The sequence below is a fragment of the Diceros bicornis genome, chromosome 35 (genome assembly GCF_020826845.1).
Source record: "Diceros bicornis minor isolate mBicDic1 chromosome 35, mDicBic1.mat.cur, whole genome shotgun sequence".
Taxonomy (NCBI): domain Eukaryota; kingdom Metazoa; phylum Chordata; class Mammalia; order Perissodactyla; family Rhinocerotidae; genus Diceros; species Diceros bicornis.
Window position 1 is genome coordinate 18607528 of NC_080774.1, and position 141520 is coordinate 18749047.

At 47.7% G+C, this 141520-nt stretch overlaps 4 protein-coding genes across 8 annotated transcripts in view; 3 read left to right on the forward strand and 1 right to left on the reverse strand.

Moving 5' to 3' along the window:
• Positions 1-26497: 26497 nt before the first annotated feature.
• On the reverse strand, positions 26498-28100 carry LOC131398044 (basic proline-rich protein-like). Its single transcript, XM_058531092.1, has 3 exons — positions 28096-28100; positions 27287-27574; positions 26498-27155 (listed from the first exon to the last, which is right to left on the reverse strand). Exons 1-3 carry the CDS (start codon positions 28098-28100, stop codon positions 26498-26500), a joined length of 951 nt encoding a protein of 316 aa, XP_058387075.1.
• On the forward strand, positions 26848-100432 carry CORO1C (coronin 1C). 3 transcript variants are annotated; one of them, XM_058531648.1, is made up of 11 exons: positions 26848-26948; positions 52383-52582; positions 72208-72330; positions 84633-84762; positions 87877-88058; positions 89628-89747; positions 90606-90710; positions 92610-92755; positions 94896-94953; positions 95055-95300; positions 96484-100432. In XM_058531648.1, the coding sequence occupies exons 2-11, from the start codon at positions 52388-52390 to the stop codon at positions 96601-96603; spliced, it is 1425 nt and encodes a 474-aa protein (XP_058387631.1). In that variant the 5' UTR covers positions 26848-26948; positions 52383-52387; the 3' UTR covers positions 96604-100432. The 3 variants fall into 3 exon arrangements, with proteins under 3 accessions (XP_058387631.1, XP_058387630.1, XP_058387632.1); XM_058531647.1 differs by lacking the exon at positions 26848-26948 and adding an exon at positions 27029-27069; XM_058531649.1 differs by lacking the exon at positions 26848-26948 and adding an exon at positions 31748-31770.
• Positions 100433-111589: 11157 nt separating this feature from the next.
• SELPLG (selectin P ligand) lies at positions 111590-120907 on the forward strand. Of its 3 annotated transcripts, none has more exons than XM_058531652.1 (2): positions 111590-111753; positions 119098-120907. In XM_058531652.1, the coding sequence occupies exon 2, from the start codon at positions 119103-119105 to the stop codon at positions 120216-120218; it is 1116 nt and encodes a 371-aa protein (XP_058387635.1). In that variant the 5' UTR covers positions 111590-111753; positions 119098-119102; the 3' UTR covers positions 120219-120907. The 3 variants fall into 3 exon arrangements, with proteins under 3 accessions (XP_058387635.1, XP_058387636.1, XP_058387634.1); XM_058531653.1 differs by lacking the exon at positions 111590-111753 and adding an exon at positions 112758-112968; XM_058531651.1 differs by lacking the exon at positions 111590-111753 and adding an exon at positions 114095-114406.
• Positions 120908-140247: 19340 nt separating this feature from the next.
• The window catches only part of TMEM119 (transmembrane protein 119), a 2633-nt gene continuing 1360 nt past the window's right edge, over positions 140248-141520 (forward strand). The window contains exons 1-2 of the mRNA XM_058532283.1: positions 140248-140501; positions 140817-141520. The exon at positions 140817-141520 is cut by the window's right edge and continues 1360 nt beyond it. Coding sequence (XP_058388266.1) covers positions 140484-140501; positions 140817-141520 — 722 coding nt within the window. The 5' untranslated portion in view covers positions 140248-140483. The remainder of the gene's footprint in view (positions 140502-140816) is intronic.

Below are 141520 nucleotides of genomic sequence, written 5' to 3' on the forward strand. Positions count from 1 at the left end.
CCCCTGGGAAATCTGACCCACCTCACGCTCCGAAGCCCATCTGGGCGACACAAGGTGTGTTTCCCCCGCCCAAGTCGTATGCACCATGTCTTGCCTTTAAAGAGAAACTGCTCGTGTAATCAGAATTATACCTGCAAAGGGTTCTGTTTCAGCCTGAAATGTTTTAGTAAACTGTGTCAGCAAAGAAAGTGTCCGTGTTTGCATGACCAGCCTCCCGGCACAGAAAAGGACACACAGCGATCTGACACTTAAAGACAAATGCTCCCACAAGTGGTACGTTGGAGGTGGCAGGCCCCCTCTGGTTTTGGAATTGGATATCAGAACGGGTTAAGGACAATGTTACTATCTCATGGGGCCAATAGTTTGAGAATTAGCTGATAACGTATGCAAAACCCGTTCTGCCTGGCACACTGTACATGCTGAGTCAATGGTGGCTATTACTGTTGGTACTGGCAGGAGGGATGGAGAGGAGGGAGGCGAGAAGGAAGCACTGAGCATCTACTAATTACAAGTGCGTCACACATGGTGTGGAGTTGATCCTCACAGCAGATGTGACCTTATTTTACAAAGAAAGAGGTGAAAGCTCAGGTTAGATGACATGGGTCAGGGCCACACAGCCAGGAAGGGACAGAGGCCAGGGGTGCCTGACTCCAAATTCATACACTTGCCACCCTACCTTCTTCTGCCCAAAGAAAATAGCCCTTAATGTACTTAGTGCAATGCTTAGTGTGTCCTAGGTGCTCAATAAATATTTGATGAGAGAGGGAGTGAGTGAGTGAGTGAATGAATGAAATATGCCATGAAAATGAGTCCCAGTTTCATTCACCAAGGCTTTGAAAGTTTGGGGACACCCGTGACTGCCCAAACCCAGTTCCTCTGTGGCAGGGCCATGTCTCAGTCACCTCTGGAACCCCAGCAAGGGCTTGGCATGTTGGACTTGAACCCTAGGTCAACACCAGGCATTTGCTGCGAATCAAAGAATTCTGAGTTTTTCAGAGTCCAGAGGAATCTGGCAGGTCATCCAAGCCAAGTCCCTTTATAACATCCATCCATTCTGGCTTTCTTCCCCCTTCCTGGCAGCCCTGCCATGTGCCAGGCGCTAGGGACAAAGAGGAGGCCGTCTGTGTCATCCCTGGGAGTCCTGATGGAAAGAGACAGGAAGAAATACAGCACGTGCCAGCAGCAATGGGGTTAGACGGATGGGATTCAAGGTTTATGTTTTTTCCTCCTTTTATCTATTTTCCAAAATCTCTGCGACAGTATTATGTTACTTTTATAATAAAAAAGAAAAATATAAAGATTTACTAAAAGGATGCCTCCGTATTGAGCTAAAATTTGCACCCTCAGCTCCCAGGCTCACGGTTCTAGGGAATTCAGCACAGCATTTTGGGGAGGAGGGTCTCTTCTCCCTTCTGTTGGGGTAGTGTGGGTTCCCTCCAGCAGACAGAGTGCTCTCATATCCCTGGGGCTCAGGCGCCAGGCAGGAGCTCACTCTTCTGGGCTGAAAGCTTCTCCAGGCTGCTGGTGCCCACCCTCTGAGCATCTGGGAGGTGGCGGTGGAGCCGCGTGCCATGATGGTGGAAGTGCGGCACCCAGGGCTGGCGTCTCGGGCAGTTGCACAGGACTCGGCCTGTACGAGGGCCCTGCAATTGGCCTGATGCTCTGCTGTTGCCATCTTGAGATTCCTAATAATTCTTTAACAGGGACCAGGCCTTCCCATTTTGCACTGGTAGCCGGTCTTGGCAGTGTCGCCATTCTGATCACGGGCTACGGAGCAAGATGGCCCTGGGTTTTGCTCCTTAACTTGCCCGCTCTGTGACCTGGGGCAAGTGCCTCAGTTTCCTCATTTGAGAAACAAGAATAACCATAGTGGTCTTATAAAGATTAGCGGTGTCATTAGCACAAAGTAAATAGCCTTGAATTTAGGTATTATTTGCTATATCAAGTACTTAGCACAGGTCCTGGAAAAAGTGATGCCTCAGCGAGTAGTTGCTGTAACAGTGGGCAGGGCACTGGTTGGCCACCCAGAGACCGACCCTGCTGACCGGCAGCTCCCCTTCCCACCCTGCTTCCCTAGCGTCGCTCTGTGGGGCAGAGCAGAGCAGAGGCACGCAGACACAAGCTCACTGGAGAAGGAGGGACTCCGCTGGGATGCGCACACGCGTCCTCCCCCTCCCCTGCCACTGACCCCGCAGAGGACGCTGGCTCTGCCTCTCTCGGATACAAACACCATGTTTCCCCATCCTGGACCTGAGCGGTTCTTCGCAACCAGCCTTCGGGGAGGGGAACGGTGTGGGCGGCTGTGAGCGTGGGCTCGTCCCTGCTGCAATCCAGAGGTACATCCCGTTCCGGCGTTGCCATGGCACAGACAAACATCAGCCACAACAGACGGCTCAGGCTGGCGGCTGGCAGCGTGGCCGTGGACGGGCGAGGGCCTGGACGGGCACAGGAGGCTGGGGTGGAGGGGGCGCAAGACTTTAGCTGGACAGTGATCTGGGAGACCTCCCCGGACCCCTCGCCACGCACGCACACACACAAACACACAAAATGCAGGCACACGCACATGCATGCACTCTGGGAGACAGGCTGGCCTTCCAGGACAGGCAGATTTCCCCCAGGGAGGAGTTCCTAGTTCTCGATTTTCTTCCTGGAGGTCCTGGGAGAAGCTCCCAAGCACAGACTCCCGGCCGGACTGGGCCCTCCTGAATTCTCGGCCTGGTCCAGTTCCCAGCTAGCCCCCCGGGCTGCCCTGCGCCCCATCCTGCTCCCAAAATGGAACTTGCTTTCCTAGTTGTTATTGAGGTTTTTCCTGATTAGAAAGTAAAACACAGTCATTGTAACATAATCACATGACTATGTCATGTGGAGGAGTGACAGCTGCCCTCGTGGTGTAGGAGCCAGCCGCTGTGCTGCGAGGCTCTCATCACAACATGCACGCAGAGTGCTGAGAGCCGCACCTGGCCCACAGTCCGTGCTACACGCGCGTTTGTCAAATAAAATAATCGTTCAAGTGATCTGATTCCATACAACAAGCTTGCCATACAGCTATCAGTAACACATTTTCTAGAGGAGGACACTGAGGCTCAGAGAGGTGACATCGTCTGCCTAAGGTCACATAATGAGTGTCCCACCTGGATTTGAATCCTGCTTACACCAACACTAGAACCCTAAGCCCAGATTATTCCGGCACCACCTCCCCCCACACCTGTTGCTGCTTCTCTTAGTTCTTGAACACCTGCCGGGTCCCTTCCTCTCCCAGCTGCTCGCCCCCAGCCCTGACCTCATTCCTGCTGGAGGCCCCAGGGGTCTAGTGAGGTCACAGACCCCACTCTAGACTCATGGAGGCCACACCCCGTCGGAGGCCTTTGGGGATTCCATCCACTGGTTTGCCCTGTGTCCCTGGGCTCCGAGGGTCTCGGCACTCTCTGCCTGTCCCCTCCCAGGCCTATACCTTGGTGCCATCACACTCTTCCCTCCCAGCCCCTTTTCTCTGCCTTGCAGTGGGGGCCTGGTTCCAACCGTAATGTTAGTAATAACAGGTGACATTTTTTGAGCCACACGGGACAAGTTGGACTTTGTCATGACCATTTTTCAGATGAAGAGACTCAGAAGTAAAATGACTTTGGGGCCAGGTGGCCCAGCCAGAAGGTAGACAGAACTCCAGAGCCGCCAATTCCAGGAAGCCATCCCCGATAGCACCCCTGAGTTCTGGAAGAGATGGCTGTTTAGTCCGAGTGCCCCGTGGGCATGCTCAAGCCTGTGAGCCCCCGAGGGCAGGGGCTGCGTCAGGTTTCTTGTGGTCCACCCTGTGCCTGGCAGCAGGTGCTCAATAAATATTTCCTGGGCCGGCCCCGTGGCTTAGCGGTTAAGTGCGCGCGCTCCGCTGCTGGCGACCCGGGTTCGGATCCCGGGCGCGCACCGATGCACCGCTTCTCCGGCCATGCTGAGGCCGCGGCCCACATACAGCAACTAGAAGGATGTGCAGCTATGACATACAACTGTCTACTGGGGCTTTGGGGGAAAAAGATAAATAAATAAATAAAATTATAAAAAATAAAAAATAAATAAATATTTCTTGAATGAATAAACATATAAATGAATGAATGGTAGAGCAGATCTCTCTTCCCCTGTGAGCCAGGAAAAGTTTGAGAGTCAGGCAGGTCTGAGTTTGAATCTTTCCTCCACCACTTCCTGGCTGTGTGACCTTGGACCAGTTACCTAACCTCTCTGAACCTCTGTCTTCCTCTCCGTGGGGAGGGTTGGAGATGACCGACAGTGACTGCACATCGTAGATGCTCAATGAACAGTACTGTAGAGAGACAATTCAGGCCCGAAGTCAGGCTGTGAGGGTTCAAATCTCACCTCCAAAACAGACCTGCTGTGTGACCTCAGACAAATCACTTTCATTCTCTGGACTTCATTTTCTAGATGTGTCACTGAGGATAATAATAGCACTCAGAGCTTGGTTGTGGTGAGAATTGAGACAGTCCACATAACAAGACCCCCCCTACACATGGGCTTCTGTGATCTAGGGTGAGTTCTTTGAGGGCAGGGAGGTCTCCCACTTCTTTCACCCCACGCCCAGGGCCTTGCTCCGTGCCAGGCACACGGTAGGTGCTCAGACTGCTGAAGGAACTGACTCTCATTTCTATAGGCCCAGAGAGCCAGCACAGCTCCCAGAATGCCCTCGCCACCAGGCCGACTGGCATGTGTTTTTCCATCTCATTTCCTGACTAGGTGGGGACAGAGCAGCAGGCCTGTCACAGCCTTCTGTGCTGAGCTCGGCGGAGGGGGGGTGGCAGCTGCTCCTCCAGGGGAGCGCCTCCCCGTGCAGGCTGGAAGGGAGGGAGAGGGTTGGAGGGGGAGTGGAAGCCCCTCAAAAGTTAGCCCAGTGCCCCAAGGGGACCAAGCTACTCAGACAGGAGAGCGAGTTTCAAGCCGAGCACCGCAACTCCTAGCTGTGTGACTGTGGACATGTCACCCCACCTCTCTGAGCCTCGCTCCCTATACAGTGGGGCGGTTGATGTCACTGGCAGACCCCGAGGGTTGCTGGGAAGCAGCTGAAGTGTGAGCATACAGTCAGTCCTCCATAAACGTACCAGGCACTGCTGTCTCTCAGTTTTTACAGTGTAGCCCCTGTCTTCCACAGATGGAAACTGAGGCCCAGAGAGGGCGAGTGACTTGCCCAAGGTCACAGAGCCTGTGTCTTGCTGGTTCTAGCTGTGGCCTTAGCCATTCTCCCTGCTCAACCCCAAAACAACCAGCCCTGGTGGGCTTCTGGGTAGACCAGGCAGGGGTCTTCCAGGGCTGAGGGGATGCGGTGGGGGGTGGAGGAAAGCATCAACAGTAACAGCCCCCTTGCTGAGGGCCTTACTTGTTTTTTCATTAAATCCTGCAAAACCTAAGAAAGCGGTATTATCATCCCCATTTTACAGATGAGGAAACTGAGGCTCACAGAGGTGAAGTCACTGGCTTCAGAGCACACAGGGATGGGAAGAAGCGTCTTGAGCCAGCCTCAGATCTGTTCGTTGAGTGAAGGAAGAGACAGTGGCCAGTCCAGGGACACACAGTGAGTTGTGTGGTTTGCGAGTTCAGTCTGCCTCCCCCACCCCGGGGGAGGGACTGGAGGGGGCAGCACCACACCACAGCGTCTAGGCTTGGGGTTATTAGAAGGTCCCAAACTGCGGGGAGGAGGAGCTTTGTCACCCTTACCCCACCCCCCGGGTCCAGAAGCCTCCCAGGGGTGTCAAATGGGCATCGAGGTGGCTTCCGCAGCCCCAGGAGGCCAGGCGGGACCCTGCGGAGCCAGATGTGGGAGGGGACGGCCCCTGCCACCCGCGGCCCCGTCCACGGGTGCTCCTGCCCGCCCGACCCCCGCGCAGCGCCACCGGCCCGGCAGACGCCCACCCGGCCCTTCGAGCAGAGCCTGGAGGAGAGCGCGCTGCCTGCCCGCCCGGCGCCCTCCGCCTCCCGTGCCGGCTCCCGGCTGCGGCCCCCAGGGGCACCGTCTCCAGCGCGCCCCGCAGGGGACACCGCGGGGCCTCACAGCCCCCGACTGCCCCGGGAGGACGGCCGGCCAGTCCCAGTGACCGACGGGAAGAAGGCACGCCTCGCCCACCCGGAAAGGGGAGCACCTTTGGGCGTCCCCCTCCCCTGCAGTGGACCTACAGATTGTGGGGACAATTCCCTGGGGGCCTCTGCACACCTGCCTTCTCAGACTGCTGCCCGCTGGGCCGTGATTTAGGGCAGACTCCTGGCCTCTCCGCCATGAGTGAGTGGTTGGACTTCCGTCTGCCTCCCCTAAAACTCGAAGACCCCATTTCTGTCGGAGGAGGGCTCCACCTGTGGGATTAAAGTTACAGTATCTGGTTCAGACTCTCTCCCATGCCTCAAGGAAGCTAGAGGTGACGGAGCTCCTAGTGTCTGCTCCTGTCTTACAGTGTCTAATTCTCACAGTAACCTTTGGGGGGGGTGCTGTGACCCCATTGCACTGACGTGAATACTGAGGGTCATAAGCGAGTGGATGCGTGTTGCAGAAATGGAGCTTGAATTTCTCCATCTGATTTCAGAGCCCCATGCTCTTTCCACTAAAAGTGCTGCCTCCTCAGATAATTTCCTCAAACCCCACAGGGTGGGATTCTCAGAGAATGGCCAGAGGTCCTTGCTCTTGTTGCTGGTCGCCATCACTCAGCTCTCTGCATTATCCTGGGGAATCCCTGGGGAGCATCCTAGAGGGCGGGGCAGCCCATGTGGACACGGCATCCTCTGCCCACCTAATGCCCACCTACCATGACGACCCAAAGCTTCCACATAAAACACAGGAGGGCCCCCCTCATGGAAGTCTAACAGAGACCCCGATATGGGAGTCAAAGAGCCAGGTGAAGAAGTGGGGGCTGTGTTGGGGGCTGGAGGTGGAAAGAGTGTTCTGGGCAGAGGGATGCGCTGGTGCAAAGGTGCAGAGGTGGAGGTGAGCACTCTGGCTTCCACAAACTCTAAACAGTCAGTACAGCAGGTAGAGGCTGGGGCGGTGAGCAGGGCGCAGACCTGAGGGCCTGGCAGGCCACTGTCGGGAGTTTGGACTTGACCCTGAGGGTGCAGGGGGGCCATGGAGAGGTTGCAAACCGTGGTCAGCTTTTCCCTCTAGAGCCACACTGTCCAGTATGGTAGCCACCAGCCACATTGTTCTGGACTGGAAGTTTCTGCCTCCCCCACCCCCAAATTTGTGTATTGAAGCCCTAACCCCCAGTGTGACTATATTTGGAGATAGGGCCTGTGAGGAGGTGACAAGGGTTAAATGAGGTCATAAGGATGGGGCCCTAACCCTATAGAGCTGGTGCCCCTATAAGAAGAGCAAGAGACACCAGAGCTCTCTCTGGCGGGGGAGGACGCTGTCTGCAAGCCAGGAAGAGCACTCATCAGGAGCCAGATTGGCCAGCACCTTGATCGTGGACTTCCAGCCTCCAGAGCTGTGAGAAAATAACTTTCTGTGTTCAAGCCACCCAGCGTGGTATTTTATCATGGCAGCCTGAGCTGACTGATATGCACTAAAATTCCACTCCTCAGTCGCACTTGCCACTTTTCAAGTGCCCACTAGCCACATGTGGCTACCATATTGGCCAGTGCAGATATAGAACATCTTCTTTCTTTTGTGCTGAGGAAGATTTGCCCTGAGCCAACATCTGTGCCAACCTTTCTCTATTTTGTATGTGGGTCGCTGCCACAGTATGGCCGCCAACGAGTGGTGTAGGTCTGCACCCGGAAACCGAACCCAGGCTGCCAAAGTGGAGCGTGTTGAACTTAACCACTAGGCCACGAGGCCAGCCCCTGGAACATTTTCATCCTCACAGAAAGTTCTTTGGATAGCACTGTCTTAGAAAAATTACTCAGCATTCTGGGTGGAAAATGTTTGCAGAGGAGGAGACCAGGGAAGATGGGGTGCCAGGAATCCAGTGAGAGATGCTAGTGGCCTAGCCCCGGGCCAGGAACACTGTAGGCGCTCAATAAATGACCCCTGGCTGGATGACTGGCCTGGATTAGAGTGAGGTGGTGGGGATGAAGATGAGAAGGTGATCTCTAGAGCAGGTCAGGAGGCTGACTTGACAGGCTGTGGTGACTGGTTGAAAAGTCAGGGACGGCATCTGGGCAGCTGGACAGATGGTGGGGCCGTTGCCTGAGATGGGAACCCGGGAGGGAGGCAGTGGGTGTGGGGGCGAGGACGAGCTCGTGTCTGGGGTGCCTGTGCGATGATCACATGGAGACGTCCAGGAGGCCTTTGGATATTCAGCCTCGAGGCTGGCAGCGAGGCATGGGCCAGGCAGAGATGTGGAAATGGATGGGCACACCGGGAGAGGATGCAGTGGACCCTGGGGACGCTGACATCGGAGAGGAGGCCAGAGGAACAGAGCAAAGCCAGGAGTGAGCAGTGCTGAAGGTGCAGGGCAGGCCTGTCAACTGGGACCAGAGGCCCTGGATGCAGCCCCAGGAGGTTCTTGGTGACCTCGGGAAGAGAGGATCCAAGGTAGGGAAGGAAAAGAAGCCGACGACAGCTGGCCAGGCAGGCTGGAAGTGAAGAAGAGGCAGCTAGTGGCTACAACTCTTGAGAAGCTTGTTAGTGAAAGGGTGAAGGCTGTTACTGAAGGGAGCTGCAGGGGAGGGCAGGGAATTTCTTCCTTGAGATGGGAAAGAGCTGAGCCTGCTCACGGGTTAGTGGGAAATAGGGGGGTGGCAGTGGCTGAAGGCTAAGGGAAAGAGCAGATGCAGGGAGGTCCAATAAGTGGGGTTTCAAACCTTCTTGACTGTCTACACCAGATCCCACAGCTGACTATTTGAGCATCCCAGCGAGGTGGCTATGTCTTATTTATCCGCATTTCAGAGATGAAGAAACTGAGGTCAGAGTGGGTCAACGATTTCCCCACGGTCACCCTGGACACCTTCTCCTAATTTCACCAAGGCTCCTTCTAGGCCAGCGGGGCCTGGTCTCGAATCCAGTTCCTCCGGCTCTGGCTCCCGGGTGCTTCCCCCACACTTTTCTGCCTTTGGGATAAACAAACCACGAAGTGATAAAAACACCACAATTCCCAAGTGGGAATAGTTTAGGCAGAGAGAAAGAGCAAGGGGTGCCACTCCCGTCACCGCTGGTATTTCCAAATTTTCAACAAGTCTGTCCTGTCGTCATCCCGTTCCCGAATATGGTGTCGTGAATCTGCAGTGGTATAATCCTGACAGCCGTCTACTATGTTCTCACGTGTGCCATACACTTTGCTAAGCGTTTAACTGTGACCTCATTAAACCTCAGAGCAACCATGAGAGATAGGTCCTGTTACTCTTCCCCTTTTAAGGTGAGGAAATGGAGGACAGAGAGGGGAAGTGACTTGCCCAAGGCCACACAGCACATCTCTGGGAGAGATGGAAATCAAAACGAGGTCTGTTCATCGCCAAGCCCCGTGCTCATCTGCCAAACTGCTTCATCAGTGTTAAAATTATAGCAGAAAGTCTTTTCTTTTTCTTTGTCACGTCTGGCTTGCTGACTGAGGCGGGGGACATGTTAGCATCCAATCCTTTCCCTGGACCAGCCTCTTCTCTCTTCGGGATGTAATTGTCCCAGGCCCTGGGAAAGGACTCAGTTTGATCTGCAGGGAGACGGCAGCAATCTGCCTGGAAGAAACCATACATTTATTTGCATTCACTAAAAGCTTTTTGAGACCTGGGAGCCTAGGGAAATAGGGACAGATGGGCCATAGATTTCTTCCAGAAATGGTCTCCTTTCCTCAGCAATCCCTGGATAATTAATGTGTTGGGGTCAAGAAAATGGCTGGTCATTGCCCACTGAACTGGTGGAGGGGAAGGGGGCGGGGGACGAATGTCTGTTTCTGATTGACAGGAGAAGGAGGCTCCCGTGGCCCTTCCTTGCCCTGGGTCCTGGAGGGGACCCTCAGTGTCCTAATCGGTGTAGATGACACAGAGGATTAGAGAGGTGGACGAGAGCTGATGCCTGACATCAAGCTGGGCCGTCTACTACTTGGGATCAGCCTGATAGGTGGCTGCTCAGCCTCTGGTTTGCAAAGATACAGCCTGATTAGAGGGATGTTTCAGCCCCGTGGGCACTCAGAAACCAGGGCTGTTCAGCTTCAGTTGTCTAGGGGCTTGAAGAGAAAGCAGCCCGGCAGGAGAGACTTATAAATGAAGAGCTGACTTCCCTCCTTCCTTCCTTGGTCTCACACTGGGGCTCCCTGAGCCTCAGTTTCCTGCCCGTACTACTCAATCACATGCCAGTCCACAGAAAAAAACCGTTGCTCCAAGTGTGGTGATGTCTTCCCGGTTCTTTCTCTGGGTGTCTGCAGATATGTATCGTGATTCCATTGCGTGGCTGTGCTGGAGTTGAGTCAGCCAGTCTCATCTAGAAGGACACAGGTTGTTTCCAATTTCTGACTATTGTAAACAATGCTGTGATGGACATCTTTGTGCCGAAAGCATTTTTAGCACCTGCCGTCATTCCTTTAGGCCAGATTCTCAGAAATGGCAGCCTGCCTCCAAGGTAGCCCCCAGTGATCCACACCTTCTAATATTCACGCCTTTATGTAGTCACCTTCCACACTGAATCAGGGCTGGCGGGAGTGGACAATAAAATATAACAGAAGTGACAGTGTGTGACTTTCAAGGCTGGGTCATAAAAGGCATTGCAGCTTCTGCCTTGGTCTCTCGAATCTTTCAATCTGGGGAAGCTGGCTGCCATATCATGAGGACTCGACAGCCTGGGGAAACACTCACCCGACGAGAAGCTGAGGCCTCCCACCAATAGCCACACCAGCTTGTCAGCCACGTGAGTGGACCAACTTGGAAGGGGAGTGGGGTCTCAGTCAAACCTTCCGCTGACTGCGGCCCCGGCTTTCACCTGCCTGCAAGTCATGAGAAGCCCTGAGCAGAACCACATACCAGCTGGAATGCTCCCAGGTTCCTGACCCACAAGAGAAGATAAAGGATTTTGCTCCTTTAAGCCAATCCGTTTTGGGTGATTTGATTCACAGCCATAGATAACTAATATACTGCACCAAAGACCAGCGCATTCTTAAGACTCACGATGGAGAATGCCATTTTCTCTTTCCTTTTCATATCACCAGATCGTCAGCTCTTCCTTTGCCATGTAACCAGCCTGAGGATCCAAAGTAAGCTCCTGCTAGGCGTTCCTATCAGCTCTAGGGATGTCAAGTATATTTGGAAAGCCCCTGTGTGACCAAGTGCCTTTTCTACACTGTTCCCACATGAAGATAGGTTTTTCATTTGTGGCTGTGAGCACTTCCAGGGAGAGATGTTCACAGCTTGTTTCTGTGCCCAGCTAAACCATCTCATAGCCCCAGCCGGGCAGTGGAGAAAGCCCAGCCTGTTGTAAGTTAATTGCTCCTTTCTTTCTCTGGATTCTCGAAAGCTTTTTAAGGAGTGTAAGCAAAAACATCTGGCTCATGAAGGAATATTTCATCCGAGGCCATACCACCAGAATAAGGGTTATGGTGAGGAAGTCGACTCCCATTTCTCTCGCTCATGTGCTCAAAAGATTCCACATGTGATATACAGACCCAGGGAACCCGCATGAGCACTTGGAGAAAGATTGAGGGTTCCATTCATTTAATCATTAATATGTTCAGTAAATAATTCTTCAGCATCGCAGATAACTGTTGAGAAAATTCAAAGGAGTGCGAGTCATGGTCTTTGTGCTTAACGTTGTTCACAGAGGGAGCAAATGGAGTAAAAAGTCCATCGACGTTGTAGTTTCTACTAGGGTCAAATCCCAGCTGTACCATCTACAAGCTGTGTGACCCTGGACAGGTTTCTGTACCTCTCTGAGCCTCAGTTTCCTCTTCTAAAAGGAGAGGATAATAACAGTACCTATTTGCAATGTTTTGAGGATTAAATGAGATAGGCATATGAATTTAGAGAAGGGCATGTATTTAACGACTGCTTTATTAGTAGTAAAAGGTCCCACAGTGCCTCAGATGAGCCCACATCACAAAATAAGACCCATATTTGAATCCTAACTGTGTGCCGTGGATCATATGCCTTCACCACTCTGAGCCTCGGTTTGTTGATCTGTAGAATGGGTCTAATCAATGTACCTTGCTGGATTGTCGTGCAGATTAGATAAGGCAAGGTATGCATATGGGTACTCAGCACACGTGAGACCTACAATCTAACGTAGCTATTTCTGTTAGTAGGGAAGATGATCAGAAAAGCAATAATTGCAATACAGTGGGATAAATGCCAGAGCAAAGGTCTTTACACGGGTTTTGAGGCCTGAGTGTAGATTTTTGAGGAACAGTCTGCAATCCGTCTGTGTAGCTTGGACCTTAAAGAGCAATCCTTGTTTGGCTTTGGGGCAGGAACTCCGGCTGCAGAGGCAGGACCCTGTGTGGTGGGCAAGTAGCCTTGGGGCTTCCAGGAGTGATGGGAGGGTGTTATTAAGAGTCTGTCAGACCAGGGTCCAAAATTTGGCTTCACCACTGCTTAGCCAAGTGAAATTAGTCAAAGCAGTCACCTCTTTGAGTTCCAGTATCTGCATCTGTAAAACAGTGTTAATGTGCCCGACCTTGTTTTAAGTTCTTTGCATTCATAACTCACTTAGTCTCCATAACAGCCCCATGAAGTAGGTGCTATTGTTATACCCCATTTTACAGATGGGCAAGCCGTGGCCCAGGGAAGTTAGATCGCTCACTAGTAAATGGCCCAGCCAGGATTTGAACCCAGGCAGTCTGAGTCCTCAGCCAGCGCTCTGAACTTTTAACTCTGTGACTTTATATCCATGTAACGTGGTCTGGGGGAGGATAAAATCAGACAAATCAACCTTTAAATCATGTGAAGTGCGGAACCCAGAGTCTGCAACGTAGGGCGTGCTCTGTAAAGGAGCGGCTGGGTATTTTTTGCTATTCTTACTCCATCTTGTCCGAGGACAGTGTTTTTCGTTCATATGTACTTTAGGAAGGTCGTCCATCCCTCTCTTGCTGGCAGTCAGATACACAGAGCAGGTGGCCGGAACTCAGAGGGGACTGATGACCATCTGAGGGTCCCCCAGTGTATGGTGAGTTCTCAAAGAGCCTACATCCTCTAGCTTGCTGTGTGGGTCCCCACCTCATGCTCCAGGCTGGGTGTATCTCTACGGAGCTTCTGAGCAGCCAATTACAGGTCCACCAGGCTAGTGAGGCCAAGGGCATGGCCAGGGTCTCCCAGTGGGCCCCTGAGCTGGGGCAGGAGCATAGCCCTCACCCTCTCAGTTGTGTTATCAATAATTGGCCCTGCTTCGGGGAGCTGGGGACATAAGAAGGGGCCTCACTGCATAATGTAGGGATGTAGGGGAAAGAGATTAAGTGTTGGCTGCATGGCCATGGGCAAGCCTCTCTGAGCCTCAATTTCTCTGTCTATAAAGTGGGAGGATAGGGCTATGTATCAGCTACCTACTGCTGTGTAACAAATCACTCCAAAGTGTTAGTGGCTTAAAACAACGTATATTATCCTGCTGAACCCTTTGGGGCTGGCTCAGCTGTGGGTTTCCTCTTGCATCTGTGGCCAGCTGGAAGATTGGCTCGTGGCTGGATGGTCTAGGATGTCTCACTCATGTCTGGTGGTTGGAGGCTGCTGGCTGGGGTGACAGGGTGTGTCTGGGCCATGGGACTCTCATCATCCAACAGGCTAGCTTCCTCTTCCCGGGCTTTCTCACATGGTGGCTGGAATCCAAGTACAGCAAGAGAGCATAAGCTCCGCACACAGACAGTGTTCAAGTCTTTGCGTGTGTCATGTTTGCTGATGTCCCATTGGCCAAGGCCAGTCACATGGTCAAGGCCAGAGTCAGAGTGGAGAGCAGCTCCACCCAGTGTGCTAGATGGAGGTGAATAATTAGTGGCCATGTTTACAATCTACCTCAGTGTCCCTGGCAGACATATTGGGAAGAACAAAGGAAAAATGACCGAGTTCTAAGTAGTCATTAAGATAACAGAAATCATTTATTGGCACATAACAGGGGCTCAAAACATGTTGAATGAACAATCCTCACTTTCCTGATGAGGGAACTGTTGTTCAGAGAGGTTGACAACTTACCTCGGGTCACACAGCTCATTAGTGAAACAGCTGGACTCTGAACCCAGGGCTGTCTGATTCCAGAGTTCACGTTCGTAGCTATCCCTTCTGCTGCTTTCCCAGCATCTATAATTCAATTCAAACATTCATAGGGATTAACAGAAGCCTCTATCTGGGTTACAAACTCAGTTTCTCCTGTCCAACCATGAAGGCCTGGCCTCAATTGAAAGAAGCCAGCTCCCTTTGGCTTGTCATCTGCAGTCTCGGATTGAGCACAGTCGAGCCTGGCACAAAGTAGAAAGCAGAGAGCATTTGTTTGAGTAAAAGGTATCGCTACCTAGTCCCATAAGAATTTATGTACGCACGCGAACAAGGAGGGAGAGCCGCTTCCTCCCACATCGCACGTAGTTCCTTCCTGCTACTAACAACTTTGGTGGCAAGAGTGTGTGTTCCAGAGGGTATGTTCTCCCAGCTCTGCTTTCCTTTGGGAAAAGCCATTTTCTCACCTCTCAGAAAAGGAGGTGACACTTCCTTGGGGGAAAGAACAGATGATCTTACACTTAGCTCTTCTGCTGGGAAAGATAACAGCTGATGGGAGCTGTGATCAAATCTATAAAGGAAAACGGAACAAATTCTAAACCGTGGAGAGAGAGGCTCCTGTGCCCTGAGGGCCCAGGCCTGGTGTGGTTCATCTTGGCGTGTTCGGGGATTCTTGATTCTGCAGGCGAGCAGGATGTCCTTGAGGTCCCAAGGGCAGCCCTGATGCTGCTGGGGGCTCGTTCCATTGGTTTCTTTACTCGTTTATATCTGAAAGTTTCCATAATTAAAAAAACAAACAGCGGTAACTCAGCAATTTGGACGCAGTAGGTGGGGAGGTGAGAGTGCAGGCTCTGACGTCAGAAGCACCATGTGATTCTTGGTTCTGCAAGACAGAGCTGTAAAATCTCAATTCCCTCCCCTCCCAAAGCTCTTTGCTCTTCTGTAGAATAGTCGTGGTAATAGGCCCTATCTCCTAGGATTGCTGTGATGATTAAATGCGAGCTTTCCTGTAAAGCTCCTAGCCCAATAAGACTTAATAAGGCTCCATATGTCTGAGCCAGGGTTCCTCAATCTAGCTACTATTGACATCTGGGGCTTAATCCTTCTTTGTTGAGTGGCGAGATGGAGGCTGCTGTACATTGTAGGATATTGAACAGCATCCCTGGCCTCTACCCACTGGATGCTAGTAGTACCCTCCTAGTTGTGACAACCAAAAATGTCTCCAGACGTTGCCAAATGTCCCCTGGGGGAGAAAGCTGGGGAGCAAATTGCCCCCAGTTGAGAACCACTGGCCTAAGCCTTTATTGCTGTTATTAATTAACAGTAATTCCCTTTTCGTGTGAGGCTGAGACATCTGATTTACGAGGGGAGCGCTGGCGAGGTTGAGCTTCGGAGGCTGCAGCTTGCATTACTGCATATGGCACAGGCAGTTGCAAGGTTTATTACCCCAATAATGAGATTTACGTGGATGAGCGAGCACTTGTTGTGCCAAGATTCATGTTTAAATTTTGAAAAATCTTCCCAGGAGCATTGTCTGGAAATTCTTCCTGCTGGGTTCTCCTGAGGTTGTCAAAGGGTGACACTGGGCTTGGGGTCTTGCTAAAACACTTTGAATTTATCGAATTCCTTCTCCCCCTTCAAGAAGATAACTTTTTTTAAATTTCAAACTATTGAATACACTTTGCAGAAAAGTTGGAAAATACAGAACAGGACATGTAAAAAGGAAAATCACCCGTAACTCGAATCCTGTCACTCCGAGATAATTTCTATTACAATATCTATGTGTGTGTGTATGTTTTATAAAAGTGGGACATACCACTTTCTGACCCGCCTTTTTCATCTAACAGCACATCTGGAACATTTCTACATCTCATTGAGCAACAAGTATTCTTCTACAAAATTCTTTTATTTTTCCTGCTTGAAAACCTGTGGGGGCCAGCCTGGTGGCACAGTGGTTAAGTTCGTGCGCTCTGCTTTGGCAGGCTGGGGCTCATGGGTTCAGATCCCGGATGCAGACCTATACACCGCTCATCAAGCCATGCTGTGGTGGTGTCCCACATACAACATAGAGGAGGATTGGCACACATGTTAGCTCAGGGCCAATCTTCCTCCCCCAAAACAAAACAATATAAAAAAATAAAATTTTTTTTTGAAATAAGGGAGGGGGTGCTGGCCTGGTGGCATAGTGGTTAAGTTTGCACGCTCCTCTTCGGTAGCCTAGTGTTCACAGGTTCAGATCCCAGGCACGGACCTACACACCACTCATCAAGCCATGCTGTGGTGGCATCCCACATACAAAATAGAGGAAGATTGGCACAGATGTTAGCTCAGGGCCAATCTCCCTCAACCAAAAAAAAAAAAAATGAAAGAAAACCTTCTGTGGCTCCCAGGGGCCTGGGAATAGTCAGGCTTCACAAGGGGAAGAGGCTGAGGCCATATTCCGTGGTTCCTGTTGAACCACAGTCCTTTACAGGTGTTACCTGGATGTGTGGAGGCTGGACACCACAGACCTCATGAGAGCAGAGGGCAGAAGTTGGATTCTGGGAAGTCATTTTTGCCTCTAGGATGAGGTACAGATGTTTTTGGCTGCTGTTCATTCTCTCCAGCGCCTCTCCTCAGTCTCTCTTTCTGATCGTATCCCTTGTTTATAGCCTTCTTCCCAATCACTGCACTGGAATGTATTTACCCATCTCCACTTGTTGATTCCATCAAGGGCTGTTTCCATAGCAAACAGTGGTGTGATAAACGCCCTTACACATCCACAGTTGATCCTCATTATTCGTGGACCTGTATTCACGAATTCACCTACTTGTAAAAATTTATTTGTAACCCCAAAAGCAATACTCACAGTGCTTTTGTAGTCATTCATGGGCAATTTCAGAGTGGCAAAAATTTGAGTTATCCAATGCGCATGTTGCCAGTTGAGGTTGAACAAGGCAGTGCTCTGCCTTCTTGTTTCCGCTCTCATACTGTAAACAAGTGTCCTTTCATGGTATACATAGTATACAGTCGTCCCTCGGTATCTGCAGGGGATTAGTTCCAGGACTCTCCCAGGATACCAAAATCCACAGATGCTCAAGTCTCTTACATAGAATGGCATAGTTTTGCAAATAACCTATGCACATCCTCCTGTATACTTTAAATCATCTCTAGATTACTTATAATACCTAATACAACGTAAACACAATGTAAATAGTTGTTATACTGTATTGTTTAGGGAATAATTACAAGAAAAATAAGTCTGTACATGTTCAGTACAGACGCAACCATCGTAGGCCTTTCAATCCACAGTTGGTTGAATCCGTGGATGTGGAACCTGCGTATACAGAGGGCCGACTGTATTTAGAGCCACATTTGTAGCATTTGTGTGCATTTTGGGCATGATTTTGCTATTTAAAATGGCCCCCAAGAGTAGTGCTAACGTGCCGTCTAGCGTTCCTAAGCACAAGTAGGCTGCGATGTGCCTTATGGAGAAAATACATGTATTTGATAAGCTTCGTTCAGACATGAGTTATAGTGCTGTTGGCCATGAGTTCAATGTTAATGAATTAACTATGTATATATTGATCAACAATGTATATATTAAATAAGGTGTCTTTAAACAGAAACACACATAAAACAAGGCTATACATTGATTGGTTGATGAAAATGTTGTGACCAGAGGCTGGCAGAAACCTAACACTATATTGCCCTTAGCAGCAATGATTCAGTATTCACTAATTCAGTGTTCATGGTGCCTTTATAGAATATAATTACCGTGAACAATAAGAATTGACTGTATCTTTGCATGTAACCATGACTATTGCCTTAGGATAAATTTCTGAGAATGGCATTACTGAGCCCAAGTAGAATACTTCTGAGGTCTTTTGAGTTTGTATCAGTTAGCTCTTGCTGTGTAACAAACCTCAGTTTCCTCCTGTGTAAAATGGGGATTAAAAAAGCCATATTATTTTTCATCAGTTTAGTGTGAGGATTCATTGAGTCAGTGCCTGGAAAAGTGGCAACACTGGGCCTGGTGAGCAGTAAGTGCTTAATAAGTACCAGCTCCATCAGAGTATTTATTAAGGATCTGTGGCAGGTACTCTCACAAACATAGTCTCAGATTAGCATCATTTCTCCCCACTGAAGAGATGAGGAAACTGAGGCCCAGAGAGGTGATGTGACTCACCCAAGATCTCAGAACCAGGAAGTGGCAGGGCTAGTTATACCCGGGCCTCCACCATCAACTCAATCCATCACGGCTATCATGTATGCACTCAGCCCTCAGCACGTTCTGGGCCCTGAGCCAAATATGCAGCCTGTGTTTTCTCATAGATGCTCCCACAACACCATGAGGTGGTGTCAGAGCACGTCGAGTAGGGAGCAGGCACTTTCATCCCCACCACATGGTCATGGGGCTCTCCCTCCATTGGTGTCAGTGGAGACTATAGGAAGAGTCTGGATTTCTACTCCCAACCGACAAAAGTGACGTGCTCCTCTCTCTCTCCTCTAGGGTCACATGAGAGGAGGCATAATGGAGAGTGAGGACTTTCACTACTGCGTGAGAATACCTTCCTGTGCTGTCAGAGAAGGACACACGGGGACACTAAAGACTGATGCCTGAAGCAAAAATGATAACTCTGATATGGTTCTAAATGTATGTAGAGGGGTCAGCCTGGTGGCGCAAGCGGTTAAGTGCACACGTTCCGCTGCGGCGGCCCGGGGTTCGCCGGTTCAGATCCCGGGTGCGCGCACTGACGCACCGCTTGTTAAGCCATGCTGTGGCGGCGTCCCATATAAAGTAGAGGAAGATGGGCATGGATGATAGCCCAGGGCCAGTCTTCCTCAGCAAAAAAGGGGAGGATTGGCATTGGATGTTAGCTCAGGGCTGGTCCTCCTCACAGAAAAAAAAAATAATAAAAAATAAATGTAGGTAGAGAAAATCTTTAAGACAATTACATTACAAACAAAAGAGACATAAAGGGAGATAAAGTTGCTCTACTTCACTTGAACTGGTAAAATGATGACACCAGTAGACTGTGAATAGAGACACAGATATATGGATATGGATAGATATAGATATATGCAGCTAGGCTTATGTGTAGCTATATCTATAATGTAATACTTAGAGCAACCACTTAAAAAGCTATACAAACAGATACACTCAAAAATACTAGAGATAGATCAAAATGGAATTCTAAAAAATGTTCAAGTAATCCACAGGAAAGCAGGAAAAAGAAAACAGAGAAGTGAAAAATAGAGAGAACAAGCACAAAACAAAATGGTAGACTTAAGCTCTAACATATCAATAATTATCTTAAATGTAAAGGGTCTAAATACACTAATTAAAAGACAGAGATTGGCAGAGTGGATTAAAAAACATGAACCCACTATATGCATTCTACAGGAAACTCACTTCAAATATGCCAACATAGGCAGGTTGAAAGTAAAAGGATGAGAAAAAGATATATCATGGAAACACTAATCAAAAGAATGCAGGAATGGCTATGTTAATATTAGATAAAGTATACTTTAGAGCAAAGAATATTACCAGACAGAGAGGGACATTCTATAATGATAAAAGGACAATCCATCAAGAAAACTTAACAATCCTAAATGTGTACACATGAAACAACAGAGCCGCAGAATATGTGAAGCAAAAACTGATAGAACTGAAAGGAGAAATAGACAAATCCATCATTGTAGTTTAAGATTTCAACACTCCTCTCTCAACAACTGAAAGAACAATTTGACAGAAAATCAGCAAGGACACCATCCACCAACAGAATCTGATTGACATGTATAGAATGCTCTGCTGAACAACAACAGAATACACATTCTTTTCAAGTATCCAAAGAACATATACCAAGATAGACTATATCTTGGACTATAAAACAAACTTTAACAAATTCAAAAGAATTTAAGTCATACAGAGTGTTCTCCAACCACAGTGGAATCAAATTAGACATCAATGACAGAAAGATAACAGAATAATCTCCAAACATTTGGAAAGTAAACAACATACTTATAAATAATTCACGGGTCAAAGAGGAAGTTTCAAGGGAAAGTAAAAAATACATAAATTAAATGAAAATGACAATACAACATATCAAAATGTGTGGCATACAGCTAAAGCAGTGCTGAGAGGAAAATTTATAGCACTAAATGCATATATTAGAAAATAAGAAAATTTTCACATCAATAATCTAAGCTTCTACTTCAAGAACCTAGAACAAGAAGAGCAAAATAAACCCAAAATGAACAGAAGGAAAGAAATAATAAACATAAGAACACAAATCAGGGAAACTTAAAACAGGAAAACAATAGAGAAAATTAATGAAATAAAGAGCAGTTCTTTGAAAAGATCAGTAAAATTGACAAATCTCTAAGACTGACCAAGAAAAAAAAAAAGAGGACACAAATTACCTGTGTTAGGAATGAAACAGGAGCTATCACTACAGACCCTGAAGACATCAAAAGATAATAAGAAAATTTTACAAACAACTCTATACACATAAATTTGACAACTTAAGTGAAATGGACCAGTTCCTTAAAAAACACAAACTATCATAACTCACCCAATATGGAATAGATAATTTGAACAGCAATATAACTATTAAAGAAATTGAATTTGTAATTTAACAGCTCCCAAAAAAGAAATCTCTAGGTCCAGATGGTTTCACTGGAGAAGCCTACCAAACATTTAAAGAATCAACAGCAATCTGCACAATCTCCTCCAGAAAATAGAAAAGGAAACATGTGCCACTCATTTTATTAAGCCAGTGTTACTTTGATATCCCAAACAGACAAAGACAGTACAAAAAAGGGAAACTACAGACCAATATTCTTCATTAGTTTAGAAACAAAAATGCTTAACAATACATTAGCAAATAGAATTCAATATATGAAAAGAATTATACACCATGACCAAGTGGGGTTTATTCTAGGGATGCAAAGCTGGCTTGGTATTCAAAAATCAATCAATGTAACCCGCCATATTAACAGGCTAAAGAAGAAAAATCAGATGATCATATCATTTGATGTAGAAAAAGTATTTGACAATATTCAACACCCATTCATGATAACAACTTTTAGAAAAATAAGAATACAGGGGAACTTCTATAACTTGATAAAGAGCTCTACAAAAAAATCTAGAGCTAACATTACAGTTACTGATGAAAGACTGAATGCTACCCCCCTAAGGTTAGGAACAAGGCAAAGATGTTGGCTCTCACTACTTATTCAACACCATGCTGGAGGTTCTAGCCAGTGCAATAAGGCAAGAAAAGGACATAAAAGGCATACAGATCAGAAAGAAAGAAATAAAACTATCTCTATTAACAGATGATGTGATTGTCCACATAGTAAATCCAAAGGAATCTACAAAACACCTCCTAGAACTAAGTTCAGCAAGGTTGCAGGATACAAGGTAAACATACAAAAAAATCTATTGTATTTCAGTATACTAGCAATGAACTCATGGACACCAAAATTTAAAAATACGCTATTTACAATTGATTTAAAAAAATTACTTAGGTATAAATCTTAACAAAACACGTATAGGACTTATATACTGAAACTACACAATACAATAAAAGAAATCAAAGAAGATCTACATAGATGTGTAATGTTCATGGATTGGAGGACAGCATAATAAAGCTGTCAATTCTACTCGGATTGATATACATGCTTCACAAAATTCCTGCAAAAATCCCAGAAAGACTTTTTGCAGATATAGACAAGATTATTCTAAAATTTATATGTAAAGGCAAAGAAGCTAGAATAGCTAAAACAATATTTAAAAAGAAGAATAAAGTGGGAGAAAACAGTCCAGTCAATTTCAAGACTTATTATATAGCTATAGTAATCCTGACTGTGTGGTAATGGCAGAAGACAGATATATAGATCAATGCAACAGAATAGAGAACCCAGAAATGGACCCACATAAATATACCCAACTGATTTTTGACAAAGGTGCAAAATTAATTCAATTGAGGAAAGATAGCCTTTTCAACAAATGATACTGGAGCAATTGTACATCTGCAGGCCAACAAATGAACCTCAACCTAAGTCCTAAGTCTCAAACTTTATACAAAAATTAATTCAACATGGATCACAGACTTAGATGTGAAATGTAAAACTATAAAACTTTTAGTAAAAGCATAGGAGAAAATCTTTGCAATATAGGTGAAGCATTCTTAGATCTAATACCAAAAGCATGATCCATAAAATGAAAAATTGATAAATTGGACTTCATCAAAATTAAAAACATTTTCTCTGTGAAAGACTCCATCAAGAGGATGAAAAAACAAACTATAGACTGGGAAAAAATATTTGCGAGCCAGAGCCAACAAAGGACTAGTATGTAGATTATATATATAAAGAACTCTTGAAACTCAACAGTAAAAAAACAGTCCAATTAAAAAAATGGGCAAAAGACACAAAGAGATATACAGATGGCAAATAAGCACATGAAAAGATTTTCAGCATCATTAGCTGTCAGGAAAATGCAAATTAAAACCACAATGATGTATCACTTTTCCCATCAGAATGGCTGAAATAAAAAATAGTGACAACACCAAATGCTGGCAAAGATGGGAAGAAACTGGATCACTCACAGATTGCCAGTGGGTGGGGATATAAAATTATATAGTCACTCTGGAGAATAGTTGGACAGTTTCTTAAAATACTAAACATAGAAGTATCTACCATATGACCCAACAATTGTATTCCTGGGCATTTTTCACAGAGAAATGAAGATTTATGTTCATGCAAAAATCTGTACATGAATGTTTTTAGTGCTTATAGCATCTTTATTCATAATAAACTGCCCCAAACTGGAAACAACCCAGGTGTCCTTCAATGGGTGAATGGTTAAACAAACTGTGGTACATCCATTTTATGGAATACTACTCAGCAATAATAAGGAATGAACTATTCATACATGCAACAACCTGGATACATTGCCAGAGATTTATTATGAGTGAAAAACGCCAATCCCAAAAGGTTGCATGCTATATGTATTTCATTTGTCATTCTTGAAATGACAAAATTATAGAAATGGAGAACAGATGAGTGGTTGCCAGGGGTAAAGGAAGGGATGGGGGCAGGAGGGAGGTGATTGTGGCTACAAAGGGCAATGTGAGGGGTCCTTGTGGGGATGGAAATGTTGTGTATCTTGACTGTATCTATGTCAATATCCAGGTTGTTATATTGTACTATAATTTTGCAAGATGTTACCATCGGGGGAAACTGGGTAAGGGGTACATGGGATCTCTTTATATTACTTTTTACAGCTACATGTGAATCTACAATTATCTCAAAATAGAAAATTTAATTAAACTAAAGGCAATCCATCTGTAGCCAGTCAATCATTACCAGCTCCTATTTTGCAGAAAGAAGCACTCAAAGCTTGAGAATCAAGATTTATCAATGTAGGGTGAATTTTCATATTCTCCGAGCTTTGTCCTCTCCTGTCACTCAATTAGAGGTCTTACTTACTGAGATTATTCTAGGAGTTTCCAGTCTCTCATTTATTTAATATTATTAATATTTGTTAATGCTGCCACAGGGCTAATTCACTCAGCTTCCTGATTGCCCTGGCAACCCAAGACTAATGTCCCCATTTGGTACTAATGTCCCCATTGGTACTCTAGTTTCTAGAGAAACTAGAAAAATGATTTGCTGAGGAGCCTCTGAATGCAGGTCCCACAATTCTCTCTTCTTCATACGTGAGCTGGCACTCGTATTATGCGGGATTTGGAATCACTCTTATTTTTCCTAGTCATTAAATTCCTCTTCATCTAGCATCTATCTTAGACCACTTCAGAAATCACCAGCTTTTGAGAGCAAGAAAAGATTCTCAAATCCAGCATCTTACCTGGACTGAATCCCTCCATTTAGGGCCAGCTTGGACAGAGCCAAGGTTTCCTTCGGGACCATAAAGGGATTGCTGTGGACCCAAGAACAGCGAGATGATGGGGATTTTCTCCCAGCAAAGGGTTATACAATTTTCCTGCTGCTTCTCAGCTGGCTGCATTTGGGGCAGGTGTGGGGTAGGGTGGTGGTGAGGTGGCATTGCTTCTGGCTTTAGATGCTTCCTGTGCAAGAATCACTTCCTCCAATCCAGGGATAAAGCTAGGAACTGAAACAGGCAGCGGGAAGGCAGAGGCCTCGGGATCTTTCTTTCTCAGCGGATCCCATGCTTGCTCTCTGGTGGTGTCATCTGGGGGGAGTTGGTGTCGTGGGAAATTTTACTTCTAATTTCATCATTTAAAGAACAGGGAGAATGGAATCAACGTGTTTTAAACACCTACTGTGTGCCGGGCTCTGTCCTGGATGCTTTGCCATGCCTTAATTAATTGAATCTAAACTGAATCTTCAAAACCACTCCTTGAAGTAACCGTTTGAATGAACCCCACTCTATAGAAGAGGCGAGTAGGGCTCAGAGAGGGGAAGTCACTTGTCCGAGGTCACACAGCTGGTAACTAGGGAGTGTGAATTTAAAGCCAAGTCTGTCAGAATCCAAAGTCCATGTTTTTTCTATTCTGTCACGCTGCCAAAGAGGCAGTGTAATATACTGACTAACAAGCTGATGTGGGTTCATCATTAGCTCCGCCAGGTTCAAACTGTGTGACCTTGGGCAAGTAATTTAACTTCTCATATTCTTCACCTTTATAGATGAGGATTAAGAATTGTTTTCATGGCCACAGGATTGTCAAGGGGATTTCAGGAGATTTTGCACTTAAAGCACTCAGATAGCGCCTGGCATATATAGACAATGGAAAATGTTAGCAATAATCTGTTTCCAAAGAGTAAGGCAGTTTGGTTTCTGGCTCCATCTCAAAGCACTTTATCAACCTTCGTTTTTCCAAAACCACTCAGAATTCACTGCCGTGGATGCCCGTGTTTAATTAAAGATAGGAATCATAATAATCACGATAATAGCCAATCGTTTTCTGTGCATCGCCAAATGCCTGGCACTGCCCTCGGTGCTTCATCTCCATCTCATTTATTTATTTATTTATTTTTTATGGTGAGGAAGATCAGCCCTGAGCTAACATGCGATGCCAATCCTCCTCTTTTTGCCAAGGAAGATTGGCCCTGGGCTAACCTCTGTGCCCGTCTTCCTCTACTTTATGTGGGACGCCGCCACAGTATGGCTTAGACAAGCAGTGTGTTGGTGCCTGCCGGGGATCCGAACCTGCGAACCCCAGGCCACTGAAGCGGAGCGCGTGTACCTAACGGCTGCACCACCCGGCTGGCCCCTCCTTCACCTCATTTAAATTCAGTGAGAGGCACAGTCAGGCTGTCCTGATGGCAGCGGCTGCTTGAAGGCAAGCAGGGGTGAAGGCATCCCTCCGTATTGCCCAGGCACCGCAGTGGCAGTAACAGGTACCATTTGTTGAGGGCGTATCACAAGTCAGGCACCCTGCTAGGTTCATTATTAAAGCTGAGTTCATGGAATCCTTCCAGGGAGGGGCTGCTACTATCCCTATGTTACTGGTAAAGAAACTGAGGCTTAGAGAGGATAAATAATTCGCTGTGATAGCTGTTTGGTTCAGGTGGACCTTCATTTACATAACACACATTTCTGAGGCTGATGCTTAAAATGAAAAATTCCCCCCTGTGAATTGCAAAGAAGCCTTGCTTTGGGAAGTAAATAGCCCTACACCTCAGCAGGTCTGCTTTGTTAATTAGCTTCCTAAGGCCCAGTTTCCCCAAATCTTGGCATTTCAGAGCTTGGTATTTGAGAAAGAGACTCTGGCTGTTAGGAGGATAACTTCACGGTAAAGATCAGGAAATTCAGTCCTAGAGAGGTGAAGGGAACTCCCCCAGGACACGCAGTCTGACAGCAGCAGAGCTGGGACTCGAATCCCGGTAGGTGGACTTTTAAAAGGTTGGGGCCGCCCAGTTAGTAAGCAAACGGGTGAGGGACTTTGACCAGGAAAAGGAAGGGAGGGACCTTGTATCCTTCATTTCCTCACCTGCAAAATGGGGTCAAGACGGCCCCGCCTGTGTACTGGTGGGGGATAGGTGGGTGTGGCCCAACCCAGGGGCATCCAGCCTGTGACAAACGGAAAGTGGAGGGATGGCCCGAGGGTCGGGAATCCCCAGAGGTGGGGGTGGACGGGAGCAGAGGCGGAGCTTCAGGAGTCAGAGGCGGGGACTCGAGAATTCGGGGTGGGGCTTGGAGTATTACGTATTTAGATAAAGTGGGCGGGGCTTCTAGAAGTTGGGGCGGGGTTTTGTGGCCCGTTCTGAAGCAATGGGATGGGAGCTGGGCTTAGGGATCCAGGAGGCTGGTGAGGGGTTTTGATGGGGCAGTGGGCGGGGCTCAGAGGAGCTGATGTTGCGGTTTTAAGGGCTCTGGGGGAATCTTTGAGGAGCCGGGGAATGTGGCCCTGCACAGCCAAGCGGGTCAGTGGGCGGAGCTCTGAGAACGCCCCGCCAGGTTCTGAGGAGCAGTGGGCGTGGCTCGGGGGGGCGCTATGGGCGTGGCCCGCCGGCCGCTCAGATGACTCAATGGGCGGTGCGTGCACTTGGGCACCGCCTTCCTCCGCGGCCCGCCTGCATCCCTCGGCGCGACCAGAGGGGGCGCTAGGGAGAGGGAGGCGTGGAACGTAGGGTGAGAAGCGGGCTTCCCCTCCCGGAAGTGGGTGTGGCGCGCTGCAGCCCGGCGGCCCTGATTGGGCGCGGCGCGGCGCGGGGGCGGGGCCTGCGTGCGGCGGCGGGGGCGGTGGCGGCTGCCCGCGCCCCTCCCCCGCGCGGCGCTCAGTGCCAGGCGGGAGGCGACAGCGGTTGGAGGCTTCGCCGGGCTTTGCAGCGGGGACTTCGGAGGCGGCGGCGGCGCCTCAGGCACCTCGGCCCTGGTGAGCGGCGCGCGCCCGGCGGGGCCGCTCGGGAGCGAGCCGGGCGGGCGGACCTGTCCTCTCGGCATGTGCCGGCGCCGGCTGACAGGAGCCGGCGGGCGTGGGGCAGGGCCCGGTGGAGGTGTGTGGGTTGGGTGGGCGCGCGGGGCGCGGATCCTCTGGCCGGGGGCCCCCTGGGCCGGTGTGCAGGAGATGGAGGCCGGCTTGCTGCCGGGGGCGCGGGATCCGGGAGGAGGGGGCTGGGGACAGAACCGCCTGGCCTGGGGAGAGTGACCTGGGGTTCCTGTGCGGAGGTGGCTGCCCGGGGGAGGCTTCTAGGGGTCCGGAACCCTCCCGACCGAGTGAGGAGCGGCAACGGGGCTGTCCGAGGTTGGTTTTCAGGGGTCAGGATCCCGCCTGGTTGGGTGGGGTCTTGGGTGGGGAGGGGCTGCTCCAGGCTAGGGCGCAGAGCCCGGGGGCGCCAGGCCTGGGGCGGGGTTTGAGCCGCCGTACGGAGCGAGTGGGTGTTGGAGTGGGCGGGGGTCGGGCTGAGCCGGGCCCTGCGTGGGAGGGGCGAGGGCGTCGGTCTGGCCTGGGGGTTGCCTGGCTTTGGGTGCGAGGCCAGCTCTGGGCCCCGAAGATCGCGGCTGGGGGTCGGGCAGGGCGGGGCAGGGCTAGAGCTGGAGGTAATGTGGTTGGGGGCGACTTGGGGAGAAGGGGATGAGCCCGGCTGTGGGAGCGGAGGGCTGGAACTGGCGGGGGATTGGGAGAGGAAGAACCAAGCAGGAAGGCTGCGGGGTCGGGGGCCTGGAGCGTCCGAGTGAACTGGGTGATTCAGAGATGTGCTCCCCTAATAGCGGAGCAGCTGGCAAGGGACGCAGTAGAAAGGAGCCAGGTGCAGGTGGGGCTCCGCTGCGCCTAAATGACTGAGGATGAGGTCAGATGTTGAGAGTGGGAATGCAGGAACCGAGCTCTCCCGCCTGTCCACACAGGCGCACACACACCAGCTCTCCGTCTCTCAAACGCTTTGAATGTGTTGGGGGAAGTGGCAGGCTGTAGGGAGAGGCGAGAAGAAAGGGGCTTCCTCTTGGAGGGAGCTGGCCCTGCCGGCCTTTTTTGGGCGTGTTCAAAGGGTTTTGATCGCTGGAAAAGGAAACGTAGGCTTTACTGCATCGTGGTTTAGACTCACATCCTATATTTGGCCTTAATGTAGGCTGTCCTTGTTTTGTGGTGTCTGAAGTCCTTGCTCTACATGTTGCAAACGTGGGAATCAGTGTGAGAAGCAAATTGCAAGTTGTTCATCTCCTCCAGGATAGCAAGATACAAAGCTCTTTCTCTCCTGTAAGACATTTAAACAGAACTGAATATAGTGCGTGTTTTTAAACTGGTACTGGGTAGCAAATGTGTTTACTTTTGGAAATAGTTGTCAGAAAATATTAGGCCCTCTTACCACAACCTTCCTGCCTGGGATTGCATTCTAAAACTGTACTTGTAGGGCTCTTAGTCACTCTATATAATAATGCATTGCATTGTCCTTATCTGGCACAACTCTCTCCTGACACCAGGGCCTGCTAGAATAGACAGAAACATGATTAAGTGTAAGCAGTTGCTTTGTACCGTCTGTTCAGTTGTGAAGGCACATAGATATCTGTTCATATTACTTCACTTTCTGCCTTCCCTGTAAAACTGAAGAAATGGGAAAAATCTATTTTGGATTTGATTCTGTATATTTCAGAAAACTAATTTAAGGAAACTAATTTTTTTTTTTGGCTTGGAGATACATTTCCGAGTCGCTGTGTTTGGGTATGAAGCCTAATGGTAACCGCTGGGTCTGAGAGATTGCATAAATAAATAGGGGGAAAAAAGTCAAATAAAACTGGGAATTGTGTTGTGCGTTAGGCCCTAAGTGCAATGTTTTGTGGTAGGTGACAGTCACGTGTACTGAGGGTTGAACAAAGATTGGTATAAAGGTCAGGTACACACCTTTTTGACAAATCCAGAATGTGCCTTGTCTGTATTTGTTTTTGATTATTTGTGGAAGGTACATTAAAGCCTGATGAATTTTAATAGACACGTGTCAATGAGATATCAATGCACACAGTATTGAATTTTTCATGATCAGGTGTTGCTTAGCCTGCAGATTGTGCTAATCAGCATTTATGTCTATTTATATATAGTTTGGGATTAGATTCAGGGTTGACAAATAGCACTTTTTAAACATATTTTGATTACTTATCGCATCTGTCACTTTTGGGATCCACTCTAACCATGAGGACGAGAGTCCCTCGAAGGCCGAAGAAATGGAATGTTCGAAAGGATAAATGATCAGTTCTTAGTTATATAACTGGGAACGTGGAGATTCAGTTCTTTATGATGGCAAATTATTTCTTAATACTTTGATTTGTCATGAACTGGTATTTTAGAAACATGTTATTAACTGGGTTTTTACCTTTGACTTCTTTTTCAGAGGTAGAATAATAATAAATTTGGGTACCACTTTCATATTCAGGGTACAAATCCATGTTTGTTTTCCATTTGATGACTTCCCTGTGTTGTACTATTCCTGAGTTATGAAAACTCTTTTCTGACACTTGTGAGTATGTCTTTTTAAACTTAAGATGCCTTTTCTGTATTAAAACATGGAAATCCTCATGAATATTTCAGTATGACCTAGTACCTAGAATGTTAAGTAATAGAATCTCTCTGGGTTTTCATTGCCCTAGTTCCGATCCTTTAAAATGAGTGAACAAGACTCTATACTCCTTTTTGAGAGCTTATTTTGTATTTCAGTAGTGAAAAAAGATAATGGAATCTTTTTTTAATAACCACTTTATTGAGATATAATTCACATACCATACAATTCACTCAAAGTATACAATTTAGTGGTTTTACTATATTCACAGAGTTGTGTAGGCATCACCACAATTTTAGAACATTTTCATCAGCCGCAAAAGAAACCCCGTACCCATTAGCAGTCCCCTTTCCCCCTCATTCTCTCTCCCCTGCCCTAGGCAACCACTAATCTACTTCTTGTCTCCATGGATTTGCCTCTTCTGGATGTTTCGTATAGATGGAATCAGTCAATAGGTGGTCTTTTGTGTCTGCCTTGTATTAAACATAATGTTTTCAAGGTTTATCAATGTTGTAGCATGTATTAGTGATTCATTCTTTTTTTAATGGTTGAATAATATTCCATTGTAGGGGTATACCATGGTGGTTTTTAAAAATTATTTTATTGAGGTCATATTGGCTTACAGCATTTTGTAAATTTCAGGTATACATCACTATATTTCCATTTCTGTATAGCCTGCATCCTTGGATATATACTGTGTTTTGTTTATCCATTCATCAGTTGATGGACATTTGGGTGTTTCCCCTTTCTGGCTATTATGAATAATGCTGCTATGAACATTGGTTTACAAATTTCTGCGTGGACATATGTTTTCATTTCTCTTGGGAATCACTGGGTCATATTGGTTACTCTATGTTTAACTGTTAGAGGAGCTGCCAGACTGTTTTCCAAAGCAGCTGCACCATTTTACACTCCCTCCAGCAGTGTATAAAGGTTTCAGTTTCTCCATATCCTCGTCAACACTTGTTATTCTCAGACTTTTTGATCCTAGCCATCCTACTGGGTGCGAAGTATCTCATTGTGGTTTTAATTTGCATTTCCCTGATGGCTAATGATGTCCAGCAAGTGATTAGTGGACAGTTGTATATTTTCTTTGGAGAAGTGTCTGTTGTTCAGATGCTTTGCCCATTTATAAATTGGGTTATCTTTTTATTGTTATGACTTATTTGTATATTTTAGATACAAGTGCCTTATCAGATATATGATGTGCAGAAATTTTCTCCAATTCTGTGAGTTGTCTTTTTTTTTGGTGAGGAAGATCGGCCCTGAGCTAACATCTGCCAATCCTCCTCTTTTTGCTGAGGAAGACTGGCCGTGGGCTAACATCCATGCCCATCTTCCTCTACTTTATATGGGACGCCACCACAGCATGGCTTGCCAAGTGGTACGTCGGTGCGTGCCCGGGATCCAAACCGGCGAACCCCGGGCTGCTGCAGCGGAGTGCGCGCACTTAACCGCTGTGCCACTGGGCCAGCCCCTGAGTTGTCTTTTCTTGATGATATCCTTTGAAGCACAAAAGTTTTTAATTTTGATGAAGTCCAATTTACGCGTAATGGAGTCAGAATTGATAATAATGGAGTTAGAAAGTATTTAGACCTTAAATCACACCCTCATCAATATTTTGGTTATATAAATTAAAAGCCCAATGTGAAAGGGTTAGGGAAAGATTTGAATTAGTTCTAGATCAAAAAGGGCTTGTCAGGCAACATTCCCGTTTAAATCCTCTGGCGGTCTCCCTCCCTGTTGTCTGTGGTTCAAGTTCGGACTTCTTAATGTGGCTGTGGATCAGGGTGTCTGATTACAGCCTGCCGCATCTCTCACTGCCTCCCTTCCTGTGTTTTCATCCCCATTGCTACTCCCTGAAACTGCCCAGCTTCAGGTCGACTTGTGATGCGCTTCCTACTCCAGCGCCTTTCCACTTGTTGAATCCCACTTGTCCTCTGGGATCCTCCAGGAAATCTTCCTCGTCCTCCCAGCTCTCATGGTCCCTGCCCTCATGCGTCGTACGTTCCTCACTTCTGTCTGCTACAAGGAACTGCACCTGAACTTGAGCCTTCCGTCTGAAAGGCGCCTTCCCGTAGAAGGCAGCATGTGAGAGAGAAATGCACGTGGAAGGCAGATGGAGATTCTCTTGCTCACAGCTTGGTCTCCAGTGCCTACTGAATATTTGCTGAATGAAGGATTATTGAAGTTAATTGGAAAGATCCTGAGGTCAGTGGGTTTCTCTGATTATTATTTACATCTTTGTTGCCTATGTTAAAATAACATGAAGTACAGGGGTGGTTCCCCTCTGTCTTTCGGGCATCCGAGTCCAGCCCTTACCAAAAAATTGGATGTAAAACCGAGTGTTTGAAACATTTTCCCAAGGGCAGAACATTCTCGTCCAGGTTCTTTCCCCCTAATGAACAGTGATGACTGGCACACAGCCCTCGCAGTGGGGCAGATGGCCAGGGAATGCATTTCGTTTGGTCTGGTTTAGCCACACCAAATGCAGGGGGCCAGCCCTGATGGTATTGAGTCTGTCGGGACTGGGACTACCCCCAGGCATGCCTGAGTATGGGTGTAAGCTGGGTTTTCAGGGCACACACTTCCTTCCTTTTCATTCTTTGTTCATGCTCTCTTGCTTTTCTCAGAGTATCTGACTCAAGTAGTAGTCTTTAGTTATGTCTTGTGTTCTTATGTTCACTTTTAACACTTTAAAAATACTCTACTTAGGATCTTCCTGAAAATTGGGAGAAACCAGCTGGCCATTTGGGATGCATTTTCTTTTTTTGTGTTCACTGAAGCGGTTGGATTGTGGCAAGGTAGTAAAGAAGAGAAGAAAAATAAATTTCAGATTTCTTTTTTATCTCATTATGCTCAATGAGGTGTCCATACCTTATATAGTTTCTTGCTCTAAGAGTTTTGTCTTTAGGGAAATTGTGGCAATGAAGAGTTTAGGCCTTTAGAGCCATACTGAGCTGGGTGTCACTCTGGGCTCCACTTCTTAATGGCTGTGGCTTTGCCCGTTACCTCACCTCCCTGAGCCTCAGTTTCCTCTTCGGCAGTATGGAGACGCGAATGGTTCCTTGCTGCGTTATTGAGTAGACACTGAATAAATTGGTGTTCCCTCTGTCTTTACTCTAAAATGTCTGTTGATGAATGAAACTGGGAGGAGAATCAAGTAAGTTTAATACATTTTATTTCTTTTTTTTTTTATAATTTTATTTATTTTTTCCCCCAAAGCCCCAGTAGATAGTTGTATGTCACAGCTGCACTTCCTTCTAGTTGCTGTATGTGGGACGCGGCCTCAGCGTGGCCGGACAAGCGGTGTGTGGGTACATGCCCGGGATCCGAACCCGGGCCGTCAGCAGCGGAGCGCGCGCACTTAACCGCTAAGCCACGGGGCCGGCCCAATACATTTTATTTCTAATGTTAAGCTATTAATGTATGGATTCCCACTGCCACTTGAGCGTTTTAGACTTGATTCAAAGTGGGATTACTGAAAAGGTAAAAAATGTCTAATTTTTAGGATGTGAAGGTAGTGTTAAAAATGAGGCGGTTTTTGCCATGTCTCTGCATTGGAAGTATCTATTCAGACAAGCTTCTCTTATTCAGGCCTTGGGCTTGTATTCAATCTGTCTGTCTGTCTGTCTGTTTTAAGGAAAAAGGTTTAGTTCCTGGCAAAAGATTGATCTTAAGGTTTGGAAGGAGACTGCACTGCAGGTACTCATCTGGTTATAACGTGAATGGCAGCATTGTGATCAAGGGCAACATTCTGTGTGAGAAAAGAGCCTCAGTAGTTTCATGGGATGTTAAATTAGGCCTGTCATTTGAATCTTAGATTAATAACAAAACGGTTCTGCTTGTTTGCCACAATAAAGGGAAATTAAATCAAATTAATGCAAAAGTCAGAGTGAGAGAGAGAAACTGGAATATAAAGGGGATTAGGAAGCCTTATGTTTTGTATGACTGAACGCAGTGATTTCCCAGTACACATTTTCCCCATCTTTGATCATGCAATTATCTACATTTCTTTTTTAAAAATTATGAATAATGGATAATACTTTGCACCAGTATCTCACCACCTTTTTAAGAATATGTCATTTTAGGGAAGTTGGGAGATTATTTCTCAGGTCCAGAGGTCCTCGTTCCGTGAGGTTAGGCTGTAGACCTTTATAGACCTTTATAAATACATTTGCCTGGGCTTGGGCTCCCTGGTGACTCTGAATCACAGGCAGAGCGGAAAGTACCTCGCTGGTCTGGCATTCCTCATCTTACAGATGAGGGACGTGGTCACAGGATCTTGAGAGACTTGCCCAAGATCAGGAACTTAACTGTCCCTCCCATCCTCCCCCAACCCCCTTCCACCTCTTTCCATGTGTAGTGTGAATTCATTCTTGTAGTTGGTAGTGTGGATTTATAGTATAGTGTGCCTTTTCTTTTTATGCCGTGAACCTGATGTGCTTTCCCTTTTTAGTCCTTGATCTGATGCAACAGTTCCCTCTTCACCTTCCCCCATAGCCTTCTGCAGATCTGCAGACTGAGCCCACTCACAGAATTTCTTCCTTTGGTTCATCACCACAGTTGATAGTACCAGCGTTTGTGTGTTTTTTCCTCACGTCTTCAGATTGTACATATTAAACTGAAGTTTGGTCTGGATTTTCAGAAGATTTTTTAGATGCATTTTTGGGAAACTTGAAAATACATGGAATCTCTTGGATAAGTCTTTGGGAGGCTTGATTTCCTAGTTTTAATGTAAAGTTCCTTGACAGTTTTATTGATCTCTCTTTATTTCAATCTCATAATCTGACTGTTAGTAGGCAATGGTTGTAAGGATTTCTCTCGAATGTTTCAAAGACCAGTTAATATTGCAAAGGTGCTCTTGCGTTGTCTTGCCAGAATAATCGGCATCGTTTGCCCATCTGTACATGAAAACACCATTTGACAGGAATGACACACGTCCAGTACTGGAACTACGCAGATTGTAACAGGCAGCTACCCCTTAGGATTAGCAGAAGTTGATCATTGCTTCAGTGTGCTCGTTTACCTCTGGGGAACCAAGACAGACCGGGAATCTGGGCACATGGCAGTTTGCTGTAAGAGCCTCTTTTGCCCCATTGTGGAATCAGATGTCTGTCCCCATGTTCTAGCAACTGCTGAGGTCTTCTTCCTGGATGAACAAAGCCGCAGTTTCTCAGCTTCGTGAAAGACCATCAACACACATGGGAAAGGAAGTGTCGGGAGAGTGAAGCCTTTGGGAGGTGTATTTTCTGCTCTTGACATTGTAGGGGTTCTTGACAAGGTTCACAGGCACCCCCTCCTTAGGACAAATGTTTAATCTCCATTATTTGCTTACTTCACATGAAAGACACTTAAATTCCTTTTCGTAATGGTCAAGCATTCTTTTCTAGTTAAAGATTCTAATTCCTTTCATTCTTAGGAACTTAAAGAATTGAGGCTGATTTATTAATATAAAAACTCAAATGCTGCCTGAGAGGTGACTGAGAAACACACGTAAACTCAAGCTATCATCTCCATTAAGCAGAAGGATTTATTAGGAGACTAGTCCCTTTCCAGGCTAGATGGTGAATTAATTTTGGCGGTTGGGAGTGTCTTTAGCTTAACGTTGTCATCCTAGTTTTTCTTGGCAAGCAAGAGAGAGGCTGGAGCCAACAAGTGCTGGCCACAGCTCTTTGAGGTGATGCTTAATAAGATGCATGTTGTCTGTTTTAGAAGTAGAGTGACCATCCCTTAGGCTCTCTCTCTTGTGTGGGCCCTGATGCGGCTATAGGAAAAGTAAGTTGAAAGTCATCTTTTTTACCCTAAGACTTCCAGTTTGATCTCCTTAGGCAGTATAGAGATATCTGGCATGCCCTGGGCTGAATTACAGTGTCAAGTAGAACAAATGATGCATCTTGTCTGCAAAGGATAGTTGTGAATCGGTGGTTCTCTGAAGGTGAATGGTTGAGACCAGATGCAGTGTCTGTTTTGGAGGCAGTGTGTACATTCACTGCCCAACCCAGGATTGGGTTGTTCCAAAGTCTAACTCAGTTATTTGGAACTCTGGCATTTTGTGGTATAGATTCAGTATTATAAGTGGTGGGTAAGTTCCCAGCCTAGACTGAAGAAATCTGTTTAATTCACAACACAGTTTTTGAAACTGTTAACGGTGATGGCAGAATTCTGGATTTTGGAAGCTGGGAGTCATGTGAAACAGAAGTCAGGAACCATGCTTCATCCCCAGGTGCCTGTCTGTGCAGGCTGGGTGGTATCCAGCAGCCCCATGCCACAGCACCCACCCTCCTTCTCTCTTAATTTGAAGCTTCTGCTCCTCTGGTTAAGCTGATCTCCTTTATTTATTTTTTTATTTTTATTTTTTGCTGAGGAAGACTGGCTCTGAGCTAACATCTATTGCCAATCATCCTCCTTTTTTTCCCAAAGCCCCAGTAAATAGTTGTATGTCATAGTTGCACATCCTTCTAGTTGCTGTATGTGGGACGCGGCCTCAGCATGGCCGAAGAAGCAGTGCCTCGGTGCGTGCCCGGGATCCGAACCTGGGCCGCCAGTAGCGGAGCGCGCGCACTTAACTGCTAAGCCACGGGACCGGCCCCTTGATCTCCTTTAAATAGTAGCAGAGCAAGTGGTTCAAATTCACTTCCACTAATATGTTCCTGGGTGGCCACAGTTACTACTAGACTACCACTGTTAATCAGGGGCTGGACGACCATTGGCTTTGTTTATATTATCTTATTTCAGTCATGTCCCTTCACCCATGTAGAGGCACAGTATTGATGTTTTTAAAAAGGAGCTTCCTTCTTTATAAACAGATTGTCTCTCTGAAATTCTGGCCTTCAGTCAGTGTAACAAGGTTTTCAGGGGAAGGCTGAGCGAAGGCACGAGGATCAGGCGGATCCCATAGAGAGAGGCCAGCCCTGATACCTGGAATCAGGAGGAAACCGTGCCTGCTATTCAAAGGGTCTTACTGTTACCTCTAAAACAGTGACTTTGCTACGTGTTTTTCAAAATACTCATGATTCCTTTTTTCTCTTTCCATTTGGAACCACGGCTTGAAAGGGTCTTAGGCTTTAGCAGTGACTTGGTTTCTGTGCCTTTGAGAAGTGGATCAGGGCAGGGCAGTGGCTGTAAGTTGGGGCCGCTTGTAATGACCAGAGCTAGGTGTTGGTCTCCTGCTGTATTTGTGTCCCTTACAAGTTCTTACCAAGAAGCCCCTTCTTTCCCCAAACAGTGGGGGATAATTGACCTCTCCTTTTTGTTATTGCCTGTTTGAAGGGTTTGGACTACCCAGTTTCCAAGAACTCTTCTCATTCAGACATTTTATGATGCTAAGTGGAATAAGGATCAGGGCCCTGATTTTTCTGGTGCCAGTAAAGTCTTCACAGAGTGTTAATGGCAGGCTTAATGTTTTGATTTACTTTTAAAATGTGTAATAATTTAAAAAATAGGTTACAGGCTTCCTCTAGCCCTCAAGTATGTCATTTTTTTTTTTTTTGTGAGGACGATCGGCCCTGAGCTAACATCTGCCAATCCTCCTCTTTTTTGCTGAGGAAGACTGGCCCTGGGCTAACATCCGTGCCCATCTTCCTCTACTTTATATGGGACGCCGCCACAGCATGGCCTGCGCAGCCATGCGTCGTGCGTGCCTGGGACCCGAACCGGCGAACCCTGGGCCGCTGCAGCGGAGCGTGCGGACTTAACCACTTGCACCACCGGGCTGGCCCAAATATGTCATTTTTGATGCTGAATTCCGTGTGGGAACTGAGCTCTGTGGGAGTTGAGAGGACAGAGCATTGGAGAGGCAGTGTCTGTGGGAAACTGAGGATGAGGCCCTGCCTGTGGGTGTGTGAAATAGCACTGGGCTGACTCGGAGCAGGTGTAATAGGGAAGAGTAGTGTAAGATGGATGGGTGGGATGGCCCAGATTGTGGGAAGTCATCGTAATAGAATATACATTTATGTAATATATTTGAGAAAAATGTAAATATAGTTTAGATATAGAGTTAGAAAGGTAGATGAAAATGTAATTTGTGGGTGTCACTGGTGTTAATGATTTCTGTGCTAATACTAATTACATTTTGGGTTAAAAGAGTAGAAATTTAGAAATAAATATAAGTATGGAATTACTGTTTTCTGGTTTGTGAAAGTGAACACTCAGACCACTATATTCCATGTTCCTTGAAGGCAGAGAATTTCATACATTTTTTGTGCCTCCGTTTCCCAGCACAGTCCCTGACACACAGTAGGTGCTCAATAAATGTTAGTTGACTAACTGAATTTCAGTTTTACATGATACACTTGTGATACAGATTGTCAGTCTTCCTATTTTCCTAGAAGACAAAAAGAATAAAGAGGAAGTTTTCTATGGTGTAGGACTGCTAATTGTAAACATTTGCTTATTAAATTATCTCATAATTTTCATTATAAATAAATATATTAGTGAAGTGTATATATACACATTTATTTATTGAGATGTTTTATTTGTAAAGCAGATTTTGGAGTTCTGGTTGTTTAAAAGCATGAATTCTGATGAAAAACGGTGATATTACATTTTGGTACTTCATTGCAAATTTACTTCACTGACTTGAATAAATTGAAAATATTGGTAGCGTAGGATTCTCACGGCTTTGTTTTGTAATCCAGTTAGCAGCTTCGGCTTTAGAAAGAATTGACACAGCAACATCCTAGTGGAAGCATGCTTTCATCTTAAAAATCTGTGTCAAAATAGATATGGGAGGAACCATAATTTGTGTCAAGACGAGGATTTAAAGTTAAGGTAGCCATTGGGCCGGCCCCGTGGCTTAGCGGTTGAGTACGCGCGCTCCGCTGCTGGCGGCCCGGGTTCGGATCCCGGGCGCGCACCGACGCACCGCTTCTCCGGCCATGCTGAGGCCACGTCCCACGTACAGCAACTAGAATGATGTGAAACTATGATGTACAACTACCTACTGGGGCTTTGGGGGAAAATAAATAAATAAAAATTAAAAAAAAAAAAAAAAGTTAAGGTAGCCATCGAAACGGCCGAGTTTCCTTTCACTGCCTTGTCTTCTCAAGTTTCTCCTCCTCCTTGAATGCACTGACCGACTGGAAAGGGTCACTACCCACATCCTCCTTGCTGGAGGACTGGGAGGGAGGTTTGCCCTGAGGGGTTCCAGGCCCCGCTCCAGGGGAGCCATAGGGAAGGTCTCATGGCCTGTGAGTCTGAGAGTCGCTCCTGGGGCTCCACAGATGTCATGTGTTTGCGGTCATTTGACTTGAGAGTGTGACAAGAACTGAATAAGTGAAATTAGGGCAAATTGTGCACCCTTTCAACTGTCAAATGATCTCATCATTTAGGAGTTTATTTGTGCAATATAAAAATGTGAAAAACTGTAAGCTTTGGTTTATGTCATAATAGTGATGTTGTGATGTGATTGCAAAAAAAGAATTGTTTTTGTAATTCCATTTGTGTGTGTGTGTTATTTCTGGCAGTTTTTAGAGATTACTACAAACCATAAATGTAGTTGTTTAAAAGAGTATCAGGGATGAGAGGCCTCCCACTCTCTCTGCTAGCCTTCTACTCAAAATGCTTTAAAAAGAATTCTTCCTGCTTTGATTTGAGGCATTTAGAATTTCTCTTTTAGTTACTATTTTGTAGTCCAATTAATTTAACATAAAGAATTAAGGACTATGATATTCTTTTCAAAGCTTCATAGAGTTTAGAAGGAAAATGGGTTTGGGCTGGTTGGGGTTACAGTTTGACCACCTCAGGCTGGTAACGCTGGCGAGAGCTTCTTGTGATATAGTATTCACTCCCAGAGTACTTAGCCCAGATGTTTCCTCCTGAAAGTGGACTTGGTTTGTCTCTGCTTCCCTGGAGGTAGTTTCACTTCATTAGTGAAATGGGGTGTGTGGTGCTTTTCCTAAAGAACTGAGACCTTCAGGAGGAAGGTGTTGGGTGGTGGTAAAGTATTTATTTGGTAGTAACTGCATTTTGCCCAGTGAGTTACATTCTTTAGTTTCTTGTACTCTGTTGTGGATACTGATCTTCTGTTTGCTTTTTCCCCCCTTTAGAAGAGAAGTATACTGATAAGGAAATAGTTTGTAATTTTACCAAAAAAGATCAGACAAAATGATTTGTCCTAAGGTGCAGTAAGATTTTAAGACATGCTTTCCTATTTCTACAGGATGTCTGAAAATTCTGGAAGCATAGGGAGATTTTTATTTTAAACATTGTTAGTTTCGTTTTCAGATAGCATGCTCAGTATGTTTACCTTCAAGCTCCAGGCACCTGTCCAGGCAAACTACCTTAATTTTAAAGCCACAGATCCAGTTATTAATCTGAAAAAGTACAATAAGTAATTTAAGTATTTTCCCTATGTTTTACTCTTTTCAAACACCCTCCTTGTAAAGAGAAGGCTCTTTGGATCTAATACAGAGGGGTGGTTCTTTGCCCCGGTTATTGCCTCCCTGCTTCCGTATACTTGTGCATCCCAGCGTTTGTCCCAGCAGCACGGTAACGTGTGTGTGACTCTTTGATTGTGGTGTGTCTCCTCCAGTAAACTGGAAGCTCTCCGAGAGCAGGGCCAGGGCTGCTTGCTCGCCATCACGACTGCAGTGTCTAGCATGATGCCAGGTGCGTGGTCAAAGCTCAGTAGATAGTTGTTGAATAAATGAGTGATGAACGCCTGGGGTTAAAGACCTGTTCCGCCTTCCCAGTTGAGTGCCTGTGTTATATGTAACCCTGTGGGTGCTAGTCACTAGTTCGGTTCTCAGTGAATTATGTGTTTTGTTGGGGGAATATGGACTGGATCCCCGTGAAAGAAGCATTCCCTTTAGACTTGTAGGCTTTAGATTATAATAGGACCCTAGAAATCATTTATTTCAGTTCTCCCATTTAATAGATGAAGAAACCAACGACCACAGACCAGAATGACGTAATGGGTAGGTGACGGTGTCATGGTCAACTCGCTTCGTGTCTGACATCAAGCCCCAGTTTTTCCTACTGTACCTTACCATTCCCTTGAGACATTGTCAGGGGTTTGTGTTTATTTAATCACTGCTTGTCCAAGGTAGGGGTATTAAAAAGGGAAGACTGAAATTCTTCAGTCGAAGGTGATTACTTTGTCATTTGACGTTGCTAGTTTTGCCTATCGCTAGTCTTACGAGGGTCTTCATAAATATGCCCTAAAAAAACCCCAAAAGATCTGGGAATCCAGTAATTTCATTTCCTGGTATAAGAATATTGCCATAGAATTATTAAAATTTTATTCCAAGAGAAACTCCATCTGACTAAGTAGTGGAAATAGACTTAGCAAGTTTGAATAGTCACACAGTGTGCTTTTTACCAGCTGTTAAGGTAAGTAGGTCATCAGTGTGGAGAAAGTATTTCAGAACACACTCATCATTAATTTTTTAGTGAGATTGCTGGGTCAGTCCTGTCTGTAAAGTTCTGTGGTTGGGATGGGAACTCTTGGGATTAATTTGGCTCTTTGAAGAGAGAGTACGGCTCAGCTTCTGAGTCTGGTCTCCTGTGATGCGCTTCAGGGAGATGAGTGCTGCCGTGGGCGGTTTTATACGGTTCCACAGTGTTGTCTGGGCAGGTGATGCCTGCTGTATGTCCGCAGTGGAGGTCTCTGCAGCGATCCTTTTTCAAAGCTCCAGGGATGGATGAGGTAGTTGTGTTTATAAAGATGCTGGTGATGAGCAGAAAATTGGGAGATATGAGGGCTTGTAAACATGTCATCCTTGCACATTATCTCAGGAAAAATGTCTTATTTTGATAGTGTGATAAAAAATATATTTTTGTCATTGAAGAGCTAGAGATGACCCCTAAAACCTTATAATCTCATGTTTTCTTACCTGCAAAATTTCTGTAATGTTATTCTTATTATATTTTAAGTGAGTTTCAGGCCCTATTAGGGCATCTTTTAGTTGATAATGGGTCTCTCTTTAATACAAGTGTGAGAGAGTTGATTTGAGGGTTTTAATTTTTTGTAGTTTTTTTTTTTTAGAGAAAGATTGACCCTGAGCTAACATTTGTTGCCAATCTTCCTCTTTTTCTCTTTTCTCCCCAAAGCCCCAGTACATAGTTGTATATCCTAGTTGTAGGATATACAGTTGTAGGTCCTTCTAGTTCCTCTATGTGGGACACCGCCTCAGCATGGCTTGATGAGCGGTGAGTAGGTCCGCGTCCAGGACCCGAACCTGCAAACCCCAGGCCGCCAAAGCAGAACTCAGGAGCTTAACTGATACGCCTCTGGGCCTGTCCTCAAATTTTTTGTGTTTTGGATCTTTATATGTTGCTATTTTGCTTTTCATATCATGCTCATGTTATTTTTTTTATTTCGGCTTTATTGAGGTATAATTTACATTTTGTAAGATATTTAAAGTGGACATCGTGGTGATCTGATTTGTATATCTAGCTTGTTACATTTCTTGTCAGACTTGATTTTTAGCAGTCATTTTCATAGCTTCACATTCCGCTCTAAATCATCAGTGAGTGCTTAAGTTGATGTGGGGTCGTCCTCAACCTCCCTTGATAACAAGTTCCTAAAATGTTTAAAATGTAAAAGTAGGAGTTCTCTTCTTAGAAACCTTTAAAAAGTATAAACCTGTTCATCATACTTCAGCTTTTAGAAATTGTCCTTAATCTATAGATTTCTAGCTTTTTATGCATGTCGTTTCATGCTGTTCTTTTGGACAATTGAGCACATAGTCCTCTGGGTTAAGCCTCAGGATTTTCAATCAGAAGTAAGGATTTGCTTTCTTTGGCATACCTAATGCTCTCTGTTGTTTGTCTCAGTATATTTGAATGCTTGCAGCCAGTTTCTGTATTTTATAAAGCGTGAGCAAAATGTGATTTCCTATGTAAAAATTGCACCAGCGCGCCAGATGGAACTGTGAGCTGTCAAGGCAGCACCCACCCCCATGAAAGAGCCCTGAGTGGCATTATTGGCTGATGTGGGAAAGCCAGATTGTGTGTAGGATGGGGAATTTATCGTTGGAAAAGTATGCAGGTTCAGGGGGTGGCAAGTTGAGTTGCCCTGTACTTTGTGGTTCGAGGTCATTGTGTCTCTCTCAGAAGTCCTCTGTCTTTGGGCGAGTCCCGTAATGTCTCTGGGCTGAAAATGAAGGGCCTGGAATATCATGAGCTGTGGAACCCTTTCCATTCCGGCTTCTGTGAGGTCCAAGACTGGATGCTTCTTGGTAGATCTTACTTGCATTTTCTTGTCTTTTCGTTCCTAGAAACATTTAAAAACTAAAATGATAGTTGGTTGTTGAATTGAAACCAAGTCCACTTATAAGTGGTATGGCTCATTCTTGGCGTTTTACCCGTTACCTGGATGAATAATGGGATGAAACTATTTGGAAGGCTGTAATGAGCGTGAATTTTCCTACTTTTTTCTTACCATTCTTGGTGTCATGATAAATTGCACCAGCATCAAGGCTTTTCCCTACTTTCAGTCAGTTGTCTTAAGTGGTGAGCAGTGTTTCTAGAAAAGAACATTTTTCCCTAACACCTCGGTGTCATCAGTAGAGTGCAAATCTCTTTCAGCCATACCTGCTGTGAATGAGGTCTGTTGTGTGTCTTTCTGCTGTGCTTCATAGCAAATGTTGTCTGTGGTGTTTTGTTCTTCTTTGAAAACAACTTCTATTAAAGTAGGTGAATTAAGCGTGTTTTTTCTTGGATTATCTCATATATGAATCTGTTAGTTAAGGAATTGGATGCAGTGAAAATGATTGGTTAGGTGAACTCTTTGAGTGTCACTGGTCGTTTTTGTTCAAGAAAATTCAAAAGAGCTCAGCCATCTCCTTTCCAGAAATGATGAGTGTTGAATTTTTGTATTTAATCAGAGTACCTCCCATATTTGCTTTTGGATGTCTGCTGTCTTGTGAATGTGTATTCTATGTAGGCTTACATGTTACATTTCCAGCTTCTTAAAAGGAATTTTTAACTGTTGGCATTGCCGTTTAAATAGGTAATTTCAGGACATTTGTTTCCTTATCTGCTATCCTACTTGCCATTTTCTGTTAAATAATGCATCAGATCTCTCCCACATTAAAAAGTGCCTGCCTTAAAGCGGCAACTTAGACGGGACATGTTTTTTCCCTGTTGGGATATTCTGGAGTCTTCCTGCAGTTGCTGCTGGCTAGGGAACATTCTCAGCCTACTGACCACTGGAGTAATTCATGCTCTGGAATGGTCTCAGCAAATGTGCAGAGCAGGATTTTGCCACTGGTAGGGGTTTTCCTGTATGTGTTCCTAGCAGGATGTGTTTCCTTTTGTATGAACCATAGAGGTACATCTGCTGGAATCTTTAAACAGATAACTTCTCAATAAACAGGAAAATGTCAAAATTGTCATCATTTTTTCTGAGATTGGTGGAAGCATACAGAAGAGAGAAAACGTAGTAACATTTACTCAGGTGTTTTGAGTGTATTTTATTTGGTGCCATTATGATGTAAACACCCTGTTTTGTCTACATTTTTTTCCTCCTAACACCCAACACATTTCTTGTATGGCCTATGAAATAAATTGTCTGTGTATAACGTGCCTTGGCGGTACCAAAAGAAGCATGCCTTACACTCTCCTACAGGTTGAGGGTTATCAACTGACTGTAGGATGGAAATTTTATTCTGAGAATGATTTTTAGCAGACTTTCCTCTGACACTTATAAAATAAGTCCTTAAACCATAGAGGTAGGCCTTATTTTTACAGCTTGTTCTTGGTTAAGATGTTCACCCAATATGTAAAGAAAATTTTTGTTTTGGTGAGGAAGATTGTCTGTGAGCTAACATCTGTTGCCAATCTTCCTCTTTTTGCTTGAGGAAGATTGTCGCTGAGCTAACAGCTGTGCCCATCTTCCTCTATTTTGTATGTGGGATGCCGCTATAGCATGGCTTGATGAGTGGTGTGTAGGTCCGTGTCTAAGATCCAAACCCGCGAAACCCGGGCCACCGAAGTGGAGTGTGTGAACTTAACCACTACGCCACTGGGCCGGCCCAGTAAAAAAAATTTTAATGATTTTTCGTTTCCTTGGAAGAGCTATTAAGTATTGTGAATTTCAGTAGTCAGCTTGTAGATTTTCTTTATTTGAAGCTAAGAATGGGAGTATATTATCTACTGATTAGAAATTTGTGTGGGAATGTAAATTAGTATAGCCACTATGGAAAACAGTATGGAGGTTCCTCATAAAATTAAAAATTGAAATACTATATGATCCAGCAATTCCACTTCTGGGTATTTATCCAAAGGAAACAAAATCACTATCTTGAAAAGCTATCTGCATCCCCATGTCATTGCAGCATAATTTACAGTAGCCAAGATATGGAAACAACAGATGAAGGGGTAAAAACAATGTGGTGTGTATACATACGATGGAATATTATTCAGCCATAAAAAAGAAGGAAATTCTGCCATTTGTAACAACATGGATGGACCTTGAGGACATTATGCTAAGTGAAATAAGTCAGATAGAGTAAGACAAATACTTTATGCTGTCACTTACATGTTGAATCTAAAAAAAAAACCCAAAAAAAACAAACTCATAGAAATAGAATAGATTGGTGATTGCCAGAGGTGGTGGGGGAGGGGGACGGTGTGAAAGGGTTGATGGTAGTCAAAAGAATAAACTTCCAGTTATAAGATAAATAAGTCCTGGAGATGTAATGTACAGCATGGTGACTATAAAAAAGATTAAAAAATTAAAAAAAATTATTATGATAGTTGCTAAACAGTCAAGACCTAACCTGTAATCCTTTTTCTTGGCCTTCAGTATCACCTGGAAACTTTGGCAGGGGAGACGAGTGTCTGTGTTTCTAAAATAGAGGTTTCAACCAAATCCCAGAGAGAGCATTTCATAGTTAAGCCTCTGCTTTCAACCTGTTCTCGCATTGTCTTGCAAAGACGGATCTTTTTTTATTACAATGAAAACCATTCTCGAATAGTCTGTCTTACTTGAAATATGAGTAGAATGATAAATTGCATCTTATAAGGCCTTAGGTAAGGTTTGTAATTCCCACATTTTGTGGGAATTAAAAACCACGTTGCATTTTCTCCTATCTAAAGTCAATTTATTTCGACATTTGTAAACATATCTTTGATTTGCTTAATGAATGACTTATTGCTACATTGTCTCCCTCTTTATTACAGTCATGCATCACTTAATAATGAGGACATGTTCTAAGAAATGTGTCATTAGGCAGTTTCATCATTGTGCAAACATCATAGAGTACTTACACAAACCTAGATGGTGTAGCTTACTGTGTACCTAGACTACATGGTACTAAACTTCTGGGAGCACCATTGTGTATGTGGTGCATAGTTGACCGAAACGTTGTTATGTGGTGCATGACTGTACTATGATGATCCTCCAATTGCAAAGAAAAGGCCCTATGCAGTTTTAAGAATTTGTGCTTGAAATACCTAATGAGTAGCCTCCCCACCCCCAAAGCAACCACTGATCTACTCTCTGTGTCTATAGATTTGCCTGTTCTGGACTTTCATATGAGTGGAATCCTCATATGTAGACTTTTGTGATTGGCTTCTTTCCCTTAGCGTTATATTTTTCAAGCTTCGTCGAAGTTGTAGCATATATTAGTACTTCATTCCTTTTTATTGCCGAATAATATTCCATTGTATGGTTATATCACTTTTTGTTTCTCCATTCTTCTAATGGATATCCAGCATATGGGTTGTTTCTACCCTTTGGCTATTGTGAATATGCTGCTGTGAACATTCACGTATAAGTATTTGGTGAAATACCTGTTTTCAGTTCTTTTGGGTAGATTCCTAGGAGTGGAATTTCTGGGTCATATGGTAACTATATGTTTAATGATTTCGGGAACTGCCAGGCTGCTTTCCAGAGCAACTGCACCATTTTACATTCCCACTAGCAGTATATGAGTGTTCTGATTTCTCTGCATCCTCTTCAACACTTGTTATTCTTTAACTTTTTGATTCTAGCCTTTCTAGTGGGTGTGAAGTGGTATTTCATTGTGGTTTTGATTTACATTTCCACAATGACTAATGATGTCCAGCATCTTTTTATGTGCTTATTGGACGTTTGTATATCTTCTTTGGAAAAATATCTATTCTTTTGCCCATTTTTATAATTTTTATTTATTTATTTTTTCCCCCAAAGCCCCAGTAGATAGTTGTATGTCATAGCTGCACATCCTTCTAGTTGCTGTATGTGGGATGCCACCTCAGCATGGCCGGAGAAGCAGTGCGTTGCTGCGCACCCGGGATCTGAACCCGGGCTTCCAGCAGCGGAGTGCGCGCACTTAACCGCTAAGCCATGGGACCGGCCCTTTTGCCCATTTTTAAATTGGATTATTTGTCTTTTTATTATTTAGTTGTAGGAATTCTTTATATATTGTAGATATAAGTGCCTTACCAAATATATGATTTGCAAAAATTTTCTTCCATTCTGTGGGTTGTCTTTTCACTTTCTTGATGCACTTTGAAGCACAAAAATTTTTAATTTTGATGAAGTCCAGTTTATCTACTTTTTATTTTGTTGCATGTGCTTTTGGTGTCATATCTAAGAATCTTTTGCCAGACCCAAGGTCATGAAGGTTTACTCCTGTGTTTTCTTCTAAGAGTTTTATAGTTTCAGCTCTTATAGTTATGTTTTTGATCCATTTTGACGTAATTATTTTATATGGTATGAGATCAAGGTCTACCTTCTTTTGCACGTGGCAATTCAGCACCATTTTTTGAAAACATTAGTTTTTCTCCTTGAATGGTTTTGGTGCCCTTGTTGAAAATCACTTGACCGAAGATGTATGAATTTATTTCCTGACTGTGAATTCTGTTCTATTGATCTGCATGTCAGTCCTTGTTCTAATACCTCACTGTCTTGATTTCCATTGCTTTGAACTAAGTTTTGCAGTCAGGAAGTATGCATCTTCCTAATTTATTCTTCTTTTTCAAGGTTGTTTTGGCTATTTTGAGTCTCTTGCGATTCCACATGAGTTTTAGAATCAGTTTGTCCATTTCTAAGAAGTCAGGTGGGACTCTGATCGGGATTACATTGCCATCTTAATGTTAAGTCTTATGATCCATGAACATTGGATGTCTTTCCATTTAATTGTGTCTTCTTTAATTTCTTTCAGCAATGTTTTGTAGTTTTCATTATACAAGTCTTTCACCTTCTTGGTTAGGTTTATTCCTAAGTATTTTATTCTTTTTGATAATACTGTGAATGGAATTGTTTTCTTAATTTCATTTTCACATTTTTATGAGTGTACAGAAGTACAGTTGATTCTTGCATATTGATCTCTTATCCTGCAACCTTGCTGAACTTGTTCATTAGTTCTAAGTTGTTTAGTGGATTCCTTAGGACTTGCTATACTAGTAAGATCATGTCATCTGTGTTCAGAGATAGTTTTACTTCTTCCTTTCCAATTTGAATGCCTTTTATTTCTTTTTCTTACCTAATTGTCCTGGCTTGAACCTGTGGTACATTGCTGCATAGAAGTGGCAAGAGTGGACGTTCTTGTCTAGTTCCTGATCTTAAGGAGAAAGCATCTTTCACTGTTGAATGATCTGTGCGTTTTTTTTTTAAAACAGTTTGAGGAAGTTCTCTTCTACTCTTAGTTTTTTGATTGTTTTTATCGTGAGAGTTGGATTTTGTCAAATGTTTTTTCTGTGTGAGATGATCATGTGATTTTTGTTCTTTATTCGATTGATATATGTTACATTAATTGACTTTCAGATGTTGAACCAACCTTGTATTCCTGGGATAAGTCCCACTTGGTCATGGTGTATAATCCTTTTTATATATTGCTTGATTTGGTCTACTAGTATTTTGTTGAGGATTTTTGTGTCTATATTCATAAGAGATATTGGTCTACTTTTCTTGTGATGTCTTTGTCTGATTTTTGTATCAGAGTAATACTGGCCTCACAAAATTAGTTTGGAAGTGTTCTCTCCTCTTCTGTTCTTTGGAAGAATTTGTAAAGAATCGATATTAATTTGTTAAATGTTTGATAGACTTCAGCGGTGAAATCTTCTGGAGCTGGGCTTTCTCAGATGTTTTTAATTCTTATTATAGGTATCATTCTCTTCATTTTAAAAATGAGGAAACTAAGGCTCAGAAAGATTAAGTAATTTGCTAATAAGTGACAGAGCTGGGAATTGAATCCAGATTACTTTATGTCAAGTACTAGGATGATAACAGTAGCTGACATTTATTACGTAATTAATTATGTCTCTAACCATACAAGGTGCTTTAACGTATTTATCTCCTGCCACAATCCCATCACCGAGTGCTCATTTAATGATCACTTCAACTTTATGTGTATTGTATCCATTTTCAGGTAGAGAATCTGACACTTCTGGAGATTCAGTGACTTGCCTTATTGAACCATGGCAGGAAGTGAATGGTCCAGCTGTGTTTTTCACTCACGAGGCTGTCTGACTCTGGAGCCTGCCCTCTTTTTTTTTTTTTTTTTGTGAGGAAGATTAGCCCTGAGCTAACATCCATGCCAGTCCTCCTCCTTTTGCTGAGGAAGACTGGCCCTGGGCTAACATCTGTGCGTATCTTCCTCCACTTTATATGGGAGGCCGCCACAGCATGACCTGACAAGCAGTGCCTCGGTGCCCGCCCAGGATCTGAACCCCGGCTGCCAGCAGCGGAGCGTGTGCACATAACTACTACACCACGGGGTCGGCCCCTTTAGCCTGCCCTCTTAATTGCTTTTCTGTGTTGTGTGCAGCAAAAGCAGCCATGCCACGTGTGGACAGCTGAGCCCAGATCAGGTTCGACCTTGGATGTGAGTGGGCTCACGCTGCCCTTCAGGCTCTGCTGGGACATGCCTGGCTCAGTCCGCACAGCGCTGTGGAAGCCCCGGCTTTTCTCACTCTCTCTGCTCTGTAGCTAACGCTCTACTCCACGGTTGTGGCAAAACAGCCTGTAGATCATTCTGACTCCATGAAGTTAGAATGAACATAAGCTGTCACTATGTATAATATAGAAATGACTTTTAAAGGTAGTTTAGTATGTAACTTAGCCAGCTGTTTTGTGTAATATCTTTCAATGAAGACATTCAAAACACTTTACATATTTATATTAATATTCATTTTGTTGGTGAGATTAGATGGTATCTAGCCTATTTGATTGAAGAGGAAGAATTCTCTGTTTTTCAAGTTAGAGGCCTTCAGATGTCCATTCACATGTAAAAGTGAGGCACAGAAAGCTGACCTGACCTGATACCTGTGTGGGTGGAGGTGCTGGTCCTCACAGAGGGCCGTGAGGTCTGATCTGCAGGGTAGGACAGGTGGTATCTAGGCTTGGCAGCCAGTGTTCTGGGAGTTCCAGGTCCAAGGGGCTGGAGGCTCCACTGTACAGAACCAGATTGTCGGTGTGGCACCTGCTCATACTTGTGTTTCTCTGTGCTGGGTGTCGTCCTGTCCGGTCTGGCTTCTGCTGGGGCGGGTGTGGGGCAGTCCCCGATTGTGCAGCACCGGTAGAGGGGCTCTGGGTGTCCAGCTGCCCCTCATTTAGGCTTTCAGTCAGTGTTCTCCGCAGCCCCTCTCCCACATCCCTGTCTGTGGAGACATGCAGTTTGTCTTCTGAAGGCTCTAGGGCGTCACACTGGGCCTGGGCGTCCTTTTGTGAGCCTGTCCTGAGACAGTTAGCTGAGTGGAGAACACTCACGCTTTACGTGCGTCATAGCTTTCTGTCTTCTAAGATTTTGTGTCATATTTGCTTTCTTGTAGGCTCCTTTCCCGTGTCCTTTCTTGTGTCCTTTGGTGTTTATACCTGTTTTTATTCCTCTACTGTCATTTTATTAGGATTTCAGGAAGGAGTGGAGATAAATGCCATTTGTATTTCTTTGGTAAATTACCTCTTCATGTCCTTTATGTAATTTTCTATTGGGATTTTCATATTTTGAATTTGTAAAAATTTTACATATAAAGGATGTTAACTCTTTGACATACGGTGCAAATGTTTCTTCTTGTATGTTAACTCACTTTTGAAACACTTGCTGGGAGGTACTGGTGGGGAGTCCAGCTTTTGCTGACTCGTGCAGATGGTTGTGTAAGGAAATGGATCCTGAGACCAGCCGGCTGTACGTTGGCTTTTGTATGGATGTGCTTTTCTTATGGTTTTCACTACCTCATGGAAGCTGTCTTATCTAGTCATGCTTCAGAAGTCTTCATACTGTTTCACAAATGAAGAACCTTGGCCAAGTGGAAGCGAATCATTTGCCATCTTCTCTACCAAGTATTCTAAATGTATGGTCCTGGTAGTCAGTTGGAAAGGTCTGGCAACAGCTGTTCTGAGGAACATGGGTGCTCATCTGCCTGCCAAGGATTTGTTGCCTCCATCCAGCCACATGCCCCAGGCTTGGAGAGAGGCCACTTTTGCACATGCCTTGCAAGGGTAGAAGGAGGCTCTGGCAAAAATAAATTCTCTCCCTCTGCATTTAGCAGTGGGCCCAGAGCCATGAGGAAGGGAATTAGAAGGAAGGAATTAGCAACAGCCCACCATGTGTTGCATTTGGCACGAGTGGACAGGTGTTAGCCCTCCTCTGTACAATGGCGATCAGGAGTACCGCTTTCAGCTGAGTTGTCAAGGTTTGACCATGTTCCATTTCTGCGTATGTTTGCTCTGGGCTCCTATCCCAGCCAGTATGAGCAGAATGTCCTGCGTTAGCAGATAGGGTAATTACATTGGGTGCAGTCTAGGAAACTTCGGTCAGGTGGGGCCTGGTGATTCTGAAGCATGAAGCTTTCGGTGCATATGTCTGTCGGACGACCTAGTGGAATTTGGAGGCAGAAATGACCCCTGAGGAGGCCCAGCAACACCAGCTCAGTGTCACTTCCCCTCTCCCAGGCCCCCTGGTTTATTGGGAAGTGGCTATGGTGAATGATCAGCTCTGACATGAGAACTCATCGTCGTTTTGTTTCCCCTCCCTGAGTTTTTCCTTTCCTCTGTCCAACTGCTACTGCCATAATCGTTCCAGACCTTTCTCAGGCCTGGTTTACTGTCACAGCTTCTTAGCCCAGCACCTTGCTTTTAGCTTCACCTTTCTAATATGTCCGGTATGCCTCTGCCTGACCTCTTGTCATCCTAAACATCACTTTTATCACATTACTTTGCATTTAAATCCTTGCTGCTCTTTTCCACGACCTGGCTTTTGACCTGGCTTTTGACGCTTCGGCTGCCTTAGACTGTGGTAGCACTCAGCTCAGCCCCAGGAGTTGCGTTCTGAGTTGCTCTGGTTGTTAGGCCTGTGTTGGAAGGCTGTTGAAGGCAAGACTGGTGGCTCACGTCTCTTGACTTCTCCACTACATGTAGTTGGTCTTGTGGAAACACTTGTGAGCAGGCACAGTTCTCAGACAGCAGAGTGCCGATGTCTAGGGAAAATGCTTAAAAACTGAAAATTTACCTTGGCAGACTGGGGAAAAGGCACAGCATCATGGCTTTTTTGGGGTGTTCTTCAGCTTCAGATCTGCCGCTTCACTTGGTTTTTCTTGTCTTTGAAAGGGGAGGGTTGGAGTGAATTATCTTTCAGTTCCCTCTCAAGCCTGAAAGGCTAATTTTCCTTCATTTTTTGCTTGATCTTTCTCCCGAAATTAAAACTCTTGAGCTGTTTCTGGATCTTGAATTAGGAATTTTTCATTTCTTTGTAATTCTTTCCCTGACGCATTTTGCAGTTTTCTCTGGGTATGTGCTGCAAGAGGAAATTTGGATTTGCCATTTGGCTACCTTTTAGGAGAACACAAAATGCCATACCATTCTGTTTTTTTTCTAGTTGGAGCTTTTCATTTGTACAAGTAAAGTTTTCAGTCTGGTGCATAATTTTAACATAATTTTTGCCCTTCTACAGACACAATGAGGCGAGTGGTACGTCAGAGCAAGTTTCGGCATGTATTTGGACAAGCAGTGAAAAATGACCAGTGTTATGATGACATCCGGGTTTCTCGTGTGACCTGGGATAGTTCCTTTTGCGCTGTCAATCCCAGATTCGTTGCCATAATCATAGAAGCAAGTGGGGGAGGAGCCTTCCTTGTGCTCCCTTTGCACAAGGTAAGTAATCTGGCTTTCCATTCTGTTAGACACCCTCTGGTGATCTCTATTTATTCCGTAGTAGATTGATTTTGGAGATTGATAGTTCACTAAGAATTGTGTGATTGCTGAGACCATTCAGCTCGGATGTAATTGAGGTTAAGTTCCACACAGCCTTAGAAACCACATCAGTTTTTCTTTAACAGAGAATCATTAAACAGAATGGTGAACTCTGCTCTGGGCGTGCCCTCTATGGATGAAAAGATTATTATAATGATGCCGTGAGAATGGGCAGGCACAGGAATTTTATGATTTGGTTAGTAATCATCCAATTTTCACAAAAGTTTTTCCGAAAAGTACAGTTTTAAAAACATGTTTTTAAATGGGCATAAATTTGTAAGATAATGTTTTTTTGTGAAGTCATGAGGACTGAGACTTTTTGGTTTTTTGAGTGGTAAATGGGAAAGCTCAAGAAAATGTTCCAAAAACAATGCAGATTTCAAGTCTGGATAATAGTAAGTTTTGGCGTAGGTTCTAAACAGTATTAACAAGTGGTAGAAGTGAAAGATCTTTACTGAGGGTGGTTCTGTGTGACGTTCACCTTCAGTGGGCTTCCCATTCCTCCCTTCTCCTGACTTGATCCTTCCAGGAGCCCTTTCCAGTATGGGGGAGAAGATAGGAGATTTGCGATTTTCTGACTGTTCTTGAATATTATGGATGAAACTCTGTACTTGTTTTAACAGGAGATTTCAGAATTGCAGATAATGGGTGGGGGGATGCTGTGAAGAGAGCCTGGAAAGAGTCGTTCTCTAGTTAGCTTTTAGGAGGAAAATAAGTGTCGTGAGTCCTGAGCTCGCATGATAAGGGCTCGGTGCTGGTGAGGATGCAGATGTTGGGTCATGGTACAGCTCTTTCCGCTCTGCTGAGAACAGTGGGTCTCCCTGAGTCTAAGCCATGCATATGAGGGGTACATCTCATCATAGGGGACCATGTGATTCTGAAGTAGTTATAATAAAGTGAATTTCTGTCGAAGTATCATTTCCCATTATATTTTGGTGTTTTTTCCTTAGGAAAACTCTCACTGGGAAAACTTCCAGTTCTCTTGTACTTTTCTTTTTCTCAGATGCACATGACTGACTTGCTTTATTTTAACATCTGACTTTTGCTTTAGTGGCTGGATCGATGTGATATTATACAGTAGGACCATCTCACTACCGAAATAGGAGATGGATGCCTTTAGGGAGCAAATTTGATATGTGTTTTCAAATGTACTTTCTTATTGGCAAAGTTGTTGATCATATTATAAAGGAGAATCTTTTCCTTAAATTGAAACTTGATTTTACTTGTATACTTTTATTTCTGTGGAGAAAATTGCTGTTTAGTGGCAAATAATGCAGTACACTGTTATCACTGTACTTACCTGATTTTGGAGTGGGAGTTTGAATTCAATGCCAGTTGCATTTGGTCTCCACAACTTTTAGTTTGTTATCAGGAACATGGAGCATTTGGAAACTGACTTGTTAGTGGTAGGTTTTATGGCGGCCAGCTGAGAAGACGCTTCAGCCTGTCCCCCGAGATCAGGCACTGGAGCACCATGACCTGTTTTGGAGTTAAGAGTTTTTATTCCCCCTTTTATAGACTGAGGGATAAATTTAAGACATTTTTTGCTTCAAAGAAATGGAATAAGCCAATTAAGAAGCCCCAAATAAACTTTTGAATGGCTAATCTTCCTCTGAGTTCAGACAGTTCTCTTTGAATTCCATATCCACAAAAGGCTCTGAGTCCATCTTTGCTTTTAAAAACCATGGGGAACTTTGAGTTCCATTTATGCCTTTTAAGGGAGACCTATATGCAGTTCCTAAGCTAAGTGGATCTTATGGTTTGGTTTTCACTTGCATTAAGTGGCCTACACTTAGTAAATAGATTTTAATATTTTGTTCTCTAACCAGCCATATAGGAATTAGGATAGAATAAGTTGTTTTAAAAATTACTGTAGCTGGATGAAGTGTTGGTTTTTGAGGAGCCTCGAGGGTCTTTCTTTCTCAAGCTATAATACTGTTTGTGTGGCTTTGCTCCTTAAATATTAATTTGTTTTGGAGGAGGTGACATTGGTGTAAACCAAGCCCAGTGACATCCATTAGAAATAAGGTCAATACTTGGGGTTATCGACTGTTGTAATTGATGGGTTCACATATACTCTAAGGGATTTTCGTGTATTAAAGTGTGTGTATTTAGCCCTCAGGGTCTGTGTGGCGTAGTGGAAAGAACACAAGTCTGGGCGTCGGGGAGCTGGGAGTTCAGTCCTGGCTCCGTCACTGACTTGTAGGTGGATATGGGTATGTCACTCTGTCCTGCTCTGGAGAAGAGATTCCTACAACTTCAGTGTCTTGGCAACTTTGAAATAGTTTTATAGTGAGGTACTGCTTTTGTCTAAAAGCAAAGAAAAACAAGAGTCCCACATAGAATATGAAGATGCTTGAAATCAGGATTGCAGGAAATGATGCTCTAGGTGTGATTGGAGTCCAGCACGGGTTGATGGCAGTCTGGGATTATGCTAAATATGAACTTTAGGGAATGGATTTCGTGTTTAACAACAATCTCAGAGACTTCTAGTAATGTTTCCTTCTTTTTTTCTGGTTATAGACAGGCATGGTGGTGCTTTTGGGGCTCTCTGTACATATTAATATTGAATATGCATGTATTGATCTTAACATGTATTGTGACTTTTCAGAAAGGCTCCCATTTAAAAACATGGCCTTCCATGAATTTCTCTTCAAAGCTAATTAGTGTCAGCAGTAAATAGGGCTTATTATTGCAACCTCCTGAGGCTTGTGGTTAGAGTCTGGAAGAATCACTGTCTCTGTCTTCCAGGACTTAAAATCAAAAATGGAAAGAGTAGTAGGGACAAATACATTAAGACACATATACACCAAGAGGTCAGCTTAGGAATGAATGTATGTTTATTTCAAGTGTGTGGTTTATGAGGTTTTAGGCAGGTTTTATTAGAGAAAGTGGGATTTTAAGAGGTCGCTGCTGGAGGAATACAGGAAGTGCTCAGCCCTGCGGTGGGGTGATTGAGATTAGCACACGTGATTCAGGATCTGTTTTGTAATGCTTCCGTCAAGCTGGGGCATGCCATTCTGTCATGACTTTTCAAGGTGTGGCTTAGTACATTTTTTTATTCTTTGGTCTTTCACAGGATGAATAATAGCAGTCTTGCTGAACAGAAGTTGGCTTTGTGGTTTTGGCTTTAGGGATTCCCCCCTGCCCCCACCTCAAAAGCTGCGTTGTCTCAAGAGCACCAAGTTTCAGCCCCCGGGTGTACTCTCCCACGTGGACATAAACAAGCCTTTCCTGTTTGCAGCAGCCATGCTCCTGATGTGGGACTGAGGCATTCCCATCCCCTTTGTGAACCATGGTGGCTCATAGGAACACACCAGTGTTTGTGGGTAGGTGTGTGTGTGTGTGTGTACACACACTAAAACTTCAGATCACAGTGAACCTGTAAATTGTAATTTAAACAAATAAGGGTGGAAGGAGTTGCTTAGAACTATATGCTCTTGATCTCTTAACATTTTCTTGGAAGGAGGATGCAAATTGGAGGGCTGCTATCTTCCCTAATCGCTTTCTCCCTTCCTCCCTTGACTAGTCGTGCTTCGTGTTATTGGAGTGATGGCTAATTTCATCCTCCTAGTAATTGCCTGGGATAGCAGCTCTGCTCTGGGCCATGATGGGTTGGGTGTGGCCAGGTCTCTGTTAACCTTTTGGGTCAATATCTTCTCTCTCCTAGCTTCTCTGGTATAGCTGTGCAGTACCTTCTTAGACACAGTTACGTTTCTCCCATTTATTTTAGGAATTGTGTGTGGGAATATTTGGGGTCTTGCTTTATTTATGTCTGTGAACTGTCTTTTCAGCTCATTTTTTAGTCTTTCTCAACTAGAGGTTTGTGAAAGAATTCAGCCCTATAGAAAAAATTTCAATGAATCCTTGCTTCTCTCAAGGGTGGGCCTAGCCATGCCTTCTAGATGCATAGGAGAGAAATTAATTTGTTACATACATTAGCTGCCTTAGCGCATTGAGTCAATTCTCTCACAGAGCACAGGTTGACAAGGGCTGCTCTAGAGTGTTTTTCTGTCATGTTTATTGAGAAAGAAATCTTGATTCAGTTCAGCAGTATTCTAAGTGTCTCTTCTTACTGTTCAGTATCCAACTCAAATGTTACCTCTGATTTGCTGTGACAGTGGAAATAATCCTTTGGGTTCCCTTAGCTGCTTGTCCTTGCCACTAGTATCACAGACTGCATCATCACATTGTATTATAATTATTTTCTTAGCCACTTATCAGATAAGGGGAGGGTGGTTAGAGTCATGATCGTGATCGCTTGACATCCACTTGGATGGAGGATGCAAACTGTGTGGCTGTTTGTGTGGTGTCCCTTGATACAGGTTCTCCAAGATCTGGTCTTACTCTGTTGTGGTAGCAGCCTGCAAGATGGCCTCTAGTGGTTCTCACCTCCTTGTATTCATGCTGTGGTGTGCTGCCCTCCCACATTAAATAGGGCTGACCTGTGTAACCACTAGGATATGGTGGAATTGATGGAGTGTGACTTCTGAGACTAGGTCATAGAAGCATATTGGCTTCTACTGCTGTCTCTTTTGGAGCAGCCATGTTGTGAGGACACTTAAGCAGCTCTCTGGAGAGGGCCACAGGCCCTCCCGCCAATAGCCAGCACCAGCTTATCAACCATGTGAGTGAGCCATCTTGGAAGTGGATCCTGCAGCCCTGGCTGACACTTTGACTCTTGAGAATCCTGAGCAAGAACCACCCAGATAAGCTGCTTTTGAACTCCTGACTCTCAGAAACTGTGTGAGATAATAAATGTTTTTTGTTCTAAGCAGCTAAGTTTTAGCAGCAATTGATACCTAATACATGTATTTGCAGAATATAGTGGTTGACTCATATGTTAGGTCACACAGTGCATAAATAAGTGAGTAATTCATAATGACCTAAAAGACCTTCAGGTAGTTTTAAGCGCTCTTTCCATCTCTCCTTTAAAAAATCTGAATAGACAGATAAATACATATAGATATGTAACATTCTTAACTAAATCTTAAATGAATAATTGAAGGATTTTATACAGTAGCAAGAGAAAATTATATGGCAAGATTTGGTTATCCTATGTTCCAAGATACTGTCATATAACCTAAAAAATGTCTTAGAGGGTCATAGTCACTATCTTATTTTTAACTTCAAATTATGTTATTGGTTTTTGGGAAAAAGTCTAGAATATTAACATAGATGATGGGGCTAAAGGTGATTTTTATTTTCTTTATAATTGTACTTTTTTCAAAATGTTTTACAATGAACTTACTACATGTAAAGATTATTATTATTTTTTTGGCGAGGAAGATTGTCCCGGAGCTAACATCTGTGCCAGTCTTCCTCTATTTTGTATGTGGGACGCCGCCACAGCATGGCTTGAGGAGCAGTGTGTAGGTCCACACCCGGGATACGAACCTGCAAACCCCGGGCCACTGAAGCGGAGTGTGCGAACTTAACCACTACCCCACCGGGCCAGCCCTTAAAGATTATTTTTAAAAAAGTATTGTCAGTAATATTACCAGAGCATATATAAAGATCTAATTGTTGTTTAAGCTTTAGTGAAATGTAAAACAGTACTTTCAAAAATCACATTCACACGTACTCATTCTTTAGACGTTTGAGCGCCTGCTCTGTGGCAGGACCTTTGTTGAGTTCTTGCTCTTAAAAAGCTTTGACAACAGCTGACCTTGACCTCTCCAGTGGGGAGCTTTGTGTGTGCATAAAGCGCTCTGACACAGGGGTGAGAGATGAGCTCCAGCTGAGGCTCAGAAGTCAAGGAAGACATCACAGAGAAGGTTCTCTTGGAATTCGGGTTTCTCCTGTGTGTAGGAGCTAGGGATGAAACAGAAGAGGAGCCCAGCCAGTTAACTACACTGATGAATTAGACCAGGTGCTCTGTTCCCAGGAGGGCAAAGAATGAGGTGGGAGTTACACTCCTCCTTCGGATCCCTGGATCTCTGGGCATTGGGCTGGGCTTTTCTAGTACTGGAGAGATGTGCTGTTTGATCGAAGGGGGAGTGAGAGGAGCTGAAGGATAGCGTTTTGGTAGAAAAATCACACATTCTTCGCCCTATTTTTTCTTCACTTCAGTGTAAATAGTGCAAAATTGGTGTTTTCCTTGATTGTTATATGTAGAAGAACCAGAATAAGCACTGTTCTACATTGTAGGATTATTGTTATAAATGGATCAACATAGCATCTTTCCTCTGTTTCATCTTTAAGAAAAGGCAGTGACTTCATGTCATATTCCTAAAAACAAGACTCCAAAATGACATCAGAATGTGCTTAAAGGGTCCCTTTCATAAATGATGTCTTAGTTTTTGCACATGGTAGGATTGCTGTCATACTTCTGTTCTATGGTTGCAGAAATTGAAGCTCAGATTGAGTGATTGCCCAGAGCTGTGGGGTCTTTCATGGATTAGAACGTAGATCTCTGAGTCTTTATTTGATTTGTACATGTACATTTTTCATTAACATTTTTTCCCCCACTAAGTGTGAGATTTTTTTTTTGTATAGAAACCGTGGTCTAAATGACACTTAATCCTTTGCATTCTTTCTCTGGAATTAGAAGGCTTAATAACAAAAACACTAGCTTATCAGGGCTTTGATTCTGTCAGCTCAGAGTAGCGTCTTAAGGTTTGGAAAGTACTTGGTCTATACCATGCCTTGTGAGGAAACAGTGACAACGATGAAATCGCAGCAGTTCACATTATCTAGGGCTTCCTTTAAGTGCCAGGCGCCATGCTGATAAGTGCCTTCTTTCATGGACTAGCTCAAAAGGAATGGCAGTCTCCCGATGGCGCTTTTCTCTGTGACCCAGTCACCGCCAGCACCTGCTGGATTTGCAGCGGCTGCGTCTCCCCCTTACTGTACACCCCTGACAGGCAATTTCCATTCCCACAAGTAGCGGGGCTCGGTTTTGGACAAGGGTAGCAGTGCCGGTAGCCCTTTGTACAGATGTGGACGTTTGGCACGTGGTAGCTTTGGTGGTATAGGCAGGGGATTTTATTCTGTGCCAGTGTCCTGGTGTGTCCTGGGATGCCCATTCACTGCCTCCTGAAATAGATGCTGTCTGATGCCCTGAGCACCTTGAACTGTCAATTGTATGGGCCGTGAAAGCCTGGGAGGCAGGGTCAGGGGATGGAGGATGCAGGGGGAGGGCACCAGGTGCAGAACAATGTCTTCCAAATTATGTCACGAGCTGCCAGCCACACGAGCACTGCATGGCCTCATTACCACATGAGGTGCCACAGAAGGGCCTTTTCATTTTCTCCCAGTGACTGTATTTTCCACAGTCTTGCTGGGGTGGGAGGGGTACACCCTACTCACCCCCAGTTAACAATGGAGCACAAAGTCCTGGCAGAAGGAACCTCACAATGTACCCTGGGGCTATTTTTGATTACAGTGAGTGGCCATGACTCAGAGTGTGCCCTGGCAGATGCTGGCTTGCACCGCCCGCCTCCCCGTGCCCCCCCCCCCCCACAGATGAGCAGGCAGCCTGTCCTTTGTGCGTTTCCTCAGCCGGCTTCTCCTGCTGCTGCAGCGCGCTGATATGTCCACAGCAGCCGGCCGCAGGCCTGATGGGGCTCTGACAGTAGTTTTTACCATATATGGCCATCAGAGCTCTGGGGCTGTCAGCTGGCCAGGATAATTTCCTTCCTCTGCTTGATTGGCTCTGTGGCTCAGAGAATGGTGGGATCTGGGAGTGTGTGGTGAAGGGAAGCCACTGAGTCAAGTGCAAAGAACGTTTAACTCTTTCCTGGTTTTCCGGAGTGTGAGTCCGTGCAGAGCACCCAGGCAAGTGCTGCCGGCAGAAGCCCGCAGTGTGTAAACAGTGTGTAAACCTAAACACGATCACCCAAGTCTGGGAAAGCAGGAAGAAAGGACTTCTGAATGCATATTGCTCTGAAATAGACGCACGCACGGTTTAAGGGAGAAATTTCTAAGTCCCAATTTGTGCAGAAGCCTTCCTATAACCATATGTAGCAAATTTTCTGCTCCTGCCAAGTTGAATATCTGTGCTAGTTAGGGGTGGGGCCTGAGTTGAGTCCAGGGCAGGCTGAGCTGGAGCTGGGAGGGCGAGGATGGAGCACGTGTTGGCTTTCTCAGAGGCACGATGACTTGGGTTTCTTTTCTGGCTGAGCTTGAAGTCCTGAGTAAATGATACAGGCTCCTGAAGTGGGTCTGTACTCCTGTCCTCCTGCTTGCTTACAACTGCTGCAAGGTGTGCACTGCCTCGGCCACGGAGCCCAAGGCATTTACTTAAAAAAAAAGTTGTGGTTTTTTCCTGTTTTTCATGCCCACTTCAAGGAGGGTGGATTATTATTCTGAGGCTGTGGGTGAACCAGTGCAGAGCTGGGTTTGGAAGGGGTAGCTCTGGAGCTCTTCATCATTCGCAGAGGGCCCCAGGGAGAAATCTCTAGTATCGTTTGCTCAGTACAAGGGGTTAGGCAACCAGTTATTCTCCTTTCTGATTTGATATTGAGTGCTTGGTGTTAATTTCCTATATTTGCACTTACATCGATAATTTTTCTGCTTTTCAGCTTTTGCTTTCAAGCTGAATTTTATTTTGACTAGGGTATATCTCATCTTGGGTCCCTAGTGTATGTTTGTTCTCAGACCAGAAGTATCATATGGAATTACTTGTTTGCAATGATGAGGTTTTCACTTTATACATTTTTTGTTAAGTCAGGAAGTTAGGAAATATGGCTTCTCTATTTGCTATTGCGTATTTAGGCATGGTAGAGTAAGGAACCATTAATTCTTCTACTTTTTTCCTTTCTGATAATAAAATATCCATAGTTTCACAGTAACTTCCCTCAGGTTCTTAGTGGACCTTTAAGATGGTCTATTCAGTATTAACCAGTTTTTAAAGAAAACCTGTGATGCCAAAATGATTGGCGTGGCGTTTGCGCTTGTGCCCGTAAAGCCTGTTGGTGTTTCCTCACCGGAGGTGGGGGCTCCGCAGGCGCACACTGCCCCCGCTGGCAGTGTTAGTTGCTAGCTTACTTTACAGGCCTGGGTAACCCAGTCTGTACGTGTTATTCCACAGCACCTTCTCTTACCCTCCAGGGTGGTGGTTCTGGTTCCTTTAAAGGAAAGCCTCCTCAGACTGTTGTATCCCTGGGCGTGAGCTGTCGCTCTCAGTCGACAAGTCATATGTTGTGTGTGTCAGGCTTTCTGGTTCCTGTCTTATTATCCGTGCCACTCTCCCCATCCCACGACTGCGGTCATTATAGCCCCTCCCTGTGGGGCAACAGGGCCTCGGAAGATTTCAACAGAACACGTATCTGCATAAATAATACTATTAGAAGAAAACAGAAGTTGGAAAAAAAGGAAAACCTCCTTTAATAGACATCCTTTTTTAACTCCTTTGAGCTCTGCACAATATGAAGGAAGCCCTTATGCTTGGGCTGACAGCTTTTCATTTGCTTCCCAGCACACGTTTGACTTCCCGTTTTCTGTGCTGAGGGTTCAGGCGTTCTCAGTGTATTACTCCAAGGCCAGGAATAAGTTACTATCAGTGCCTTTGAAAAGATCTGTTAATGTATGGGCAGTATGATCAAGTTCTTGAACTTTGGGCACATGAAGTGATGTTGATTAGCATGTTTTCCTAAAATGAAAACTTATATGAATATAAAGTAGGGATGAACAGTTTGAAAAATCTTTATACCTTGTTCCTTGAGTCAGAATGGGCTGGGGGCTGTGTTTAGGCCTTTGTATCTGAGGGTGGTATCAGCAGTCTGGATGATAATGCACAGATTATAATAATGGGTTATAAGGTAGCTGGATCAGGGAAGCAGCCTGTGCTGGACTAGATCAGGGAGACAGCATAGAAAGTGGCCAGAACCCAGCACCCTAGAACAGTTTGTGTTCATATGATTGAACTCCAGAATGTAAACTAGAAATACCTTGAGCATCTTGAAGGGGAATAGTTGATGTCTGATAAAATTAATGTCTGCCACTTTTTAACACCATAGGAGATGATTGACTTTGTGAAAACATGTGTTAGTTGTGAGAAAGAGAAAGCTTGCTAGCTCTAGTGTTGTGTCGCTCTAACAAAATGTTACATTTTGAAGAAACCAGTAATTATTAGATTGATCCTCCTTAGCACCAACTTGGTAGCATCTTCAACCTAATACTGAGCAAGCTAATGTGTGGATTGAAACAATTATCACGTGAGGGGTCCGTCTTACGTTAAGAGATAGTCTTTCTGAATGATCTTTTATGTAATGCGTAGGGCATATTGGAAGCATCCCAGTGTTGAATTTTGAGAGTTTGGGAGGGCGAAAATGTCTGAGTGCACCTATAATACACCATTAGCTCCTTTAAAAACATATCCGAGTGGAACTCCTTTATTTCTGTACATGCTTGTTGGTATATATTTAGAATTTTTTTTATTTTTGGTGAGGAAGATTGGCCCTGAGCCAATATTTGTTGTCAGTCTTCCTCTTTTTCTTTGAGGAAGATTGTCACCAAGCGAACATCTGTGCCAGTCTCCCTCCATTTTGTATGTGGGACGCTGCCACAGCATGGCCTGATGAATGGTGTGCAGGTCCATGCCTGGAATTCAAACCTGCAAACTTAACCACTACACCACAGGGCCGGCCCCTATTTAGAATTTTTTGATTGCACAGTACTGCCCTTGGCGTGTGGAATGAGTGCACTTCTTAAGTATGGATTCCTTTTTGAAAAGAGGTATGAGAAATAAATAAGATATACTATTAGACGTAGGTAGAAGCAGTTGTGGTTTCCCATTGAAACTGATGGGAAATATCTTTACAACTAGAAATATGATTTCATAAGAGTTACATTGAATTTGTATGCCTAAGGAGGAGTGTTTTTGAAAAGTTATTTAAAATTATGAACATTCCTTCTTAGAGCAGCAGTTAGATAAAGTTATGTATTTGCTGATGCTTAAATTCTGATTTTCACTCCCCCCACTCCAAATGCCTGTTGGAGGAAAGTGTTGCCTGGCTCTGTGGGTTTAGTTGAAGCAGCAGTCTCCAGGAGCTCTGCTGAGTCTTTTGGCTGCTGTGAAATTTTTGAAGACTTTCCCCAAACACAACGCAAATGATAGTGCTGGTGTCTAGGTGGTTTTCTGCCACCGTGAGGGTTGCTGGCTGGAACATGTCAAAGCCATCAGCCTCAGCTTGGGCCAGCCGCATGGAAATTGTGCTGTCACACCTCTCCTTGTGCCAGCAGTACATACACTTCGGAGGCTGAATTTTCCCTGGGGCTCATGTTGCTGGGCCCCAGGCGGGCCACTGGATCTTCTAGATAATAATAGTCTGTAAGCCAGTGCCCTGACCTATTTCACTAATTGTCCCACAAGTTTATGAACTGGGCTCTGTGCCAGAACTTTCGGGAACCTTGGTGTTGGTCATTTTTGCCACTTGAGTTGACTTGCTGGTAATTCCCACACTTGGAATTTTAGCTGGAGAGATACAATAAAAGCTCACCTATGGCATGTGATTGGGACTAGTAAGTAATCAGTAAATTTAAAAAATTATTTAAAGCGGGGAGTCTAAATGGCTGACTGACTGTTCCCAGCTAAACTTTCAGTTCTGTGCTAGAAAAGTAGTAATATTGTAGATGATGCAGCTGAGGTGACATGTTCTTAATGAAACAGTGGACTGATTTGTTAGTAAATGAAATTATTCTGTATATAATCCTTGGAAAATTGATGGGTAGATCTTAAACCAACATTTAGTCAAAAAAAGCTACTTAAAAGCTGGCATTAAATTCTTGTAAATCTTCATTCCAGCCTCAGCATTCATTTACATTTGCTGCTCAGAGGTGCAGGTATGCTGTGTTGTCACCATGCCTTGCAGTGGATGTCTTTCTGAATGGTCCTTCACAATTTAGCGAATTAGACATGGATTCCTTGGTTTATTCACTGGATGATAAATGAGGCTGTGTCATGGGTATGAATGAGAAATGCATTCTCCTTAGATCCTAGTGCAAAATGTCTTTCAGAAATGATGTGGGGCCGGCCCCGTGGCTTAGCGGTTAAGTGCACGCGCTCCGCTACTGGCGGCCCGGGTTCGGATCCTGGGCGTGCACCGACGCACTGCTTCTCTGGCCATGTTGAGGCCGCGTCCCACATACAGCAACTAGAAGGATGTGCAACTATGACATACAACTATCTACTGGGGCTTTGGGGGAAAAAAAAAATAAATAAAATTATTAAAAAAAAAAAAAAAGAAGTGATGTGTCCTCATCTTTACCATATGAGGCCATTATTATATGGTTTCCTTCAGTTGCATGTACTTGAGCTCTCAGCAGTTTATAATTGCCCAGCTCTGCCCTTGGAATAATATATACTCATGGGGTGAAATGTGTTGTCATGTTTTTCTTTTGATTTGATTTTGTCGTGAGTAGGAAGATATTCGGAAGCATTAAGCCCTTGAAATCCAGATAGCTGATACGTGACTGCGTGTTGTGAACATCCTGTATGTAAAATGATCAATGCACATTTAAAATGCCAATTTTCCCCACACTTACTTCTGCTTTTTGTTCCTTTATCAGTATCAAACATTTAGTTGTTTCCCTTTCTGTTGTGCTGCAATATGATGCTACTTCCTGTGTGTTCTTTGTTGTAAGGATTTATGATGACGTTACAACCAGAGGAAGCAGCTGTTTGCAGGGCATCATTTTTTATTAACTCTCTGTTTCTGATGACCAGCTGCCAATGCTTTCAACATTACTTTTGTGCCTTTTCCACAACCCTATGGCATAGTGGAAATTTTCTTTCCCTATTAGTCTAGTATGAATGGTCAGTGATTTTTAGATCTCTGCTTCTTGACCTTCTCTGTGGCTCAGTTTCTTTATTTAGCAAATGGGGATAATAAAGTTGCTAGGTCATGAAGGTAGTTGTGAGAATGAAGATATAAAAGTCTTCATGCAGTTCGTAGTGTGTAATATGAGCACTCTACAAGTGGTAGCTGTTATTATTAGTTGTTTCTGATAGAAAGGAGGGAAATAGGTGGCATTTGCCCTTTAAATGACATTTAAGTTCCTATGAAAATGTTAGACTCTTTAGTAGTTTTATGCTGTAGACTTATCGGGCTGAGTTGAGAATGACAGAAATGCTTTTAACTATTCTCAAATATCTTACTTGGCTAAAGAATACTGGTGAATAGCTATTAACGTTTAGCCAGGGTTGCATAATTTTAACCTAAAAAAAGTCAATTAGTAACCTCAGTATAATTAAGAACAATTGTATTAATATTTCTAGATTCTCCTCAAACTTGCCTTATATCTGAGCAAAAGCTCTTTTTAGCTCAGATTGAAAAAAATTATTTGGTGGCCTCGGAAGTTCAGAGTTCAGTGACTATGCTTTGCCATCGAGGATGCCAGATGTGGTTTGCCGGGAAGAGCCTAAGAATGCAGAGACCCTGAGATAAAATAAAACAATTCAGATAGAAAAACTTGTTTCCTTGGAAGTAAAGATTTTTTTAAATGTAAAGTTAACAATACATTGGTGTGTTTCTCAACTTTGTTATATTTTATTTTTTAATATAAAACAAATCAAACAAAATAATAGGACACTCATGTACTCACAAAATGAATGTTAATGTTAATATTTTGCCATGTTTTTTTCGTATCTCCCCTTTTCGAAAAACAAAGCATAACAGATGTAGCTGAAATACCATTCCCCTTTCCTTCTTATTTTCCTCCTTCCCCAGAGGTAAACGTGTCCTCAAAGTTGGTATGTATCATATTTTTGTACTTTTATTACATCTGTATGTATATAAAACATAGATTATTATTTTGTGTATGTTAAACTTTTATTCCAGTAGCAACGGACAGTTAAATTGCATTTTTAAACTGCTTTTTTCACTATTCCCAGCAGTGCTGCAGTTAACATCCTTCTTGTGCAAAAGATAAGAGCGCGTTTCTCTTACGGAGTCCACCTAGAAGTGGTACTGCTGAGGGGTGGCATCCTTGCCTCCAGCTGATTCCAAATTGCTGTCAAGAGGAATTGTAGCAGGATACTGTCCTGTGAGCAGTTTTATGAGTTCCTCTTGACATCCTTGCCCGCACTTGTGTTTAGACTTCTAAATTTTTGCCAGTTTTAATAGGTGTAAAATGCTACCTTATTGTAGTTTGCAGTTCCCTGATTACCGGTGAGATTGAGTATCTTTTCATCTATCTATTGGCTTTTCAGGTTTCCTTCTCTGTGAATTTCCTCCTTGTATCATTTGCCCATTATTCTGTTAGGTTGTTTGTGGACTTGGTCAGGTATGTATGTTGCATATAATATCTTCTCCCAGTCTGCAAGTTGTCTTTTCACTTTGCATATGTTTTTGGAGAACAACTCACAGTGCTGAATTTGGTTTACCTTTTTTGGAGGAGAGTTTGCATCAATATTTATGTCATATAAGCTTAAAGTTCCCTTCGTTATACTGTCCTTTCTATGCTATCCTTATACTGTGCGTTCCTTATGTAATGAGTTCAGTGGTGCTCCTTTTTTTTCTGTTCTCTGGGAAGATTTGTTTGAGATGATCTCTTCCATGAATATTTAGTAAAACTCTCCTGTAAAACCATCGGGGCCTAGTGATTTTGGATATTTAGTGCTTGATTGATTTATGGAGGGTGTGAGTGTGGAGTTATACTACTGTTTCTTTTATGGTTGTGGGTCTATTCAGGTTTTCTATTTCTTGAAAAAGTTTTGATAAGTTATATTTTTTTTCTAGGAGATTGGCTATTTCATCTGGAGTTTTCAAAATTATTATCAAATATTATTCCTAGTATTTTCATATTATGTAAATTTCTACCATATTTATAAATTATGTTTCTTAAATTCCTGGTATTCATGCCTTCTCTCTTTTCCTAATCGATCCACTTTTGTTGATTCAGTTTGTTGTTTTCTTTCTCGTTAATTTCTTTTACAATTTCACAGTCTCTGGGTCTACTCTGTTTCTTTTCTAACCTCTCAAGTTAGATGCTTGGCTCATTAATCTTCAGTCTTTTCTCATAGATCCATTTAAGGCTATAAATTTTTCACTAAGATCTGTTTCAGCTATATCCCACAAGTTTCGATATGTCATGTCATTTATCGATCAGTTTTAACTTTTTTCTGTTGGCCATTACGATTTTCTATGTGAATTATTTAGTAAATGTAAACTTTTTCAGATGCATTGAAGGTTTTTGGTTTACATTTTTCTGTTAATTTTTAATTGTATTGCATCGTACTCAGAACATGCTCTATGAGATACTGATTCTTTGGTATTTTTTGAAATTTGCTTTGTGGTATCCTAATTGGTCATTGAAAAAATAAATATTTAATGTGTGCTTGACAAAAAATGTATATTTTAAAATTTTGGCTACGAGGCTGTGTATATGCAATAGATCAAGTTGTTACTTTTGTTAAAGTCTTCTATATTCATACTTTGCTTGATCTCTTAAATCTTTGTTAAAATCTCTTAAGATTATGGCTTTGTCATTTTCTCCTTATAGTTCTGTCAACTTTGGCTTTAATTATTTTGAAGCTATATAGTTAAATGAGTTCAAGTTCACAGTGATTATACCTTCCTGGTGAGTTGTTTCTTTAAATATTATGTAGTGACATTAATCTTAAGTAATGCATCATTTCACCTTGAAGTCTGTTTGTTCTACTGTAGCTACCTGCCATATATTTTTATATCCCCTCCCCGCCTTTAGTTGCCTTTTGGTGTCATTATTTTTTAAATGTGTCTAGTAGCTGGTTTTAATCTAATCTGAGACATTGTCTTTTTGCAGGTGAATTTAAGCCATTTGTATTCACCACAGTTCATGATTTATGGTTGTTTTTATTTTCACCATCTTATTTTGTGCTTTCTGGTTTTCATGCTTTTTCTTTTTATTTCCTCTTTCTATTGGATTGAATGAGTTTTTTTAATTACACCAACCTCCCTCCCATTCCGCACACCTTTTGGAAGTTATACGTTGTCTTTCCTTTTAGTGTTTACTCATAATTTTAAAATGCTTACATGACTTAAAGTCTAAAACTAGTCAGTTTTTCTCCCTTTCTGTGGAGAAGAGCCTGAAGCCTTTGAACTCTGATCATCTCTCTTTCATGTTATTGTTGTCTAGTATTTTAGTTCTGTCTTGTTTTATCTGTACTCCAATTAGTCATTATTACCACTGTTTTATATGGTCGGTGCCTGTTTATATTGACCACATTACCAGTTTTTTTGCTCACTGCTGTTTTGTTATCCCAGTTCTTTCTTCTAGTTCATTTTATTTTCCTGAAATAAGTCATTGAACATAATTCTTTGGAATTAATTTTCAAGTTCTTTGAGATAAGCCCAAGAATTTAATTTTTTGAATATGAGTCTATAAATGGTAAAATTTGCATCTCTTTTTGTTTAAGATGTCTTTTATTTGGTGTTTTTTGGTCATCACTTTTGAATGATGTAGTTCATCTGGGTATAGAATGCACTGGAGGTTGTTTTACTTAGCATTTCCGAGACATTTTCCCGTGTCTTTGTTTCTGTAATTGCTTTTGAGAAGCTGGCCCACAGTCAGTCTAAGTATACCTTCTCTCTGTATAGGTAATCTGTCTTTTCCATATGGTTGCTTTTGAGATTTTCTGTTTTAGGTGCTGTAAATTGCACCAGGATGTGAGCAGATGGAGATTCATTTTTACTTATGGTGCTTGAGACTTGTGCCTCTTGAATCTGAAGACGTATGCCCTTAATTGAACCTGGAAAATTCTCAGCCATTGTCTCTTCAGTTTTTGCCTGTCTTCCATTCTTTTTATTCTCTCCTTCTGGAATGTCTGTTCAAATATGTGTCAGACCTCATCCTGGCCTTCCTGTCTCAGGATGTTTTAAATTTTGAAATATCACACATTCAAAAGAGTAACTATATCTATAATTTAAATAATAATGCATAATATTATACAGTAATATATAATATAATAACAACGTTATTATAAAGCAAACATCTGTGAGTCGGCCACCAGCAGCCTGAGCAGGGGAACGTTACCTGAGATCGTAGTAGTTCAGGAGTGGAGTTCTCACATGGTTTTTGTGAGGATGCAGTAAGGGAAGTGGGTAAAACCACCTGGCTTAGGTGCTTAGTAGCAGTTCCTTCTTCACGGAAAGATAGAATCAGTGGTGTGGGAGAGTGGGTTCTGGCAGTTGTTAAATTTGGGGTAACATTTATTGAGTGCTTGAAGTACAGGGCCAGAACCAGGTGCTTTACCTTGGTTGTCTCAGTTCATCCTCACGTCAGCTCTGAAAGAATGAACTGTCATGTTCTCATTTTTCACAGATGAGGAATGAAGTTGGGAGATGAAGTAATTTGGCCAGGGCTCAGAGCTAGAAAACGGCAGAGCCACAACTCCAGCCCAGGCAGTCTGGTTCTCAACCACTGGTGCTTCGTTGCCAGTAAATGACCCATGGGGCTTCTCTTATAACACCCAGATTTTGTATAATATGGTGTTTGTTGATTAGCATTTTCTTTTATGAATTCTCTTTTTGGTGACACATTTCAGGAGATCCAAACTGGGTTTAATTAGTTTTGCAAGGGAAAAGGAGGGAGAGCATGTGAAAAGAACTCAGGCCTTTGGTCTATAGACAGGGCCATCTTCACACCTCAATTTAGGACTCACCTTTCTCAGCAAAAAAAGCCCCCCAAAGACTGTGACCCCCACCAGTCTGGTTGGATGCCCTTCTGTGTTCCTGTCGCCCCCGTGCGTGTCCTGGTGGGGCATGTCTCATGCTGCACTGTAATTGGCGGTGTAAGTGTCTTCTGTTCTCTCACTGGACTCCATGCTCAGTCAGGACAAGGCTGCCCTGTTCACTTCTGTATCTCCAACACTCAGCACAGTCTGGTGCATAAAAGTTCACAAATAACACACATTGTAATTCTTGATGATGGATTAAATTAATATTTTATGCTAGAAGAACTATTAAGTGACAGTAGTTTTTAATTGAGTATTTACTATATTCCAGGTACTATAATTAGATTTTTTACATACGTTACACAGATAATTGTAATACCAAGTTATGACTTAGCTAAAAATGTTCTCTCATTTAATCCTCACAGCAATCCTGGGAGATCAGTAGTATTGTTACCCATTTTACAGATGATGAGCTGAAGTTTAGACAGATTACATGACTTGCCTACAGTTACATGCTGTTTAAGCAGTGGAGCCTGGATTTGAACCCATCTTTGTCTGACTCTGGATACCGTGGTCTTTGCTCTTTAGCATACTGCTTCTCTGGAGATTTCCACAGTCAAGTCAAAGTGAAGAAATCATAGAATTTACTGATCCTGAAAAATTTCCAGGAAGCCAGCCCCAGTCTTGTGACGACTTGCCATAACAGGGGAGCAACAATAGAAAACGGGTTCAGTTTTACATTGCAGGATTCCTTTCTGTACACCTGCTTTTAGAGCATGTAGAACCTCAGTGTGGACTGATGTAACCTGTTTAGAAAAGGAAGTCACTTTTGTACACATGTTGTTACAACTGCATTTGTCATGGTTAACATAAAATTGGTCTGATAAGCCAGATTGGCTTGTAGATTCAAATGTGTTAACACGAGCAAGATGTGATAACTGGTTACGATCAACATTAAAAATGGTGTTCTTGGTGAGATGTGGCACCAGATAGTGGATGAGATCTAAGCTGGTGTTAATTAGACTGGCATTTCTGTTGGTTGAAGGCAGTGGAACTGAGACATTAAAATGTAGTATGTTCGTTAGCCCCTAAGCAATAGCTAAAGCTTTTCTTTTTCTTTTCTTTTTTTTTTTTTTGTGAGGAAGATCAGCCCTGAGTTAACATCCATGCTAATCCTCCTCTTTTTGCTGAGGAAGACCGGCTCTGAGCTAACATCTATTCCCAATCCTCCTCCTTTTTTTTTTTTCTCCCCAAAGCCCCAGTAGATAGTTGTATGTCATAGTTGCACATCCTTCTCGTTGCTGCATGTGGGACGCCGCCTCAGCGTGGCCGGAGAAGCAGTGTGTCGGTGCGCGCCTGAGATCCGAACCCAGGCCTCCAGTAGAGGAGCGCGTGCACTTAACCGCTAAGCCTCGGGGCCGGCCCTAAAGCTTTTCTTTTTATTGTCTTAACTTTGCCTGCTCACAATGCCATTCATTTCCAGAACTGTTAATTTGTATATTCAAAGATTATTGTATTAAAAGTTATATTTTACATTTTGAATAATACCAAAGTTTTTTGTTTTTTTCTTTTTTTTTTAATAGTAAAAACACCTGTAATTTATAATTTGACTATTGTAGAATTGTATTTTGGTAAAAAGACTTTTATATTCTCTTTTGCTATGTCTGTTAATACAGTTCATTAAATAAAATGTTTGTGGTTTTAGAAATTTGGATCCTTATAGTTTGGTGGAGTGTTCTTGGTGGTAGCTACTTCTAGAAATGAAAGTTGATAGTTCTTAACTAGTTGATGGTGACCGATATGAATGTTGTATATAGACAGTTGAGAGTTTCTGGTGGAGGTAATGAAGGAGAAATGGGTCTCAGAAAACACACAAACGCTGTGGTGTTGATGTTTCCTAATAGGTTTGTTTTCTCTCTTCTTTCAGACTGGTCGAATTGACAAATCCTACCCTACGGTATGTGGCCATACAGGACCAGTGCTGGACATAGACTGGTGCCCACATAACGATCAGGTCATTGCCAGCGGTTCAGAGGACTGCACGGTTATGGTAAGCTCCTGGGGTGTGGCATGCACACAGGCCAGTGGGACTCACCTGCCGCTTCCAAAACATGTGTGTGTAGAGGCTTGAAAAGCAGAGCAGTGTTAATTGTCCATTGGATTATACAAGGATTTAGCAACATTAAAGTTTAGCTACAGATAAGCCTTTTAAAAGCCCTTAAGTCAAGAGGTTGTACTATATTGTCTTTTTTCTTCTTTTGTATGAGTATGTGTGTGTACATGCTTATTGACACTAGACACATCTGCTCTGGGGGCAGGATATGAGGGAAAGTAAAATGACTTTCCAATAATTCTGTGAATGCCATTGGACCACATGATGACCCCTCCCCCTTCCAAAAAAAGGCGAGAAAAAATTCCTAGTGTGAATTATATATTGCTGTGAAATGAGCTGCCGAAGGTTATACAGATAAAATGGGATATGTAACAGATAATGAGAGATAGTAGAGTTATTGCAAGTGCTTATTTCCAAGCTGACGTCAGGAGGTGTGTTCTGACTAGTAGACCCTGGTGAAGAAAGTCCTTTTCATGCAGACATATAAACAAACAGCTTGAAAGATAAAATAAGTTCTTTACATTCTCTGGTTTAGATTCCAAAAGTAGATTTTGTACGAAACCAAGCTTTGGGGTACTTTTTGGTGTAAAGCTTCTTGTTCTTGATTATGTTCTTCTTAGCCTTAAACTATAATTATTGGTTTGGATCAATTTTTAATCCTAGCCCAAAATATGTGGAAAAGGTCAGGCATGAGCACAGATCGGGGGTACTGGAAGAAGTGGAGGTAGGCCCTAGTTAAGTTGCAAGAGGTCTCGCTCAGGCTAATGGACACAGCTTGCAGAACCATACAACTTCCGTTTCCCTCCTCATTGTCTGTGGACTGAACCAGACTTAGAAACCATTACTTAACATTGTTTTACCTAAACACAAATTAATTCCTGAACTGTGTCATTTAAACATTTACCCAGTTTTCCTCATGGACTTTTGGCTGAGGATAACTCCTCCTGTGATCTCATAATTTTGGCAGCCAAAGCATATTAAAGAAATATGCTGCTGTTAAAAGGAATTGTTCCATTTAATGTGCCTTGCTAAATTGATCATTTTAATGGCTGCGGGCACATTTTGCTAAGGGAAAGGAACAGCATTTAGACCAGATGCCAAAATCTTAAACTGAGAGTCTTAACCTCTATTGAGGGAGCAGGTTTGATCCATCTCTCCCTGTTTCCAGTGTTATTGGTCATGTTGCCTTTAAAAAAAGTTTTTTTGAATTATAAAACACACTAAACAAACGGTTAAATGAATTCAGTTGTGAGAAAGTGAATTAAGTCAGTTAAGTGATTTATTACAAAGTGAACACCCTGTAACCACCACCCAGGTCAAGAAATAGAACTTTCCCGGCCTTCTCAGACTCTTCCCAATCGCAAGCCCTCCCTCTCTCTAAGAGTAACCACTATCCCCACTTTTCTAATCCTCACCTCTTTGCCTTTCTTTATGGTTGTAATCACTCAGGTGTGCATCTCTAGACGCTATAGTTTAGTCAGGCCAGTGGTAAAAACTTGATATATTGTTTAAGTCTTTCTTAATCTATAGGTTCCTCCTCCATCCTTCTCGTGTCCTTAACAGTGTATCTGTTGAAGCAGCCTGACCTTCAGCCTGTATCTTTCAAGTCTAGATGTCGCTGATTGCACCCTCATGGTGCAGTTCAACATGCTCCTCTGTCCTCTGAATTCCCTGCAAATTGGCAACTGGATCCTGAAGTGTGATGGGATTCAGGTTTGATCCCTTTGGCAAGACTATATACAGCTAGTGTTATGTTCTTCCATCAGGAAGCATGTGATGTCAAGATGTCTGATTTTTGTTCTTTTTTGATTTGAACTATTGATGCTCAGTGCCTAGATCCAGTGTTTTATTAGGGGTCACAAAATGGTGATATTAAATTCTATTATTTTGTTTTCCATTTTTAGCTGGTAAAATTTTATAAGATGATGCTCCCTCTTATCTATTATTTAGTTACCCAGTAGTAAGTTCATATAGGAAACAAGATAAATGCTTGATTTTTTTCCTTTTATTTACCCAGTTTTCAAGATAGTGAATTTGTTCACTGTCTTCCTCAGAAGGGACCGATTAGGTTTTTTTTTTTTCCCTCTTTCATTTCATTTTGAAATCACGGATTTTAACATATTTCATGGGTTTCAATCCGTTACACTTCTTATCTCAAAGCTCAGGTCATCCAGTCTTTGCCAATGGGGATCTCTTCAAGTTTCCTGAGTCCTTTTGACAGAACCCTGGTAGGCTTTGATAGCTACCTTGCTATCTGGTATGTTAAGGTGTTCCAGGGATCCTCCTGGAGTTCTCTTTCTTGCCCCACACCTCGAATCAACCATTTCTGTCAGAAGCTCTGTTGGTTTTTTTTTTTTAATGGAAAATGGAATTGCTAGATCACAGTCTGGGTGCTAGGAATGCTCATTGTTACCATGATGATCATTGTTTTTAACTTTGCAGTAAACGGGACTAGAATATACATATGTATTTAAAGATATAATACCTTGTGACTTCATCTTAGTATTCCCAGTTCAAATTCAGGACTATAGAGTTTTAACCTAACCTCTTTAATATTACATTTCTGTCTCGTTTCTTCCACACTGAGAATCCTGGTTCTCAAGGACTCAGTGGATGAATTAGAATATCCTGATCTATCTCATTTGCTTTTTCGCAGTGTACATACAGTAGTCTCAGAGTAAAAATACTAGTATCACCACCAATTATGATTACTGAAAATTGTTTTAAAAAACCAACTTTTTAATCTATGCTATCTCTGTTCTCCTTCTGTTTAAAAACGATGTACTCTATATTTTCGAGGTCACATAGCCATTACATTGAACAGCCTCTCCTATCTTAGTTTTTGCAAGTAACCACTTTTAGTGCTCTCCATCAGTCCTCATGCTGATCTCTCTCTAGTCATTTGGATCATCTGAAGCTTCTTTTCTGGTAGACTCTAGACACCAGTAATCTAGAAACCAGCCAGAGAAGGCTCCTTTCAGGACAGGCCCCACACTGCAGAGAGATTCCAAGGAATGGAATCAAATAGGAAAGGCTCATGGGAACAATACTCTCTAAGCTCTTTTATATCAATAATAGCTTGTCTGTGACCTGTGTACCTGAAGGTGAGTTTTTCTGGATAGAAAATCCTTGGTTCTCACTTTTTCCTCAAGTATCTAAATATATTATTCCATTTTTTTTTGGCATCTAGTGTTGCTGGCAAAAAAAAAAAATCAGAAGATAATTTAATTTTCTTCTCTTATAAATTCTATGTTCTTTCTGCCTAGGTGTTCATTAGATTTTTTTCTTAAAATATAGTAATTTTACTAGAATATTGTTGATTATTCTGAGTTGGTGTTCCTAGGTTCGTGATATGCTCCTTCAATACACAGTTTCAAGGTTTTTTTTTTTCAGGAACGTTTTCTTGAATTATAGTTTTTAGTATTTGTTCTGTTTCCTTGCTTTGGTTTTCTCCTTCAGGGACTCCTGTTATCCATATGCTTTATCTTCTTGACCTGTCTTCAGTATTTGTCAATTTCTCTGAACTTTTTTTCCTGCTCATTTCTTTTAGACTAAAAATTTTCTGTTTTTTACCTTTTATTTCTTTTGGGGCATTATTTGCTGTGTTTATTTGATCATAGGTTCTTTCTTGGTTAGTCTTCATTTTTAAAGTGCTTTTTCTTTTATTTATAATTTTTTAAATTTCTGCATCCTTACTTTTGAGTTTTTCAAGTTCTGATTTATAATGTTTCCTGTCTATATATATTGTTTTCTTAGTCTTGTATCCTGTTTTGAAATATATGTGATGGTTTTTATGTTTTTTTGAGTATGTCTTCTTAGCATTCTTGTATTGTCTGTAGGGATGTTATTCTGTGCCTTATTCTCTTTTTTTCTTATAGTAATTTTGGGACCCTGATTTTTATTTTCTCTTATTTGTGTGTGAATTCAGTTTTCCTGAGCTTTTGGAAGGTGGCTTGGTTCACGTACTTGTCCTGACTCACAGGCTCCCCCTTCTGTCACGTTCAGGTAGTGTTCACAAACACGGTGGCTTGCTTGCTGAGGTTTCCTGGTCTGCCTTTATTTGATCTTTCTCATTCTTTTGTCCCTCTTATTTCTATCCTGCTCGGATTTGATTCCATTCCTTGGACTTTCTCCTCAGTGTGGGGCCTGTCTCAGAAGGGAGCCCTCGCTAGTTGATTTCTAGAGTGTGGGGTCTGGATTGCCCCAGCCCCTTCATGCCTTTTTATTTCAGGCCCCTGTGCTCACCTGCTGTTGGAGAGGGCAGAACCCCTCCCGGTTTCCACCCTGGTCTCACATGGCCTGCTGTTCTCAGTTCCGTGAGGCGCCCCGTCGCTGCTCCATGATTTTTCCACACAGAGGCTGGGAATACGCAGGTCATGTGGCTGTTGGTGGTTTTCCTCCACCCACTTGTGTTTGGGGGTTATCACCCAGTTTTGTGTCTGAGTTTTTGTTTTGTTACCTGCTTGCTCTGTGTTTTAATGGAGGGACTTAGGAAGATCCCAAAACTACGCTGTTGCTGACACCGCCATCTTCCCAGAATCCTCTGACATTGCCCTTTTCTTGGTATCGCCAGAGTGAGCGTTTTGTAAATTAAACAGTGCTTTGGATGAATCCTCTTCCTAGTTTTTTTCTTCTTTTTTTTTAAGCCCTTAAATATGGCACTCATATTTCAATTGCTTCCTCTCCCTCAAATCCTTTATTATTGTTGGGGTAATTACAAGAAGCTTTTATAGTTGAGCAGTTGAAATGAAATTTTAAAGAAATATTTGGTCTTCTCCTACCCCACCTGCTTCTATACCTCATTTTCCACTTCGCTTTCCTGAAGGTGAAAGAACCCTGTACAATAGATAAATGGTTTCAAACAACACCATTTTTTTTTTTTTTTTTTTTACAGAAAAACTCTGTAGTTTCCCAAGCCTAGGCTGTTAGTAGTAACCCAGGAGCTACAAGTAGTAGACAGTATAATGGCCTAGTCCTATGAAGGCAGGATACCGGGAAGAGCCTGTGGCTGGGAGTTCTGAGCACGTGCAGGTCGCTTAGATGCTCTCAGCTGAAGCTTTACATGTAAAATAATAATAATAATAATGCCAATTGAGAGGCTCAAGAAAGGTATAAATGTATAGTGAGTTATTATATTTTGCGGTGAGTTTTGATATGTACCCTTGGTGGATTCAGTAAGAATATCTTTAGCAAATATTTGGTAGGAAAAATACAATGGAACTAGCTTATCAAATGAACTATGAAAGGGTTAAATTAATTTGAAAAACTGCTTTTCATATTTATAGTTTAATTCCATTAAGACCTAAGCATATTAGTCATTGATTTGTTAATTTTGTGAGTGTTGAGTAAGTGACAGTGATGTCACTTTGATTGCAGTTTTAGGAGAAGGAATTGCCAGCCTGATGGTACGTTCCTTCATCTTTTGGCTTCTTTAAGCAGCCTGAAAGTAAATTATATTGACCTAGTTTACCTTTAATGTCCTACTTTTTGAAGAGACGTTTTATACCAACAGAAAGCAGTTAGATAAGCCCTCTTCCCAGAAACTATTCTCTGCTCCTAGGTTTTCCAGATTTTTGGTACCGTGAGTTCCTTTCTCCAACAATATCTTCTCATACAGAGTTTTAACGATTGTGGCTACTAAGGATTTTACTTGGGAAAATTTTAGCTCCAAACAAATAATACAAAGAGCAGCCAAGTTAAGTTTAGTGAACGTTGTTGATTCAATGTTGTCCCTTATCTGCAGGGTAGTAATCAAACAGCAATGCTAAAAATGGCTAATTCAAACAGTGGGGTTGCGTACTTGTGTCTTCCAGAGTCTGGGAGGGAGAAAGATCTTGCAGGCAGAGTAGTCTTATTTGTCTCCAGCAAGATGTTCTGAAAGGTCTGAAATGATTAAGTTTAAATGGACACTTTTCCCTTCTCCCCAATCAATCTTACTCCTTTGGAAATCAACAAAAATAAACTCCCTATTTTACACATTTTTGCAAATTTTCCTGATAGAGTTTTGCCTTGAAGTAAACTTGGAAGTGATGTTGTAGTTAGTGACGAGACCGCATTCCCCAGGATTCCTGTCCCTCTCGGTCCGTCAGCCGGACTTCGTGTTATTTCCGTTTCGTACAGATGGCATCTGGGCTGTTTGCCAGTGAGTATTATAACTTTGGCGTATCAAAACCCAGCACTCAGTTTTTGATTTTCCCGAAACTACTGCTGTTCTTACTGTCACGGTTCATGTAGGAATGTCCTGACTCTCTACATGCTACCCCTTGGGGTTACTGGGTCAGCGGTTTCTGTAGGGGATTGTACTGCTCTGCAGTTGCTCCAGAATCTGTAAGCCCCTTCCTGTCTCTTAAGATCATCTCTTTCCTTCCTTTTCCTTTTGGAATTGGTTCCTTAGCCTTTAAAAACTATGGCCTTTCGGGGTAATAGCCCTTTTTATGGCTGTAACTCTAGTGCCTAGCCCAGTAGCAAGTTCATGATGGGCGATTAAAATCAGGAAGCAGTGTCTGGAAACTTTGTGTATGCTTTAAATTTGTGCTGTGTTTGAGAAACGAAACCATCAAACGAATTACTCTTAAAAATTACTACTTGATGCGCGTGCTCCGCTGCTGGCGGCCCGGGTTCGGATCCTGGGTGCGCACCGATGCACCGCTTCTCCAGCCATGCTGAGGCCGCGTCCCACGTACAGCAACTAGAAGGATGTGCAACTATGACACACAACTATCTACTGGGGCTTTGGGGGAAAAATAAATAAATAAATTATAAAAAAAAAAATTACTACTTGAGAGAAACCTAAGTTTCTTACTTTTCCTCACTTTTTTCCTGTTGGAACTGTTCTCTCGAGCTGTCCTTTTTCCATATTCAGAATTTCACCTGTGAAAAGGATGCCAGTGATACAGCAGTTCCTGAACGTGAGCTGAAAGTTGTTTTTTCCAGAACCTAGGATGGGTTTGCACTGACGGATTCGCTTTTTCATCTGGAAGCCCTTGGGACTGATTGCGTTTTTTCAAAACAAAACAAAACATTGCCATAGTAATGTGCTGTCCAAATAGAAAATTTCAGGAACACGCAGTATTATTTAACAAAACAAAACAGAAAATCAAGTGGAGGGAGGAGAGCTCGTAGGCCGTGCTGCCCACTCTGAGCACAGCCCAGGATGTTGGGTGCTGTTTTTCTCTCCGCTCGCTGTGTGTGTTTTTGAAGAAGCCGATTGGTATTACAGCACCAGCCTGTAGCCATGGAACCGAGACAAGCATGGAGCTCAGAGCTGTTCCCATTTGTGCTTACTGGCCTAGGCATGAACTGGAGCTTTCACACGTATGATATCTTGGACATAAATTAGGTAGTTGGGTACAGTGCTGAATTAATTTGAAGACAAGAGTCATGAGAGAAATCCTGATGTTCACACCTGGAGATATATTTGGGGTCATAGTGGTCATAGTAACAACAAGAAAAATAATCATGAATATACGGTAGACGTTTTTTCTGCCAAGCTCTGCTTTAAGCCTTTGTGTGTGTGATTATATTTAATCCTTGTAGCAGCACAGCAAGACAGGAGTATGTCCCAGTTTATAGCTTGGGAAACACGGACCCAGCGAGCGACAGTTTTGTCAAAGGCCGCCCATGTGCAGTATTTCACATTAGGGTAGTGCAGAGCTGATGCTGTCCCCAGTATCAAACAAGGAAATTGAGGCTGCCGGAAGTGAAGTCCCCTCTTAATGCTAGCATGGCCAGTTAGTGTCCCGCTCTGAGGGAGCCCGAGTCTTCTGACATCCAGGCCAGTGTCCTTTGTGCCATACCAGCCTCCGCCCTAGATTATGCACCGGAAGACTAAGCACGTTCTGACTGGGGCTTCTGCTCTTTGTTGTCCCCGCGCTGCAGGAGGCGAGGCCTCTCAGCCCACACTGGAAGGCCATTGCCCGGAGCAGCAGACAGCCCCAAAAGGGCAGAGAGCCTGCTAATGACAGGCCTGTGAGCAGGGCCAGTGGGCACCAGGCGGGGGGGTGTACACTTCTGTGGAAAGACTTACAGATCTGATCTTTCCACAGTCCACAATGGAGAACATGACCTTTATTTACCAGCAGAGGCAAGAGTGCTATCGTCTTTTCATTTCGTTTCACAGACTTTTCCAGTCGCTTTCTCCTCCCACTGTAAATCCTCGTGCCTTTGTTACCTTTTTAACTCGGGTGCCTTTTCCCTGTCAGCCCGCAGCCAGCCTCTTTGGGGCACCCACTTTTTAGAAAATTGCTATATGCATCTGTGTTTTTTATTTTCAAACTGGATACTTGATTTCTTTCCTTCTTCATCCCCTTACTCCTTTCCTTCTTTCTCGTGTCACCTAACTCCTGTTCATCCTTAGAGGTCCTCTGCTAAGGGAACCTTCCTGGGAACACCAAACTGGGATAGCAAGAAGGTAGCCTCGTGACCTTTGCATTTTCGTTCAGACTGGGCTTATACGAGCCCAGCATGGGTTACATACGCTGTGTGCTTTCCTAGTGCAAATGCAAGAAACAGCAATTGCTGACATTTGTTGAGAGCCTGCCTTAGGCCAGGCATTGTTCTAAATGCTTTGGATTCACGTTACCACAGTGCTCCTCAAAGCAAGCCCAGTGAGAGGAGGTTCGGCATTACTCCTGTTTTATAGATGCGGAAACTTAAGGACCAGCAAGCTTAGGTGAGCGTCCCTGAGGTCACACAGCTGATGCGTGGCAGCATCAGGAGGCGAGCAGCCTCTTCTGCTTCTGGAGCCCCTGTTCTTAGCCCATGGACTGTCTCTACATTTTGGGGGCCCTGACTGTGTGCCGGGCACCGTCCTAGGGCTTCAGTAGCTCCTTTAAGCTCCCAGCAGCCCTGGGAGGTATAGGTGCTGTTTCCTCTGTGCACGGGCATATTGTTTGCCCAGGACCACCCAGGAAGTGGCCAGGCAGGATTCGCACCAGGGCCCGTTTGGCTCCAGAGTCCTCTATGTCACACCCGTTGTCCTGCTGTCTTTGGTTTTTGGTCTCACAGAAGTCACTGCTTTCTGTTAGACCGTGAACCCCTCCAGAGTAGGGTCTGTGTGCAGTCACCCTGTCCTCCCTTGCCTGGTGATGGGCCTGCCTTACAGTGGCTGCTCCAGAAATGTGCTGTGTGAGTGAGTAAGCAAGGTAGTGAAATGGGTTAGGTACCTGTATGCGTGCATACACCTAGTTGAGGGAGCCGCAGAAGCCACCACAAGGCAGAGGAAGACGGAACAGAGCGTTGCCTCGCTCTGCAAGTTAACTAACAAACGTTTTGCTCCGTCATTACAGTTTCCTCTCAGTCTAAGGAGCAGATGGATGAAGGAGAAGCTAGAGAAAGGGAAGGGTGAGGTCCCATGATGAGCTCTGCTTCCGCCCTCCTGGTTACGATGGGAAGTACCGATCATAACCGAAGCCCCCGGTCCCTCCGCGCCTCATTAGGGAGTTAGAAAACGCACTGTTGCATCTTGGTCAGAGTCCCACATGGAGGCTTTGCAATCCTTGAAGAAAAGCCAGCAGCCCGTGGTTATGGTGCCACCTGGAGATGGCAGGTGGTATTACCATCCTTTCAGTTCTGGACGCGGGTCGGAATTCATCTTGAAAATGCATTTCCTCTTGAGTCACTAAAGTCCTATTTTGTAATTGTTTCTCTGCTGACTTCATGCTTTGATCAAATCAGTAGTTGTTTTCTATTTCTTCTGTTCAAAAATTCAGTCCTGCTTTATATTCAGGTAGCCAAGTTCACTTTGGAGCTGTTTTACTGATCCTAAGCCTTGAATAAAATCGTGTGTCTCAGGATGAAAGCAGACATGTAATGCTGGGAGTGGTAGGCAGAGGCCCACACTCCCAAAGGAGAGCATGGGTTGAGGCCTGTTGGGTGGAGGGAGATTGGTCGGGGGAGGGATACAGGGGGCAAGGTGGCTATTCCTTTTGCCGTCTACGCTTGTTCACGTCTGCCGTGTTTACAATGTGCTGAATGAGGAGGGTTCAGTGGAAATTAGGTGACGTTCTAACTTTGGGCCCTCAAAGGCAGGTTTATTTTGCCATGACTTGCGTAAGGGGTTATATTTAGCCCAGGCAGTATTTAGCTGTAAACACGATTGATCATTTAGTGCATGACTTTTTCCTGTTCTTCCGGATGGTGGACTTTTTCTTCTAATTTTTTGCAGGACAGCAGGCTGAGCTGAACCTTAAACACTCATCTAATCCAGACCTCTGCCTTCCCCTAAGCAATTGAAAACAGACAGTTGTTTGTCTCCTCCTTAAAAATCCCCAACAAAGGAAAATTCTGTTTCTCACTTGTTCCACTGTTGAGCATGATTTTTCACTGGCAAGTTCTACATATTTCAAATGAACTATTTCCTTAATTTTGGTGGTAAATTTACTTATGTTAATCTTCATACGTAAGAAGATAATTATTTTAAACTTTAGCCTTGTCAAAAACTTAAATATTACTTAATATCTGGTTTTCTACAGCGTTCTCGCTGCTCCTCAGCTTAGCTGTGATTCAGTGCCTTTCTTCTTAGAGGGTGTTTCTTAACCTTTTAAAAGCCAAGTTTTCCGTTGTTGAACGTAAAGTCTCTTGTTCCTTCCACTCTGGTGATTTTCCTGTTCCCTCTTCCCCTGCCCCCCAGGCGTGTCCCACCCCAGTTAGGATATGTTGAATCTTCTGTGTGTCTTCACCATCAAGAGGATTTTTTAAATTACTTTGTTGAGATATAATTCACATACTGTTCACCCATTTAAACTGTACAATTCAGTGGTCTTTAGTATATTCACAGATATGTACACCCATCACCACAGACAATTGTAGGATATTTTCACCACCTCAAAAAGAAATCCGATATCCTTTAGCTATCACTACCCCCTACTACCCCAGCACCAAGCAACCACTATTCTACTTTCTGTCTCTATATTTTTCTATTCTGGACATTTCATATACGCAGAATCCTACAGTATGTGATCTTTTGTGACTGTCTTCTTAGCATAATATTTTCAAGCTTTGTCCATGTTGTAGCATGTATCAGCACTTAATTCGTTTTTGTGGCTAAATAATATTCGGTTGTATAGATATATCACGTTTTGTTTATCCTTTTATGAGTCACTGGACATTTGGGTTGTTTCCACCTTTTGGCTACTGTGAATAACGCTGCTGTGGACATTCGTGTACAAGCTTTTGTGTGGATTGTATTTTCATTTTTCTGGGTAGATACCCAGGAGTGGTGTTGCTGGGTCGTATGGTAACCCTGTGTTTAATCGTTGGAGGAACTGCCAGACCGTTTTCTGAAGTGACTGCACCGTTTTACACTCCCAGCAGTAGTGTGTGAGGGCTTTGATGCTCCACAGCCTCCCCAACACTCATCATCTGTCTTTTTGATTCCAGCCTCCTAGTGGGAGTGAAGTGGTGGTTTATTATGGTTTTGATTTGCGTTTCCCTAATGACTCTTAATATTGAACATCTTTTCATGTGCTTTTTCTCCATTTCTATATCTTCCTTGAAGAAATGTCTATTTAGATTCCTTGGCCATTTTTAAAATTGGGTTATGTTCCTTTTGAATTGTAAGAGTTTTTGATATATTCTAGATAGAAGTTCCTTATCAGATATATGACTTGCAGATTATTTTCTCCCATTTTCTGGGGTGTCTTTTCACTTTCTTGATCATATCCTTTGAAACACAAAAGTTTTTAATTTTGATGAGGTCCAATTTATCCATTTTTTTTTGTAAGATTTGTTTTCTATCGTACATGTTACAAAACTATTAGATATATTTTCATTTTCTAAATGTAAAATTGTAGAAAATATGATGTTTTAAAAACTGCACCATCCCCCGAGAGCCCTTGGCCTGTGGGTGGAGTTTGCTCTCCCCTCAAGACCCATGGACCTTGCTAGGGGATTTCACCCCACTGCCTCTTTTCACGGGTGCTTCAGTTTTGTCACATTTTTCTGTCAATTTTTTTGCTTGCTTTTAACTGGAGAGTTTTGAACTTAGCAGAGAATTTAGAATAAAATCTTAATATTAAATAAAAGTGGAGAGGTAATGTTTTGTAGGCCTTATGGATGTTCCGATCTTTAATATCCTATTACATTTTAAAACAGCTGTACCGTCATTTCACAATATTCTGCCTTTTGTCCAAAGACCATTGTACGTTCTGTTTATGCAGAGCAAGTCTTCAAACGGGATGGCCACAATAAATGTGATCGTGAAAGGCGATGGCTTTCATATCTTTCTTCTTTTCCAATAGGTGTGGCAGATCCCAGAAAATGGACTCACCCTTTCCCTGACCGAACCTGTGGTGATTCTAGAAGGCCACTCAAAGAGAGTTGGCATCGTGGCCTGGCACCCGACGGCCCGCAACGTGCTTCTTAGTGCAGGTGGGAGCTAAGCGGTCCTCTCCTTTCCCCTTGCCGTCGCTTCTCGCAGCCCTTCGTGGGGAGGGCACAGCAAATGCATTTTGACTCTGTGCTGTACGGCTTTGAAGCAGGTCATTAGGAATCCATGATGAGGTGCTGAGATGCAGTGGTTCCCCAGCCTGCGCTTGCGCGCGCGTGCACGTGTGTGTGTGTGTGTGGGTGTGTTAGGGCCACTTGGACAGTCTGATGGAAGCTGTGGCCTTCCTGCTTAGAAAAATGGACAGATACATACTTACCTGTTATTTCAGCAGATCAGTGCTTTCTGCTGGGGCCCTCCATGGACCACAGTGTTAGTTACTCCTGATGGAGGAGAGGGAACCCGGGTGGGAGCCAGGAGCCCTCTGTTCCAGCTCTGGTGTTGCTGCCAACTTTGGAGGGATCCTGTTAGACAAATATCCTCCTTCTTTTTAAAAAATACTTTCATTTTTCTCCTTATACAAGTAGTACGTGTATGTTATAGAGAATATATGTAAACAAAAGGCAGAAAATAACAATCACTTGTAATCCCACCCCCCAGAGGGAACATCATTATTACCACTTGGGCGTTTCTTTCCAGAAGATGTTCCTGTGCACATATGTAATTGATTTTACACACGCAGATGGGTTCAGACACTTTGCACGTGACCTGCTTTCTGCACTTAGTGGTACACTGTGGTCCTTTTCATGTGCCGTGAAATGTTCTTCCTATGATGTTTTTAACGCCTCCGTTGGTCAGTTATCCGGATACCTCAGTCTGTTTCGTCAGCCCCTGCCTCTGGCTGCTGGGCTTGTTCTGATCTTTCACTTTAAACAGCGCCTCACTGGCCCCGGTGACCAGGGTCTGCTGTTCCTCTTGTTTCCCATTTGAGTGGTTTCCAAGTTTTAGCTTACAGAAATCTTTTTCTTTGTCTAAAATTGAGATTTTATCTTCTTTTATAGAAGGAACACAACAGGCACAGAGGAGCTTTGTGGGATGTTGGAAATGTTCCTTATCTTGATTGTGATGGTGGCTACATGAATATATACATTTGTCAAAATGAATGTATACTTAAAATGGGTACATTGTATTATATGTAAATTATACCTTAATAAAATTAGTTTATTAAAAAAGCAATACTAATGTTAGTAGTAGAATTTTAAAGATCTTTCCTCTCACCAGTCAAAAGGAGTGTGGCGGGGCAGTTCAGTTTCTGACTGGGAATAAAGGGTGTTTATAATATAGTGAGTTAAATAAAAAATTTAATGCCAGGGACCTATTGGAACTGAGAGCTACTTTTCAAAAAAGATGCTACATAGCATTCTCTTTTTTAAAATCACAATTGGGGCCGGCCCGGTGGCGCAAGCGGTTAAGTGCGCATGCTCCACTGTGGTGGCCTGGGGTTCGCTGGTTCGGATCCCGGGCGCACACCGACGCACCGCTTGTCAGGCCATGCTGTGGCGGCATCCCATATAAAGTGGAGGAAGATGGGCATGGATGTTAGCCCAGGGCCAGTCTTCCTCAGCAAAAAAAGAGGAGGATTGGCAGATGTTCGCACAGGGCTGATCTTGCTCGCAAATAAAATAAAATAAAATAAAATAAAATCACAATTGACTATACCTGGGAACTCTTCTGACATTCTACTCAGACTCTCAGTCTGATAAGGAGAGAAAACAATTCCAAAGGTGGAATTGCATCATGGAAAATTCCTGCTTCTCATCGAGGTCAGACGTAGGGTATCCTGAGCAGACCGGCCCCTGTTCTCCCTTTTACAAGCAAAGGAGAAAGGTTAGCTGTGGGCCTATGCATGTTTAAGACCACGTGATACACCCTGGTGGCCACCATTACCTGTTTGCCCGTGGTGAACGAGGCAGAGGGGTGAGGTCTCCATCCCAAAGTTCAGCTCTAACTTTTCATACTGTGGTGCATACTGTTTTTCTGCCATTTCCTACCTCGAACCCGTTGGCACCTTAAGTGTCCTGGGTGTTAGTGACTGATTTTTCTAAAGTGCTTGCAAAATTAATTTACTGGCAAAAATTCACCTTCAGGACGTCCATCTCTTATTTTGCTTCATCCTGAACTAATATCCTGGAAGCCATGACAACAAAAAGCCTCTTTTTAGAGTGGCCTCGGGGGTTTGGGGCCAACCCTTGAAGGACAGAGTTGATGAGCTGAGGGGTTGTGGCCCCATTGACATCTTGGCCTCTTCAGGGATCGGTTCCTGAATCTACGTGCCTACAGCTTGGGCTTCTCAAATCAGCCCAGTCTTGGTCTGTTTTTCTCCTGTTCTAAAGATAAAGATCTGTTGTGAGCAAATGGTTAGGCCAGTCTTTGCATTTCCCTTTCACTTACTGTAACTTACCAAGACGTGTTTTACAACATCATTGATTTGAATAACCTGCCATCGTCTATTTTTGTTGAGTGTTCTAAACAATTATTTAAACTCTTTATTTTTAGTTTCTCTGGAAAAGAAATAAGCTGTATTCATTCTGATGCTAGTTTTACTAGACAAGGAAACTTACAGTCACTTGGGGTCTACCAGCCCAGTTAACTCTTAAAAAAACATAAGATTCTATTTTCTTATAGTTCTTTGTTTTTGTTTGGTGGTAGTTTTGTTTGTTTCATATGAACCCAAACTTAACAAGCTGTGTTTTTCCTTTAACACTATTTCTTTTTTTTTTTTTTTTTTTTTTTTTTGTGAGGAGATCAGCCCTGTGCTAACATCCGCCAATCCTCCTCTTTTTTTGCTGAGGAAGACGGCCCTGGGCTAACATCTGTGCCCATCTTCCTCCACTTTATATGGGACGCCGCCACAGCATGGCTTGCCAAGCAGTGCGTCGGTGCGCGCCCGGGATCCGAACCGGCGAACCCCGGGCCGCCGCAGCGGAGCGCGCGCACTTAACCGCTTGCGCCACCGGGCCGGCCCCGACACTATTTCTTTTATACAAATGTCTTTTTTCTTTGTCACTTCAGTTTTTAACTCCCAGTAAGCAGGGCCTCTTACAATCATCACTGTCCTTCAGTGCATCTATGTCCTCCCTGTTTTATTTGTAGTTCTCATAAATGTGTTGTTGTGCAGTGTTGTAGTCTCTGAGCGGCGTGGTTTTGCTTGCTTTTAGGCTGCGATAATGCCGTCATCATCTGGAACGTGGGGACAGGGGAGGCCCTTGTAAACCTGGACGATATGCATTCAGACATGATTTACAATGTAAGCTGGAACCGGAATGGCAGTCTGATCTGCACGGCTTCCAAAGACAAGAAAGTGCGAGTGATCGATCCTAGGAAACAAGAGATTGTTGCTGTGAGTATTCTTAGGACAAAACACCCGGTATTTGTAGCGCTTCAGTGAGTGTGAACTGTCTGCTTTTTACGGTGGGTTTACGGTGGGCTGCGGAGGCTGCGCTGCTCGTCTTTGGGCCCTTACTGTGTGCGCGCCCAACTGTGAATCTGAAAAGGCTCGTACAGGCTTCTGCCGCCCGACCTCACTTCTCTTCAGTTGTACATTTCTCGCTTTTACCCAAGTCTTCTCTCTCACTTGGTGACCATCTTTCACAAAGAAACAAAGTTTTTACCAGTTCACTAGAGTCCTTGAGAATTTATAAGTCTAAATCAGCTAACCTAAATTGTTGACTGCATTCCTGGCTTAGTACTGAATATTGATGAATTGGTTCCCTACTCTGTTCCAGAAACGATTGTTGAAGTGCCTTACAAAGACACAGCAGGTTCTTTCAACAGCTCAGGGTCTTAGTTTCTGCCACCTAAACTAGGCCTCAACAAAATCACATATTGTGACAAAAGATGGACATTTGGGACTTGAGTCAGGGTTGAAACTGCAGGTGTTGAGTCCAAGAGTGCCTCACTTGAGCCCCACCCTGAGGCCCTGTGATGGCCCTTCTCAGACGTGGGGGTTCTGCAGCAGCACTGCTCCTCAAGAGTCGGGTGACAGTCGTGGCCAGTGCTCATTGAGCACTGGGGACTTGCCCAGCCCCATGCAGAGGGCGCTTTCCACTAGAACCTTCCAGGGGTCAGTGCTGGTGCACTCACTGAACAAAAGACGCTAAGGAGGGGCCGGCCCGGTGGCGCAAGCGGTTAAGTGCGCGCGCTCCGCTGCGGCGGCCCGGGGTTCGCTGGTTCGGATCCTGGGCGCGCACCGACGCACTGCTTGGTAAGCCATGCTGTGGCGGCGTCCCATATAAAGTGGAGGAAGATAGGCACAGATGTTAGCCCAGGGCCGTCTTCCTCAGCAAAAAAAAAAAAAAAAGAGGAGGATTGGCGGATGTTAGCTCAGGGCTGATCTCCTCACAAAAAAAAAAAAAAAAAAAAAAAAAGACGCTAAGGAAGGGGTTAACTAAACGGGACTTCTTCCTGTCCTTTAAGGTTGGTGGAAACTGTAGGGGGTGTCCAACCTCAGGGTGTTATCCTCTCAAGAAACAGACATCTGGCAGAGGCCTCGCATGTGTTTGCTTTTTGCAGAGCATGGTCCTGGGTCGGCAGCAGGGCACGGTGGAGAGAATGAGGCTTTCGAGTCAGCCCCTGGCACTCGGGCTTGCTCACTGGCTGAGGGGCCTTGACTGCATCCCTGAGTGTCTCTGTGTTTCCTCACCTGACGGGGGAGGGGGTTAATACACACACACACGTGCGCACTCACACTCTCACGCGTGCGCACACACACGTGCACTCACACAGACTCACACACTCACACGCGCACTCACACACACACTCTCACATGCGCGCGCGCGCGCGCACACGCTAACCTGAATGGCTCGTGGGCTGTGGTTGGGTTCAGGTGTGAGCCCCCAGCCTCCCACCTGACCTTTCCTTCTTGCAGTCTGAATGTGTGTAATGTGCCCCTTTGCTCTTTCTTCCCCAGGAGAAGGAGAAAGCACATGAAGGAGCAAGACCCATGAGAGCCATCTTTCTGGCTGACGGGAATGTCTTTACCACTGGTTTCAGCCGCATGAGCGAGCGGCAGCTGGCCCTCTGGAATCCGGTATGCCCCTCCCGGCCTTCCCACTGGCTGACTCTTGAGCTTTCTCTCTTTTCTGATCAGGTCTTTGGGTTGCTCGTAGATTATAGGATTCTTAGTCTAGTTCTCTGAACTGCTGCTTGTCTTAAATTGGATGTGAAGTTCTCATCCTTGCTGGAGACTTATTGCTGAATGTATTTCAAAAATGCATTCTTGATATTCCTGAGGAGTCTGTGTTGACTATATTTTTTTAGAAAGAATGCATGAAGAATCCAGTGTTTTAGACTTGGGAAACAAATTCTAAACTTATATTTTATAAAGAATATGATCAAATGTCTAAATCAAAAGTCATGTTTAGGAAAGTGTTTAGAATAGCATAAGTGAAAAAAAAAATACTAAACCGTATATATGGTACTATCTCAATCTGTGTACATGTGTGGGAAGGAAATAGACCAAAATGGTCATTGTTTCTGCCACCCACTGGACTGTGGGATTATGGAATATGGAGTGATTTTTATGTTCTTCCCGTATCTTTTAACTTTATAAAGAACATATCTTTGTTTTATAATACGAAAAAAGTACCATTAAAAAGGAAAATAGTCACAAAGGAGAAGGGTTCTCATCTTTCTCATGGGCTCACACTGATGTGTGCATTAATTGTTGTCAAATTGACACAACTTTCAGTGGGTTGGAGCCCGTCTAGTATCCTAGCGGTATTTACGTGTATGAATATTTTATGTGCGTTGTTCAAACTTTCATTATTCTAGGGAAGTGGCGAACAGGGGTAAAAGAATGTATAATATTACAAAAATTCATCTTTTAAAAATGTGTGAGTATATATGTGTGTGTGTGTGTATATACATATATATTTTTTCCTCTCAGAAAAATATGCAGGAACCAATTGCTCTTCATGAAATGGACACTAGCAATGGGGTGTTGCTGCCCTTCTATGACCCGGACACCAGTATCATTTACCTATGTGGAAAGGTAAACAGTAGTTTTGATGTTTGACATTAAATTTAATCTTGTAGGAAGGAAAAGTTTATCCTTCAGAAATTTAGGAGATAGACAATGTATTGTATCATTGTAACATTTTAATTTGTCTAGTGTGTGTGTGTGCGCGCGCGTGCATGTGTGTGCGCGTGTGTCTTAAGCTACAGTAAGGACAGATTTATGTGTTAGGTCCTGAGACTGGCCCGTCTGTAACTTGCCAGCGTGGGCATCCCAGGCCGTGTCCAGTGCTGCTGACTGCAGTGGGGTTGGGCTGGGCGTAGGGGCAGATGCTGGCAGGGAGGTCTCCGCTCGGGACCCTCTGGTGAGAACAAGAGGACCTGCGGGCGCCTGTGCACCTGCTGGTGCGCGTGGTTGGGGGTTCAGATGCTCTGTGCTGGGACCATTCTGCTGTGTCTAGTGCTAACGAGGAAAGAGACCAGGAGCTTCCGAGGGCTCAGAGACTCTCCAGGGTTCCTGTTCCCGGAGCTCAGCCTTCGGCCCTGGGTTGAAAATGTGTGGCCTGACGAAAGTTTCAGGAGGTGACAGTTGCTACGGGAAGACCCCACACTCAACCCAACGAACCTACCCTCCTGCCTTATGATCTCCCCCTAACTAAAGTGTTGGTAGCTTTATTTTTACTGTTATTATCATTTCATTTTAGTAGGCAGTAACCTCAGTATTCCTCATTCTTTTGTAGGTTCAGTTTTCTTAGCATTTGTAGTTGAAATAAATGAATTAATAAAACTGGAGCTGTTGACGTGGTGTCTTCCCCCAAACCTGTTAGGGAGCCAGTTGCTGGGTAAAGCTGGGGTGCTTTACTTTTTTGCACAGCTGACTGAGCGTGCTACAGGCCTGCTTTACATTTTGATAGGTCAGTTACTTAGAAACTGAGATGGTGTCCATTTCCTTGAAAGACACTTTACTTTAGATGATAACAGCTGCCGGAGACTGCATCAAAACAAACAAAAGGAGCAGCTCCCCGGATGCTGTTAACGCTAGGTGGGAAATTATTTTGAGCATGCAGAAAACAAATAGTTTGCGTTCAGCTTCTTTATCGTTGCCTAGATATTTACAACATTGAAACAAATGGAAATCATGAGAACTGAGAGTATTGTTAGGGCATAATACTGCCTAGCTATTTATATCATATATATGAGATATATGTGTATATGATATATACATACACATACACACATGCACACACATTTCTCCTTTCCCAGGCAGGATTGCTTTCGTTGTTCAGGTTGGTGTAACTGTGTAACAGTTATTTATACTTAGAGAGACTAGCATATGTTTTAGATCTCCCCAAAAATCTGACCATTCAAAGCAAAATTATCACTGAATTTGACACATTGCAATGAGATAGCACTTGCTTCTGAAGTGATAGGATACTCACTAAGACTGCTGTTTCTTAATTAGAAAAATCTTACTTTTGATCATCATCTGATTGTCCGGTGTCAGTGCCCTCAGGTCTGTGAATGACACTGCTCTGTGCCAGTGGTTGAATACTCAGATCCGTCGTCGTCCTCTCGGCTGGTCTCCTCGTCTTCAGTTGTGTGTTGTTGCAGCTGGATTGCAGTGCAGCTGTTTGGCAGAGGTGTTAACATTTGCCCTGACTCGGCCTTGGTGTCTCGGCACAGTGCAGTAAAGCTAGAGCCTTCAGTAGGAGGAGAGGAGACCGTTTACAGGGCAAGCTAGCGTTTCGTAAGTGAAGGCTTACTCCGCCGGGCAGAGAAACTGTCATCTGCCTTAGGCAACCCTCTTAAGAGGAAGGAAAGGTCAGCCACTGTAGCAGAGTCCCAATTAATGCTGGGTTTATAGGGAGGGAGACACCCACTTAAACCAGATGTTTCAGGTAACTTTAAACACAAACCTGTCTCCGATTTCTCGTAGGGTGACAGCAGCATCCGCTACTTTGAGATCACGGATGAATCCCCGTATGTCCACTACCTGAACACATTCAGCAGCAAGGAGCCTCAGAGAGGGATGGGTTACATGCCCAAGAGGGGGCTTGATGTTAACAAATGTGAGATTGCCAGGTAAAGAATCGGTAAAGTATTCAGATTATTTATACTGTCCATATTATACAAGAGCAGTACAACTGCAAGTAAGGCTATAATGCCCGAGTCTTTCTACCCTTGTGGATGGTTTAGAATGAGTATCTTATTTCCTGCCCTTATTTCCACGCACTTAGACACGTGGAGTTTTAGAGCAGGAAGGAACCTTTCAAAATCATTCAGTCCAACCATGCCCCTCCCCATTCTTCAGATTGTATAGCTTGAAGCGCAGCAGTTGCGTGGCTCAGCTGAGGTACGTTGCATACGTATTTAAATACCGAAGCCTTTGTGTCTTGTCTTTGGATTGAGGCTGTGGCCAGTGTCCCCTGGGAGGCAGGCAGGGGAGAGCCTGTCCCTGTGATGGAAGTAAGGGATGGTTTTCCTGCCCTGTGCATTGCAAATCAGGTTCCAAACTGGACTGTGGACCCCACGGATCCTAAACTAGAGAACCAAAGATCTACAGCACAGCGTTGGGTTAGCTTGATGTAGGAAGTTCAGCTACGTTATATAATTCCTGCCTCCCTGCACTACTATGGATCTTTAAAAATTTATGTTCCATAATGCTAGTGGGCTTCCTAAGGGGCAGGCTTTTTTCTCATACTGTCAACAAAAGATACTCAGTGAGACTCACCGCTTGCCATTTTAAACAGCAGAATAACTAGCACTGCATTATCGGGCACACATTTGTATAACACTACGTTTATGTGGACATTTGTCTAAGTTTGCTGTTCTTAACTGTGGTCACACAGTTAAATAATTGACACGTATAACATCTTTAAAAATAAAAGTAAAAGGGGCCAGCCCAGTGGCACAAGCGGTTCAGTGCAGGTGCTCCGCTGCAGTGGCCCGGGGTTCACAGGTTTGGATCCCAGGCGTGTACCGATGCACTGCTTGTCGAGCCATGCAGTGGCGGTGTCCCTTATATAGAGGAAGATGGGCACGGATGTTAGCTCAGGGCCAAGTCTTCCTCAGCAAAAAGAGGAGGATTGGCATCAGATGTTAGCTCAGGGCTGATCTTCCTCACAAAAAAAATAAATAAAAAAGAAAGAATTTTTATAAGCCCTTTTTTATATTAATCACTATGGGTGTTTTTTAATACATTCAGCTCTCTGTGACTCGAGTAATGAAGGAAAGCTGTCACAGGTAATTCAAAATTGTGGTTTAAACCAAACCCATCGAAATATGGTTCACAATAGATTGAATTTGAATTTAAGATTACATCCAGTATTTGGGAATGCATTTCTTTTGCTGTCACCTAAAAGTTTAAAAGACTATAAGCACAATCGTTTGGGACACCTCCCACTTATTATGTGTTTCTTGAGCATTCACTGTCGGGCACTGTGCTAAACGTGCTCCGTGGATTCCCTCTTTTACCTCTTGTAACAACCCTGAGAGGTGGGTGGCTTTTCTGTCGCCCTGTGTGCATGAGGACCTGGAGGTGTGGTGTAGGTGTCCCACACTCAGGCGTCATGGTAGCTGAGCTGGAAGTCAGGCCCGGGTCAGTCTTTTTCTCCACAGTGCTGACTGCAGAGATTTGTGCTTTATGTTCCTACTCCTTCCACATTTGGGATTATTTCAGACTTTTCTTGAGTGGTATGCGTGATGTAGTTTGCTTGGATGCCAAAATTTTAATTCTTGGGATTGTTTTCTTTTCCTCTTTTAAAAAAATCATGTTTATACTTACAAATGTTCACCCACCTGCAGTTGGCAGAAGACCTGGCATCTTAGTCACAGAGACTGTCTAGTATGTCGGTGTTTGTTTTCTCCTATCTGCTGACTTGGTAATTTTTTCACAAGTGAGTCGTTATCAGTGGTGCTGTCGTTTCCACCACTGTTGGTCTGCCCCAGACGATTGGACTTGGGCGGTCACCATACTGCATAGACCTCTCTACCCCAGTTCTTGCCTCCAATCTGCTGTGTCCCAGCACGGCTCCTCTCCACTTCTGTTTTCTCATCTGTAAAATGGGAACACTAGGTTCTACCTGCTCCGCAGGGTGGATCAGCTGAGGTGATGGGCAAGCATTTCAGCCCCACACGGCACTGTAGAAGAGCAGTTGTTATTAAGCCTGTTATTGGCCTCCTATTCCACTTAATGCCACTTTGTCTTTATTTCCTCTTGAAGATTCTTCAAACTTCATGAGAGAAAGTGTGAGCCTATTATCATGACCGTTCCTAGGAAGGTAAGTGCCCATTTTTTTGGCAGTCCGTGTTTAAAAAAGATTCTAAAAATCCCAGACCTTTCTTCTTCCTTACTTGAAGATTTACAAAATGTCTCTTGTAGTCTGACCTATTCCAAGATGACCTGTATCCTGACACAGCGGGGCCCGAAGCAGCGCTGGAGGCAGAAGAGTGGTTTGAGGGGAAGAACGCAGACCCCATCCTCATCTCCTTGAAGCATGGATACATTCCAGGCAAAAACAGGGATCTCAAGGTGGTCAGGAAGAACATTCTGGATAGCAAGCCCACTGCAAACAAGAAGTGCGACCTGATCAACGTCCCCAAGAAAACCGCAGACACGGCCAGTGTGGTAAGGAGCACAGGAGTGGAGGGATGTGCGTGGCTGGCCCAGCCTGGTCCTCTCGAGAGCTCCTTCTGGTCCTGGGCATTGGCGAATACTGTCACCACTGAGAGATAGGGTTGTCAGTAAATGGTAACGTGTACTATTTATAAGAACCTCCTCAGTCATGTGACATTTATGAGTTTGTAGCCACATTTGGCTCCTTTAGCTCTTTTTTATAATGACCAGGACAGAAGTTGGTTTATTATCGGCTCTGAGAGTAAACAGGAGCCCCTTGGGTTTTTGTAAATATCTTTCCCCAAACTGTTTACACCCATTCTGATTTGGGTAAAAATGAAACATGAAAGCATAGGGGCTTAGATGCCAGGAAGAGAAGGTCCCGGGAAGGCGGGAGTGGTGAGAGGGTTCAGATGTTGCTGAGTGTCCGAGTGACAGAAGGATCTGGCAGTGAGTGGGACTTAGCAACACAAATAGTCTTGGCATCTTGGCAAGAAGCGTTGCAGTGCAGTGATGGGAACCGAAGCCTGATGTTGGAGACCTGCATGGCCCCTGGAGAGTGCAGCTGCTGGGGGAGCAGGCTCAAACCAGCGAGGAGGGCCTGGGGAGTTGGCGTGGGACGGGAGGGCCACGAGTGTCAGTGCGAAGGTAGGGGGATGCAGAGGCAAGTACCTGGAGTTTGGGCCGTGACTGGGGAAGCCGTGGGAGACCCCGTGGGCTGTGGTGACTGCGAGGTTTCCAAGGGAATCAGCTGCACGTGAGAGAGGCTCACACCTTTTTAGAAGCATTAGCAGGCAGGGCAAGGGGGTTAGCTCGCAAGAAGGACCCTCCCTAGGAGACGGTAGGAGCTGTGTAGCCTCTGGAAGGAGTTGCGTGATGGGGGTGTGGGATATAGGGCGGGCTTGAAGGCATCAGTCTGGTCCTGCAGTTTAATTGTGCCCCAAGAGACTGTCCAGGGAGGCGCACAGGCACGGGGACCAGAGGTAGCACGGTGATGCACTGTGGTTTTGCTGTGGGTGTCACATGGACTGACCAGCATTAATTACTTTCTCGTAGGGCCCAGCCTGGCGGCTATGCCTTGCCACTTCCGAAATAGAAAATGACATTTTATGCCTTATAAATTCTCAGCTGCCTTAAACTTTGTTTACTGCTTTTTAGTCACCTTCTGCTCTCTCCCTTTTTTTTTTTTCCTTAGCAAAATGAGGCCAAGTTGGATGAGATATTAAAAGAGATCAAATCTATAAAAGACACAATCTGCAATCAAGATGAGCGTATTTCCAAGTTAGAACAGCAGATGGCGAAGATAGCAGCCTGAAGGTCCACCCCACCCCCTAAATGGGAGCAAGGACTTGTGCTCGTGGCTGGTTGTTGGTGTGGTCCCAGGGAGGGCGAAGGGAGGCACTGCCATTTGGAGACATTCCGTTTCAGATTTGTCAACCAGCGATAGGCCACTTTCCAGTAAGAACTCAATTCGTTTCCCAAATTTGTAGAAACAAAATGTGATTTAAAAGCTGAGCTTTTTATCAGAAAGCTTTTTTGATGTTTTAAGTGTCATGTGACTTGTTGAACTTTTAAAAGACAAAAGTGCTACTTTTAAAAGCCCAGATATTCTGAATTTTAGAAAACCAACCAATTCTTATCCAGTGTCGTGCCCAAGTACCTTTTTTTACAAACAGGGACCAATGCCACATTGCTTTTTATATTTCTTTTTTTTTTTTAAATGTTGCCAAAACCAAAAGTAGCTTTTTTTCTTTATATTTTGCTACCTTGCAGTATTTGTGTGTGGTTTTTTTTTTTTTTCCTTAATTTGAAAGGGACAGCACTGTGTATGTTTATAAACTAAATGAAGATACGATGTTATTTTGTATAAACATTCATCTGAGAACAATCAGAGCAGGAGCATCGTGCTGGTTCCTTGGCAGCACAAACCTGGTCCTCTTAATGACCGTACACATGGAAGACTTGAAAAATCACGTGGATTCGTATTACCACCCCTCTCATTTCATTGAGTCTTCTGATCAAAAAAGTTCCATAGCGTATCGTTTCCTTTCTTTCCTTTCTCTTTTCTAGAAACTGGGTGGTTGTACCAGAATGGGATTTTGCTTCTTGGTTATCCTGTGCTTCAGATGATTATAATCTAACCTAAACAAGCATGCGTTTCTGCAGTTTTGTTACACACAGTCTATTGTATTTATCACCCTAACATCATGTTTCAGGTTTGGGTCAATACTTGACAAGGGTGCCCGGGACAAGAGGACGCACATACTGTGGAGTGTTCCTTCTTGCCGGTTTCAGCAGCTTGCCTAGCTCCTGAGTACAGTGGGGGACTGAAAACTAGGGAACTTGCAGGGGAGGGTTTGCCTGCGTGATCCTCTGCTTGCCTGCATGTCCCGTGCTGTCCCCGTGCTGTGCTGGAGGAAGAAGGGGCTCTCCCTGCACCCCTCTCTTCCTCACCTGTGCGGCCACCTCTCTCAGGGCTCCCCCAGCCGTTCCTTTCTCCCGGCTGCCTTTCAGCCTTGACTGCATTCAGCTAAGATGAGGCCAGAGGGTGCTATTGAATCCTGAGGCTGAGAAGGATGGTCTAGAGTGAAGCAGGACCAGAAGTGCAGACTCTGCTGTAGCTTTAATGTGTGCAGACATGGCCCTTTGCCCTTCCGGCTCGCACTGGGGCTGTGTCAGAGCACAGGGCCCCCCCAGATTCAGGCGGGCCGGAGACTGAGCTCTGATCCCCTGTTCCTTCCTAGGTCAGCTAGACCTTCTCTCCATTTCCATTTTCTCATGTGTGCTTGAGAAACAGGGTTTAAGGAGCCTCTGTTCTGGAAGGTCTGAGTGTCTGTGATGGAACGTGGAACATATAGTGCCATTGGGACCACAGTGGGAACGCTTTTGCACATGCTCGTGCTGGTGTGGGGACGGCACTGGCTGGCAGTGTCTGTGTACAGGGAACCAGGATGGAGGCCGAGCGTGGCAGCAGCGGGTTGGAATGCACAGCCAAGCTGGAGGTCATGTCTGCACAGAAAAGGTACCGTGTTCTTAACCAATATTGGGATCGCTGTCTCCACAATTTCAGGGCGTCTGAATGTTTGGTGTGGTTTTGTGTGTGTGTGTGTGTGTGTGTGTGTATATGTGTTCCTAATATTGAAGTGGATAATGAGATGTAAAGAAAACAGTAATTACAGTGACTTATATTCAAACCTGTACATGTTTCTTTATCAACGTAATCTGCTAAGGACCTTCATTTTTAAGATTCAGAAATATTTTAAGGTTCTGATATCAAACTAATTAAGTAAACAAAATTGTCGTTGGTGATGGTAAAACACCATTGGGAATGTGGTTCAAAGAGAAGAGGGTGGGCAAGGAAAGGTGACCCTGGTCCTAGTGTGTAGCTTATGACTTATTTAATGAGCAGATGCCCTGCCAGGCTCAGAGTCGGCACCTGAAGCATTGTGGACTATTCTTCCTGTTTTGTCTTTTTTTTTTGAAGCCATGCTATCCCAGAGGAGAACCAGTGAATTGCTACTAGATCGGCTCTTATAGAGCGGCCATAGTATTCTGTCAAAACACTTGCTTCCATTTTCAAAGATAAAAATCGTTGATTACAAAATGGTGTCCGTGTTTATTTCACACCTGGGCTGTCTTTGAGGCCGCCCACATCTCTCTGCCTGGCACAGCTTCTCTGACTCAGTGGAACTAGCCAGGTGACTTTTTCCTCTCTGAGGGTAAGTACCGGGGAGTGTGGGTGGGCCCCTCAGCTGCAGCAAGGGGGCGATGAGGTGGGCTCCCCTGTAGTGGAGCGCTTACGTGCCAGATTCCAGCAGGCCTGGATCTCTGAGTCCTGTCTCCAGCCTTTGCCGGAGGTGTGATCGGGGGCAGATTTCCTGTTGAGTCTCTTTTCTTATTTTGAAAGGGGGATAAGAATTCCATATGGTTTAGATGAGAGAAATACCACACAGGGTGCCCTCACTGCCCAGCTGCTGTTGTTCCTTCGCCAAACTGATTCCCTGACAGGGCCTATGAAAGTATTTTTTTCTTCAGTAGAAGTGAAATTCTCTTGACTTGGCTGTGATTTTTATTCCAGCTTCTCTTTTTTGCACTAAAACATTGTCTCATGACATTTCAGTGATTGTAGCAAAGAATTCCCCACCATTTGGTTTTGCTAAGTGTTTGTAAACATGAATAATTGGCAGGAAGCTCCCCTCCTCAGATACCTTCTCCTAAAGTTGCTATAGTCTGGGAGGAGAACAGTGGGCAGGTTTGTGGCCAGCCGTGCGTGGTGACAGGAAGTAGAAGCTGGCAGATGCTGTCGCCCCTCGGTGCCCTCAGTCAGGGGGCAGGCGTGTGGAGTGGGGTGTTTACGACCAGCTGGTTCTCTCACTTCAGCCGCCTTGCTGCTTTGCCAGAAGACCCAGCAGTCACCATGTTAGCTCCAGACGGCCAGCAGCCAGGCTCCGTAGAGGGAGAACTTCCGTTTTTTTAAAGGCTACTTCCCTTGCTGAACTCGATGTTCTGTGTCCAGACAAGCTTTTTGTTGGCTCTTAAGAATCTGTTAACGCCAAGTGGCCCTTCCCTTTCTGGTAGCACTTAGATGTCCTAAAGTTATCATGGGGTCATGGACTTGAGTCATGATCAAGAACACTCACCCTTCCTTCTTCAGACAGGTTGGACAGCACCCTTTGTTCCTTTTTTTTAATTAAAATAAAAATCCTTTCCTCCACTGCTAGAAGGAGTGTATGCAAAGGTACACTCTTTCCAGAAGCTCGTGTGACAGGGCATACCTTAAATGTTCTTACCTTTGGGCCCAGGATTTTTACCTCTGGGAATTTTGTCCCAAGGAAACTATGGGAGATACATATCCAAGAATTAGAAGAGGAAAAATGAATCCAGAAGGGTTGGTTAGTGAACCACCCCAGGACAGATGGTTTTTGACAAACCTTTTAAGGATATATGCATATACAATGTATACTTATGTGTGGAGTAAATACCACAAATGTTGTTCATTGCTATGTGTATATTGTTGCTATGTGTTGCTATGTAGCAGTTGTGGGTAATTTTTAATTGGATATTTCTGAATTTTTAAATTTCCTGTAAATCTCTTTATTCCCAGAAAGAAGTTATTAAAATTAATGTGTGATAAATTAATAATAGATTAAAACAACATCGTGAGTCAGTGGTGGGGAAGGAAATGATGTGCGACGTTAAGTAGCTCTGGGTGCGGGGACTCCTTGGAGCCTCCCAGCAACACTAATGTACATTCTTAATGGAGTCAGTAGGTAAATGAAAGGAAACTTTTTTAAGAAAAAAATAAGTCCCTTTTTATCTAGACTTCAGACTGGGGAGAACATTTTAAATCCCAAAGCATGGAATAAATCACAAAGGAAAAGATAGATTGGCTACATAAAAATCAAATTACATAAGACTTTAGTATGTCAGAAAAAAAAAGGCTGTGGAAACTGGAAAACACATTTTCAACCAATATGATAAGTTATTTTATATATATATATATATATTTTTTTTTTTTTTTTTTTGCGGGGGAAGATTTGCCCTAAGCTATCGTCTGTTGCCAGCCTTCCTCCTGTTCTGTCCTGCCACCCCCGCAAGCCCCAGGACATAGTTATGTATTCTAGTTGTAAGTTCTTCTAGTTCTTTTGTGTGAGCCGCCACCACAGCATGGCAGCTGACAGACGAGTGGTGTGGTTCTGCGCCTAGGAACCAGACCTGGGCCGCTGAAGCAGAGCGCACCGAACTTTAACCACTAGGCTTTCAGGGCTGGCTCAATGATATACTTTAATATGCTTCCTCTCAGTCCTGGCTGCCTCCTCTATTTGAAGTGGGGATCTTAACACCTCCCTGGGGGGGTGTGTCCAGTTCAAGTCCGAGAGGGCTAATGTGCGGATATAGCATTGCTCGTCCCTGACCCCAGGAATTTCGTCCACCAGCACACTGTTTATCACAAATTGAGAGGGGGAAGGAGTTTGCTAGGAGACACTAGTCATAGTGTGCTTTGTGCAAGTTCTCTAATTGCAAGTTTCTGGAAAAGGTGGAATGGAGAAGTGGGGAGTGAGAAATTGCTCCAGATCTGAAGATACCCCAGGATACACGGTGGCTGCTGAGTTTGTTAGGTTGGTAGAAAGGAGGAGGGTGGGTTTAGAGAGGCCGGTGGGATCTTTGAAATGCAATGTAGTTTTACTTTTGTGTGTGTGTGTGTGAGGAAGCTCAGCCCTGAGCTAACATCCGTGCCAGTCCTCCTCTTTTTGCTGATGAAGACTGGCCCTGGGCTAACATCCATGCCCATCTCCCTCTACTTTATATGGGACGCCGCCACAGCATGGGCTGACAAGCGGTGCATTGGTGCACGCCCGGGATCCAAACCCGGGCTGCCAGCAGCTGAGTGTGTGCGCTTAACCACTATGCCACAGGGCTGGCCCCCAATGTAGTGTTACTTTATTGCGTGGAAATGAAACTGGGTAAGAAAACTGATGTTAAGATTCTGAGTTAGTAAATGGGGATGAGGGAGTGTGGGTGAAGAACACGGCTCACATGACCGGAAAGCAATAGCAACCCCGTTGCCCAGGGAGCATAGGGTCAGAAGACAAGAAGTTAATCCATTTCAGCATGACAGTCAGGAGGTGGGAAGGCAGCTGAAAAGTAAGTGGACAGATTTCTTGTGTCACAGAGCCACTAGGTGCTTAGTTTTTTGTTTGGGTTTTTTAGTGGAGTATTCCTCACACTGATCTCAAAGACTTGAATATTCCCGGGAAGGATGACGTGTCGGGGGCTTGGAGCAGCCCTGGGGAGAATCCATTCAGACAGGGTTGGTGGGCAGCTATGGTGTAGGGAAAGCTTCGGGTTCCAAGAGACGAGCAGTGATCAGTGTTTCAAAGGAGGAGCTCACTTCGTGCGGGGTGTGTGCACTAGGGCTTCAAATACAGATCAAGTACCTTCCCCGCCTTCACGGCCGGCTAGTCCAGGTGTTGCAAGTAGATTACAGTATGAGGGGTCGCGCCCAGGGGGCCCTGAGGTGCTGCAGAAGCTGAGGGGTGGGTGCCTCTCCTCCATCAGGACCTTCCTGACAGTCCTGCTGTCTTCTCGTTATTTGGGTCTGATCTCCCTGGTTGGACCAGGTTCTGTTCATCTCGGCATTACTGAGTAAATACTTAATTTTTACAGTGAGCGTGTAAAGGTCCTGGAGAAAATTGTAGTGGAGCAGATGACCCCAGTGGTCCAGCGAGGAAGGGTGTTTGGACTGAAGCTCAGTGCCCTGAGGGTCAAGAAACCAACCCTCAGGATTTCAGCAACAAAATCCAAGCTTTCGGGCTATAGGGACGAGGTCTGAGAACTGGAAAGTTGCCCCATAAATAACAGGAAGTTGTTGCAGGTTCGTTTCTGTGCTGAGATAAGATTTGGGTTTTAGAAGGGAGGCAGAGCAAACTCCCAGCAAACTCCCAGGCTGCTGACTGCCACCCTCAACTGCAGTTCCCAAAATGACAAATGAATTCTGGTCACCCTGGCCAGTTTCTACCAGGGGCAGTGGATCAAACCATCACAAAAGACGGCAAGGTGGAGATTCCCACGTGGGTGTCTGGGCACCTGCTGGGAGGCGCCCCTTCTAGAGGGGCCAGACCGTTGTTTGAACAGCCTTGTAGCTGGTTCCTCTGCCTCCACTCGCCTGTTCCCTTTTTTGCTTCCAGGGTGATGTTTTCTAGAACAGAATCTGTCAAGATCTCTGAGGGAGACACAAGTGGTTCCCCTCTTGTCTCCGGGGCAGAGTCCGTGCTCTTCAGCGTCCTGTATGAGAGGCCCCTGACTTGGCCCCTTCCTCCCACCCGTCTGGATTCCTGCCTCCTCTCTCATGTTCCCTACACAGGCTGGCAGCTGCTTGTGTTGGCTCCAGCTTCAAAATACGTCTGTATTCCAGCCACTTCTCACACCACCGTTACCCTGCTAGTCTGTGCCCCCATCGTCTCCGGTGTGGACTGAGCTTCTGTATTCGGGTTCTCCAGAGAAACAGAAGCAATAGGATGTGTACATATATATACAGAGAGAGAAAGAGATTCGTTGTAAAGAATAGGCTCACACGATTATGGAGACTGACGAGTCCCAGGATCTCCAGTCAGCAAGCTGGAGACAGAGGAGGCTGATGTTTCAGTTTGAGTCCAAAAGCAGCAAAAGACACGCTCAAAGGCGGTCCAGCAAGGAGCTCCCTCTTATTCCACCTTTTTGTTCTCTTCTGGCCTTCAACTGATTGGATGAGGCCCGCCCACATTGGGGAGAGCAATCTGCTTTACTCAGTCAACAGATTCGAATGTTAAATCTTGTCCAGAAACACCCTCACAGACACACTCAAAATAATATTTGACCAAATATCTAGGTACCTAGTGGCCCAGTCAAATTGACGTGGAAAGTTATCACAGTTTCCAAACCAAGCTTCCTGTTGCCCCCCACTTTGGTCTGTTCTCAACACAGCAGCCAGAGTAACCTTTTATGGTCTTGAGGCAGGGGTGGGCAAACTAAGGCCCACAGGCAAATCCATCCCACTGGAAGTTCCTGTACAGCCCCGCAAGCTAAGAATAGCATTTACATTTTTAAATGGTTGACAAACACCCCAAAGAAGAACAATGGCAAGTAAAAATTATATGCAATTCAAATTTTTGTCCGTAAATAAAGTTGATTGGAACACAGCCACGCCTGTTTGTTTAAGCATTCTCTACGGCTGCTTTCGCCCTACAGTTGCACGGCTGAGTAGCTGCAAAAGAGACCTGGCCACAAAGCCTAAAATATAGACAATCTGGCCTTTTTAAGAAAAAGCTTGCTGGCCCTGGTATTTAGGCTCAGAACCCCCCATGGCTTCTTATCCCACTCAGAATAAAAGTTAAGATCCTCACAATCGGAGGCTGGCCCTGCTGCTTCCCCGACCTCTCCTGATGTCCCCTTGTGTTCACGAGGCCTCCTACCTCTGAGCTTTCCATGTGCTGTTCCCTGTGGACCGCCCACCCTTCCCCATGCCCAGTGTCTGCCCAGCTCGCCACTTCACCCCCCTTCCCTGCCGCCTTCCCCGTCACACCTTATTAGCGCCAGATCTGTTGCCTCCTGGAGTTTTCTGACTCTCCTCCAAGCAGAATGTAAACTCTGAGGACAGGAACTTGTTTCATTCACTATGGTGTCCCCAGGATCTGGCACGTTGTGTTAATAGATGTTTGTTGAATGAATGAATTGAAAATACAGACGTTATCTGGGATGGGGACACCTATCGCATTGTCCATGCAGCGGTACTTTGCTTCCAGAATACGACCCTCCCCTGACCACAGTCAACCCCAGGCTGGGCCGGTGAGCCCCTTGGAGCCACCTCCAGTGGTGTCAAATCTGCGTTTCCCTTGGCAGGGGCTGGGAGTTGGGGAAGCCAGGGAGCAGGTGGGCAGAGCGGGTGTGCAGTGATGGAGAAAGGGCTTCTGGGTCCCTTGAGCTCCCTGAGTCCGTGCCTAAGATCCAGCTGCATTTTGACCTTAAATTCCACGAGAGACCCCTGGAATGCTGTTGCCGCTGAAGCCACTTTGAGTTGGGTTTGTCTGCAGCCAAGCGTCCTTCCTCATGCAGGTCTGTCTCCTTGATCAGAGACCCTGAGGTCTGAGATCGGAGTTCTTCATCTCTGTGCCCCCAGGGCCTCCCCCAGCTCCGGAGCTCAGGGTGGCTGTTGGAGGCCTCGATTCCCTCAGCTGCTACCCTCCACAGGGTGGTCTGCACCACACTTCTGAATCTGATTGCCCTCTGGGCAGGTCTGGGACCAGCCCCTGCGCCGGCCACCCTCCAGCGCCCAAGATGACCCTGCGAGCCCTGGGGAGCCCCTGTTCTCTTTGACTCTAGAGGAACGGTTTCACTCTGCAGGCTCCCATCCCAGAAGCCTGCTCCTGGGGCTGCCCCCGAAGTCCCGAAAGTTCTGTTCCCATTTGAGAAGGGGAATTGCATCCCGGCTGCGGTGGCCCCAAACTGGCCATTTCCCCTTTAGATGAGTCAGACTGGCACATCGCAGCCTGGGAGCCCTCCCATGAATCAAAGAGGGTGAGGGCGGGTGGCAGGCAGTTGAGTGTGACCCCTCCAACCTCCCTGCCCACCGTGCCCTTCCAGGGCTGGGCCTTTCATTAGAGCAGCTCTGTTCTCCCTGTTTTATGAGATCTTTGCTTTCCTTTGAACAAAGGGTCCCATGGCGGGTAAATTCAAAAACCAACCGCTGCCCCAGAAAAACAGGCTGCACAGCCAGCTGGACTCTTGTTAGTTTGGGAGGAAGCTGCGGGCTTTGAAGTCTGACCCACGTGGGCTGAAATCCACCTGGGCCCTTCCCTGAGCCCCAGCTTCCTAGGAGGCGTAATCGCCACTTGGGGAGGTAGGCATGATTCTAGGAGAGACCTCACCCCCGTTTTCCCACAGTTTTCCCCATTTTCAGGGAAATGGGCATCTTCTGTGTGGGGGTCGGGGGGCCACAGTGCGCTCGCAGCAAATTACAAATAGATGATCCGATTGTGGCTACACCTGGTCCGTCAGGTACAGTCTCTGCCCATTCGTATTTCCAGGATTCCAAGAGTGCTTAACTTTTTTTTTTTTTCCTCATTTTCCTCAATAACTGAACGCATAGTTGACCAGCTTATGCCTGGGAAATACCAGGTTGAAGCTCAGCTTTGCTGGCTTTGGCCACTGAGTGCTTCCCCTCTCTGTGTCTATGGTATTTTCATCTGCACTATTCTTGTCACGGGTGTGAACAGTTCCTTATCCCACTGCCCAGCCAGAACAACAGAGGAGCAAAATGCAACCCAATGGGCCACTGCCCAGGCACAGCTGAACAGGCAGTGGCGATGTGGATCGTGCCTGCCGTGAGGCTGGTGTGAACACCACCGAGCATTCCGTCTGTCAGCTACCGCAAGTGCATTTAGCGCACGGACCATCATTGAGGAGTGTCCGGGTGTAAGGAGGCTGTAGGTTGTTTGGACATCAATTCTTTAGTTGTCCGGGTGGGGGCCCAAGGATCCGTTCCCTCGAAGACAGGCCTCGGTTCACATCCAGGAGCATGTTTTTCTTCAAAGGCCCATCAGTGGCCCTTGGTTCTCAGGCTAGCCCACACTGGGCTCCAGTATAGAGAGAAACCTGACACCCATTGGCTCTGTTGATTGCAGTTCCTGTCCACGCCCCAGCGGCTCACGTGGCGTTGGAGAGTGGCAGGGAGCATTGCATCCCCTTGGACCAATCATAGCAGGCAGTGTCAGCCAAGAGAGGCTGGGGCAATTTGTATATTTATTCAGCAAATATTTATTGCGATTGAATGCAGGCTCAGTAATCAGATAGCCTGGGTTCAAACCCTGGCTCTGCCACTTACTAGCTGTGTGACCTTACTACTTAACCTCTCTGGGCCTTGGTTTTTTCGTCTATAAAATGAGACTTCTAATAGTGCCTACCTCATGGGGCAATTGTGATGATTAAACAAATTAGTCTGTTTCAAGAGCCTAAGACAGTCCCTGGCACAAAGAAGCGCCTGGTATATGTAACAGTTATTCCTATATGCCAGGCACTGTGCGTGGCCCAGGAAATGCAACAGTGAGCAAAACAGACATAGTTTTCTTCTGGAGCTTCCAGGGAGATAGACATTTATCAAGTAATCACGTGCCATTGGAGAGGGGTACAGTGTTCTGAGATCGCGGAGTGGGCGCGGAGTGGTCAGAAAGGGCTTTTCCTGGGGAGATGGCATATGAACTGGATCTGAAGAGTGAGAAGGAGTTACCCGTGCAAAGGTCATGTGTCAGGAGGAAACATAAGAGGAGCTAAGAGGAGGAGCTGGAGCAGAGAACACGGGGGCCTGTGAGTGAGATGCAGCTGGAAGGCATGAGAGGGGTCAAGGCATTGCCAGCCGTGTTGGGGGTTTGAATCTTTGTTCTAAAAGCAATGGGGAGCCATTGAATGCTGCATAGGGAGAGAGTTTCTGCACTTGGAGCAGGCAAGGGGCTTCCGCTCTCATTCATTGAGGCTGGCGCTGTGAGACCTATAAGCGTGTTTTGCTCTTAAGTTTTAGGGTAGATGGACTCTGGGAGTCAGAGGGGAGGCGACTGGCCTCTGCCCACATCTGCAGCCTGACCTACTCTCAGCCCTTTCCTGAGTCCTTGCATTGGTCTGCACTAAATATTTTCCACCCAGCCACGTTGAGTGGCCCTGGCTGGTGGCTTTTGACCTGACCACTCATCTCTAGGCCCCAAGAGGCCAAGGACGGTGTGTGTCCCCCGTTTGTGGCTCATCTCAGTGCCTGGCACTTGTCAGGGCTCAATAAACATGCACTGCACTGAGAAAGCCAGCAGCGTAGTCTTGAGGGGACCAGTTTATTGTGCCCATCAGTGGGGACCTGGTAGGTAACTTCTTATTCCATTCTGGTCCTCTTCCTAGCCAATGACTTCCATTTATCTAGGTCAAGGGTCACCAAACTGCAGCCTGGGGGACAAATCCGGCCCTCCACCTGTTTTTTAAATAAAGTTTTATTGGCACACAGCCTCACCCATTCATTTACATAAGGACTATGGCTGTTTCCATGTTACCATGGCAGAGTTGAATGGTTGTGACAGATCCACAAAGCTGAAAAGCTTCACTCTCTGGCCTTTTAGAAAAAGCTCCCTGATCCTATTCTGGAGAATAAGTTGCTTTCTAGGAGTTTAGTCTATATGTCTGAGCAGGTTCCTAAACCCCTCCAGAGAATCTTCCATAATCACTGTGGCCAAGGGACATTGGGAAACCATGATTGGCAGCCTGAGAAACACAGGATTGAGGCCTGAGAGGAGCTGTCCCTAAAAGACCCCGAAAAGTCGGAGACAGACGAAAGCTGCAGATAGCTAGCTGTCCTGGGTTCTAGGATGTCTGTCAAGTCCTTGTGCCGTCTCAGATCTGTTTCCTGATGATAAAGCTACCATATACATCATTATATACACTTTTCTATTTAAAAACATAGATAAGGGGCCGGCCCGCTGGCTTAGCGGTTAAGTGCGCACGCTCCGCTACTGGCGGCCCGTGTTCGGAGCCTGGGCGCGCACCGACGCACCACTTCTCCGGCCATGCTGAGGCCGTGTCCCGTGTACAGCAACTAGAAGGATGTACAACTATGACACACAACTATCTACTGGGGCTTTGGGGGAAAAAAAGGAGGAGGATTGGTAATGGATGTTAGCTCAGAGCCCGTCTTCCTCAGCAAAAAGAGGAAGATGAGCATGGATGTTAGCTCGGGGCTGATCTTCCTCAAAATAAATAAATAAATAAATAAATAAATAAATAAATAAAAACATAGATAAGGAAAATATATTCAAAAGGAAATGATCACCCATAATTGCGCCACCAGAGATGAGCGCTGTGAGCATTTCTTCAGTCTGTCCTCTAAGTGCCCACACACGGCTGAAAGTCTCTCTTTATACATGTTTATACCCTGCATTTTCCCCCTAACAGGACGTGAGTGCTTTATAAGCGTTCAACATAAATATCACTTTAATGCTTGCATTATATTCCGTCCAGGGACAGGGAGTGTGGGACTTGTCTGTTTTTCCCTGAAACTTCTCTTACATTAAATATCTTTGCTACGATCTTTGAAGGCGTATTGGAGTATTTTTCTGGGCTCCATTCATAGAAGTGGAAACCTCACTTTGAATGCTTGAATCTCACGGGCGTCGGGTGCCACGAGATGTGGTTTTATGGTCTTCGCACAGACGACATGCACTGGAATCCTCTTACCAATGTTTGCTCCCCTACGAGGCAAATTCAGCTGTGCAGGTCTTATTTTGCAATCGCTTACCTGCAGCTAAGTTCCTGCCTTCCCGTACGCAGAGTGCACGCTGGTGTAGAGAAGACTCTCGGAGCTCAGATGTTCAGTGGCACGGAGCCAGGCTAGGAGTTGAGATCCAGGGTTGTTTTTTGTCTGCCTATGCCCTGGCTCTGCCACTTCCTCGGTGTGACCCTGAGCAAGGCACAGCCTCGCTTTGAACCTCAGTCTCCTCCTCTCCAAAGGCTGCTCTGAGCATTAGAGGAGCTGATACGGGCAGAGCGTTCTGCACGGCGTCTGGCACATAGCAGAGGCCCAGGAGATGGTGTGTTTGGATGACAAGTCTTTGCAGCTGGGGACACCGAAGCTTGAGAGCAGTGACTTGCCCAAGGTCACACAGCTCGTAAGAGGCCAGTTATGGGGCCCCTGGTCTTGTGAGTTGTCCCCTTTAGGGCACTGCCTCGGGATGGTTTTCCAGGCTCAGGGCATAGAGGACTGGGGGCAGGTCTGTGTCAGTTACCTTTTCCCCAGCTTTGCCCCACCCTCCTGAGAAGCGGCTCTGGCTGCTCTGGGGACGGGGGGGACAGGACGCATCTGGGGGACGTGGGGCTCTGCATCCACTCACTCCGGACGCCCCAGCCAGTCCCCTCACCCCAATGCCACAGGTGGGGCTGAAGGCCTCTGACGCCCCATTTGGAGCCTAACAAATGCCCAGCTCCCCTGCCCCTGTGGCCTGGGAGGGGCTGGCCCTGCTCGAAGGTGACCAACTTGTCTGGCTTTGCCCAGGACTCACCTGGTGTTAGCGCTGAAACTCCCACGTCCCCGGAGCCCCTCAGTCCCAGGCAGACCCCGACGGTTGGTCACCCTCTGTATAAACTGAGGCACGGAGAGTCCCTCGTCAGTGCCGAGCCCGACTCTCGCTGGGTCTTTCCTGTGTAAGGTCGGGGCTGCTCCCCTCTCCACCTCAACAGATGGGCGATTGGCCCGCCGGACGTTCCCCTCTGAGCTGCCCTCGACTTGGCCATCGGCAACCGCCCCCCAGTTCCTGGAGAACCTTCCATCTTTGGAGTCTTCCCATTTTACAGATAGAGAACCAAGGCCTGGATGGGGGAAGGCACCCCAGGGTCACGCAGGCCCTTGACTCCTGGCCAGTGCTCTCCCCTCATCCTCTGCCTCTTGGGGACCTCGCTGTCAGGTTCAGACCTGTGGGTCTGGTGTTGGGCTCTGGTTCAGGATGAGCTGGATTTTGGGGTGAGGGGTGGAGACCTGGGCCATCCCAGCAGAGGGACTGCCCTGCCTGCCATGTGCTTGTGGACTCAGGCTATGGAAACCGATCTGGAACGCTTGTACCGGGGAACGGCTTCCAGCCCCGACTTTGGTGTGTTCAGAGTTTCCCAGCCCCTGCCCAGAGGGCTGGCTCTTTCCAAACCTGCTGGAGAAGAGTGGGGAGTCCAACGGTCTCCTTTGTGCTTGTGGGCCCTCAGTTTTCCTGTCTGTGCAGACTGGCTGAGTAGTTGGCCACTCCCAGCTGTAGCTTCCTAAGGTGATGGAGGCTCTGTCATGGTGAACACCCACTGGCTCTCTGGTTTTCATTTTAAAAAGACCTGTGTGCGAGGCAGGGTATGAACCTCTCTCTGCGTACGTTTTGAGCCCCACCTTGTGCAAAGCCACAGGCCAGACCTGGGCGACAACCCCTTCCTTCGCTTCCTTGAGAGTTCTGTGTGTTCTTAGGCCTCCCACCAGTTGCCCAGGCTGTGTCTCTGCTTGGGATGGCTTTACATTCCTCCTGGGCTGCCCACCCAGCCCACCCCTACTTGTCATCTCAAGTGCCTCTTCTCCTTGGAAGATTCTCCTGGCAACCCCTCCCCCCCAGAGTGGGTTAGGGGGCCCCCGTGGCTCATCCCGGGGTGACATGACCTCACTGTGTCTGCTCATTTCTTCAGTTACTGGCTTCCCCATGAGATGAAGAGCTACGGGAGGGCCAGAGGGCCAGAGTTGGCGAAATGAACAGATGAGGATAGAGAAGTAAAAAAGCAGGGCTGGCCCTCAGGGAGTTTGCAGTCCAGCTCCCCAGAGAGGTACTTGATGACAACTAAAAGGACCACTGTGCGCCTCGAGAGGCTGGATCTCACGAGAATGACTACATTGCTACGTCCGTCATATTTGCGCAGCTCAGCAAGGTCTGTGTTCTGTTTTCTCCTCCCTCTCCTTTCTTGGTCAAGAATGGAGAATCGTCCTGGTCACCTCCTTTGCATCTGGTCACTTCCTTCCAGGGTGAAGACCCCACTCACCCCCACTCTCCATCACCCGTGGAGTAATGCTGTGGCCTTTCCCTGCTTGGGCCCCGTCAGGGGCCCCCAGGAAGTTTCCACCTGGTTCTTGGTGGTTTCACGGTTACCGGAATCCAGGAGCAGTGTCAGGATGAGTGAGTCCCCGTCTCCCACTACCACCCAGTCTCAATCAAGATTGTCACCAAAGCTGTCACAAACAAGGGGGTGTGGGCCGTCACGTGGCCATGAGTAACCACATTCTCGCTTCCTTCTTTCATACACAGTCGTTGGGGGTTGGCGGGGTCTGGGACCACGGCAGGGGTGCCACAGCAGCGCCCGGCGGTGTGGGCTGTGTCCTTGTTGCCAGAGCAGAGAAGCCACTTCTCCTGGGTCCACGAGGCAGCTGTCTCATGCTCTGCTGAGCACGGTAAGTGCCGGCTTGCAAAACCGCACGGAGTGGCTGGGGGACCGGAGGGCCCAGCGGGCCTGCCTGCTAGCCGAGGGCAGACCCATGGCAGGACCTCGGGGCCTCCCTGAGCTGCAGCCCTGGGGAGGGCTGACCAAAGTCCCTCGGGCTGGGGCCCAAGGCCTGCCTGGAGCTTGTGGCCTTACTCTGCTGTCTCTTCCGGCTCCTGCTCCCGTCAACTTCCATCCAGCCCTCCCTGTCAGATTTGCCAGCAGCTGCTGGCTTGGGGGCATTCCGAACTTGAAAAATTGGAGAAATCAGGACCGCTTCCCTAAAAATCATGCTCCTCCTGCTTTCATGGGTGGGAGACCGGGGCCCAGAGCGGTGAAGGGCTCAGGAGCGGAGCTGGGATTGGGTCTGGGCGAGTCCAGGAAGGAGGAGGGCGTGCGGGATTCATCTGGAAGCCGCCTAGGTTATGGGGCCATGAAAATATCGTTTCCAAAGCTGCATTCTTCACGCTTTTTTATAAGATTGAGAAAATGACGCTTGTCCGTAGTAAATTATTAAAATACTAGAATTAAGATACTACTGCTAGCAAAAGAGAAAATAATAATAATAACTAGAATATTCTTATTAATTTGTATTTGGGGTGCTTTAGGGGTGTGAAGGAGAATGGTGGGAGCTGGTGGCTAAAGCAGCGTCCCCTACACTCACACACACCCCCTCTATAGACAAGGATCACGACTCCGGTCGCCTGGAATTCTGTTTTCCTCCCTCCTGGACCCTCTTGCTTTCTTCTGTCTCCCATCTCTGACTTCGAGTCCCTGGGGCCAGATCTCTCAGTGGGCAGGGGCTCAGGAGGTGGCTCCCCGGGCCCCGGGCTTCCTCTGGGCGAGGCATGGACTGGCCGCACCCTGAATGAGAGATGCCTCCCTCACCAGGCGTGGCCGGCAGCCAGGGGAGACTGAAACCTGGATAGCGGAAGGGGCTGGGCTGCCGGGCCTCCGGGGCCCTGTCCCGGGCGCGTCCTGGGAACCTCGGCCAGGCCTCAGCGGGCCCACCAAGAGGGGCGGGGAATCATCTGAGAACCCTGGCGGGTGAACAGTGCCCCGTTTTTGCAGATGAGGAAACAGGCTCAGAGGGGAGAAGCAGCTGCCTGCGGCGGCGTGGCCGGCAGGTGGCCGAGCGCGGTCTTGTAGCGGCCCCATCTGGCTGGAGGACACTCATGGAGCCCAGGTGACCTCGGGCCTGGGTCTCTCAGTCTCCTTGGCTGAGCATGAGCAGGAAGATGGCAGTGGGAGGCCCTCGGGCTAGAAGGAGACAGGATGGCTGGCGGGGGTGCTGGGGGTGTCTGTCTGCTTGTCCATCTGTCCGTCTACACAGGTGTCCTCTGACAAGCGTCAGTTAAACTAAAACCAACTGTAAGTCTCGTTGAATTCCTGTGCCTCACCTCCTCTGTACCAGGTCAGCAAACTTGGGATCCAACAGGTGAAAGTTGGGGTTTTTTTTTGCGGAGGGGGGCAAAAAAATCTTAGGTGTCGCTATGGTGTGTGTCCCTGCAAAGGACCGCAGAACCTTAAACAGGTATGTCTGCGGAATCAAAATCTCACGGCGGCGGGTGGAAATGAGGAAAAAAGCACATCTCAAAAGGCTCCTCCATGGGGTGGGGTAGATGATGACAACAGGTCGGGAAGTGCAGGAGGACAAATATGAGGCCAAAAGCCTGAGGACAGCACGTCTTGCGCTGGCTGCCCCGTGTCATACACACGGCCCCTCCTGCGACAGCTCTGTAACGAGCCCCCGGGGGCCCGGCCTGAGGGTGCTGGGGATCCGGTGGAGACTCTGCTCTCCAAAAGCTTGCTGTCTGATGGGGGCAGCGGGGCAGCCATGGTGCCTGTGCTCCAAAGGGCAAGTGTCATGAGTGGGCACGGCCGCTGAGGAGCTGCCCGTCTGCTGAGCCCTGGACACATAGCTTGAGCAGCAAGAGATCTGTGGTTCCTGTCCTCTTGGAGTTTATGGGCCAATGGGAATGAATTTGTGGAAAGTAAGCCAACATTTAAAAAGGTTTAAACAATGGGAGTGACTAAGTATGCCTGGGCAATCCGGGGTGGCTTCTTGGAGGAGGTGGCATTTGCTCTGGCTCCTGAGAATGGACCTTGTTTGTGGGTGACATAGGGCTGTGACTATGAGGCGGGCTGTGGAGCGAGACCGCCCAGGTTCAAGTTCCCGCTCCCTCTCTCACAGGCTGTGGGCCTCAGTTTCCTCATCTTTCACACGGGGTTAATACAAGAAGGTTGTGGGGCCTGGGTGAGCTAACCATGTATAGCTCTTAGAACAGTGCCTGGCATGTTGTCTATGTGGTTCGAAAACCAGGGGAGGTTGAGGCTGTGCATGGTGCCCAGGGCTTGCGGTGGAGACAGGTTCCTAGGGCCCCCTGCCCTGGCCCTCTCTGACTGACAAGGTCAGAGGTGTGTCAAAACTGCCCCGGGGTGGGAATTTTCAGGAACACAGCTCTCGATGCAGACTAACAATGCCACTAGCTGTCCTTTATTGAGAGCTTGCTATCAGCTAAACCCTCAACCTGGACCAGCTCGCTTCACCCTGCAACAGCCCCACGCGGTGCGGGTGCTACCGCTGCCCTTGTGTTCCAGACAAGAACCCATGGCTCAGAGAGGTGAGTTCAGTTGCCCAAGGTCACACAGCTTGTCAGTGACAGAGCTGGGACTGGATCTGGTTTGATACTGGATGTGATCCCGAGTCGGGCTGGGGTCTGTCCTGTCACCGGGACTTGGACCTGCACTGGGATCTGGGGGACACCTGGACCTCAGTTCGACCAAATTGTTGATTAGGAGCCTTGCCTTCTCTTGGCGGCTGCTCAACTCACAGCCTGAGACGCTCTGTCTTTCGGATCTTGAGGTTCCAAGCTCAGGAACGCTGGGACTCCTGGGATCTGAGGTTCTGAGTGGCAGGTCCCAAGCTTCTCAGAGCCCCATGGGCATCTTTCCTGAGCATTTCGGAGTGGCTGCACGGCCTGGTCTCTGGAGCTGGGGTGTGGCCCTCGCAGCCTGCCCCCCACACCGCCTGGGTGGGGCTCAGGGCAGAAGCAACCTGGTTTTAGGGTGAAAGACAGGAAACGGGCAGTATCTGCTACTCTGTTAGGCAAGCGACAAGACAAATAGGATGTGGCAGTTCCTTGCCCTTCTCGGAGCCCTGCCCAGCTGCTCCTGCGGTGAGCGACTGCTTTCCTGCCCTCAGAGGACAGAGGAGACCAAAGGCGGGGTTCTGTGCCGGGCTCAGCCTGTCAATAACCAGTGTTGCGGCTGGACCAGCCCTTGTGGTTCTTACTATGAGTGCAAGACGCCCTCAGCAATAACCATTAGGAAAGTTTGAAAAAACAAAGGTTTATTACTCACAGGTCCTGGAAGTGACACGGCACATGTGGGGCCACACACGAGGTGGCAGAGAGAGAGAGAGAGCGCACGGGCCCAGGGTTCTGCTTTTATTGGGGTGGAGAGTGGGGCCCTAGAGTCACCTGGGCTCACATTTTATTGGTGAATTAAAACATAAGAGCAAGCATTTAAAGCGCGGAAAGAGAGAAAAAAAGGGGCCCTACGTGGTCAGTTACTGAAATCAACCAAGATCTCTGAAACAGGGGCCTCAGGGGGGAGGCGGCCGGCTCTCTGTCTAGTCTGTGGCTGGCAATGTGGTTCTTCGAGATAGCCTTCCTGGAGTGGATGCAATCACAGCTGAAGTCGGGTACTTTCATTACCAAAAAAAACCCAAAACACACAATGGCCAGGGTTCACACTGCAGGTGGCGCCTGGAGGAAGCGAGTCGCCACTCTGAGCCTCGCCTTCCTCATCTGTATGATGGGAATCATAGCAGCCAGTGCCGGAGTGAAGACGAATGAGGTCCCCGTCTGATGAGATCATGAAGTAACCCATCTGCAGTGGGGGCTTCATAGTGCATCATTTTCGTTGTATTGCAATAAATTTATTTTAGCAAATTTAAAATTACTATCCTGCCCGCCGTACACAGTGCTCATGCTCCGCCCCGCTCATGTCTTGCTGTCTGCGTGGCCCCTTGGAGCCACAGAACCTCTGGGATCTGGGTTTTCTTCCTGTGAAATGGGTGGATGCCTCTGCAGCCGTGGCCCTGCTGGAGGCTGCTGTGTCTGTGGTCCCTTGCCCTTGAAGCCCATGGGGTGGTAGGCACCAGGCTGAGGGATGTGGGGACAAGGGATTTTCAGTGCTAACACCGGCACGTCCGGGACAAGCTAGCTGGGAGGCCCAGGCAGGGAGAGATGGGCTGTCCCAGTGTGTCCCATCTTATCTCAACAGACGAGAGCTCTCTCCTCTCACACAGCGCCCCGCACCTTCCTTAACTGCCCACGGGAGAGGAAAGGAAGTTGCCAGCTCTGTACCTTCCCTGATTCTGAGGTCTCCCTTTCCTCTGCACCTCTGTCCACAGCCCCTAACAGAGCCCCCAGATAAAATCCCCCCTGCTGCAGGCCAGCATCTGAGACCTTCCCTGTGGCATCTCGTTTGATTCTCACGACCATTCTTTGAAGCCATAGCGCCCATTTTACAGATGAGGAAACTGAGGCTCGGAGAGGGTGAAGCGACCTGCATAGGTTACACAGCGGCTGAGTCGTCTCTCCTCGACCCCAGCTGCCTCTGCATGCAGGGGACTGTGGGATAGGTGGAGGGGAGAGGGCAACCAAAGGCGAGAGCCCACCTTCCGTGGTAACCCCCCAGCCTCCGGGCTGCAGAAGGTCGGGCCCTGACCCACCAAGATGCCTCCCCCAACCCAGGAACTGGTGGGTTGGGCTTTGTGTTTTTGCCCCCTCCCGCTCTACTTCCTGGAAGTGGCTGAGGGCTCTGCCTTCCAGGAACCAAGAACGGGCCCGAGTGGGTGTGGTGGGCAAGTCTTTATATAATTATGAAATATTCTTTCTGAAGTCGCCTGCCCCCAGGACAGTGGGGCCAAGGTTGGGCCGTATACTCTTCCTCCAAATAAGAACTCAACCCCATGTGCAAAGAAATCTTGCCTCCTGAAGGCGGGTTGGAAGGCAAAGAATGTGTGTGTGCGTGTGCATGTGAGACACATTTATTAAGCACCTACTGTGAGCCTGGAACTTTTGAATCCATCATCTCTTTGCATTCTCTCAACAGCCCTATGAGATGCATTCTATTTACTCCCATTTTACAGATGAGAAGATTGAGGCTCAGAAAGGCAAAGATCTGTGTCAAGGTCATACAGCTTGTAAGGGACAGAGCTGGGACTCGAACACCCTTTTGATTGACCCCATAGTCTGTGCTCTCAGTCCTGTGCCCTGCCCGGCTCCTGATACATGTCACTTTCTGGGTGATGTGGCTTCAAGGTCCTCCCTATTCTTACTCTGCCCTCCCTCTCCCAGCTGGGTCCTCCACCCAGCCACAAACCCCAGCCACAAACACAGCAAGCTAATCTCTCTTCTAAGGCTTTGCTTCTTCTGCCCCCTCAGCTAGGTCAGGTCCCTCCACAAAGCCTTTCTGAATCCGCACTGGGTTTGAATCTGATCTCTGCTGCTTGCCAGCTGTGTGTCCTTGGGCAGGTTGCTTCACCTCTCTGAGCCCCATCCCTCTTCAGTGAAAGGATAATTGTGAGGGCCAGATGTGTCTGCTGCAAATATAAAAGTTTGGTTTAAGAAATTATTTTAAGATGTGATCAGACTGGCATTTTAGAAACCAACATAATCCTAACTAACGTGTGAAGGAGGTCGGATCGAGCTTGGAAGCTGAGGGACCTCTGAGTAAGTTACAGTCACTCAAGGAATGATGCACAACTGCTGTCTGCTCTGAATCACGGGAAGTGCGGGGACGGTTTCGGAAATTATCCAGGCTGCCTCTCTCCCAGGCGTTGTGCTGGGGGTTGCATCCTGCTGAAGCGTATTATGTCCAGGGACCCCAGGAATACCTGAATCCTGCCCCAGAACGCAGCTGTCGCTCACCACAGGATCCTCAAGGGCAAGAATTGGAATCCCACAGACACCAGGCAGCGCCAGGGGGAGCATAAGGGAAGATAGAGAAAACCAGAAAACACGAGTGTTCACACCGCCGAGAAAAAGAGCAGTGACGTGGCCCTTTCTGGCTACCTGGTGGGGAGGCTGAAGGGTGATACCAGAACGGGCAGTGGCCCTACCCACAGGCAAATGAGAGGATGTCAGCTCTCCGAGGGCAGGGCTGTTCTGAAAAGATCTGGGTTTTCTCCTGGCCCTGGCTAATGCGGTTGATGGCTCTGGGCCCTTGAGGACTTATGGGATAGGTATACTGAAAGAACCACCAAAGTAGCCGCCCTTTGCTGGGGCTGGTGATGGGAACAGAGGCAGCGCATCATTTCATCCTCACAACAGCCTACGAGGTAGGTACTGCCGTCCCCACTGCGTGAGCGAGGATACAGCCAAAGGGGATGGGACCGAGCGGAGACACTGAAAATCTGAGGGACGGGCTAGGGCTGCACAGGGCGGGAGCCAAGATGGGGAAAGCAGAACAGAGGAACGTGGAGGGGGGCTCAGGTTCAGACTCTGAGAGACGTCCTCACAAGCAGCTTTATCCTGTAGACCTGTGGTCTCCAGGCTCTTTCACTGGTGGACCCCATCAGTGGACAATATATGTACATTGATCTATTGATGAGCTGCATACCAGTTCTACTGTACTCTTGATATATTATAGACACAGAAGTGGAAATTAAGAAGCAGATGACATAGAAGTTAATATAACTAGAAACTCTAATATTTTCTTTCTGCATCCCAATGGATTGTCTTGTCCACAATAAAAAGTTTTGGGGGGCCGGCCCGGTGGCATAAGCGGTTAAGTGCTCGCACTCCGCTGCGGCGGCCCGGGGTTCGCAGGTTCGGATCCCGGGCGTGCATTGACACACCGCCTGTCAAGCCACGCTGTGGCGGTGTCCCATATAAAGTAGAGGAAGACGGGCACGGATGTTAGCCCAGGGCCAGTCTTCCTCAGCAAAAAAGAGGAGGATTGGCATCGGATGTTAGCTCAGGGCTGCTCTTCCTCACAAAAAAAGAAAAAAAGTTTTAATTGAAAAGGATAGAGAGGCAAATAAATTTCTGTGCACCATATAGAGGGAGTTGAGGGCCCCCAGAGGGATTTTATTAATGTTGGTAAATAGAATAGCTGCTATTCGTAGAGGGTCTACTGGGCACCAGGCATGTGCATCCGGGTCATGAGGCAGCCTAAAGGTGGGTGCCGGCCCCAGACCAGACATACTCCCGGCTGTGGCCGACTAGGATCGCAGTCGAGGGTGCCTGGCGGGCCCGGGGTGAAGCTGTCCTCACGTCCCTCTGTCCGTGTCTTCCTCCAGGTGCCATGCCTCTGCAACTCCTCCTGCTGCTGATCCTGCTGGGCCCTGGCAGCGGCCTCCAGAGGCAGGAGACCGGGGAGGATGGAGCCACGGGGACCCCAGGCCCCCTGCTTGTCCGGGGCCGGAGACAGGTGACCATGGTTGAGGACATTACAGAAGACGAAGACTATACCACAGACGGCACGGACTCTCCAGAAATGCTTGAAGATAGCACCGGGACTGTTCCCCTGAGCCACAAGCTTCTGGCTGTGATGGGAACATCGGGGCTGAGAGATTCTGCAGGGCCTGGAACTCCTGAGCCAACCACTCTGGAGGCGGCCACAGGGGACTCTGCTGGCCTGGACGGAGGAGCGACAACCGTTGGGAATCTGAGCACAGAACTGGCCACGCAGGTTTCTGTCACACTGGGCCCTCTGACCAAAGCACTGGTCACTGCAACCCTTCCCTTCCCAGAGGCTCTATCCACAGGGCTGGCTACCGTGGGAGCCCTGTCCACAGAGCCAGCAGCCACGGAGGCGCTGACCACACAACCTGCAGCCACGGAGGCGCTGACCATGGAATCCACTGTCATGAAGGTCTTGTCCACGGGACCATCAGTCAAAGAGGCCCTGTCCACAGATCCAGCCACCTCAAAGGCCCCGTCTACAGGACCTGCTACCACAAGGGGCATAAACAAGCCCCTTCTTGTGCCCTCTGATCCTCACAGGAGCACCACCATGGCAGAAAGCAATTCATCTGCTGGCCCGACCAACCCATGGGAAAATAGCCAGAGTTTTACCCCGCCGAGCTCTGTGGCCCCCAACCCCACGGTGGCCTGGGACTACGTCCCGGTGAAGCAGTGTCTGCTGGCCATCCTCATCCTGGCCCTGCTGGCCACCATCTTCCTTGTGTGCACCGTGGTGCTGGCTGTGCGCCTCTCCCGCAAGAGCCACATGTACCCCGTGCGCAATTACTCCCCCACCGAGATGGTCTGCATCTCGTCGCTGCTGCCCGAGGGGGGCGAGGGGCCTGCCGCCACGGCCAACGGGGGCCTGCCCACCACCAATGGCCGGGGCCCAAAGGCGGGGCCCAGGGAGGACCGCGACGGGGACGACCTCACCCTGCACAGCTTCCTCCCTTAGCTCCCCAACCTGGCCTCCTTCCTCCGCGGCCCAGCGGGCCACCACCTGGCACTCAGGCTCCATTCCTCAGGTCTGGGCTTCCTCGGAGATCCCTGGGGATGGGCATCTTTTGAGCAGGGACCCTGGCCACCGCTGCACACAGGACTGAGAACAGCAAAGGTCCTGCCACCAAAGCAGGCCTGGCATGCAGAATCGCCTCGTCTCCCGTCTGCTCGGGGCTCCCTCCACAGCCCCCGCTGCCGCCCTCCCTCCTCCCTGCCGGCCGCTGGGTCTCATGCCCATGCACCCGGGGAGGACTCGGAGGCCCCCGCCCCTGCTCCCACCACCATCTTCTTCCCGCCACATGGTCACCCACAGGAAGGGGGCATCTGGGGAGGAGTGCAGGATTCCTGCGGCCATTTCCTGCCGCTCCACATTTGGGGCAGCCTGGGTTTCCTTGGGCACCTCTCCGGAGAACCCAGGTCTCGGCCTCTGAGGACGGAGGCGGGTTTGGAGGCCCAGGGCTGCACCCTTCTTTGGGACTGTGTGGACCGCCGAGCTCCCGTCTGCTGACAGAGGAACCCCATCCTGCCCTCTCGCCTTCCCCTGCGTCCCCGTTTCCGCGCGGGCTCTGTCTGGCTCGCTGAGGTATCCCACCGCCCGGCCCGGGCCGGGGCAGCGCAGACCCCCAATAAATATTGGATGCTCAAGGGACGGCTTCGTGCTTGGGATCAGGGCGCCCCCTCGGGTGGGGAGTTGGCCCCTCGCTGTCCACCCCCAGCGTCAGCCCCCTCAGGAAGCCCCTGCACAGGCTGCTAGTTGACCTCCGTGTTGTCTCTTGGTCGCTGGGGGCCTCTTGGTGCATCCTTGGGCAGCCGGGGAAGGCTTCAGACTGTCTGAGGGGGAAAGGAGTCTGGCCCTCGGGGACCACTTTATTCAACTCCCCCCATGAGTTGAATAAAGTTCTGGCCTCAGAATTTGGTTCCTCTCAAATCTGAGACAGACACCCCCTCCAAACATCAATGCCGTCCTCCCCAGAAGCCCACCCTGGCCTCTCTGTTCCACACGGGGCCTGTCTCCTCTTAACACCCGGTACCCGCGCCTCACACGGGTCAGCCGGCTGCAGCCCACCAGGCTTTCGGACAGCTCCCAGGAGGCCTGAGAAGCCGTCATTTAAGGTTTGGGGCCAGCAAACTTTTTCTTAAAGGGCCAGAGAGTAGCTTTCTCAGGTTTTGCAGGCCACGTGGTCTCTGTTGCAGCCTCTCCACTCTGTCGCTGTGGCACAAACACAGCGATTGACTGACGACATGTCATCAATGAATGGGTTCGGCTGAGTTCTAAGAAAGCTTTATTTACAAACAGGCGGCAGGCTGGATTAGGCTCTGTCAGTTCGCTGACCCCTGATGGAAGCGTAGGGTGACAGATGTCCCGGTTGGCCTGGCACTTCCTGATTTCAGCCCTGGACGTCCCGTCTCGTGGGAGAGCCCTCAGCCCCAGCAAATCAGGTCAGTTGGCTGCCCTGTTGAAGCAACACTTACCACACGCGTGCGTCACCACATGTTGGACCCACGTCGACCCCGAGGGTCAGATGGGAAGAGAGATGGAGCCAGCGGCCCACCCACAGTGGCTGAGCCGGGATTCGAACTCCGGATCTTCCAAAGGACCCCTCCACTCCCGGGCGTGACCTGCGGAGAGAGTTCCAAGAGAGGGCTGTCGGGGAGGTTTGGGCTGCAGCTCAGGAGAGAGAGGTTGGGGAGAAGATGAGAGATTGGGGAACACGGCAGGTGCCCAACGGAGTCGTGAGGGACAGAGTGAGGAACGTGGCAGGAGCCATGGGGGATGCAGTGGAGGAGTGACTGCCCCTCCCCGACCCTCTAGAACAAGGGTGATCCACAGGAAGGTGTGTTCAAGGCGCTTTGGTGGGGGGCCGGTGGAAGGGGGGTGTCCCCCGTGGGTCAGGGCAGCTAAGCCTGGAGAAGGCAGGCTGATGCTTTAGGAGAGACGTCAGTTCACCTCCCCTGTGGGAGTCATCAGACAAAGCAGCTGGGGGACTCCACATGACGGGGTTGGGGACCCAGAGGCAAAGGACTTGGGGACATCTGAGCAGTCCTCCCAGGGTCTTGTCACCCTGTCCTGCTGGGCAGGGAGCAGGTGTCCACGTTCCCCACGTTCTCCAGGCTCCCGGAGCGCCTTTGCTCGGGGCCGCTGTGCACACCTGCGCGCATAGGCCTGGTTTTCCATCTCGTTCTCCAGGGTGCAGGATTGAAGTCAGCGTCGGTGATGAGGGGTGCTTGAAGCAGCCACCAGGGGGCGCCCAGCACCAGCTCTTGGAGCCTGTGGCAGCCCTAGCTTCCCTCTCTCCGCTGTTTGAGGATGAAGAAGGCCGGCTGGTTTAGGCAGGAAGGGGCTCCAAACCCAGTGGGGTGCGGGTATATGTTTAACAACTGGCTCCTGGGTGGATGTGTGCCCAGGCCATGATTTAGTGCTTGCCAGTTTCCTTGGTATAAATACGCCCACGGCCGATTTTGAGCAACCAACCGTTTACATAGTAGACGACACCATAAATGTAAGTATTCTCAGGAACATAGATAAGAGGAGAATGTAGTGAAATAATTAGGAAGTGATGAGTTTTGGGTATGGAGGACCTTGGTTTTTAATACACTATAATTTAACTTTTTAAACAACTGGATCACAAAATTCTGAAAACTTGACACGTGGGCGGGCTCCTGCACCCTTCCCCCTCCCTGGGCCTCCCCTTATCCTTGAGCGTCACTGCCTGAGTCGCCCCCTCCGTCTGCTCAGCAAATACATCCTGAGCACCGGAATCTGCCATAGCTCCGTGACTCCCCTCAAACAGCCTGGGTAGGAGGAACTAGGGTCCCCCCGTTTTACAGAAAAGGAAACTGAGGCTCAGACAAGTGAAGTCACCTCTCCCAGGTCGTGCCTGAGGACCCGGGATTCGAAGCCAGGCCTGAATCAGAAAGCCATGGTCCTACCACTGTGTCACGGCGTCCTTGAGATCGCAGTGGGATTCTGGGGGAATGCCGTGCTCCCCTGCTGACCTAGCCCGGCGTCTGGAAGTCCCCATCAGTCACCCTTCGTGGATTCTGTTTGCTGGGAAGGCATCGGCACTTGGAGTCGAACCCAGCTTCCTCCTTGCAGAGAGCAGGACACAGCAGAGCTGGGGTCCAGGACAGACACAGAAGGCTAGGGGCAAGGACCCACCATTTATTGGGCACTTACTGCATACCCAGTCCCACACCAAACAATATACCTGCATGATCTCATTTAGGCCTCACAACAACCCCGTGACGTGGGGACAATTAATACCCCCTTTCACCGCTGGGGAAACTGAGGTTCAGAAAGCTGGATCTGCTGCTCTAGCAGGTTGCACGGCTAAGAAACCAGACTCTGCTGACTTCAGCTCTGGCGGCAGGGAAGGAAGGAGGGTAGACAGGAAATCGGGAACTGGGGCGGGGGGCAGTGGCATGCTAAGTTTACTCCAGGTCCCTTGTCTCTTAGGAGCTGGGTCTCCCGGCCCTGCGCGTGGTTCATCCAGTAGCTGTTCTGGGCCGAGCCTCCCCAAACTTGCCCTCCCTACCCCACCCCCATCTGCCACTCCGCCAAGCCACATAACTCGATTGTCACGGGGTGTCCATTCTGTGCCGGCACCGTGCTAGGTCCCCGGACGCCACGTGAGCAGGACAGCGGTGGTGCCCTTTGGGGTTCACAGTCTGGAGGGAGAGAGAGATTATTGAATGATCGCCCAGAAAAGTATCAGATTATGGCTGGGCCCAGAGCCCCAGAGGAGAGATGCTGGGGGCTCCGAGCACGTACAATGTGGCCAGACCCTGGGGGCAGGGTGGGGAGGAGTCAGGAAAATGTTTGGGACTTGACAGAGGCAGAGTCCTTGACTTGGGAGGGTGGGTAGAGAGAGGAATGTTCCAGGCGTCGAGAACAGTGTGGAGAACGGGGGGTGCAGAGGGAGAGTGAACAAGGTCGGGGTGGCTGGAAGGAGCCGGAGGGTGGCTGCAGGCTGTGAGGGGGTGAGGGGGCCTGGGCCAGTGGGGGTGCAAAGAAGGTACAGAATCGAGAGAAGGTGGGAAGAGAAAGGCTGGGAGCTGGTGACGGATGGGAGCGGTGATGAAGCGGAGGAAAGAAATTGAGCTCTCGGCTTTCTGACTGGGGCGGCCGTCCTGACGGGGGCGCCGTCGGCGGAAGGAGCAGGTTGGGGTGGTGGTGAGGGTGGGGTGCCGGGTTGGGCTTCAGCCGTGTGGAGTCTCAAGGACCGAGTCAGTCTCCAGGTGGAGGCTGCTGGCAAAGACGCTCCACATCATCAGCCATCAGCGAAGCCCATGAAGACCACCAGGAGACGTCACGTCACACCGCCAGATGGACTAAAATTAAAAGGACTGACAACACCAAGTGCTGGCGAGGATGGCGAGCAGGCAGAGCACCACACGTTGCTGGCTAGCACCCAGAATGCACCGTGGCGCGGCCACTTTGGAAACCAGTTTGTGGTCTCTTACAAGGGTTCCCTGTCTGAGTTTCTGAGACGTTCTGCGTTGTTCATACGTGGTGGGTATATGTCTAACTTTGTAACCTGCCCGGGGAGGCCCGAGGAGGCCGCAGCGGCTGGGGGTCCCCCACTGATGTCCTGTGTAGGTAGGCCCAGCCCTCTTACCTTCAGTGGCTGCTCCCCTGCTCAGACACCATCGCTGGCTCCCCGGTGCCCGAGTCCACAAGAAGTTGCCAGCCTTGTCACTCACTGGCCACTAATAAATGTGTCGCTCTCTGGACAGACTGACCTCCTCACTCCTCACTCCTCCTCACACAAACGTCCCGTCCTTGATCCGCATCCCCCCTCCACTGCCTCTCCACCTTGGGGGCTCAGCTCCCCCAGGCCCTGACAGCTCTCTGAGCTTGGGACTGATCCTGCCCTGCCTCTGGGCTTCCCCCTGCTCGCCCCTCCTCTCCCTACTTCCTTGCCCCCCGCCTTGGGCACAGAGACCAGCCTGGCTGACCAACAGGTAACTCCACGTTACTCCTCCTCCACTTGGGGCCTCAGTCTCTCCATCTGTGAAATGGGTGCCATGTGTCTGCTCAAGCCACTGAGTGGCCACTGCTCACCCGTCTGTCCCTCCCACTCGGGTGGGAGCCGCATGAGGCAGGCCTTGTGGCTTTTCCCTCCGCAGAAGGCTCAGGAGGGAGACAGGGGTCAGTCTGACACTGGGCCCTGTCTCTGCCCCATGCCTCTCTGAGCGTCCCAGTCCTCATCTGTAATACGGGCACGGTCCTGGTGCCCTGGGCAGTAAAAGTAATAGCTGCAGCTCACACTCGTGTGCTAATCATGGATTCACGTTGTGCTAAATGGATTCACTCTGTTGCTCACATTTTCTCATCTAATCCTCACCCTATGTGGTGGGTCCTATTTTTAACTGCATTTTACAGATGAGAAAACTGAGGTTCAGAGAGGGTCAGTGACTTGCTGAAGCCCACACAGCTTGAAAAATCACAGATCTGGGATTAAACTCTTAAGACTTTCTGGGGGCACCAGTCGCCAGAGGTGGGCTCCTTGAGGAGGAGCTGGGAACTCCCCAAATCTCCGAGGCTCAGACTTCCCATCAGCTGCAGAGCAGAGGGCACCTCCCTGGAGGCTGTTCTGTGCCCGCACCACCCCCCACCGGAGGGCAGGAAGCACTGGGAGGCAGCCACTGGGCTCTGCTCATCCTTGGTGCCCTTCCAGGGCCTGGGCTGGAGAGGGGGCGGGGCCAGAGGTATCACCCAATTCAGCCGCCCCTGGACCCAACTCTACGAGACCTTGTGCGGGCCACCAGCCTCTCAGGTCTCAATTTTCCCTTCTGGAAAATGGGAATATCTGTATTAGCTCCCTGCTGGAGGGACAGCTCCAAGGGGCAGGAAGCAAATCTGGGGGGAGTACACCAGGAGATGTGGTGGGTGGTGAGGGCACCCCCCCAGGGGGTGTGAGGTGGCAGCTTGGGAGCGAGAGCAGGCATGGAGGTAGGCAGGTGGGAACACCTGCCCAGAGGTGGGACCTGAAGCCATGGAGAGCGGTGTGAGGGTGTGAGCCGTTTCCAATATGGCGCCCTTTGGAATGGCAAAGATGCCGCGTGATGGGGCGTTTTCACACCCACTGGGGGAGAAAACACAATGGCAGCTCCTGTGTGAACGACTCTTTCCAACGCATTTCACCATGTGTAGCTCAGCTAGAGACAGTTACCAAGGATCAAACCTCTGTGCCTGAGGCGGCGTGTGAATCCAGGGCCCTAAGGCGGTTGGCCTTGAGGGCGTGTGCCCGCGGGTGGGGGTGGGCAGAGCCCTGACTGCTGAGCTTTTAGGGGCACAGTCCACGCACCTCTCGCTCATGCACTCACTCTACACACGGTCCCCGGGCACGAGACGGGGCGTGCTTGCAGGCAGGAAGTATAACTCAGCCTCTAGTATGCTCCTGGCACAGAGCAGGTGCCTGGGAAATGCCTGTGGAATATTCCAATAACTGGGACTAGGTAAAGGTACATAGGCAGCCCCAGCCACGTGATCAATAGAATGTTACTCAGGAATTGAAAATGATGTTTTTGAAGGATTGCACGGAGGAATGCCCACGATATAAGGTTAAGTGAACTCTGGGCCTCAGTTTCCTCATCTGTGAAATGGGATAACAGTGTCACCTCATAGCGGGGTTGAGAGGATTAATGAGACCAGGCATGGAAAACACTTAGCAGGATGCCTGGCACGGGGTAAGTGCTCCACCAATCATAGCTACTAGGATTATCAACTGCAGGCAAAGACTGGGAGGAAGTGGTCCAAATTGTTCAGAGAGGGTAGCCGCGGAGTGTGGGATTATAGGAGAGCTTTATTTGCTTCTTTTGACTCTTCTGAGTTTTCCTAATAATTCTCAACAGACGGAACAAAACCAAGAGTGTTAGGAAATCTGGGGTTCCCTGGCCCCCCCGGCTGGTGAGTCAAACCATCATCCTGCAGCGCCTAACGCCACACAGGAAGGCCCTGAGCCAGTGGTCCTCGCCTGGGGGCGATTTTGCCCCCAGGGGACATTTGGCAACGCCTGGAGATATTTTGGTTGTCACTGCTGGGGGGCGGGTACTGCTGGCATTGAGTCGCGGGTCAGGGGTGCTGCTGTCCCCCACAGTGCCCGGGACAGCCCCCCAGCACAGAGGCGTCTGGTCCACAATGAGCGGGAGAAGCCTGCTCTGCCCGCTCAGCGGTGAGAGACCCATGGAGCTCCCCTGCCCGAAGGCTTCTGGAAACCCCGAGGGGCTTCTGTGTGGCCGTGAACTTGTTGTTGGGTGTCCTCTTGGTGGCTGGAAGGCTGTGGCCATCCGGGGCCACAGAGCCAGCACCCCCACGCCCAAGGTCGGCGGGACGGCCTCAGCGCTGCTTTCCCCATGGAAGGAGGGGCCCGCGGCGGGGACTGGAGCGCCGAAGTGGCACAGCAGAGTCCCCCTGCCCAGGGGCACGCGCCCTGCCAGGGGACGAGCCACCATCCTCTCCAGCCTCAGCCCTGCTTCTGGGCTGCCCGCTGCCCCTTTGGGGTGATTCTTTCAGGAGACTCTGTTGTCCTGCCTCGTGTCTGACCTCTAGGTCCCCACGAGGGACAGGATTCCAGTGATTTCCCCGAGTGTCAGCAGCCCCTCATGAAATCACTGGGTACAAATGAATATGTAGGACAGTGAGTCCCCTAATTTCGCCAGTGGAAGCTTCTGGACCCCAACTCCTGCCCTGCTCAGACTACCCTCTCACCTGCCAACAAACACGTTGGTTGGATGGGTGAAGGAAAGCACCTGTCACCTCTCACTCCCCCTCTGCTCTGGCCCCACAAGCCTTCTTGCTCTTTCTTCTGCACGTGCTCCTGCCTCAGGACCTTTGCACGTATTGTTCCCTCTGCCTGGTACCCTCTTCCCAGATGTCTGCATGGCTGGCATCTTCTCATCCTTTTGGTCTCAACTTGAACATCACCTCCTCAGAGAGGCCCCCTCTGCAGCCCTATCCCCACTTATTCTTGACAACACCCCCCCCTTTCTTCTTCAGGGCACTGATGACTGTCTGGACTGATGTTGATATATCGATTTTTCCTGTGCAAGGGCAGGGCCTCTGTCTCTCGTGTTCACTGTCTCCTTGTCACTGCACAGTGCCTGGCACACAGTAGGGGTTCAGGAAACATTACGTGAAGGAACAAAGGGGCAAGGGAGGCTTTGCTGGGACGTGAGGACAGAGAGGAGGCAATGACAAAGACGGTAAATGCCGGGCAGAGATGGAGGGAGTTTAGGTTTAAGGCTTGGAGGCAGGCCGGCCTGGTTCGAGGCCCCGTCCACCGTTTGCTAGTTGCATGACGCGGGGCAACTCTCTAACCTCTGCGGGCCTCAGTTTCCACACCAGTGAAGTGGGGAGAAGGGTCCCTGCTACTCCCAGGGCTGCGGGAGGGAGAGATGAGCACGCCGTGGCTGGCACACCGTAGGTGCCCATTTAGTGCCCCTCCTGGGAGAGACAGGCCTCGGCAACGGGGCAGGCGGGGACCATCGGAGGGGCCCCGCGGAGGCCCCCACACCCCGCAAGCCTCGAAGCCCCGCCCCTGTGGTTTGGGGAGCCAGCCCCGCCCTGCTGCGCTCTCCTCCTTTTGGCCTAAAATTAGCTCACAAATTCCTTGGCTGCCTGGCCGGAGCTTCCAACCGAGAATTCAAACCAGATGTTTCCAGCTGTCGGGGCCCATCCCCCTGGCCGGCGCCGCGCGTGTCCCGGCTCAGGGAGGTCGGACCCAGCCCGGGGAGCTGCACCCCCCGCGCGCACTCGGGGCCCTGGTGGGCGGGAACCCCGGGCCCGCGCGCCCCCCTCCGAGGATGGGGGCACCCCTCGCTGGCCCACCAGCTGGCGCGCGGGGCCTGGGGTGGCTCCTTGCTCTGCCCCTCTCCATCCGGGAGCCTCATGGAGCGCCTGGGGTGGCGGGAGCCCAGCGGAGGGCGGGGGACCCCGTGTGGCCTTCCTGGGGGCCTTATGGGGAGCCCCTTCTGCTTCCCAGGGATGGGACCCTGAGCTGTCTCTTGATCAGGGTCCTCGAGGGAAAGGGCGTGTGTGTGCGCGCGGGCGTGTGTGCGTGTGTGTGCGCGCATTGGGGGGCGGTAAAGAGGTGAGGGGCTCGATGCAAGGAGAGAAGAAGTCATGAGGGGTTTCCCACACAGGGAACCACGATGGGCTCCTTCCTCACTCATAGTAAAAGCCAGAAGCCCTGCAAATGCCCGCAGAGGCCCTGTGCAGTCTGGCCCTGGTGCCCTCTGACCTCACTCCCTCCGCTCTCCCCCTCACTCGCTCTGTTGCAGGCACACCAGATGCGCTTCCACTCCTTGAAAATGCCGGGCACCCCCTGCCTCAGGGCCTTTGCACTTGCCCTTCCCTCTGCCTGGAATGCCCTCCCTCGGATCCTCTCCCCGAGTCCCTCTCTCCCGTCCTTCAGCTCTTTGCTTCCTTCAGCTCTTTGCTTGAATGTCACTCTTTTTTGCTTTCTCTCTCCACACCCCTTCCCACCTTCTCCCAGACCGTGAATACGTTGCTAAGTTATCTTTTTACTCCTCTTCCTTGTCCCACTAGAATGTAAACTCCATGAGGACAGGGATTTTTATCTGTGTGGTTCTCTGCTGGAGCCCCAGTGCTTGGAAAGTGTCACGTAGTATGTGCTCAACAAGTATTGAGAGGGAGAGAGAAAGGAAAGGAAAGAAGAAAGGAAGGAGGGAGAGAGGAGACAAGGAAAGAAGAGAGAGGGAAGATGAGACAGAAGGTCTTAGTGTAAAGTGAGGGGTGGAGAGCAGGAGAAATGTGGGATGATATACTGAGTGTTTGGGTGACTTAGGGTCCTGAAGTTCAGCTCCTTGCCTCCCCACTTCTCACTCTGGGCCAGACTCCCTCTGCTCAAAGACAGGCAGGGGCCCCCCATTTCCAGCAGTGCTGCAGAGGCGGTTCAGAAGCATCATCTCGTGACGGGGAGTGGGGCGGGGGGCGGCGGGGGCTCCTGAGAGGGGCCCGCCCGAGGGCGCCCAGGGGGCAGTGGGCCGAGCGGGAGGCCGCGGCCAGGTCTGCAGCGGGGCCGTGCGTGTTTCCACTCCTGCCCCCCGAGATGGCTTCCATGTGTGGCCGTGAAGCTGCTCCTTGCACGGGCCGTGGGGAATGTAAATGTTTACCGGGCAGCGTGCAGCTGGCCAGGCCACCACGGCCGCAGGAAGCCGGGAATCCTACTGGCCCCGGTGCCCCCCCAAAAAAGCAGGAGATGCAGAGCTCTTTATTTTTTTTTTAGAAAACTTTTGAGTCATAACCTATGTAAACACACAAACCTGAAGTGTGCAGCTTGATTTTTCCATGGGCACGCACCCATGTAACCACCGCCCGGGTCTAGATAGCGCACGTTTTCAGCCCCAGAAGGTTCCCTGTGCCTCTTTCCAGTCAATACCCGCCAAGGGTAACTGCTCTTCTGACCTCTGTCCCCATGGCTTCGTTTCCCCGTGTTCTAGAACGTCGTGTAAATGGAATCACCCACTGTGAGTTCTGTTGGTCCAGTTCTTTCGCTTGGTGTTTCTGTGGGATTCGTCCAGACTGTGTGTCTCGCGTCTCCTCCTTTTGTTGCTGAGAGGTGTTCTGCTGCATGGACGCACCACCGTCTGCTGCATGGACGCACCACCGTCTGCTGTATGGATGCACCACCGGCTGTTCATCCTCTGTTGGTGGACATCTGGGTTGTTTCCGGGTTTTTTTGCTATTGTGGATGAAGCAGCTAAGGGCATTTTTGTCTTTGGATGTGTGTTTTCACTTCTCTGGGGTAAACACCTAGGAAAGAGATTGCTGGGTCATCCGGGAAGCGCAGGGGTAACTTGATAAAAACCTCCAGACTATCTTCCAAAGTGGCTGTGGCGTGTCTCTCCCCCATCAGTAGTGAGCATCCCATTGTTTGCTGGGGTTGGGAAACAAGTAGAAACAAGTGGAAAATTTACCCAGAATCACAAAACAACAGAGCTTGAGGAAACTGCGCTGATCCTTCCTGGTGCAGGAAGGGAAACTGAGGCTCGGGTCACACAGTGCGTGAGGGGCAGAGCCAGGAGCTCATGCAGGTGTCCCAGTTTCCAGGCTCTGACGGCTCCCTGTTGAGAAGAGATCAGCACTCAGTCTGGTTCTCTGGAGGAGGCCTCGTCCCAAGCCCTTCTCACCCCAGGGCCTTTGCACTTGCTGTGCCCTTGGCCCCAGAAGCTCTTCCTCCTGTTCCTTGAGTGCTTGCTTCCTCTTACCCTGGGGGTGTCGGTTCAGACACCTCCTCAACGAGGCAGCCCTGACCACAATTGCTAACATAGCTGCCCAGGCGGCTGCCCCCTTCCAGGCTACTCCCTGTCTGCTCACCCTTTTTATCTCCTTGATAGCATTTCACAGTGTTGGGTTATCTTCCCGATTTGCCAGTTGGCTTGTTTCTCGTCTGACTGCCCCACTAGGAGCTCCCTGAGGAAGGAGCCCAGTCTGTCTTGTTCCCACGCAGGAGCTGTGACAGAGCAAAATAATGTCAGTATATCCCCCCCCAGGCCTCAGTTTCCCCATCTGTAACATGGGCAGGTTAGACTAGAGTCATTCAGCCAGTGGATGTGCATTTAGTGAGCACCGACTGTGTTCTAGGCACTGGTGCTGGGCATACAGTGACAGAAATGGCCCTGATTCTGGCCCCGAGAAGCTGACAGTCTAGGGACACGTGTAAATAGGCCGTTACAGCCCCATGTGCTCAGCACTCTGAGCGGGGAGCCCGGGGGTGCAGGAGGGTAGAGGAGGCTGCTGATCTCCCTCCCCAGAGGCTGGGGTTCAGGGAGGGCTTCCTGGAGGTGGTGATGCCTGAGCTACAAGATGTGCAGGGGGGAGTCAGGTGAGGGGGAGCCTGGAGGACGGTGCTTCAGGTGGAGGGAACAGCCTGGGCAGAGGTGTGGCAGATCTGTCTCACTCATAGCGCTCTCTGTGCCCCACACAGATGCTGGCACTTGCAGGTGCTCCCCACTAGGTGCTGGGGAGTAAGTGAACATCTCTAGTTTACAGATGGGGAAACTGAGGCCCAGGGGGTTTCACAGCATGCCTCAAGCTCTGGCCTGCCTGGGTGAGGCCCCCTCCACCTCCTGGGAGTGCCCGTCGGGAGGCTGCCCCCGGGTGTCCCTCTGAAGGCCCGGCTGTGCTGTGGTGGGGCCAGAGCCCAGGCCTCTCCAGCCACATCAAAGCTGGGGATATTTTTGCCCAGAGGGCAGGCCCTGGTGGCCTCAGAGGCTGTGTAATTAGAAGTGGCTCTGAGCCCACGAGAGGCTGGAGTGGGGGCTGCGGTGGGCCAGGCGGCCGCCCCAGGCTCAACAGGGGAGGACCCTGGCAGAGGCTCAAGGGTGGTGGGTTCTCCCTCCCCTCCCTGCCTCCTCGGCCGAGGCTGCTGAGCAGGGCGGGGGGCACGGCTGCTAATTGCACGGTGGGCACAGGGTGGGGTCTCTGAATCGCTCCAAGGCTGGGCAGAGGGCCCGTTGCTCTCTGCCTCTGAAATTACAGGTTGCAAGTGAGTGGCTCAGCCTGCTCCGTGCCACAGGCCTGCCTGTGCCCCTTGGAGCCACGGCGGTGAGGGCCGTGGGGATCATCCGGGCCTGGCCCCACAGCAGGTCCTGGAACTGGAGAATGTGGAATGTGAGACCCTCGGGACGGACGAGGAGTGGCTGGAGCAAACTCTCAGAGCAGTAGGTTGTCAACAGCTGGGAATGCAAGAGTGGAGGTCAGAGTGGTCATTCACACATCTACAAGCATTTATTGAGCACCTACTGTATTCCAGGCACCGTCTTAGGTGCTGGAGTTATGGCAGTGCACAAAATAGGCCCAGTTCCTGGTCCCCGCAGACCCGTATCTACTCTTATTCAATAGTAGTCTTCAGGAACTGCTCTGAGGGTGCCGGGTTCCTGTAGACCTCAGAGCCTTTGCACGTGCTCTTCTCACTGCTGGGAATCTTCTTGCATCCTTGCCTTCCTAAATACTGCCTCATCATCTTCACAAGAAGCTCTATTATCACCTCCTCATGGAGGCCCCCATGAGCTCTGGGACCAGACTAGCCACACTCCCAACTAGCCACCCACAGTCCCTGAACTGCCCCATCCCAACTCTTAGCCCAGTTTGCAGTTAGATATTCATTTGTTTGTTTACTTGCTCATTGCAGGTCTCCCCTCCACTCTGTAAGCTCCGGGCCTGTGTTTGCTCATCACTGTCTCCCAAGGCCTGACACGGGCTAGTGCTCAAGCAATAGTTGTAGAATGAATGAAATTTAGAAGGTGAGAGCATTGGGACCTTAGTGCTGGCAGGCTTGTGGCTGACACCTAGTCCAACCCCACATTTAGCTGCAGCCCAGAGAGGGGCAGTGACTTGCCCAGCCACCCACAGTGGATGCGTGAGCCGGGCTGGAACTCAGAGATCCTTTTTTCTCTCGTCGTGACCGACATTTTGGTGGATCTGTCCTCAGATTGTGGGTTGGGCTGTTTGGCTTACGGAGAGCCTGTGTGTCTTTGTGTGCGTGTGTGTTGACATGACCCTTTATCGGGGCAGATGGAGGTAGTACAGGGGAATGGGCCCCTGGTAGCGGGGCACTGGCCTGGCGGTTTCATTTCCAGACAAGACCCAGGGGCTGGTCGAGGAGAAAGGGCTCTGGTCCCCGACATGCTGCTGGATCCTGGGTGGGTCACGCTGCCGTGAGCCTCAGTTTCCACATCTGTCAGATGAGCTCCCCTTATTCCTTCCCCTTTCCCCAAGCATGTGTGGAGCCTGCTGGGTTTGAGGCACAGCGGGGGGCTCTAGGAGGCAGGAAAACCTAGCGCTTTGGAGGGTGGACGACTCCAGCTCCGCAGGGACCAAGTAATAAGATTCAACCTCAGGGTGGGAGACAGAGTCACGCCCCTCCCCGAAAGACATGCCCGTCCTCGTCCCTGGAACCTGTGACTATGCATATGTCACCCTACCTGGCAAACAGGATTTGAAGAGATGATTAAGTCAAGGGTCTTAGATGGGGACATGATCCTGGATTATCCGGGGGGCCCAGGGTCATCATCAAAGTCCTTAATAGTGGAAGAGTGATTTGACGAGGGAACCAGAGAGGCGGCGGCCTGAGAGGGACTCAGCCGCCGGCTGTGGAGACGGAGGAAGAGACCTATAGGCCGAGTAATGCAACCTGCTAGAAGCTTGGAAAGGCGAAGACACAGACTCTCCCCCCTGAAGACTCCAGGACGAACGCAGCCCTGCCGGCCCCTGATTTTAGCCCAGGGAGACCCCTTTCTGCCCCCTGGCCGCCCGGACTCTAAGATAACAAACGCGTGTTGTTTTAAGCCTCTAAGTTCGTGGTGGCTTGTTACAGCAGCGACAGGGAACTCATACGCTTGGCGTCTGGCCGGAGCTGTTCCATTGTGAGCACGTTCCTGGCCTCCGCTCCTCGGATTCTTCCCCGCAGCCTTGTGGGCGGGAGGGGATGTATCCTCATTTTCCAGACGACGAAACAGAGGCTCCGAGTGGGGCAGGGCACGGTGGAGGCGGGATTTGAACCTGGGTCTGTCTGCAGGAGGAGCACAGAACGGGACCCCGACTTAGGCTGGGGCGCCGTGCTGGGAGCCGGCCTGGTGGGGTTGGTTGTGTCCTGCCTGCCGATGTCTCAGGGTCCAGTTGCCTGCAGCCCTCCTGCCCGCCTGCCGTCTGGTCTAAGGCAGCGCAGAGGGGGCTGGGACGCCCCCTGGCCATCTTGAAGGGGGGTGCAGCTGCTACCACACGTCTGTGGGTGGCCGTGTGCCCCTGGGGGCGTGTGTGTGTGTCCATTGGTGGACGGTCCCCACTCCCTCTAGGATGCAGGCCTGGGGGCGTGTGTGTGTGTGTGTGTGTGTGTGTGTGTCCATTGGTGGACGGTCCCCACTCCCTCTAGGATGCTGGCCTGGGGGCGTGTGTGTGTGTGTGTGTGTGTGTGTGTGTCCATTGGTGGACGGTCCCCACTCCCTCTAGGATGCAGGCCTGGGGGCATGTGTGTGTGTGTGTGTTTGTGTGTGTGTGTCCATTGGTGGACGGTCCCCACTCCCTCTAGGATGCAGGGTTTGGGGTGATGTCAAGAGAAGATGGAAAATTCTCTGGTTTTATTTTCCCAACAAACAACTGTCCCCTTTTTTGGGAGGTGAGCAGGGCCTGCAGGGACCATCATAAGGAGTAATGGTAATCTGAAGTCCTGGCGCCTAGAGGGTGGGCACGAATTATTGATTCAGGAACTCCCCCTCTCCCAAACCTTCTTTGGCTCCCTACTGCCTCCCGGATGGATGGCGTTCTGAGACTTTGGCGGTTCCTGCTGATTCAGCCCTCATTACCCGCTTCTCCCTTTTGTCCACCTCACGCTCCAGTGCCTTGTCTGTGTGTGGCGCCCCAGCCACTATGCCTTTACCTAGGCTCGTCCTCCCACCTGGAATGCCTTTCCAGGGTCTCCTCTTGCTCAGACTCTCCCTGTTCATAGCCACGTCCTCTAGGACGACTTCTCTGCCTCTTTCCCTCAGTGGACGTCTCTCCGTGCTGGGGTTCCCCGAGCCCTTGGCCTGGCTTCTCTCCTGCCACAGACCAATTTCTGTTTTGAAAAAAGTAATTTACACGTGTGTCCTTCTCCCTGGAAGCCTGCGAGCTCCTGAGGGCTGGGCTGTGTCTGAGGCACCTCTGAAGCCTGCTTAGCACAGCGCCTGTGCACTACAGGAGTTCATTAATCATTTGCTGAATGAATGAATGAGTGCATGAATGAACGAACGAATGAATGCAAAGGGCTGCTGACCCCCCGGATTCCTCAGGTCAGCAGGAGGTCCCGGTTCCAGGGCCAACTACTGACTTATCTCAATTCCCCGGTTGAGCCCTTGGATTTGCCCTGCCTCGCTTTCCCTGTCTGTGAAATGGGGCCCCGACTCCGGTGCTAGACGCTCCATTTGGGGGTATCGGGAGGCCGTGGATCTTAGAATGTCAGAGCCAGAGGGAGCCCAGAAAGCTTTCTGCCCCCTCTGCAAATGGGGAAACCGTGGCCTGGAGGAGGGCAGGGCCTGACCAGACAGGGCCAGAGAGCGGGTGGAGGACTGGCTCCCTGCCGCAGGCCTGGACCCCCCATGGGGCCTGGGATCCTGCTTTCCCTTCCACACGCCCCGGCTCCCACTCTGCACCCCGAGCCTCGGAAAACCTGCGTCACAGCTGGGACGGAGGACGGGGAATTTTCCTCCTCATTTCCAAGGGCCTCTGAACCTCCCTGACCTCATCCCCTCTGGACAGGGGGGCCCGACCCCAGCTCGCTGGTCTGGGGGAGCACTGCGGGACAGGCCTGTCCGTCTGGCTGTCTGCCTCAGCCTGCATGGGGACCCGCGCTCGGGGAGGAAATGCCCCATCTGGTCTCCCCCAGAGCGTGGAGGGGGCCCCAGGCAGCGGGAGCAGGGCAGGGGGGGATTGTGTGTGGCCGAGCGCAGCCCCGCCTCTGCCCTGTCCCCACCCCAAACCCTCCTAATGAAATCAAGCTGGCCCGGCCGGGAGGGAGGGAGGGAGCAGGCAGGAGGGGGAGGAGGGCACAGCCCAGAGCCACCGCCACCGCCACCGCCACCGCCTCTCTCTCGCTCCACCTGGAGGGAGCGCCCAGCCTGTGTGCGGAGGAGCTGGTGAGTCCGGGGCCCCCTCCTCTGTCCCGGGAGCCTCTTGGAGGGACTGGGGCCGGTGTGAGTGCTTTGTGGGGCGTCTCTAAGCTCGCGTGAGTTTTGAGTGTGTGTTGGATGCTGTGTACGTGTGTGTGATGTGTGCTAAGGGAGAGGGTGGCAGGATGTGCGTGCGCCTTCTGTGCGCCCCGTGTGCTGGGCTGGGGCGGCCGGAGCGTGGTGTGTGTGCGGTCGTGGCTTGCTGTGGGGATGTGTTGTTCTTGGAAAGTGGTCGCTCCCAGGCTCAGCCGGAGGGTGGTGTGGACGGGATTGTCCCCTCCGTGGGGCTCGACAGTGTGTCAGGGGCTGTGTATATGCACACGTTGTCGGAGAATCAGCCTGTTGTGTGTCTGTGTGTGTTATCTATCTGTGTTAGCGGGCCGTGCGAGCTCTCTGCGGTGTCTGCATGTTGTGTGTATGTGCTGTGTGTCTGTATGTTGTGTGTCCATGCTGCTGCTGCTCTGTGTGTGTGTGTGTGTGGATTTGAGCCCTCAGGACCCCCCGTCCCTCCCAGGGCCCTCCTCCAAGGGAACTGGGTCCCTGTCCTCGGCTGCCCCGGGCCAGGGGGGTGCAGCGCCTCAGCCAGACCCCGCTCCCCCAAAGGCCACTAATCAAAGCCAGGTTTTTGTGGGCCGCCCCTCCCCCTCTGGCCACCAGTCTCTGGGTAGGGGTGGGGGAGCTGCTCTGGCCCCTCAGCCTCGGTCTTGGGGTCCCTAGGCCTTAGGGGTGGCTTTGCATCGTCTGCATATTCCTGACTTCAAATGGAGCGATCACATTTAAAACAATAAACCCCGAGTGAGATGGGCTCTAAAGGGAGGCGCTGCTCCAAGCGGGGGTCCCAGACAGTCATGTGATGCCCACTAATTGACACCTACTGTGTGCCAGGCACTGCTATTTCTCTCCTAACAATAGTCCAGGGAGGTGGCCCTTATCCCCATTGTACAGATGTGGAAACTGAGGCTCAGAGAGGTGGTTTGCCCGGCCTCAGGACACACAGCAGGAAGTGACCTCGTCTGGGGTATTCTGAGCCGCCTCTCCATTCAGGGCTCCGTCCCGACTGGCTAGGCGACCCTGGACAGTCCTTTCCCAGTCTCGGACCTCAGTTTCCTCTTGGGTAGAATGAGAGGGGTTGGCCTGACCCAGCTCCTCACGGCCTGTGAGTTTCTGAGTCCTGGAAAACATCAGGACCCGGGAAGGAGGTGGGGGCAGCTGATGCACAGAACGATCGTTCAGTGCTGTCCAGGCTGGTGCTCCCATTCCACAGATGGGAAACTGAGGCCCCAAGAGGCCGGGGGCTCGTCACGCAGGGTCACACCGCCATCTCCTGCAAGGCCTCGCAGGCTCCCCACGCTTTGCCTGCGCCTTTCCCGGCGGGCTGAGGGGCAGCGGGGACTCTGCGAGTCGGGGGTCTCATCCTTTAAGAGCCAACGATAGTTAGTGCAGCCTCTTTCCTTATCCTCTGCCCTGGACCCCAAGGCCCAGGGGGAAGGGAGCTCTTCCCTCTGTCCAGCTCACTGTCACGTGCGTGCGTGTGCGTGTGCGTGTGCGTGTGCGTGTACGTGTGTGTGTGCGTGTGTGTCTTGTCCTGGATTCCTCGGTGGCCAGAGCAGAAGAGATTTCACTCAACGAGGTAGAAAAGTTGGTCTTTTTCAGGAGAGTGGGGGAGACGATGAGCAAATTTACACATCAGCGAAGATTATCATTTGTCGACTTGGGTGGGAAAGTGTTGGCTGATCCCCCTGGAGCTCAGCTGGGGTAGAAATTCGGTCCTGAATTCCGCCTTTCCTCGGCGAGCAACTACTCTGTGCCAGGCTCTCTCTGAATGGTATCTCATCTGTCCTAACAGCCCCGTGAGGCCGGACCTGTGGCCAGCTCCCTACCCTGCCCCCAATTTACAGATGGGGAAAGTGAGGCTCGAAGATCAAAGCTGTCTAGGGAACCTTTGCTAACAAGGGCCAGAGACGGGAGGGGCTGGGAAGGCTCCTGAAGTTCACGGAGCAGAGCGTCTCAGATCCTTGTTCCAGCTGATGAGTGATGTCAGCCAGGGGGTGTGAACCCACTCCTGGGCCAGCCCTGGGCATGCGAGAGAGTGTGCGTGTGTGTGTGTGTGTGTGTGTGTGTGTGTGTGTGGACTATCGGAGTCACACAGAAGAAGGTTCAAATCCTGGCTCTGACACTGCCCGTCTGTGTGTCCTTGGGCAAGTCACTGTTCGGCTCTGAACCTCTATTTCCTCATCTGAGAAATGGAGATGGTGAGGGGGCCCGCCCCGAGGGCTTCTATGGGATTGCACCCACACCAAGGGCTTAGACGAGGAACCACGGTGCAAGTTCTGAGTGACCAGCTCGTTTAAGATGAGCCCGTGAAAAGAGCTGCTTCTTTTTACGGCCTGGAATTATTTTTTATTTTTTGCCGTCTGAGTCAGTTTGTCCAAATTCATGTCAGTGCAATTCATTTCGATTAATGACACTTAGTTGGGAGGCCCCAGGTCACTTGGAGCAAGCCACGCAGTGGCCCAGCGTCATTCCTGGCTCATTTCCTGAATCCCCAAGTCACCGTGAGGTTGGTACTGTCACCCATTTTACGGAGCAGGGCTTGAGGCCTGGGCACTCGAGGGGGCCTGCAGGCAAGGTGTTGGGGACCTGACTTCCTCCTCCAGCCCAGAAACTTGCTGTGTGGCCTTGGGCCCTCCCCTTGCCTTCTCTGAGCCTCTGTCCACCATCTCACGTCCCGAGAGAGGGAGGGCCTCAGACAGGAGATCCCAAGGCTTTTCCATCTTAGAGCTTCAGGCACCCCCAGTGTCAGGGTCCCGGGCCCTCTGCTGGTTAGGATGGGGGTCTTGGGGGCGGCCTGGGGGGCACAAAGGGGTCCTGGGTTTGTCTGAGCGCCCAGCCCCACTCAGGCCCGCTGGAAGTGTTAGGTTTTCAGAAGCTGGGCTCCCCTGTAAACCTGGGCCATGAGGAATTCATTAGTCGGCCCGGCTGTCTGGGCCCGGGTCTGGGGGTTCACGCGGGAGCAGCCTTCCGATGGGGGAGGGAGGTGCGGGTTCATCTGGTTCCCATTTAGCCGTGGCCGTGGGATCCGGCTTCAGCAGGCTCCAGCTTGGCCTCAGGCACGAGAGCTTTCCCCGGGGCCTCGGGGCCCTGCTCTGAGCCGGGAGGTGAGCGCTAGCCGCGCGGCAGCCGCTCTCAGCCTGCTCCCGGCACGCAGGCCCTCTGCTGAGCTCGGGGAGTCCGGAAGCTTCAAACCCTCGGCGTCTTCTGGAGGCGAGAAGGGAACCGCAGAGGGGCTGGGGCTGCTGGGGAGGGCTCCTCGGAGGAGGGGGTCATCTGGCTCCCTCAGTTCCTCCCTCAGTTTCTCACTTACTCACCCTACCATCATCTCCCCCTTCGTGCCTGGATCCAAACCCCAGCTCTTCCTTGGCAAGTCACTTAGCCACTCTGAGCCTCAGTTTCCACACCCGGAAAATGGGGATAATGATAGCACTTCCCGCATCGGGTGGTTCTCAGGATTCAGCGAGAAATTCCAGAAACTTAAAATAGTACCTGGCACATGGCAAGCAATGAAAAGGTAAGTTATTATTATTAATTCAGCCAACTATCCACATTTATGGAGCACTTACTGTATACCAGATAGGGTGCAAAACCCCGAGGATGCCGAGATAACTCAGATTCAGCCTCTGCCCTCTAGGACCTCAGAGTGAAGTGGGGGGGGGGAGTGTGAACCCCACTTACGAAGGAATGGGGTCCGTAGCACAGCGGGGAGGCTCAGGACCAGGGAAGGGAAGTAACTTGCTAGAATATGTTCCATGTTCCCGGCACCTCCTCGGGGTCCCCGAGACCTGGAGCCCCAGCCTGACCTCTCTCCCGCCTTGCTTCCCCACAGGTCCCGGGCGACATGGTTTCTGCGGTGGCCCCCGGCGTCGCCGTCTCTCTGCTGCTGCTCCTGAGGGCCCTGCCCGTGGCCGCCCACTCTGTGACCTTGCTGGAGGACACGGGGGGCAGCGGGGAGGCCGAGGGCTCATCGGCCTCCTCCCCGAGCCTCCCGCCGCCCCGGACCCCGGCCCTCAGCCCCACGTCGGTGGGGCCCCAGCCCACGCCCCTGGTGGGCCCCAGGCCCCCCACCAACTTCCTGGACGGGATCGTGGACTTCTTCCGCCAGTACGTGATGCTCATCGCCGTGGTGGGCTCCCTGGCCTTCCTGCTCATGTTCATCGTCTGCGCCGCGCTCATCACCCGCCAGAAGCACAAGGCCTCGGCTTACTACCCGTCGTCCTTCCCCAAGAAGAAGTACGTGGACCAGAGCGACCGCGCGGGGGGCCCCCGGGCCTTCAGCGAAGTCCCCGACAGGGGCCCCGCCGGCCGGCCCGAGGAGGCCCTGGACTCCTCCCAGCAGCTGCAGGCCGACATCCTCGCCGCCACCCAGAACCTCAAGTCTCCCGCCCGGGCCGCCCCGGGCGCCGGGGACGGAGCCAGGGGGACGGAGGGCAAGTCGCAGGAGGAGAAGCGCAGCCAGGCGGGCGACCAGGAAGCCCAGGGACACGGGGACCCTGCGCAGAAGCCGGAGGTGCTGGAGGAGCCGTGCCCAGT

Excerpts from the sequence above, each read along its gene's own strand:
- LOC131398044 (XM_058531092.1), bottom strand. Across the intron at positions 27,156-27,286 it reads CCGTTGCCGCTCCTCACTCG|CAAGCCGGCCTCCATCTCCT; the intron begins GTCGGGAGGGTT and ends CGCCCCCGGCAG.
- CORO1C (XM_058531648.1), top strand. The coding sequence starts at position 52,388 with ATGAGGCGAGTGGTACGTCAGAGCAAGTTTCGGCATGTATTTGGACAA. Across the intron at positions 94,954-95,054 it reads TCATGACCGTTCCTAGGAAG|TCTGACCTATTCCAAGATGA; the intron begins GTAAGTGCCCAT and ends TGTCTCTTGTAG. Across the intron at positions 95,301-96,483 it reads CCGCAGACACGGCCAGTGTG|CAAAATGAGGCCAAGTTGGA; the intron begins GTAAGGAGCACA and ends TTTTTTCCTTAG.
- SELPLG (XM_058531651.1), top strand. The coding sequence starts at position 114,250 with ATGCAGACTAACAATGCCACTAGCTGTCCTTTATTGAGAGCTTGCTAT. Across the intron at positions 114,407-119,097 it reads AGAACCCATGGCTCAGAGAG|GTGCCATGCCTCTGCAACTC; the intron begins GTGAGTTCAGTT and ends GTCTTCCTCCAG.